General features: G+C 45.9%; 1 protein-coding gene across 2 annotated transcripts; it reads left to right on the forward strand.

Moving 5' to 3' along the window:
- The first annotated feature begins 27,129 nt into the window (after positions 1–27,129).
- On the forward strand, positions 27,130–98,269 carry HSPB7 (heat shock protein family B (small) member 7). 2 transcript variants are annotated; one of them, XM_085609016.1, is made up of 3 exons: positions 27,130–27,711; positions 71,474–71,607; positions 93,215–98,269. In XM_085609016.1, the coding sequence occupies exons 1-3, from the start codon at positions 27,534–27,536 to the stop codon at positions 93,398–93,400; spliced, it is 498 nt and encodes a 165-aa protein (XP_085465142.1). In that variant the 5' UTR covers positions 27,130–27,533; the 3' UTR covers positions 93,401–98,269. The 2 variants fall into 2 exon arrangements, with proteins under 2 accessions (XP_085465142.1, XP_085465143.1); XM_085609017.1 differs by having other exon boundaries at positions 27,523–27,820.
- Positions 98,270–144,179: the final 45,910 nt, after the last annotated feature.

The following is a 144,179-nucleotide window of genomic DNA, read 5'->3' on the forward strand; positions in this document are numbered from 1 at the left end:
GGACCGCCTGTTATTCACGACACTGGCTGGGGGTGCCGCTTTATATGTTGATTTCATGCCAAAAGCACAATACGTTTGACAATGGGTTTACCTGTGTGGCTTCAGCACGCAGTGCCGCTAAAAAGTGTTCTCATTTCATGTATATACATATCTTTGATATCGTTGTGACCTGGGGTGTACCCTATAACTGGGAGGGATTGTATTATCAGGATTGCTTGGGGGGAGCCTGGGGTTAACAGAGTGTCGCACTGCATAAGGGTGCTCTCTATCTCTATTGGGGGGGGTTAGATCAGGAATTGTCCACCGTGTGCATACTATTGATATCATAACAATACGAGTGGGTCTAGTACTGCTAGTTATATTCCGAAATGTGTTCTATGCCTGAAAGTATATGATGTTCATGTCATAATGATTTAATATGTGTGTTGAATATAAACGTTATTTGCATGCATCCTGTGTGAAGTCTCTTTTGTGAAGCTCAGTGTATTTACCATGAGTGACTGATGTGCCTTTGCTTTACACATTGCTTTTGAGGAAAGCCTGAGTGCTCAGAGCCAAGCTACCCAAGGGTGAGCACAGGTTATATGGCGAGTGCTATCACCAGCCCTTGATGGGAGCAGTAGGTTCGGCCTGGCTGAGGGCATTCCTTCAGCCAGCCAGAAAGTACCGGCTCCAACACCTTCAAATTAATCTCCTGTCTTGGAGCCAATATTGGACTAGTAGATCCTTGGCATGCATATAACTCCACCACAGGATTAGACTTTGTCCTAGTTTCCTAAAATATATCATGGAAGGATTCTCTAATAATGACAAATAGCTTCTCTAATCATACATTAGTAATGTTAAAAATAGATCTAGTAAACCATTCCTCAATTTCAAGGAGGCTTATAATAAAAAAACATTTATTGGATTTCAGATGGAGAGCTCCAATGTGTTTATATACTTTTCTTAGAATAGCCTTGATAAGGCTCCACCCTTTCTAGTGTGGGACGCTTTTAAAGCTATATTTAGAGGACAAGTAATACTATGTAATGATAAAATAAGAAAAGAAAGTATTACTAAAATGTCTGATATGCAAGCAGCTATAGAAAACATTGCTTCTATAATGTCAACTACTGGTACAGAGAAAGAATACAATCCTGGTCACAAGAAAGGCAGAAATTGAAAGACTTTTTCATCTGAAGAATTGCTGCATGAAAGACCTATATGGCAGAAATACTGTGAAGAAAGTAAACATATAGGTAAAAGGCTGGCTTGGGCTGCTAAATCAAAAGCCAATCAAAATAAAATCACAGAAATTATCGGCCATGTATCTAAGCAGCCAACCAAGCCAAACAAACTGGTAAAAGCAAGTATTTCTTGACCACTATGAAGTCATCTACCAGACAGCTAATATTGTTAATGAAGCTTTAATCATGCAACACCTTCAGAAAACACATTTACCAAAAGTATCTCCAGACATAGGGACAGAACTAAGCCACTATTACATTCTCAGAAATGGAATCAGCATTGGGTAACTTAGCTAACGCAAAAGCTACAGGCAAAGATGGAATTCCCACCTAAGTCTACAACAAGATTTTTGATCATTTGCAGAACTTTTTGTTAAGATTATTTAATGAAATCATTCCAAGTGATCAGATTCCGGAATCATTCTTTGGATCAACGGTAGTAGGCTTCTTGCAAAAAGATAAGCAGTCAAGCGATCCAAACCAATTACTTTAATTAATTCTGATTACATGAAAATTGTATCTAGTCACATTGTATCAGTAGCTCAGGAACTGATACAACAGGATTAAAATGGGTTAAATGTAGGAAGCTATCTCTTTATATAGTGGACCAAAACGAGGTACACTGTGTAAAGAGTCCAGGTAGCTATTATTGGTTTACAGAGGCAAAAATTATAACACGTAATGCTCTCTTTTGTGGTAGTGTGGGTGAGACGTTTAGGCAATAAATGAGACACACACTCAAGAATAAATCCGAGACCAATTCTGAAAAATAAGTTGGGTTTTTATGTACATTATGACACCAAGAACTTCGTTATTATGTAAGTACTTTTTTAAATATTCAATTTCACAGGTAAGTAAACAGTTTACTTACATGCGTCTTTATGCAGCAATGCTTCCCTATGGGAGAAAAAGGCATATGTTTCATACAGGTATTTATGGTCGGTTTCCAGGGGTCCCCTTCAGGACTTAGGTTCATAGTGGGCCAAGGTCCAAAGTACCACCAGCAGTTACTTCTTACATGCCCTGGATATCCGGGTGCAAAGGTGCTGGTTGGGTTGGTAGTAGTGCACGAAAGAAGGGGCAGTCACCTGGAAACAGGCTGCAGAAGGGGACTTGGGGACAAGTCTGGGAGCTCCCAATGGGGGGGGGGGCTCAGATCACAAGGGTCCTGGGAGCAAGGGCTGAGGTGCTCTGGTGCAGAGTAGATATGTCAGCTGGACTCTGTGTGCCAAAGGTTCTCGCAGTGGTCGGTCTCGCTGGTTGAGGGTGCAAAATCAGGACATATGGTCCACTCCGGAGGTGGGTCTCTGCGGTGCTGAAGTCCCTCGATGGCTGCCCGGTCTTGGTGCTGTTAAAAACTCGACCGGACTCAAGCAGGCCATGGTTGCTGAAAGGGGTTTGGTGCCCAGGGTATTGGTTTTGTGCAACTCCAGGTGGTCCTGGTATTCTCTCACTTGGTGGGGAAGGCGCACAGGTACCTCTTCCTGGGAGACTGCTGTGTTGGGCTGGCCGGGGAGCGGCAACATGGTAAACCGGACTCTACTTCTTCGGTGCCTGAGGGCTACAGGGGAGTAGCTCCTCTACTCCAAGGGAGATTGCTTGCAATTTGTGAGGGTCGGGCAGTCTACTGTGGGTCTAGGTAATTGCTCAGCTGCAAGACGATTCACTCAGTAGTGATTGTCGAGACTAGCCCAGGCAGGCAGGGTTTGGAGTCAAACGTCCACAGCAGTCTTCAGTTCTCTGTATCTCGTGGCTCTTCTTTGCCCTCTTCTTCTGGATCCATCGAAATTTAAGTTCCTTGCATGAAGGGTGCCCCTAAATATTAAGGAAAGTGACAGGTGGTAGCCAATGGGCTACTTACCTTTAGAGTGACAACACCCTCAATATGACCACTTCCTGTGGAAAGTGGACATAACCCTGACCCAGTAAGCCTAATTCCACCAAAAACCAACATGGTGGTATTCTAGTTGTTGGGTTCACATCAGGTAGCTCACTTTAGGGGTGGAACTGGCCTGATAGTGAACACGCCTCTTGAGTAGCTTATTTTCTCACCTGTCAAGGTGCTAAATGGGCCCAGGGCAGGGGGTTGACATTTCCTTTCTCCAGGTTAGCTGGGTCACATATAAAAGAGGCCTTTGAACCCTCATGCCTTGATATGCTGATTACTTAGCCATCCTGCTCTGAAGGAGGTGATATTACCTCCACCCAGAGCAGGTATTGTTCTGACCTCAGACAGCATGGGCTCTCACCTCCAGGGGGTCAGAAACTCATCCGTGGTGGCAGGCTGGTCAGGACCAGTCAGCTGGTACACTAGTAGCCAGTAGGTTTTCAGGAGGCACCTCTAAGGTTTCCTCTTGGTGCACGTATTAATAAATCCATCACTGGGCCGAGGTATGCCCAGGGTGCAGGGGGGCTGGGAGGGGGGCGTGGGATCGTGGGTTGGGTGGGGTTTGGGGTGTTCAAGGTTATTTTTCGGCATCACATGTTTTTATGGCTGTGGGATATGGATCTACTTTTAGTACCTCAGCATGGGAACTCGCTGGGATAGGAGTCTCACACTAGTCAGTTGGAACGTTAACGGTCTGGGAGACAACATAAAGCGCACCATGGTAATGCAGTATATTAAACGGCATTCCCCGGATGTGGTTCTCCTTCAGGAATCGCACCTGGTTGGCAGCACGTGTAAAGTCCTAAACAGGTCGGGGTACAGGCTCCTTGCACATTCAGGCTTCACCAGTGGGTCTCGGGGAGTGGGCATTATGGCTAAAAGCATTTCCCCCTTTTCTGTGCATTCAATTCAAGCGGATGATCGTGGAAGACATGTTGCAATAGCAGGGCAGTGGGAGGGGAGAGCACTCAACCTGGTGTTGTTGTATGTTCACCAGGACTCCAGTCGCAATCATTTAGAGATCTAGGTGCCTTGCTCCTCTCTCTCCCTGTGGGCCTACTGCTGGTGGGCGGCGACTTTAATGCTGTGTCCTCTGGTGCACTGGACCGCCATCCCCCAAGGGTGACGGGGCCTTCTTGTAATTGGCTTCCAGACTTTACTGAGGCATGCGGCCTGTCTGACACCTGGAGGGCGTTTCACCCTGGAGTCCTGCAATACACCTTTTTCTCTCATATTGATTATTTGCTTTTACAGGCCTCCCAGTTGTCCCACATCCGTGAGATCCGTCCCCTAGCTCGCGGCATTTCTGACCACTCAGCTTTTTGGGCGAGACTAGTGCTGGGAGATGAGCGGTCTGGTATGGTTGCACCCATTAACCCTTGGTACCTGCAAGATCCTCTAGTCCGCACCGACCTACAAAAGACGATTGACTGTTACTTCCGGGAGAACCTGGGCTCGGTGGGTTCCTCTCGCACACTCTGGGAAGCTTTTAAGTCAGTTGTTCGCGGGGCGGCCCTTTCTCGCATAGCTGGAGTTAGGAAGGAGAACTCTAGAGAGCTTGAGGCAGTGGAGCGAGAAGTTCTGCAGCTGGAATCACACGTGGGGAGATGGGACGACCCAGGGGAAGCGCATATATTGCGGTTGAAGATGGACAAGTATAAAGCTATCGCTACTGAGCGTGCAAAGTCCTGGGGGAGGGAGAGAGACGGTAAGGGGTATGAATGGGGGGATAAAGCCGGGAAACGTATTGCTTGGTTGAATAAGAAGAAGAGGGCCAACCGGATTGTGCCTCAGCTCATCACTGACTCGGGCGTAACGATAATAGATCCAGATCATATAGCTAATGAGTTTGCCTCCCATTACACTGCAGTATACCAGAAGCAGTCGTCCCTTACTGAAGCGGACTCTGCTGACCTCCTTAGAGACAGCAAACTCCTGACTCTCTCCGAGGACGATCAGGACTACCCAGATAGTGACATAACCAACGATGAGATTGCGCAGGCAATCAGGACTCTCAGACCTGGTAAGGCTTTGGGGCCCAATGGAATACCCATTGAGCTCTACAAATTGCGACCCAACAGGTTGGCCCCGCACCTGAGAGCGATGTTTGAGGAGAGTAGGAGTGTGGGGGAGCTACCATCTGACCAGCGGCTAGCATCAATAGTGGTCATACCAAAGATGGCAAACCAAGGGACAGATGCGCGTCATATAGGCCCATCTCCCTAATCAATGCGGAGCCCAAAATCCTGGACACACTTCTGCCCACTCGTCTGTCACGAGTGATAGGGGCCCTTGTTCACCCGGATCAGTCAGGCTTTATGCCCCACCGCAACACTGCGCTTAATTTAAGACGACTCCATGGTGTGGTAGAGCGGGCTCACACAGTTCAGGAAGATGCGGTACTCTTGTCTTTAGATGCCTCTATGGTATTTGATACAATCGAGTGGCCTTACCTCTTCACAGTGCTCTCAAAATTTGAATTTGGGCCTCAGTTCATATTATGGGTCAGGCTCCTCTATTCCGCTCTTCTCGCGCAGGTGGTGGTTAATAACAAGCGCTCTGATCCTTTTGTCCTTAGTCGAGGGACTAGACAGGGGTGCCCACTATCTCCCCTGCTTTTCGCTCTATCCTTTGAGCCTCTGGCTGCATGGATTCGGTCCGAATTATCTATACGGGGTCTGCGGTGGTCGGGGGAGTGGGAAGATCGCATCTCGCTCTACACGGACGACATCCTCCTCTACCTAGCCGACCCCAAGAAATCCATCAGATGTGTCCTGGACATATTCACATCCTTTGGTCGATTCTCGGGCTACTCAATCAATTGGAAGAAGTCGCTCCTGTATACTCTGGCCGGGGAGACTCCTTCTCTCCCGCACGACTGTCCGCCGCAGGTGGTCTCCGATGGTTTCCGATATTTGGAGATCTTTGTCACCGCTGACCCTGGGCTCCGGTATGAGAGAAATCTGCTCCCGCCTTTGCAACGCCTGTGACGGGATGTGGCTAGCTGGAGGGCGCTCCCCATTTCAATGCTTGGTAGATCTGCCCTGTTTAAAATGATGTACCTCTCCCGCTTCCTCTATGCACTGCAGAACTATCCCGTCCCGGTCCCCACCAGATATTTCAAGGAGGTTGAGGACCTGCAGAGGCAGCTGTTATGGGAAGGGAGGCCTTGGATAGCGCTCCACAAGCTCACCCTCAACTGGTTTGATGGAAGCATCAGCCTCCCGGGCTTCAAAAAATATTATTGGGCATCCCATTTAGCCACCATCAATCAGGGCACCTATAGGGCCCCGGGGGACCCGGGTTATGCCATGGACAGGTGGCTGCTGCCGGGCGGAACTTACAACAGAGCCCTCTACTCTAACCCCAATAAACTCCGCTTGACCGGACCCACCTCCCACTCGGTCCAATTATGGCATGCAGTCAACAAATGTTTGGGTGGGACCGTCGGCTGACGCTTGCGACCCCCCTGTGGGATTCAGATCAACAGGGTAGTCTCCACTCCTGCAAGGGTTTCGATAAATGGGATCTTATTGGTATTTCTCGGGTGGGCGATCTCTGGGTGAGGGGTGGCATTCTCAGCTTTGACCAGTTGCAACAACAACATGAACTCGCGGATTCAGAGTTCTTCCGTTACCTACAGATAAGACATGCCCTGACCACTGCCATTGAAAAGGATTCTCACCTCCCCGAATCCTCTCCCTTAGACGGTAGGTCATTGGATGGGCTGCTACCACAAAGGGCAATCTCGCTGATCTACAAGAAGCTTGTTAATAACACGCTGGATCCCCTCACCAGGTTGCGTGGGCAGTGGGAAGGGGATGGCCTATTGATTGATGACGAGGAGTAGAGGGAGGCGGTTGCCTCCCCGAAAGAGGTGGCGATCTCTGCACGTCTCCGGCTGGTGCAATTAAAACTTCTACACAGGGTCTATGTCACAGGGCCGCAGCTGGTCCGTATGGGGCATGGAGACGGTGCAAACTGTAGGAGGGGGTGTGGTCTGATTGCCTCTCTGATGCACATCATATGGGAATGTGAACACATCCAGGTATATTGAACAGAAATACAAACAGTTATGAGTGAGGTCCTGCATAAATCGTTCCGCCCCAAGGCTAAGAGGTGCCACCTCAATGTCTGGGAGCCCACAGACCTGACAGGGGCGGAGACGCTGTGGGTCACTCTGGGTACACCTGTTGCCAAGAGGGACATCGCTCAAATGTGGGGTGGGCAGCATCCTACTGTGGCGGCGTGGAAGCAAAATTTTGATTGGTGTATGTTCAGGGAAAAAAATGTCTATGTGGCAAGAGGGTGCCCCCAAAAATGGTCCCGGGTGTGGGCTAAGTGGACCGCTTATAGGGGGGATATCTGTGTGGCCCCTACAACCCCCCACGAAGACGAGGCGCTGTCTCCCTGATTTCTCATTTCTGTCCACAGGTTGTACCGCAAGATTGTATTTTATTCCAAATGAACAGCCATATATGATTGTCACTACTTTTCTGTCCACTGTGATTTGCCGAATGTTGATTTTTGTTTATTAATAAACTCAATAAAAAGATTTTTTTTTTTTAAATCCATCACTGGGATCAGTGTGGGTTTATTAATACGAGATGTTTGATACCAAACATCTTTGGTTTCAGTGAAGCCATCATATAGCTGGGGAACTCGTGACATACCAGTGTCCAGCACATGTACTCAAAATGGCTTGCCTATTCGCTTATAATATCTAAGAATCGACTTAGATATCACAAGGGCATTTTTGCTCATTCAGATATATCCACACATGTAGTATAATGCACCCTGCCTTAGGGCTATGAGGCCTGCAGTAGGGGTCACTAACCTATACTGTATGCAGTGTCTGCAGGCATGGCACACAGGGTTGTGTGCCATGCCATTTTTTCACTTTTGTCTGTACCAAGGCACGCCGGCTTCAATGGCAGTCTGCATGAATTTGGTGAGGGGTCCCTTAGGGTGGCACAATACATGCTGCAGCCATTAAGGACACTCTTTAGCTTCCCTGCCCTAGGTACCAGGGGTACCATTTACTTGGGACGCATAGAGGTGCTAAAGGTATTGCCAATTGGGGGAACAATTGTACAGTTCTAGGGAAAGAGATCTGGCACTGGGGACCTGAATAGCAGGAACCCTGTGCACTTCTGTCAAAATTGCATGAGATAGCGGGCAAAAAGGGGGGGTCATGTCATAAAAGGGCACTTTCCTACAGCAAACACAAATTATCTCATAGAAGCTACTAGATATTTTTCTCACAATAACTATAAAACAGATATAATTATATTCGGTGATTAAAAATAATGTTCTACCTAGTAGATTGAAATGCATTATTTTATATGTTTAAATCATTTGTCATTCTGCCCTAATTTCAACCAGTATTAAAACAATTATATTCCAACTCTTTAGATACAATTATAAAAAAATTCAAGACGAGCAGGCAAAATTCAGGTCATTCAGGGGGCAAGTCCGATGTCCCCTCTACTGTTCACCCTGTTGATTAGACCACCTGCTTTTCTATCTGGAGAGATTATTGTATATCACTAAGCTTGAGCATGACACAATTCTTTATTCAGAGACTGATAGAACAAATACTATAGATTAAATACAAGAATTCACTGAGGGAGTTAAATCAGAAATGTTGTATACATTACCCTATACAATATCTATTTGATTTATGTTAGAACTATTTATTCCGATGTTTTTTATTTAAATTGCAGCGCTGCTATGACTAAAGGCAAAGTGCTATTAGATAGTTCGAAGTTACTGACACTTTCAATTGGTGGTAGGTGGCCTCAGTAAAAATCAATATTCTTCAACAATTCTTTTTTTTTTAAATTCTAACATTCCTATCAAAATTTCAAAGACGTAATTACATCAAGTTAATAAAATGATTGGCAACATTATTTGGAAGGGTCCATCGTTCATGTTTAAAGATAGGATTTATTTAGCTTGATAAAGAGTGTGAAATCTCAAGTTCAGTACCCCTTGAAATTCATGGGAATAACTTCAAATTACAGATCAACTTAATCCTCCATAGTTTTGGTTTAGTTTCCAAAGGATTAAGGCATTCCTGCAGTCAATTACTAAATCCCATGACAACAAGGTACAAACCACTCCAAAATACCTATTTAAAAATTCACTCATCAGCATTGGATGTTATGTTGGTATAGGGTCCTTATTCATAATGATGAGGAATCTCTACTAGTTTATAATTTCAGGAAGACTGAGAAAGAAACAGGGCTGGAAATCAGAATGAAGTATTGGCTCAATCCCTCCCTATTAAGTGATATGTGCTTTTGCACTGCAAATGTTAAACGTATAGAGTTATACTCTGGATGGTTGTTATATTATACTCCTGGATGAATTAATATTTTTTCTCTAAAATACTCAATCTTCTGCTTTAGATTCTGAAATGACGTGCTGGGAGATTAACATAATTTGATTGCAGTTTGCCTTAGTCGCAAACCCTTCTGAATTGAGATATTCTAATTTCTTAGCCTTAAACTTGATATTCATATATCAGCAGGTCCATATATTACTCTGTTTAGATATGTTAAGAACTCTATTGGATTGGTCAGCGTTAAAAGATGATTTATAGTTATGTTAATGTCTGGTACACACTCTCTTATCTTACAATGATGGATATTCAATGGAAGCTCCTTTATTTATACACTAGCTGAGTAAAATGGAGCGAGTAAGGTTGTTAGACTCATTATACGCCTTAAAGAATGATCATGTGTCTAAATGTCATAAAGTATGGAAATTTCCTGATATGAATTAATGCAATTTATAAATGTAATCACTTTTTATACGGAGTTTTTCTCTATATATTTGTGTACTACTACAATAAATCTATAGGGCCTTATTTAGAGTTTGACGGAAGGGAAATTCCTTTGAAACGTGATGGCTATCCTGTCCACTGTATTTCAAGGTCCATATGCTATAATCCATTTGTAATTCAGCAGACAGGACATCCATCATGTTTATGAAAGAGTATCCCATCTGTCAAACTCCAAATAGGACCCATCATGTTTTTTATTGGTTGCATTTGTAAAGGAGTTCGTGTTGTTCAGGTCAAGCATATTGTATTCTAATAGACTTTGAGACAGCCTCGTTTCTGCTGTTGGCATCTTTGCCACTTCAGCCATTGGCTTCAGAAATTATCACACTAAAGTATAGAAAAAGTGACGGATGGAATGCTTGAATTATTCCAACCACTGGTAATTACTCAGGCAGCATCCCAATCCATAATTATTTTACACACAAAGCCACCTCAGCTTGGACCCAGCTATATAAAAATAAGTCTTGACCCTGCTCCAATGAAAACAGTCCAGCCCGAACTGCCAAGCCAAGTCCTCCCTGAACCAGAACACAAGCAACCGAGGACCGGTTTTGCCCTGATAAGGGCTTATCAGCTAGGTACAGTTTGATTCATAGGGCACAGTGAACATGGGACCAACATCTGGGCATACTCGTAGCACTTAAAGCGCTAACTGCAACAGCAAGGTGATGTATGGAATACCTGAATTAATCTCACCCATGGACAATTGCCTGGTGCGACATCCCAATCTATTGTTTATCGCCCACCATGCCACATCAGTTTGTACCCAGTTACATGCAAATCAGCCTTGACTCTGCTTCGCATTGGAACAGTCAAGCCCAAACTGCTAAGCCTGGCCCTCCCTGAACGATAATACAAACAGCCTAGGACTGGTTTTGCCCTGATAAGGGCTCATCAGCCAGGTATAGCTTGATTCCAGTGGCACAGTGAGCACGGGATCCACAAACTCTTTCCCTGAAGATCTTAGATGCCTAAAAAACAGCTCTATTTTGAAAAGAACTGCGGACTCTCTTTTTCCCACCTAACCTTTTCAAATCCTCCTTTTCCTTCCCCTTTAGAACCTAAAGAGATATTTCATTTTCAACTCCCACTGCCTTTACCTTGACCCCACAATCCCACCTTCCCTAATCTCCTCTACCACACATATTGAATTTAAGGTTTTGCCTTTCACATTGTTCCACATCTGCGTTTAGGGTATTTCTCTGAGATCTCAATCTCTTTTAGTTGATTTTGAAAAGCTCTATTTAAAAACTATAATTAAATCAATTCATAAATATTGCATTGCACCTTCTATACATGTAATCTTCACTTCCACATGGTGGGATCTCTCTGAGGTGCTGGCTCTTCGACATGGTGGCATCGTTCCTTGGTACTGGCACTTTCACATGGTGGCATCTCTCCTTGATGATGGTGCTTTCCATTACGTCCCAGCTGCCTACTGCTAAACATTTTTCTGGTGCACCACACCAGTCGAATTCAACATCCTGTGTGCTCCTTTCATCTCTCGAAAATATTAACTCTGGCTCTCTTGTTGTCCTTTTTTGTTCATGGGTGAATAGAGTTGACACCTATATCAGTTTGGTGTGCATGGGTGGCTAGAGGTAACACCTATCGCGGTTGGGCCTGAACAGTTCAGATTTGAAACGAGCTGCTCTTTGGCAGGCAGGAATCACAGCCTTATATATACTATATTGTAGTCGGATCAGGAACAATCTTTGTTTAGTTTACGCTGAACGCCTGCCTGATTGGGGAACTGTTGTGTGATTGGGGTAGGAGGAAAGTTGATACAGTATTTTTGGGTGTGCCTTGAGCAAAAGTGGCCTGCCTAGTGTGTTGGTGATGGTGTTTTCCCTTTTTTTGAGATGGTCTAGAGATCAGGGCACTTAAAACCAGATCAGGTGAGGTCCTGCAAATGAGAAGACTTTTTAACACCAGGTGTGAGAAAGTGCCCTCTTTCTTGCATGGTATGCCCCCACTTTTTGTTGAACTGCTGATGTGCTTTGACTGAGTGTGCCCTGGGCTCCTGCCAATCAGGTGCCCAGGGCCTGTGTTCCTTCCCTAAAACTGCATTAAAGCCTAAACACAATTAGTTTCTCTGGACACAGGTCAGCCCCTGGTAAATGGTACCACAGGTACACAGGGCACTGTGACCAGAGAAGGCCCCTAAGGGCTGCAGCACTTATTGTGCCACCCTTAGAGGCCCTGTCCCCTGACACTCACACACTGCCTTTGCAGACTGAGTGCCTTGGTGCAGAACAAAGTAAAGAGACGACATGGCACACATCCCTGTGTGCCATGCCCACAAACCACTGCCCTGGCATACATCAGTCACCCCTCTAGCTGGGTGCCCTATGCCAGTGGTGAGGGTACAGGAGCATGAGCCCTGTACCCCTACAGTGCCCAAGTCCTGGACACTGTAAGTGCAGTGCTGCCATTAAGAATATATGGTGCTGGGTGTTTGTCATTACGAACTCCACCGCACCATAATGGCTATACTGAAGACTGGGAAGTTTGGTATCAAACTTCTCAGCACATTAAACCCACACTGATGCCAGTGTGGGATTTAATGTAAAATGCACGACAGAGGGCATCTTAGAGATGCCCCCTGAAACTCGACCAACTTCCAGTGACCTGACTGAGTGGCTGCACAGGCTGCCACCACCAGACATGTTTCTGGACCCCTGAGTCGAGAGCTTGCTGCTCTTGGGGGCCTGAAACAATGCACATCCTGGGACGAGGTGCCAAGCCTCCTCCCCCAGGATGGGCAGGGTTCACGAAGCAGAAGCTTCAAAGGCATGCCGCCTTTGTGAGCTTCTTCAGACCATTTGCTGCTTTCAGCAACTGGTCCCCACTGGTTCTACCCCCCACTTTGGGTGGGAGAACCGCCGGGAAAAACAAGTGAGGAAGAGAGGTGTGCCCACCTCTGCCAACTCCACCCCTAAGGTGGGTGAGGCGAGGTGAATCACAACCTCGAGTCCCCGCCATCTTAAGGATGGGGGGACCCAGCCAACCAGGGACAGGCTCCTGCCCCCCTCCCGCTGGAGAGTGGCAGAATAGGGGGTGTACCCACCCCAGGGTAGGGACCCATCGGTCCCTGCCCTTTACCTACCTGTAACGCCCCTAAATTTAGTATTTAGGGGCACCCTGAACCTTCCTTCCTCTTTTCCAGCAACCACAAGAAAAAGAAGAGAAGAAGAAGGACGAGAATCCGTGCAGAGCTAACAAGAGGACGACACTCACTGACTTGGCCCAAGCCCTACAGGCACCCCTGCACCCGACGCCCCACAGCCTTGTGTGCCCAACCCAGCAGTGCCTAACCAACCCTCAACATCCCAACTTACCCCTCGAAGTGGTGGTCACTCCTGGCAAATCCTCGTCCCCGAGCCTGCAGTGTTTCTTTGTCCCGGAGAATCTCCATTGAAATCAACAGGGCACCCGACCTCAAAACAGCACCCTGCACCCGGCCGTCCTAGTGCAGCTGAGGGTGCCACAACAGTGCATCACTGACCCTGGGAGACCCCTGAGTCTAACCCCAGGACCCTAACTCCAAAGACCGATTACCTACCTGGAAACTGATAACGTCTTTTTCCTCACTGAATAACATTGACACTTTTTCTCCCAAAAAGTTTCGGTGTCGACTTTTGAAAACTGACAATATTCCTTAAAAATCACCGGATTTACCAAAACGCATTTTCTCATCTGTTTTCAGGAGATTGCCCAGTGCTGAATCTAGGTATCCAGCACTGAGTAAGAAAAGTAATGTTAAAGTAACTTGCCTGCTAAGTGAATTTCCTCCCATAGGATAACATTGGTTATTCTATCTGAAAAAGTTTCTGTCAACTTTTGAAATACAATAATATTTTTTTTAAATCGTACCTCTAACTAAAACAAATGTACTCAACTGTTTTCAGGAAATGTCCCAGTGCTGAATCTAGTATCCAGCCCTGTGTTAGCAAAAGTAATCTGAAAAGTAATTAATTGCATTTTTCTTAAAAAGCCCATTCATTCGAATGTACTATACCTGCTAAGTGTTGCAAACTGCTTACTTAAACTGTACCCAAAATCAGTACAAGTTATACTGCAATTTTGAACTGTGTTCATACAAGTAATTCACTACTGCAAAGTATTTATATGCTTACCTGTACCAGGCTTGCTTGGTTCTAGAAATAAAACAACAGTATATTTTTATACAAAAACAATTGGCCTAGATTTCAGTTCTTGAGTGTGTGAATTCATTTGCTGACTGAGTGTGTGCATCAAATGCTTAACACGGTCCTCTGATACTACCTTACTGCTTGACCAAGCTACCACTTTAGAGAGTAAGGTTCTATCTAAATTTAACCTCTGCCAACCCTCTGGAGACCCTTGGACTCTATACACACTGTACCTCACTTTGGTGCAGTATATATAGAGCCAGTTTCTTACACCAGGTGAGTACAAGACTATGTGAAAAGTTAACAGGGAAGGTGTGTGGTGGCAGGAGGGAGTATTGTGTGCATGAATACCGTGTTTAATTGTATTTATTTAATTGAAGAGCAGACATTCATAAACTACTGTTTCGACCAAATGTACTCCAACCTGTGGTGGACAACAGGAGAAGGCTTTGATATCAGAGGTTGGATGTTGACTGTGTGCAAGATCCCATGCGCTCCGTCTTCAGTAACCCTAACATTATTCCATTAGCTCCACCTGGAATTGTACTAGTCCACAAACATCACGGTTCGTTTTGCAGTCCATTTAACCAAAGCAACTTCCATAGACTATAAAGGGATAATGTTATCCTGTGAGAGTTTAGCACCTTGGAGAGCTCATGATCTATCTTGGTGGAGAATGTTTCTAACATGGGAGTTTCTGGAGGTGGCCCAGGGTACTAGGATTCACAGCATAATTGAGGCAGATTTTGATAGCACAAGTAGTGTCTTTGTTATTTATTGTTTTGTTTTATTGTAAAGATTTCCTCTTATTTCAGTCAAAATACCATTACTTCACAACTTTTTTCACTTGATCCCTCAAAATATTTTGGGGGTCATTATTATAGCGGGCGGATCGCCACCGCCCGTACGGCGGTGGCGATCCGCCCACCAATTCCCACCGCCCACCTACCATTTCCCCCCCGCCATGTTACGATGGCAGGGGGGGGGGGACCTCTGCGGACGGAAAGACCGTCCGTCGGTTTTCCGCCGGTCGGATAGGCGACCAGGCGGAAAAGGGTTCCAATATAGTGGCGGTGTCTGCAAGACACCGCCATCCATATTAGGATGAATGCGGAGACGTGCCTTTCCATGGCGGGCGTTGCTGCCATGGAGAGGCATGCTGTTTCTGCCTGGCCCCCAGGGTGTTTGGGGATGGGGGGTGCACTGGGGGGTACCTATGGTACCCCCTACATGTGAATGCACAAGGTGGCAGGCACCGCGTGGTGCCTGTCACGTTGTGCATTCAAATGCACAACGTGCATTTTTCACATTGCGGCGGGTGCTGGTTGCAGCACCGCCCGCCGCAATGTTAAAAATGCGGTATGCACCCGCCAGTGTGGCGGGCGCATCCTAATGCCACTGGCGGGACCGCCGCACCTTCGGCGGTCAGTCCCTGGCTCCCTGTCTGCCCGCCATCGTAATGGGCACCTTTGTTTCTGATTTTTTCCCTCTGTCAGCCTGTGTGTTTTTTTCCCATGCCTAATGATTTCATGATGCACATCTAACAGCTAATCAACATGTGATAATGTCCCCAGCCTGGCTCAGTTCCCGCTTTCCAATTCTGTCACCAACGCAATGACGCATCCTCCTCTGTTTGTAATTGCGTAGATCGAGTGTGATATTCTGTTTTTCTTTTCTGTGCTTCACTTTAAATTGCTTGTAAATAAACCCATAATTGGAATGTTCAAAGCATGGAAATTAAAGACTCTGACTAGTAATACATGTCGTTCGGCCCATGGGCCTTTTCAGTACTGAAGAGTGAAGCAAGGAGCGTGTGCTTACAAAACAGTGCTGCCGTTGCAGAACAACTCATTGTTGACCCAAAAGCAAAGCATCCGTGCTTAATTAAAAATAAGTGCAGGGGCCCAAAAGTATTTCTAACAAGCCATCCACCAGTGCTGATGATTACCGAGGTTGCCCAATACCAAGGCTGCCTAGTATTGTTTCCGCCTCAAGCTTCTTTCTTCCACCACCCTACATACACGTCCCGTCTCTCTATCTCTGTCTTGTGGGTTCTATTTCACCCGTTTTCTCCCTTTGTCAGTGTTTTCCTATCTCTCTCTTACTCCTTTGTCACTTTCTCTCTCGCCCTGGGGCAAAGACAGTGAAAAATGAGTATAGGTCACTAAAATGAATGCTGGCATCTACCACCTGCATAAATTAAGCACTAAGGCCCACATGTATGAAATAAGCATTTTGCGATTACCAAATAGCGATTTTTACCGAATCGCTATTTGGTAATCGCAAAATGCTATTTATTTAGGAATCTCCAAAGATTTTGCGATTCCTTAATATTACCTAATAGCGATTCAGTAAATAACAAATCGCTATGAGGTAATATTACTCCATTCGTTCCTATTGGTCGAAAGGCCCATAGGTGCAAATGGTTTTGCATTAGCTAATTTGCGATTACCTAATTGGTAATCGCAAATTAGCTAATGTAAAGCCAAAGGTGCGCGGGGGCCTATTGCCCCCTAAAGCACCCCAAAAAAAGAACATGGGCACATGTAAAGTACATGCATGTCCTAAGGGCATGTGTGCGCTACATGGCACTTTGAAAATTGCCGTTTTGTGCATTTTTCAAAGTTTGCACATGGTTGCCATCAACTTACAGTTGATGGTAATATAAGTTGATGGTAATAGTGTTTCCTAAATGCACAGTTCGCATTTAGGAAACGCTTCTTACATGTGCATTAGGGATTCGTAAATTACGATTCCCTGTTTGCATTGGCAATTTAGGTTATCGCTAAAAATTGCGATTACCTAAATTGCAAAACCCAAAGACTTTCATACATTCAGAAAGGCCATTTTGCATTCACAAGTGGGCGAATTTAGCGATTCGCACCATTTGCAAATGCAAAAAACTTTTATATATGTGGCCCAAAGCAACTTAAGAGCCCTGGGGCTTTCAGATAGAGGCTAGCCAGGGGCCTGTGCATGAAGAAACAAACCTTTTTCTGCAAAGCTGAAACCATACACGCCAACCTTCCCGATTCAGGGAGGAGACTACCGATTTCAAGACTAATCTCTGGCCTCCCAAATCCTGCATGTAGAATCCCGATTACCGAATGATGATCTGCTGGTAACAAGGCAGCTTGAGATCCAATAGGATCTCTTCCCCCAGTATTTGTCAACAATATGAAGGATACATATAAACGTTCACACAGTCGTGAGCGCTAGTCAGCGGATTTTCCAGCTGCAAGGCAACCTAAATTTAATGGCATCTGAAAACAAACACATGTTCCTACACATTTCAAACACATACGTGCCTATAAACCAGATACAGGCGGGTGATTCCTGATTTTTTGAAACCCAAATAGCTTTATTTTGCCTGCCTCCAACCTGAAATTGTCTCTTCTACAATAGAAGTCAGTGGTGGAAAATCATTCTCCCGATTATTATTTTTTTATCTCCCACTTACCTCTTCTAAAATATTGGCATGTCAGCCATGCCAAGTACTACGCATCAGGGGACAGATGAACGCATTTTAGTGCTGTGTCCGCATCACTGCATTAAAATGCATTTGGCAGGCATAATAGCTCTAAACTTGATGCAGAGAAGTCTCAGACCGCTGCACAAGGCTGTGTGGTTTATCTCATGCTTCATAGACTAACTTGCAATGTGGAAATAACTCTCACACCATAATAACATTATATATAGAGTGTGTTGTACCACAGGCCTCCCATTTCTAGGCGCTATAGGTATCTTCTTAAACTGTGAGCTCACACCTCACTTTCCCTTTCTAACTTACCTTACCATTGTTTATGAGGTGCAACAGAGTTCTTCAGTTCCATCCTATTACAAACCGTGTGCAAGTTGCAGACAAGTTTGCATACACTTCAGTGCACAATAATGTGTCATTTGTGAAATGTAACTAGTTACAGGGACACAGCTGCTTTGTTCCACTTATGCGTTACTCAAAGTGTCACACCGAAGACATTGAGCAGGCACCCCTGCGCCTAGAGGAGGGGTGCCCTTGGTCACTCCATGGGCCGGCGTCCCGTCCAGCACAGGAAGTGCAACTGTCCCCGGTAGCTAGGGGAGCACAACTTATAGGGCTCTTCGTGGTGGGTCGGCGTGCTACAGGGTGAGGCGGCATGCGGGACACCCTTCGGTTTTCCGGCGCTCGTTGCCTTGATCCGGAGGCCCTGCACCCTGCATAGGGCCCTGCGATAGCCCCTGGTGAGGTGTAAAGCTTGCCTGTGGCCGTCATCCTGTAGCGAGCCAGGAGCTGTGGCTCGGAGGCAGGGTTTAGGACCAATAGTCTCACATGCCCGTCCAATATTCTGCATACACACGGGCAAACACTGGCCACCCACATCGTGGCCCAGGAGGCCATGGGGGGTCAGGAAATGGATCTGAGGTGTGGGGCTAGCCGGCATGCATAGAGCGGCTGCATCTGTTCTACCACATAAAGAAAGGGGCGGTCAGGGTGGGCCACCAGGGGGGTATGGCGTAATCCACCAGATGCCGATCAGAGTGCAGGGAAGGCAGGTTTGAGCATAGGGATTGGCCCAACTTAATGCAACTCCTCTCAAACTACGGGGTACGTCCAGGGGTATCTTAATGCAACTCCTCTCCAACTACGGGGTACGTCCAGGGGTATCTTAATGCAACTCCTCTCCAACTACGGGGTACGTCAGGGGGTATATTGGTAGGAGGCATTAACAGCACGCCGCTCAGAGTGGGTGAGTCTCTGGCTTGTCCCTTCTACTAAAGGGTCCTTGCGTTAGTGAGTGAAGTCATAGATTCTTACTCAGTGGGGTATTTTCAATGCCTGGTTGTGACATGGTTCTGTGCGGGGTGTTCTCCTTAGGTTGGGGGCCGGTGCAACTGGGCATGATGGGTAAAAGGATGCTGCCACCACAACGCTCAACACAGCAATTTCATATGCAATGATTCAGAAACGATCCAGTGGTAGTCATGGCAGAGATAGGTTGCTAGTGTCACTACGGTGTGATTGACATGTGGATTCCTTTGTTTCAGCTAGCATCCACAGGGCCAGGTACCTATCCTTCGCTATCCTCAGTGGTGGGTAGTGGGCGGCGATATGGTGCCAAAGAGGGCACGCTCAACCACCCGGAACCCGGCGACACAGGAGGAATTCCGCACCCTCGGCGAGCTTCGGAAAGCTTCGAAGCGTCACGGCATGTACTGGGCACTTCAGAAGTTGGCAGGTGGTCTGGAGACAGAGCAGCAGCCAGATACGCCTGCCCCCAAGCGACAGATGAAGGTCCCAACATGCTATAGGAATGGGCAACCCGAGCAGCAGGACAAGTCCAGGGCGAAGGCATAAGCAGCATCGGCAGGAGTGGGGAAGTCAACCGCACATGGCCCAGTGTCCTGCAGCACGGACCAGGCAAAAGGGGGGCTGGAATACAGCACAAGTGTGGCTGCGGTGGGGCAGATCATAGTGGTGATCGCCCCTAAGGCAGCAAGTGTGGGTTCACCGCAGGTAGAGATGGCTCCGGCAGTGAAACAGCCAGTGGGGGGGACCTCTTCCCTGCATGCTCCCTCAACATTGGGGGAGGCGCCAGTGGCCTCCCCTCTGGTCCCAGCCCCGCAGTCGGGTGGGTCCAATGCAATCAACAGGCCATGCGGTAGCGGCAGGGATCCAAGGGGGGGTCGCAGCACAAGTATGGGCACAGATGACTACTTCCCCAGTGACCACGGGGGAAAGTACAGTACAGTCTCCACCCATGGTGAGCCCCATGATTGTTGGGTCCACTTCTCTATTTTTGACCCCCCCCCCCCTTCCCTTTAGCAATTGCATGACATGTCCCTGCAGATACAAAAGAGAAGATTTATAAAGGTTGAATGTTTCGATATTTTTTACTTAATTAATGCGGGGGTGGTCCCATGCAAGGCCAGGCCGGGGAAGGAGAGTGAGCAGAAGCTTAAGAAGGTCTGTGTTGAATAGTCCCACAAAAACTGGGTGACAGGGATCTCAATTTATGCTGCAATTCTGACTGAGAAGTACCCAGTGCTGGTGCCCCAGTTATTTGGTTATATATCCCTGATACATGGGGCGGCCTCGTAGTTCCAAGGTTTTGCCTTGCTCCAATATGATGTTAAGTTTAGACAGATGAATGCGGTCAGGCCAGTGATTGCGTGGGACTAGAGGGAAATTAAATATTTGGCATGCTGAGTTCAGCATGTCCCAGTCATCAGCAACACCTGTGCAGTCCTTTCTGTTTGACAAAAGCTCTGAGGACAAAAACCTGGCCTGCTGGCAGTACAAGAGGGAATGCACCAAGGGTTCAGCATGTAGGTTTTAGCACCTCTGCTCCTTTTGCGGGATCCAATGGCACCTAGAGATTAAGCGCTTTAAGAAGCATGAGAAACAGAGACAGCAATCCACACCAAAGGGCGTCTGTCCAACTAACCCTAAAAAACTGCTTACACCCATTCGCTTCCACGTACTCACCCAACTCCTCAGCAAGTTTAATAATGGGTAAAATGTGCATATGCTGTACTACGGCTTTAGGGATCGGGTCTGTTTCCCCTTCTACACCCCTCCTACCCCAGTTCTCCCCAAGAACCAACTGTCAGTGCTGCAACAGCCTGTAGTGGTGCGAGAGAACATCATGAAGGAGGTGGGGGCAGGGAGGGTTGCGGAACCTTTCAGTTTTCCCCCATGCTCGGCTCTGGCGTGTTCACCTCTGGTTCTTGTCCCTAAGAAAGAACCTGGCAAATTCTACTTGATTCACAATCTGTCCTACCCTACCTGGTCATCCGTTAACGATGGCTTAGACCAAGGACAGAGCACGGTGCGATATACCACGTTTGATTAGGCCATTGCAAAGCTGCAGTGTTTAGGCAGCGAGGCCCTTATGGCCAAATCATACACTGAGGTGGCTTTCAGCCTTCTGCCCCTGCATACAGATGATACTCGGTTACTTGGTTTCACTTTTGAGGGCCAGTGTTTTGTTGTTTAGTGCATGCCCATGGGATACTCCATAGCATCCTCTATGGTCGAGACATTCAGCAGATTCCTTGAGTGGGCAGTGAGGGACTTGGTGTCATCAGATGATGCGGTGCATTACTTGGATGACTTTATGTTTATGGGTCCCTCTGGCAATCCAGCATGTGGGAGGGCCCTGCAGGGTTCCAGCAGCTGGCACTGGCTTTGGAGGTCTCATTAGCAGATGACAAGATGGAAGGTCCCACATTGTGCCTTGCTTTCCTAGGCATTGAGATAGACTCAGTGGCAGTAAAGTGTAGGTTGCCTCCGGACAAGGTGGCGGCTTTCAAGGATTCAGCTAATGTGTGTCTAGCAGTCAGGAAGGTCACTTTGCACCAGCTGCAGGCCTTAGTGGGAGTGTTGAACTTAGTCTTAGAGTGATTCCCATGAGAAGGTCCTTTTTAACAAATATTGCCAGGGCAATGTCTGGCCTTCATGCAAAGCACCACCACACTAGGTTGTCTGCAGAAGTCAGAGACTTGGTCATATGGAAGGGCTTCTTAGATAATTTCAATGTAACCCTTTTGTTGCAGCAACCAGCACAGTCCAGCAAGGAGGTGGCCCTCTACACTGAAGCGGTGGGCAGTATTGTTTTTGGGTCAGTGTTGGACTCCAGGTGGTGCATGCAACATTGGCCAGGTGATTGGGTGGCATCAAGGATCACACGCATTGTTACCTTTCTAGAATTGTTCCCCACCATTGTTGAGTTAAACATTTGTGACACCTCATTCGCCAATAGCAGAATACATTTTGTTCAGAGAGCATGTAAGCAGTCATGGCGATCAATAACCAGAGCATGAAATGCCCTTTCGTGCTACAGTTGCTTAAGGCGCTGATTCGCTTGTGTCTTCACATAATGTGCCTTTTTCTGCCAAACATGTACCAGGGGTTGATAATGCAATTGCTGATGCTTTGTTTCGGTCTAAGTTGGCAGAGTTCAGGGCACTGTGGCCACAAGCAAACGAAGAGATGTTGAAGTTTCCGGAGGAGTTGTGGAGACTTGGTGCCCCACTACCACAGACTTAATTTCTGCATCTCTGACTCCCAAGACCAAACGTATGTACGAGAAGGCTTGGCAGGCTTATGATTCATCCTTTAGTTCTGGCAAGTAAATTGAGAGGTTTACCCCAGAGGGGTGCTGTTCTTTCTGGCTAGGCAGAGGGATGGGTGGAAATCATTGTCACTAGTTCAGGCAGTTGTCTACAATCACATTTCTTTGCAGAATTAAAAGAAGTTAGGGATCCTATCAAGGACGTTAGAGTTAGAGGATGGGAGCGCTTCGCCCCGGCTGTGGAAGACGGCAGGAGGCCTGTTGCTGTGGCTAGGCTAGCACGAATAGTGGAGGTGCTGCATCAGATTTGTTTGTCCCAGTACGAAGTAAAATTGTTCAGCCTGGCATATACCCTTGCGTTCTTTAGCACCTTTCGCAACTCAGAGTTGGTAGCTTCCTTCAAGGCAGAACAGGGGGGGGGGGTTATTGAGCTGTCTGATGTGCTTCTAGAGGGAGGCACTCTCAACCTGAGGGTCAGAAGGTACAAAATAGGCCCGCTTGGGAAGGGTACGTGAGTGAACCTCCACACTGCCATGGGCACCTCTTATGTCCGGAGGTTTTGGCGCGGGATTTCCTTCTATGATGACTGTGAGAAGCTGGCCTTGTATATGATGTACACTTATCTAAGTGGACACCTTGCACCAGTCCAGACAACCCTTATGGTTATTTAAGAGGTCTTAGACAACCTTAGAATGCTCTCTAAGTGGAAGTTGTGGAGAGCAGCCTTCAAGCTTAGTCCAAAATGAGTGTAAAGCAGCTTGTTTTACCAGAATGCAATCTTATAGTAGAGATTAGGTGAAAAAGAACCACACCAAGTATTTATAAAAATATGTATTTATTATATATTACTCTCTAGAATATTCAAGTATCTACAAAACGGAGATAAACACTATGCACACAATACTTCTGTTAGAAATGCAGTAAATAGCATGTTACACACAGTGGACCCCGGGGGAGGGGGGACAAACTATATTTTAAGAAAGGGGTATAAGAACCACGGCTCAAGTCAGGACAATGTAAGGAGGATGTAGAATCGCCGGGGACCAACAGAACCACCCAAGGTATGTAGATAGGGACCCCACGGAGAGCATGTGCAGTGTGAGTACACGTCCGCATGCTCCGTACAATTTTATGTGCAAGTCGCAGATGGATTTTTAAAGATTAGGGACCCTTCCCAACGGACCCTGAAGAAACCCCTTGGGAGTTAGAAGGTTGGAGAGCCACCCTACCCATGGATACTCTAGTACCCACGTTACCTACACCAGGGACGCCAGGTGCATAGGGATGAAGTGGTGTCGGAAGCCGCCGTCTGACCCAATGAAGGACTTCAAGAAAGTGCCGCTACTGGAAGAGGAGAAAGTGTCTGTGGGAATCCAAATGTGGATTCTTGAAGAGGAGTACCTGAAAACAGAGGGGACAGAGTCGATGTCACTCGGGAGTGACCAGGAGCCCTGGAAGATGAATGCCCTTCCAATGTTGGGTGCTTCAGGAAAGATGACGATGACCTTGACTCTGCAGCTGCGAGGACCAGGTGATGCTGAGGATGACCAGGACCCAGATACATGCTGTCCCGCGAAGGAAGTCAAGTGCTGAGGGGTCGGTGTCTGGCGGGAGCACCAACAAGCCTTGGCAAAGGCAATCCACGCAGGAAGTCAAGAAGGTATAAAGTTGGGACCAGCAAGGGTCAGGGGTCTCACCACAAGAAGGGGAGTCAGGACAAGCCCCAAGCAATCAGGGATGCCCACAGGAAGCAAAGATGATCCTCAAATGGACCCACAGGCCAGAGGAACTGGAGTCATGAGAGGACCTCGAGGAGCTCACCAAAGGAGCAGGCCACGGTGCCCATGAGGTAGTGTGGCTAAAGATCTTGGTGGAAGAAGTTGCCGGAGGTTGGGGCTACTTGGAGCCCAATGCATTTGCGCCAAAGTTGCCAACAAGCATTTGCACTTGCAAAAGAACGCGGTGCACAGGAGTTTAATTAATGCAGCCCCCACGCATTATACTGGCCTCAAACTCGGTGAGAGGGTAGCTCGGGCTTCAAGGGATGTAGAAAACCCCCACCTGTGTTGTTGAACCCTTCGGAGTCCGCAGGAGGTTGGGATCAGCAGACGAGTCAGCAGTGTTGAGGTGCCTGCGAATGCAGGGAAGTGACTCCTTCACTTCAAGGGATATTCCTTCAAGTGTCTCGGATGTTCCACAGGTCCTGCACAGATCCTGTATGGTGCACAGGCACATATGATGCAGCAGACTGGAGCGGAGACGAAGTCAGGCCCAACGAAGTCCAGCGGAGTCCAGAGTGCCAAGACGGTAAAAGTGCAGTGGTTTCAGTTCTGAATCTTATCCCACGACAAATCTAGGGACCTACACCCAGGTAAGCCCTTAAGTACCCTAAGGAAAGGGTTGGGAAGATTCAGGACAGGGGGGAGGTTACTCCTATGTCCTTTGTCCAGTTTCACGCTAGAGCGGCTCCCAGAACTGGTTTGAACTGGACTATACACAGGGACACCAAATGTGCCACTCATGCAGACTTTCTGGCCCTGGCAAGCGCACCCACCCGGTCCCAATAAACTAAATCCTATCTGGGAGGTGGTCCCACCTCCCTGTGACAGGATGCCTATTGTTCTGCCTTCCCCTGCTCGAGCTTGGCTCAGCAGCAGGAGAGCAGAAATGTGTCTCTGGTCTGCAGCAACCATTTTGTGCTGTCCGGGTCTGGAAGACTGGCACTGGGGACAAGGAGAGCCTAACAGAGGGCTCTTCCCCCACACCGTTTACGGTGTTGGGGTATGATTCCAGCATGTTTGATAACAAACATGATGGGGTTCGTTGCAGCCAGTTTCAAGATGCCCCTCTATATAGTATATGGCTGCTTCACTGACAACCCGGCAGAATGGACTTAATAGGCTGCAGGGGTGACCTGCTCATTCAGGGGCGCCTTCTCATTTAGAACCAAGTACCCTGCCTTCAGGATTGCAAAAGGCCTGCTATAGGGGTGAGTTAAAGGTTTTAAGTGCAGTGACCCAAGATATAGTAAACCTATATCTTTAGTAAGTGGTGTAAGCACCAACTTACACAGGCTGAAATAGCAGGCCTGTAGTTACATTTTGAATGGTCTCTCATGGGTGGCATAATACATGCTTCAGCCCATGGGAGACCTCTGGGGTACCTATGCCCTGGGTACCTGAGTACCATATACTAGGGACTTATAAGGGTACCCCAGTATTTGATCTGGGATGTACCTAAGTACTGAACACAACAATTTAGGGAGAAAGCTGATAGACTGGGGTCCTGTTTAGCAGGCGCCCAGCCAGACTAGTAAAAAACAGCATCACATCAAGCAAAAAGTGGGGGTAACTATAAGAAGCAGATCCTACTTTCCTACAGCGACCAAGGGGTGGATCCTCCAGGCTGTTAGTGCACATTGACGGGACTCCAATGACTTGTTTCCAATTCACTCAGGTCTGCAGGGGCTCTTTGGCCCTACTGGGCGAGGAGTCGTCCCTTTTTAGCTCTCATTCGTTCCGCATTGGAGTAGCCACCACAGCGGCAGGGATGAGACTACTGGCGGAGGTCGTTAAAAGGGTGGGCCGATGCCGTTCAGCATGTTTTGAGCGTTATGTGCGACCATATCTGGTCTAGTTGGGGGAATGGTGAGGAAATGTCCTCCAGTTATGTATATAACACCAGCAAATCTCTCTTTTTTCACAGTTGATGAGCACTGGCCAGTTCGCGGTTCCAGCCTTGAAAAGGCACGGTTTGATGCAGGATTTATGCACCACTGGGTGGGTACTGGGGGGCTTAGATTGCAGGACCTCTTTGGGCATCTTAAGAAGGCCTTGGGGGAATGTTGACTCCCTGCAACAGTCATTTTGGCCATTCATGCGGGGGAATGATAAGATCCCATTAGGTAGGCAGGAGTGGGAGAAGAATTGTTCTTCACTATGTCTAGGATAAGAAACCATTTACCTAAACCTCAATACTGTGGTCGGAGGTCATTCCACGGTCAGTCTGGGGCAGGGGTGCGCCGGTAAGAGCTATGAATGAGTAGGTGAAAAACTGAATCATTCGGTCCAAAAGATCTTGGCAGGTTCCACCATGGGCACGATTCTGCGATGACTGGAGTAACGGGAACTTTGGGGAGGCTGCCTGTGTTCGGGTACCGCGGTGGGCCGGTGCACTATGCTGTGCCCTGGATCTGAAGTGGTGAAGTGATCTTCTTGGCAAGGCCTCATTGAAGGGTGCAGCAGGGTCTTGCATGGGGGTCCTGGATGGATCCAGGAATGGGCTGGGCACGTTGGGGCCTTCTGGCTGAATGCGAGCAGCGGATGTCACAACAAGATGGGCAGGAAGCGCCTAGAATGGGGAGGTGATATTTCTAAGGATTGGCGCTCATCTTCCTTACTGCTTTGGATGACTATGAATGTTTGTTTTGTAAACTAATACAAGAATACTGAGAATAATTCTCTTTCTCGCCTTGGCTTATGAATAACCTTGTGTGATGTAAATAAAAAGGCTGTGCCTTGGACACCATAACATGAATCGAATTTCTTCTTGAGCATTGCAGCAAAGCGGTGGAGGCGAGGGGGTGTTCGGGGGAAGTGCGAGTGGCACGTTGTGCGCATACTAAGAAATGTCACACATGATCATAATGAACACGTGGCAGCTATGGACATGTATGTGAAACAGTTGTGTATAAATCTCGTTTCAGGAGGACCCCTTATTGGCGGAAAACGAGGGGCTTGGGTCTTAGACATCACCGTCAGGGAGCCCAGTGAGAACCCGTTTTTCCTTTGCCGTAATAAAAGCGCCTCCCTCACTGGTGGCCTGCGAGCTCCGGACTTGGTCTGGAGCGTGGGGGGCCTGCATGCACTTTGCAGGGGGCTGGGGGGGGCTCACGTTTCGTTACGCCACTGCTCGGGGTCACCTCACGGGAACAAACGCTTTTAAAATAGTTTCCACTCTCCGGTGCTCCGGGAGAGGTGGGCCGAGCCTGGCGGCAGGCCTGCTGCCCGCGGCCTCTACACAGACGCAGCCTGGACTGGCGTCTCGGCGTGAGATCACAGCCCCCACCCTGCGTCGGTTCGGGGCGCCCGGTAACCTCTCATCACAAAAACTTTCCACAGCTGCCTGAGAGATGCAGCGGCCTCCTAAATATAGAAGAGGCTGGATGTCTGCCCGGCGAGGCCTTATAAACCCAACAGCTGCCCGGTCCCGTGTTTTATTCACTCGGCTATAAGAGTACAGAGAGGCCCAGCCACCTGGAACCGCTCCGGATCAGAGCCACCTCACGGAGTCATCGCGGCCGCGACGGTGTGTTTAGACCTCATTTTTCACCAATCTCTTCCAAGACCTCCTTCGTCAATGAGCCTGAAATCCACCTCTGCCTTCCGAAAGGAGCACAGCTTCAAGCAGAGCTCTTCCTCCTCGTCCTCCTCCTCGCTGCCACCCCGGGATCAGTACATGGAGAAGACCCTTGGCATTTTTGGCGATGACTTTGGGAACTTCCGGAGGCCCCGCACTGAGGCCCTTGGTTTTACAGGCAAGTTTGCGTGTCATTTGGAAGAGCCTGTTCGCCCCCACTAGGCTCAATTGGGTTCACAGGCAAGTGCTGTCTTATTTGGAAACTTCGAGCGAGTCTGGAATGAAAGGTAAGTCTTCATAAGAAACTTACAGACCACCCAGAACGAGCCCCTAGGGTTGGTGGCCAAGTTTCTTTCTCCTCTCAAACGACTGGAGGCCCTAAAACGAACCACTGAGGTTCATGCGAAACGTTTGATCTCTTTGGGAACTTTCACTGGTGGAGCTGGTGCAGTGGCACCAGGGTCCAGAGGCATGAGTGTCCACCGAACCCCGATTATTGCAGTATTGTATAATTCAATCCAAAACTGGGGGACCCCTTGCTTCCCTGTAGTAGGAACCATAACACTGTGGCTATGCCGGTGCCCAGCGCTCGTCTATTGCTACTCAGGTACGCCTTTCTCTCCTCTCTCTCTCTTTGGGGTGCCAAAGGATGGGGCCCTCGTGTGTCGAGGTAAGTTTCTCTCAATTTTCCACTCATCTGAACGTCAAAGAGGCTGATAGCAATCCAATGGAGCTCACAAAATTACCCATCTCTCTCTGGGACCTTTTGGGAGGCAAGAAGAAGCCTACGGGGTTCACTGGAGAGTTTTGCCCACCTTCAGAATCCATAGAGGTCATTGGATGAGTCCATGTGGGTCACGTGGTTGGCACGCAACTCGGTTGCGTTGTTGGCGATAGTGAGGGGTGTGGGGTCTGTACTGGAGCCGTGATTGTCCGTGAAGCCGTAATTTTGTAGGAGCACCCGCTGTGGCGTGCCCATGTGAATTGGGTCCGGGGCTCTAGGCCCGACAGCTATAAGGATGGTGCGACGCGTAGGGAAATAACGCAGGAGTGCTGTCTTTGGAACGCTGTACGGTATAACATGAGAGTGCCTCTTCGGGGAGCTGTAGGGAATAACGTTGGAGTGCTGTCTTTGAGGAGCTGACGTAGGAGTGCTGCTTTAGAGAGCTGTAGTGTATGACGCCAGAGAGCTGTCTTTCTTTGAGGAGCTGTAGAGATTGATGTAGCAGAGCTGTGGTTATTCATGCCGCCGTGCTGTCTTTAGAGAGCTGTAGTGGATGACGCCAGAGTGCTGTCTTTCAGCAGCACTAGAAAATTATATGGATTGCTGTGGGTGCTAGTGGGAGTTATTCCACGGTGCTGTCTTCGGAGAGCTGCAGGGGATGATGTGGGAGTGTTAGATAGGTGCTAGCTGCTGTAGGAGTTATTAGAGGAGTGTTGTGTTTGAGAGCTGTGTGGACTGATGCACGAGAGCGGCCTCCGAGCTGTGAGGACTGAAGCACGAGACGAGCGGCCTCCGAGCTGTGAGGACTGAAGCACGAGACGAGCGGCCTCGGAGCTGTGAGGACTGAAGCACTAGACGAGCGGCCTCCGAGCTGTGAGGGCTGATGCACGAGAGCGGCCTCCGAGCTGTGAGGGCTGATGCACGAGAGCGGCCTCAGAGCTGTGAGGACTGACACTTCCGAGCTGTGAGGACTGGAGCACGAGAGCGGCCTCCGAGTGAGCCGCAGGGGCAGGGCATGGTGCACTGGAGCTCTGTGAGATGTAGAAACAACAGTGCCGGCTGAACTGGGGATGCATGTTTGTAGGAACGCTCTTAGTAGGTGCAATGTAGTGAATGCTGCAGAGTTGCCTGTAGCAATGAGTTTGCTGGGAACGGTGTGTAGATACTGCCTGTAAGGAAACTGCAGGGCTGGTTGCAGTTAGAAACCGTGGCTGAGAATGATTGTTGGCCCTAATAACAACTCTGGGTGCAGGGGTAATGTGGGGGATGGTGCACGAGGTCTGGGTATGGGATCCAGCGGTGAATGGTGCAGGGCTGCTGGCTGACGAGTCATGTTGGGAATGGCGCAGAGACGCTGGTTGTGGAATCTTGCAATGCATGGTGTAGGGACGCTGGCTGAGGGACCTTGCCGTGAATGGTGCAGTGCGCTGGCTCCTGAGTCATGCAGGGAATGGTGCAGTGGCACTGGTTCCGGGATCTTGTAGGGAATGGTACAGACACTCTGGCTGTGGGTTCTTGCAGTGAATGGCGCAGAGAGGCTGGCTGTAGGGTCTTGTAAGAAATGATGCAGGGGCGCTGGCGGTGGCGTGTGCAGTGAATGGTACCGAGGCTACTGGCTGTGGGGTCTTAGAATGATGCAGAGGTGCTGGCTGCCGAGTCATGCAGGGACGTTGGCTGTGGGGTCCTGCAGTGAATGGTGAAGTGGCACTGGCTGCGGGGTCTTGTAGGGAATGATGCAGGGATGTTGGTTGTGGGGTCTGCAGTGAATGGTACTGAGGCTACTGGCTTTGGGGTCCTAGGATGATGCAGAGGCTCTGGCTGCTGGGTAATGCATGGAATGGTGCATGGACGTTGGCTGTGGGGTCTTGCAGTGAATGGTACAGTGGCGCTGGCTATGTGGTCTGCAGTGAATGGTGCAGTGGTTCTGGCTGCTGGGTAATGCAGGGAATGGTGCATGGACGTTGGTTGTGGGGTCTTGCAGTGAATGGTACAGGGGCGCTGGCTATGTGGTCTGCAGTGAATGGTGCAGTGGCACTGGCTGCAGCAACTTGTAGGGAATGGTGCAGGGACGTTAGCTGAGGGGCCTTGCAGGGAAAGGTGCGGCTCTCTGCCTGTGGGGTCTTACACCGGATGGTGCAGTGCGCTGGCTGCTGAGTCACGTGGGAGATTACGCAGAAGTCCTGTTTTAGGATCCTGGAGGGAATGCTGCTGGAGTTTGCAATATGGCCGGGAATCCTTGTACTGGGTGTCTTGTAGATATGGTAGAGAATCCCTAGCTGTGGTTCCTGAAAAAATTGGTGCAGGGGATCCTGGTTTGCGTCTTACGGGGAGTTGAGCAGGGGCGCTGACTTTGGGTCTTAGAGGGATTGGTGCAGGGCCGCTGGCAGTAGATTCTGCAGGGACTGGTGCAGGGCCGCTGGCTGTAGATTCTGCAGGGACTGATGCAGGGCCGCTGGCTGTAGATTCTGCAGAGACTGATGCAGGGGCGCTGGCTGTAGATTCTGCAGGGACGGGTGCAGGGCCGCTAGCAGTAGATTCTGCAGGGACTGGTGCAGGGCCGCTGGCTGTAGATTCTGCAGGGACTGGTGCAGGGGCTCCGGCTGTAGATTCTGCAGGGACTGATGCAGGGGCGCTGGCTGTAGATTCTGCAGGGACTGGTGCAGGGCCGCTGGCAGTAGATTCTGCAGGGACTGGTGCAGGGCCGCTGGCTGTAGATTCTGCAGGGACTGGTGCAGGGCCGCTGGCTGTAGATTCTGCAGGGACTGGTGCAGGGCGGCTGGCAGTAGATTCTGCAGGGACTGGTGCAGGGCCGCTGGCTGTAGATTCTGCAGGGATTGGTGCAGGGGCGCTGCCTGTAAATCCGGCAGAGAATTGGTTCAGGTGTTTCTGCTGCGGGATCCTAGGAAATGCTGCGTGGGCGAAACCGGTCCCATGATGCTTGTTTCCGGTCCAGTGAGGACCTGGCTTGACAGTTCGGTCTGGACTGTTCCCATGAGGCACAGGATCAATACTGATTCGCATATGGCCAGGTTAAACTGGGGTGGCATGGTGAGCAAAATATGGCTTCAACCCAGATCTCTTGACTGGGAATGAATGTTTTGATTTGTTCTGCATACGGTCCATCAGTAGTGTGTCTTTTGCTTTCTAGGCCCCGACAGCAGTGAGGGAATGGTGCACGAGCAGTTTGCTTTTCTAGGAGGGCACTGAAGGGCAAACGGTGCACGTTAGCGGCCCTCTTGATGGTTCGGTTAACACCTCGTCTGAGATAATCAAGGCCACGGTCGCGCACGGGTGTCTTTTGACGCACGCAATGTGAATTTTTAAAGAGCACGCACGCTGGGGTGTGTAGCGGCGTCCGGCAACCAGGAGGCTGCACGACACAATACAGTTGCAAGTAAAATAAGTAAATGGCGAATTGTGCTATATGGTGAAACCTGGACAGAAGGGCTTACGTTTGTGCAATTGATACAAGACCATGTACATCAAGTGGGGATTCGCTTCTTCCAGTTCCGTAATAGTATTTCATATATTTCAGTTTTTAGGCAGATGGAGATTAAGCAATTTGCCAGGAATCACACCATGTTCAGTGAAGTGCCGATTTGAAGCATGTCACCAGGTTCCCAAGTCAGCATGTTATTTAAAAGGCCGTGTCTTTTCCATGCAAACAATGAACTGAACCATAACACAATGAAGTCAGTTTATATATCGAGGAGTTATAATGTAAGGCAGATACATTTTTCAAAGTTGCTGCAAGGGGAAGTGCAGCGCTCATGTGTACAAACAGAGGGAAATTTACAAGGTGAATCGATCTATGATATACGTCAAAAATGGTTTGACTGAGACGGAACTTATCTATTTGCAGGCCCATTGGAATTATGCAATTGTGCGGACGTGGTGATTTTTGCATAATTTGCGATTTGCCGCATAATCGTCTGATTTTAACAAAAACATTTTTTGTTTCTAGCTCAAATGGTTCAAAAGTATCAAAAAGCGCAGCAACACATGCAGTTCAGGTGAAGGCCCTTTGCAAAGGTTGACTGGTCAAATTTCTGTTGCTTATTGCTATATTAGAGTGCTAAATTGGTACTAATGAGGTACAACAAATGCACAGATAGTGTTAACAGATATAAAAATTGAAAATATAATAAAGTTATACTATCAGAAAATAGGCCGCATTATGCCACATAATATATTTTTTCTTACCGTATAATTTGGCCCTCCCCTGCCCCATAATTCCAGTGGCCTTGTCTATGAGCCATGTTATAAATAGCACAGTGTGTTCCCGACCCTGTGGGGGTCAAAGAGTTCAGAGTAAACATAGAATTAGTTGACATTTCGGCCCATATTATGTATCAAATAGCCACGGTCTTCACCAGGGTCCAAAACAAACATCAGTTGGATAGCCCCCCTGCATACACAATTGTGGGCTTCGGGTTTCAGCTGTGTCACCCAGTCTCTATTTCCAGCTTTTGGTCACTAAGGCCCGGCTTTAACAAAAGTTGGTGAGTGCAGCGCAGCGCAGCGCAGCGCTGCAGGACAATTTGCAACACTGTGTTGCATGAATGCGAAAATATTACACAGGATCATGCTTACTAAGAGTAAAGAAGGAGAATTCTGAATTTTTCAGATATGTTTGGCCTTGCGCTTCTCGACCCAAGATAAGCAGGAATCCACCTTCTACGTACATTCAATTTTTTTGGGGGGAAGTTTCTAAATCAACATATATGAATTCCAGTGTCCACGAAAACGTCATACAAAAATCAATTTGTTTTATATCCAAGAAAGATTCAATAGAAACGTAATGCATGTGCACACTTTTAAAAACAGCTTCACCCAGGACATATCCATTAGGTTTCAATACTTACTTTGTTGTTTAAGTTACAACCTCATTTTTTCTTCCTTTTTACAAATTCGCAAACATGATTATGTTGTCAAATTGATTTCAAAATGTCTTTTTCCCACAGCCAACACGTGGATTGCGTATTTGCACACTTTTCAGAGCTAACTCAACCAATATCTCTTCATATTGGGATTGTGATAACCTCAAACTATCACAGCTGAAGGTCAACACGAGCTGAAACTGAATTCAACTCTTTTACATTTACTGCTATACTCTTTGCTACCATTTTCACAGCTAGAATACCTTGTATTTAAAGACTATTGGGGCTTGTTTTGATATTCTTTACATATTATTGTAGTGCATTCTTTATCGACCTCCCCTTTTCTCTCTCAGCACCTTCCATTTCTCCACTCCCACCCCACAGACAGAAGGGCTTCATGCACAAAGTGCTTTAAGAATAACAAAACCTCACATACAGTAATTCTTAAGGTTTGCTCCCACTAAAACACTTTAAAAAATCTACTCAATACATTTAAAAGTTCGGAAAATGTTTTCCAAATCCTTAAATGGTTTAGTAAACATTAATGGATGCTATTTGGTAGGGCCCATTTAAGGGCGTTCCTTCCAAATAGCTATTCATTAACGTATATATTAATGTTTTGCGACTGAAATCTAGTTACCGTTGCTTAATATGAGCCGGTGGTTGCCGGTGGGGGCCACCAGCATTCATTTTTGGGGACCAGTACTTATTCTTCCTCATCGGACATTTCCTGAGAATAAGAGAGGGAGAAATACACAAAGCCAAAAAACAAAGGAAGAGAAACACAGAAAATTGTCATAAAGGGAGAATGTGGAACCTGCAAGAGTGAGTTAAAAGAGCAGGGAATGTCTGTTAGTGGATTAAAGAGCAAGGAGGTGGATTTAAGTCTATGCTCGTTACTATCCGGTACATCAATATTTATTTACATCTGCTGCTTCGTCTCAGCAGAGCTTTGGACATGCACTGCTAGTTGCAAAACATTCATATTTTACCACACACCCAAAGATGGCTGGCCCGTTTGTCAATGGTGCAAAAAAGTTTTTAACAGTAGGCTTAAAAAAGTTTGTCAATATTTCAATTTTCTTCTTTTTTTAACTTTGTCCCATTTTCCCTCTAGGAAAACAGGCTGCATTAAAAAAAAATGCTTTATTTAAAAGCAGTCTCAGACATGGTGGTCTGCTGATCCCAGCAGGCTACCATGTTTGTGATTGTGGCCAATCGTAGTGGGTCTCAATTTGTGACCCATCTCATTAATATTTATGAGGTATGTCGAATTACGGCCCACTGTGTGTCTGTAGTTTTTAAACAGACCTATTAATATATAAATAAGTTCGCAAAATAAGAATACATTCGCAATTGCAACCGATTTTATTTAATGCATTCTTTGTACATGGTGCCCTATAGTTCCTTGATGTTTCTTGGGACCACTTGCCATTCTTGGGTACAGAAGCACCTCTTTGAGGGCAGTGGGAACCAACTTGTGTTCTGGTATGCCTCTTTCTGGATAGCCGAAGCTCAACAGGAATATTTCTTCAGTGGCATTGCAGCAGACTCAGTTGCAAGAGTATCTCTTTGTTGGAGATGTGGTCACACCTAGACACATTTTTGCCTCCTTAGTGACAGCGGGGGGCATACCCAGGTACAAGTGTGGTAATTTAGTGCAGTGCAGGCACAGTAAGGAATAGAAGTGCCTTCCCCGGCAATGATGAAGGTCACATTACTTACACAAGTGTCCTGTGACAGTCTAATCGCACTCAGGGAATGCAGTGTTTGTTCGCAGACAGTAGGAGCACACTCGGGTACAGGTGTGCCGTTTCAGTGGGGGCAAACACAGAAAGCAGTGCTTGTTTCTGGGAAGTAGGGTAATTGAGTGCCTCTTTAGGGCCAGATGGGGCACACTTAGTTGCATAAGTGCCTCTCTAGGTGGCGTGTGGCATACACCTGTACTGGAGTGCCTCTTCACCAACATTGGGGCCACACTCTGGTTTAAGTGTGTCTAATAAGGAGCAACGCGGAAGCAGATACAATCAGATAAAGAAGTGCCTCTTCAAGGACTCTAATGGAACACTCAGATAAAGGAGTGCCTCTTCAAGGACTCAAGGGAGACACTCAAATAAAGGAGTTCCTCTTCAAGGACTTAAGGGAGACACTCAGATAAAGGAGTGCCTCTTCAAGGACTCTATGGAGACACTCAGAAAAAGGAGTGCCTCTTCAAGGACTCTAGGGGAACACTCAGATAAAGGAGTGCCTCTTCAAGGACTATAGGGGAACACTCAGATAAAGGAGTGCCTAGTCAATGAGACTAAGAGACTCTCAGATAAAGGAGTGCCTCTTCAAGGACTCAAGGGAAACACTCAAATAAAGGAGTGCCTCTTCAAGGACGACACTCAAATAAAGGAGTGCCTCTTCAAGGACTCAGTAGAGACACTCAGATAAAGGAGTGCCTCTTGAAGGACTCAAGGGAGACACTCAAATAAAGGATTGCCTCTTCAAGGACTCTAAGACGACACTCAGATAAAGGAGTGGCTCTTCAAGAACTCTGAAGGAATACTCAGATAAAGGAGTGCCTCTTCAAGGACTCTGAAGGAATACTCAGCTAAAGGAGTGCTTAGTAAATGAGTCTGAGAGACACTCAGATAAAGGAGTGCCTCTTCAAAGACTCTGAAGGAATACTCAGCTAAAGGAGTGCCTCTTCAAGGACTCTGAAGGAATACTCAGATAAAGGAGTGCATCTTCAAGGACTCTGAAGGAATACTCAGCTAAAGGAGTGCCTCTTCAAGTATTCTGAAGGGACACTCAGATAAAGGAGTGCCTATTCAAGGACTCTAAACAGACACTCAGATAAAGGAGGACCTATTCAAGGACTCTAATAGGACACCCAGATAAAGGAGTGTCTATTCAAGGACTCTAAACGGACACTCAGATAAAGGAGTGCCTCTTCAAGGACTCTGAAGGGACACTCAGATAAAGGAATGCCTCTTCAAGGACTCTAAGGGACACTCAGATAAAGGGGTGCCTCTTCAAGGACTCTAATAGGACACCCAGATAAAGGAGTGCCTATTGAAGGACTCTAAACGAACACTCAGATAAAGGAATGCGTCTTCAAGGACTCTAATAGGTCACCCAGATAAAGGAGTGCCTATTCAAGGACTCTAAACGGACACTCAGATAAAGGAATGCCTCCTCATGGACTCTAATAGGAGACTCAGATAAAGGAGTGCCTATTCAAGGAGTTTAAACGGACACTCAGATAAAGGAATGTCTCTTCAAGGACTCTAAGGGACACTCAGATAAAGAAGTGCGTCTTCAAGGACTCTGAAGAGACACTCCGATAAAGGAGTGCCTCTTCAAGGACTCTGAAGAGACACTCATATAAAGGAGTGCCTCTTCAAGGGCTGTAAGAAGACACTCAGGAAAAGAAATGACAATTCAGGGCTCCAAAAAGTTATTCAGATAAAGGAGTGCCTCTTCAAGGACTCTAAGGGACACTCAGATAAAGGAGTGCTCCTCCAAGGGCTCTAAGAAAATACTCAGATACAGGAGTGCCTCTTCAAGGACTCTAAGGGACACTCAGATAAAGGAGTGCCCCTCCAAGGGCTCTAAGAAAATAGTTAGATAAAGGAGTGCCTCTTCAAGGAATGTTAGTCACACTCAGATAAAGGAGTGCCTCTTTAAGGGCTCTAAGAAGACACGCAGACAAAGGAGTGCCTCTTCAAGGACTCTAAGGGACACTCAGAGAAAGGAGTGCCTCTTCATGGACTCTAAGAAGACACTGAGATAAAGGAGTGCCCCTCCACGGGCTCTAAGAAGATATTCAGATAAAGGAGTGCCTCTTCAAGGACTCTATGGGACACTCAGATAAAGGAGTGCCTCTTCAAGGGCTGTAAGAAGACACTCAGATAAAGGAGTGCCTCTTCAATGGCTCTACGGGAACACTCTGCTAAAGGAGTGCCTCTTCAAGGACTCTGAAGGAATACTCAGATAAAGGAGTGCCTCTTCAAGGACTGGTAATAGGGCACTCAGATAATGGAGTGCCTCTTCAAGGACTCTAATAGGACACTCAGATAAAGGAATGCCTCTTCAAGGACTCTAAGGTACACTCAGATAAAGTAGTGCCTTTTCAAGGACTCTAAGGGACACTCAGATAAAGGAGTGCCTATTCAAGGACTCTAAAGGGACGCACAGCTAAAGGAGTGCCTCTTTAAGGACTTTATTAGGATACTCAGATAAAGGAGTGCCTCTTCAAGGACTCTGAAGGGACACTCAGATAAAAGAGTGCCTCTTCAGCAGCATAGTGGCCACACTCAGGTGCAACTGTGTCTCGTAAGGAGCAACTAGGAAACAGACACACTCAGATAAAGGAGTGCCTCTTCAAGGACTCTAAGGAAACACTCACATTCAGACGTGCCTTTTCATGGTCATTGGGGGCACACTCACATAAAGGGATGCTTCTTCAGGTACTGTGAGGCACAATCATGCACAGGATTACCTCTTTAGGGCAGCTGGGACACACTCATGTAGAGGATGCTCTTTATCAATAATGTGAGAACGCCCGTACACAAACTCTCTTCAAGGGCGGGTGCGGGGTACATCCAGGTGCACGTGTGCATTTTCATGGAAAGGAGAGGCACATTGAGACGCAAGAGGGTACAATGGCATAACAAAACTTCAGGGCACCCTCCAAAAGTTAGGGTGAGGGGGCCTCCATTACCCATTCCCTAACTGCCTTGCTGCTTATGAATATTTTATTTGTTTGCAGCTGGCAAGCCCTAGGGCCCCCGTTAAGGTGAATGGTGTGGGCCCCACCCCGCACCATGGGGGCTGAGGGGGCCTCCATTACACCTCTTGGAGGATCTCTTCAGGGGCAATGAGGGCACACTTTTGTACACGAGCACCTTGGCAGGGACAGTAGAGGCAAACTCTGCTACAAGGATCCCTCTTCAGCACCAGCGATACATTTTAGCACCAAAGGCAGGTTCCGGGTGGATACAATAGGACATCCCTCACCACCCGGGGGAATTGGGGGCCAAATAGAGGGTGCTTGTCAGCAGTATTGCCAGATTTTGATACCCATCCCAAGCCCAATGCAGCTGAAGTATAAGCCCAAATTAAGTCCATACTTGCTACTCTTAAATAATGCAAACATAGCGTTTAGGGGACATTTAAAAGAATAGATTTAATTTCTTCCCTCATATTTTGAGTTTATGTATTGGAATCAATGTCAACTGTCAATAAGAATGTATTGAACAAAAAACTACTAATCCAATTTCTATCCACAACTGTGAAGGAGTCCCAGTGCCTAAAATACTACGGGCCTCATTTATGAAAAGTGACGCATCACTGCGTGAAAACAGTGATGCGTCACTTTTCACTGCGCCCTCCCTGCGACTCCAATGATGCGTCATATTTACAGTATGACGCATCATGTCACAAGGAGTCACAGATACGTCAGTATTTCTGACGTATCTGTAGGCGCAAAAGTGACGCATTGCTGGAGTGTGTCACGAAAGTGACGCAACTCCAGCAATGTGTCCTTTCACATGGGGCAAGCCCCATGTGAAAGGGCCTGCGTCAGTCTTACGCCTGCTGTGAGGGAGGCGCAAGATATTGACGCATTTGCAGCCTAGAAGTGGCGCAGTGAAATCTCGTAGATTTCACTGCGTTACTTCTACGATGCTTACTTACGTGGGAACGCCCACCCTGCATACATTGGGGCAGATTTACAAGCCCCTTGCGCCTCATTTACGCCGCCGTTGCGTCACTTTTGTGACGCAGCGGCGGCGCAAATCCTGCGCCATGGTGCGGGGTACTTACAACGTGACGCATCTGGGAGATGCGTCACGTTGTAAAGCCCTGCGCCACACGTAGGCGTTCCTGCGCAGGGGGGGCGTTCCAGCGCAGGAACGCCTCCTAAAAGTGGCTGAGTGAAATCTACAAGATTTCACTCAGTCACTTTTAGACCTATGCTGCGTCAAAACCCTGCGCCTGCCTGAAGCAGGCATAAGGATTGACGCAGCATTAGCAAGATTGGGCCCCCCAGAGCATTGCTGGAGCTGCGTTGCGCTTGCGACGCAACTCCAGCAATGCGCCACTTTTACGCCACAGATGCGTCACACATCTGTGCCGTTTTTGCCCCATGGTGCGCCGCATTGTAAATGCGGCGCATCCATGGTGGCGGAGCTGTGGCGCACAATAACTGGCGCATCCCTGCTGATATGCAGGGATGCGCCAGTTATTGTAAATATGCCCCAATATACCTGAAGCAGGTATAATGTAGCGCAGGGGTTTACAAAGTGACGCATCTACCTAGATGCGTCACTTTGTAAATATGGTGCAACAAGGTCCACAAAAAGTGACGCACCAGCGGCACAAAAGGGACGCAAGGACTCATAAATGAGCCCCTAAATGTATTAAAATATTAAAAAACAGAAATGTACAAGTGGGGAAATTCTCTCGATGTGTTGCAAGGTGAACTTTCTTCTAGGACTGGCTGTGGCAAGCATAACTACACAAAAAGGTTCTCCTGGGCCTTGAAGGGGGTTGTAATAGAGAGGCTTTATAATGTGATCGCATTTAAATCAAAGGAGAATAAATGTTTTTGGAGAGCATGTAAGGTTGCAAGGCGGGTGATTAGATTACAGTCTATGAGAGCCATTTTGCTTGTTTGGAGGGTAAAGAGAACTCATTCATTAATTTATTAACTGTTATATTTCAAGGGGAAAAAGTAGGCTTTTTTCAGATTCTACCTATTTTTTTACTAGCCTTTCTGCTTTAAATGGCTAGATACTGCGTAACCGCACTTCTGTAATTTGAAAGGGAGAGTAGCAGAACCTCTCAGTCGGCACTGGGTTCTCTTAATGGGAGAGTACCAGCACCTCTCTCAAACTGATCCTGGAGGATAGGTAAGTACCATCCCTTTAAAGCAGTCGCCGGTTTTACATCGAATTACAATTTATGCAGGTAAAATACTAGCCTTGTTGTAAGTCTAGTTGCAGCAGTTGCTGTTCATCATTAGCTAAAATATCTTACTACAGCCAGAGCACTTGAGTTTCTCAATTCCATGAGAGACAGGAGGGGGACCGTCCCGAGGCCTGTTCAAAACTATCCCATAAAGGGGTTCCACGCCACCCCCACTCCCCCGCAAGGTTGTAAGTCACTTGAATGCAAAAAGGGATAGACACACGCTGACAACATTCCTCGGTTAGAGAATATAACAATTCTCAAGTTGTATTTATTACAGCTTTATAAACACAACAATAACAAATTCTCCAGACTTCTCGCATCATATATACAATATTTACATCAACATGATTTAATAGGTAAACTAATACATGACATCTCCTAACCACATATCTTAAGGAGTCATGGTTGTCCACCCCCCAGGCACCATAGCATCAACTATTCCAAAGGATTCAGGGGCCGTGATCCCCCTACCATAAGTAATTCAGTAATTCCATATCACAAGGCGAACTCACCTGCCCCCTCAAGATAAGGGAGCATGGGCCAGCGTGAAGTCTGGACCCTCAAAAACAACCATGCCAGAGCCAACCCAAAAGGGATCCCCCCTAGCACCCAATGGGAGATCCATGGGAGACCAAGGTATGACCTGGTTACCTTTGTCCCCTGGTGCAGTCGCCATCCCCCGCTATCCTCTTGAGCCATGTTATGGAGTACCGTGACAGGCTATGGCCAATCGCTGTAGCGGGCGTCACTAGCCCTTCTCTACATTTCCATGGCACCACCAGCCCTGGTTTAAGCCAAAAGGCTTCCTAATTCCAATTTGAATTTGCCTGAACTTCCATTACTGATGCCAAGGTTGTCCACCTGTTTTGGGTCCAAACATGACTCCTTCCATAACTCCACCAAAAGGAAACTATCTAAGGGGAATGGGAGGGCGGGAAGATGCTGATCCTTTTGTTGCGATTGTGGGTGCTTCGTCTCTCGTTGGGGGCAGCCAGGCAGGGAAGAAACCAGGTAAATTGCGAAGAGGACAAGCTCCCCTTTTAACCCACATGGCTTCCCCACGACCGTCCAGGCACCCCCCACCGATAGCCTGCCAGCCAATTGGGACCCTGCTGGAAGCCAGGGAAAATGTAAAAACGTGGCGCCCAACAATGGCGCCGCTTGGAACTGGCCCAATCCGGCTTGCACCTGTCCTGCGGGCCCGCCATTGCTTGGCACTGCCCCCTGGGTCCAGTAGATCATCCAATCCAGGAATGTAATTTTTTAATTCTGGGACTGCCCTTATTTTATAATGTGTTAAACAACAAAAAAAACAGAACTGGATGAGCTAAGTAATTTCAGAGCTCTGTAATAGTCTCAAAGGGAGTATAGAAAGCACTATATTTATAAATATGCAATACAGTACAAGGATACTTGCTGATTCCTCGCAAAACTTTATTTTGCAAGGAATTGCATTTATGTACCTTGAGAAGTGTTAAAAAAAAGATACTTTCTTCCCTTAACTCACATCGTGTACTTGAGCAGTGTCTCAGAATCTCCCTCCCTCTGGCTCCTTCTGTAGGATAGGACTTGGAGGGGGTTAGGGAGGTGAAAGGCACTGTGACAGATAAAGATACTGATTCAACAAGCAGTGGCAAAGCCAATAGATCTAGTCTATTGGCGTTGGCAATTATTTTTTGGGTCTTGCTCTACAGCAGTACAGCTGCTGTGCAGCATGACTAAAAATAATGTTTAAATAAGTGCTCACATCATTTTGTAGGTGTGTGCCAATATGGATGCCTACTCCTTAATAATGAGGCAACCATTTTTTTCTTTTCATTCACCAATATAGATGGATTACTAAATTTAAAGTTTAGCGAAATGCGCCTTTTTTCATAAAGTGCTAATGTACGAACAGGGAGTGGGTTTAGGGAGAGTAGTGAGTGGTAGAGAAGTATGCGGGTGGGGAGAGAAGGATGTGTAAGAGACAACAATGGAGAAGCACATGGACAACAGAGGACAGGGACCGTGAAGCACAACAACAACCCAGGGTGGGCGGGCTGTCGGGGAAGCGCACAGACTACAGATCGTTGGATAGACACAGAAGTACACGTGCAATGGAGGGTGTTCCAGCGGTGATGGGGAACCACACCAACTATGGGTGGGTGGGATGGAGGAGCACATGATTAACAGTGTGCGGGCAGGGATGGGGCATCCAATAGACAATGGAGGGTGGGAGGGCAGTGATCAGGGAAGCACGGGACAAAGGAGGTGGGATGTTGAAGTATCAACGGCAACAGGAGGTAGCTGGACGAGGAGGAAGCATGCACTCTCGCAGAGTGCTTAACCAAAAACAAAAAAGTAGAGCCTGAAAAGGGGGCAGTGGAATAATACAAATAATGCTCCAGGGGAGGAACAAACACCAGAAGAGGAAGGAAAGCTCACATAAGCTGAGGAATAAGAAACAAGCAAATGAGAGCCAACCTATCTCAAGCAATGGGTGGCTTTAGGCCCACTGTAAGCTAGCAGTGTGTCTTGTAACGGATAGCACAAGTGCTATCTTAGGCAAGACCAGAAATCATAGCCTTCTGCTGGGCAAGCTGCCACCATACAGGCAGGGTCAGTGCAGCAAAGGCCTGTACAGAACTCCTTGTAGCATGAGGCAGACCTCCTTTTCTTGGCCTATCTACAGTCTACTTCTTGCAGCCCTAGGGTGGGCAGAACTCACCACTTGCACTGCTCAAGATGCCGTGCAGAGAGTACAGAGATACTGTAACCTCAGCAGGACTAGGGTAAACTCTTGTCTACCTCCTGCCTAGCCTAGATAGATAAAGCAAACACAAGGAAATGATGGACGGAGCTCTGAACACTCACCCCTAGTCACAGATCTGGTTTGAATCCATCATCGTTCTTTAGCTCACTTCGCCACCTCAGTTCAGACCTAGCCATATGCAAACCAGTCTTTACCCTGTCCCCATGGGAAAAGTCCAGCCCGAACTGCCAAGCAAGGTCTTCTCTGGACAGAAACAAGCATCCTGGGAGCAGTTTTGGGGTAACACAAGCAGACGATGGACAGAGCGCTGAAACCTTTCAAACACCCCCATTCACAGATCTGGGTTGAATACATCATCGTTCTTTAGCTCACTTCGCCACCCCAGTTCAGACCCAGCCATATGCAAATCAGTCTTGACCCTGTTCCTCATGGGAGCAGTCCAGCTCGAACTGCCAAGCCAGGTCTTCCCTGGACCAGAAACAAGCATCCTGGGATAGATGCCACATGGTTGTCGTGAGGTGGCGAGGGCAGTCTCCCAGTGCAAGCAATGAGCCAGCTGACGAAGCCCTGAAAATAATGTGTCCACATCACAACAAGACTGAATTAAAGGCATAGATGGGGTCGAAATGATGACATCAGTCCAACACTGATTACATTGGTCCAGTTGCTATTGGGCAGGCCAGAAGCGTGAAGCAGGGCCATAATTGGTAATACTTTCGCACTGTCTGCATTGTTGGCGGCTCTACGACACAGAGGGCAGGGTGCTAACCAGAGCATGGAGCCTGTCTGAAGGCCATAATATTGCCATTATGGGGAAGTAGGTGCTCTACACAAAAATAGGATGCCAACGGGCCGCATATACTCACAAATATAGCCTTCCTTTATAGTTCTTGTTCACACAAATGAGAAAATATCACCCATTTGTGCTGGAAGAAGCCCAATCGGGCAGCCCTTCCAGTCACTCCGGCCAGTGACGCTGCGATCTCATGGCTGTTGCATCAGAGGCCTGAAGTGATCTGCCCACTAAGCACAGAGTTCCCTCAGGGATCCCACAAATGGAAAGGCCCTGTATTTAGCTCCCTCAGAAGCTCCACCACTGTACGTTTGCCGAGATAGGGGGAGGATAACCCCATTTGGCTGTCATGTCGGATAAACTTGGACCATGATGGCAGCCAAGCCGCTGCCCTCAGCACTGCAATGCCTGAGGCCAATGGCTCATGCAGGAGGAAGCAGTTCTGGCCTCGAAGACCGGTAAGCAGCAGGCCTCACTGTCAACTCACCATTGTTTGAAGGATGTCTCCCTCTTTTTAGTGATAGTAACCATCTTGTCTGACCACGTGCGTCCATGGACTTTGGTGAAGTCACCCTCTTTGCAGACCTTCAACCATCACCTACAATGGGTTGTCCTTAATTCACTTTAGTTCATTGCTTGAATGGAAATATAAAAGTGCGAGTTCTCACTACTCCAGAGAATCTTTTTGCTCCTGAGAGCTCCCAGTACTCTCCCACTAAAAGTATTGCACCACAGCTAAGAAGTTTTAGTGATCTCGTTTTCAAATTAATGAAGGGTAGACCTGGCAGTACCTGCCCACTTGCAGCACGGCTTTGAGTGGATCACTGTCTAAGATATCCTACATCACCTTGGTCATGAGGCCGACAGGTAGAGCGGTATGTGTGGATGTGCGGGGAACAGTGGCACCTCGGTGGACAGCATGGGGGCATTTTACATCAGTTGTGTATGTAAAGGATTGAAGCAGTACTAGACTGGCAAGGCACATGCGTTCTTAAGATTGCTGCATTTTCTCCAAGGAGGATATCACTTGTTTGGGTTTGGAGGTTCTTCCGGAGCCAAGAGCTCTTACCTGAATAAGGTTAAATGTACTATAAAATGTAATATTGCACTTGCTACTCCAATATTGGTGAAGAAGCGCATGCCTACTAGAGTAGCACACTACACTGTGTATGGTTGGAAGGATGTTGTCTTTGTTTTGACCCTATTTTGGAAGTATTTCTGTCATGTATTATGCCCACAGAGGTGTGATAATCATGTAATGTGGCACAGCGCTTAGCCGTGTGATATAGGAAGAAGTGTGAGAGACTGTGTGCAGTTTCCTGGTTTTCAGTAAGCTGGCAGCTTTAAACAGCTCTGCACATCCCTTTATAGTATTTCTTATAATTATAGTTCATTGCATTGTGTTGTCCATTTTGACATTTTTAATGTGTATGGTCCTGAGCATGCCTGGGTTTGAATGAGAGATGGTGGAAATGTCGGCTAAGATGGATTTTTTAAAAATATATCAATTATATGATTGTCAATTTGAGATGCCAAGAAGTGGTCATAGTATGTAGATAGATGGGACCTGAGCTTGTGGACTAAACTAGAGTCCTCTATTGGCCAGAAGTATGTGGCAGAGCCCTTGGGTTATTCCATGTCCGTTTACTTGGTGATGGGGGGATTCATTGAAGTAGCTGGTACAATACTATGTGATGGACATGTTCTGTAGAGGTTCTTTTTAAAAAAAATATTTTTTTTATTGATTTTGATAAACAAATGTACATAAAAACAATTGGCTAATCACATGTAGTCAAGATATGGCATTAGGGAGAATGACATTTCATTAAGAAAACAAAACAATTACGGAAAATAGCACCAGCTCTGGACATAATATTTAAGGAGACAGGGATTCATCGTCAGGGAGGGGTGTTGGCGCGACACAGATATCTCCCCTGTATGTATTCCATTTGGCCCATACTCAGGGACCATTTTTCGGTGTATCCTCTCGCCACATAGACCGTTTTCTCTCGAAACATGCACCAGTCAATATTTTGCTTCCAAGTGATAACAGTAGGAGGTTTCTGCCCTCCCAAAAAATTGAGCTATGTCTCTTTTAGCAACCGCGGCACCCAGTGCGACCCACAACTTCTCCACCCCTCCCAAGTCTGTGGGCTCCCACACATTAAGTAGACATCTTTTAGCCTCAGGGCGGACAGATTTGTGAAGGACCTCACTCATGACCTTATGAATCCCCCTCCAATATTTCTGAAGTTGCTCACACTCCCAAAGAATATGCATAAAGGTGGCAACCTGACCACATCCACGCCTGCAGTCCAAGTTTTCACCACGCCCCATAAGGACCAGCTGTGGTCCAGTGATGTAGATCCTGTGGAGAATTTTCAGTTGTACCAGGCAGAGACGTGGAGAGATCGCCACCTCCATAGGGGAGGCCACCGCCTCCCTCCACCCCTCGTCATCTAGTAAAAGACCATCCACCTCCCACGACTCCCGCAATTTAACTAAGGGATCTGGTGAGTTGTTGACAAGTTTTTTGTAGGTTAATGAAATAGCTTTCTGTGGAAGCAGTCCGTACAGTAATCTATCCTCTATGGGGGAGGAATCAGGGAGGGGGGAGTCCTTATTAATAGCGGTGGTTAACGCATGCCGGATTTGTAGGTAGCGGAAAAAGCTTTTGATGACTGCGTGCCATACTTGGACTGAGTGGGAGGTGGGCCCGGTTAAGAGGAACTTCTTAGGTTTAGCGTAGAGGGCTCTGTTGTATGTCCAGCCCGGTAGCTGCCATCTGTCCATGGCATATCCCGGATCACCCGGGGCTCGGTACGTACCCTGATTGATAGCAGCAAGATGGGCCGCCCAATAATATTTCTTTATATCAGGGAGGCTAATGCCTCCATCGTACCAGTTGACGGTTAGTTTGTGTAGCGCTATTCTTGGTCTCCCGTCCCAAAGCAACTGCCTCTGTAGATCTTCAATTTCTTTAAAATATCGCGCTGGAACTGGGACCGGGTAGTTTTGCAGGGCATAAAGGAAGCGGGGCAGGGACATCAACTTAAAAAGGGCCACTCGGCGGAGCAGCGAGAGAGGAAGCGCGCTCCATTTGGCGACATCAAGTCGCAGGCGCTGTAAGGGCGGGAGCAAATTTCTCTCATAGCGGAGCTTGGGGTCGGCGGTGATAAAAATTCCCAAATATCGGAAACCATCAGACACCACCTGTATCGGACAGTCCCTGTGGAGAGATGGAGTCCCACCAGACAGGGTGTACAGGAGAGATTGATTCCAATTAATAGATTAGCCCGAGAATCTACCGAAGGATGTGAAGATGTCTAAAACACATCTAAGGAACTGCTTGGGGGAGGCCAGGTAGAGGAGAATGTCGTCTGCGTAGAGCGAGATGCGGTCTTCCCACTCTACCGACCACCGCAGACCACGTATGGCAAGATCGCACCGGATCCAGGCAGCCAGAGGTTCCAAGGACAGGGTGAAAAGCATGGGTGACAGCGGGCACCCTTGTCTAGTACCTCGACCAAGAGCAAAGGGCTCGGACCGCTTGTTGTTGACCACCACCTGCTCGAGGGGAGCAGAATAGAGGAGTTGGACCCAGGATATAAATTGCGAGCCAAATCCAAGTTTGAGAAGTACTGCGAAGAGGTAGGACCATTCAATAGTGTCAAATGCCATGGAGGCATCCAAGGATAGGATTACAGCATCCTCTTGAACCGTTGCAGCTCGCTCTATCACCCCGTGTACTCAACGTAGATTCAGAGCAGTGTTGCGATGGGGCATAAAGCCTGACTGATCCGGGTGTACTAGGGCACTGATCACTCATGATAGGCGGGTGGCCAGAAGTTTAGCTAGTATTTTTGGTTCGGCGTTAATCAAGGAGATGGGTCTATAAGAGGCACATCTGTCTTTCGGTTTTCCTTTTTTAGGGATGACTACTATCAATGCCAACCTCTGATCTGGCAGTAGCTCCCCTGCCTTCCTGCTCTCCTCAAACATGGCCCGCAGGTGTGGGGCCAATTTGTCTGGATGCAATTTGTAGAGCTCAATGGGCAATCCATTGGGCCCCATCGCTTTGCCAGGCTTCAGGGCCCTGATCGCCTGTGCGATCTCATCAGTAGTTATGTCGCTATCCAAGTAGCTCTGATCGTCCTCAGAGAGGACCGGGAATTTGATGTCTCTGAGGAGGTCCGAAGAGTCCGCCTCAAGTAGGGATGACTGTGTTCGATACACAGTGGTGTAGTGCGTGGCAAATTCCTTGGCAATGTGGACCGAGTCTGTAATCTTTGCACCCGAGTCGGTCGTGAGCTCCGGCACAAGTCAGTTAGCTTTCTCCTTCTTATCCAGCCAAGCTATAAGTTTCCCAGCTTTATCTCCCCATTCGTAAATCCTACCGTCTCTCTCCCTCCCCCAGGATTTGGCACGGTCAGTGACAATGGCTTTGTATTCGTCTGTCTTCAGTCGCAAGAGATGTGCTGCCTCAAAGTCGTCCCCCCTCCCGTTATCTGCCTCTAGTCGAAGGACGTCCCTTTCGACTGCCTCAAGCTCTTTGGAATTCTCCTTCCTAAGAATCCACTGAGCCGAGGGTCTCCTGGAAATAGCAGTCAATTGCCTTCTGGAGGTTCGCGTGAACCGACTGGCTTCGCAGGTATCAGGGATTAATGGGCGTCACCATGTCAATCCGTTGGTCTCCCAGCACTAACCTAGTCCACAGAGGGGAGTGGTCAGAGATGCCGCGTGCTAGTTGACGGACCTCTTGTAGGTGGAGTAGGTGAGAGGCCGGCAATAATAAATAGTCAATGCGGGAGGAGCTGTGGTGGGCACCAGAGAAAAAGGTGTATTGCAAATCCCCAGGGTGGAATACCCTCCAGGCGTCTATCAGGCCGAATGCCTCAATTAAATCAGGGAGCCAACTATTAGCGGGCCCTGTAGCACGGGGGGCTGGCGGTCCAGTTTGCCAGATAAAACAGCATTAAAGTCACCACCTACTAACAATAGGCCCTCTGGGAGGGAGAGGAGCAGGGTGCCCAGATCCTTAAACATTTGGGCCTGCAGTCCTGCCGGGACATACACCGACACCAGGGTCAATGCCCTACCCTCCCACTGCCCAGTAAGTGCTATATACCTCAAACGGTCATCAGCGTGCGAAGACTGAACAGAAAAAGGGAAGGAGTTTTTAGTCATGATGCCCACTCCCCTAGACCCACTAGTGAAACCCGAGTGAGCAAGGAGCCTGTACCCCCACCTATTAAGGGCTTTACACATGTTTCCGACCAGGTGCGATTCCTGCAAGAGAGCCACCGCCGGGGAATGTCGTTTTATGTATTGCAGGACTATTGTGCGCTTTACCTTGTCCCCCAGCCCATTCATGTTCCAACTAATTAATGTGAAGCTTTTTTCCCAGTGCAATCCCATAGTGGAACGTTAAAGTTTGATTCGTATCTCAAAGCCATATTAATATGTGACATTACACCCAAAGCCATGTGAATCAATGAAGCCGATATAAAAACAAAGAACAATCCCATCCCCCCCTCCAACACCCCCCTCCCTGCCTCCCTGCACCTTGGGCGAAAACCAACCCATTAAACCAACTGCGCAGATTGCATGTCGCCCCAAAAATACAAACACAAGTTAAAGGAGGGGATGAAGGCCCCACCCCGACCCCACCCCTCCCTCCGAAAAGAAAGGGAAAAAAGAACATAATTTACTAGTCCCGAAGTAGGAGGCCGCCAAAGTCCAACGATCCAGGATATATAGTCGCCAGTTTCCGCATGTACAGTTCCATGTTGAGGCACCACCCACAGGGTCCGGCACCAGGATAGTCAGGATCCACAGAGGCCTCGGAATTGAGTTAAGTAACCATTAGTCTGTCGCAACAAGGAGTGGCAATCCTCACATAATGTCAGCATGCGTTGTGCTCCCCGGCATCTCTCCAGCCCTCAAGCCAGTCCGCCACCGCCTCTGGGTGGTCAAAGAACCAAGTCTTTCAATTCGCCTCAATTCTTAGTTTGGCAGGAAAGAGCATAGCGTATTTCACCCCTTTCTCTCTCAGAGTCTTTTTGACAGACAAGAACGACCTCCGTTGCCTTTGCACAGCCTGCGTGAAATCCGGGAAGAAGGTTATAGTTGAATTTTCATACCTGAGAGGTGGCGAGTTCCTGGCATTTTGCAGTATTACGTCCTGGTCTCTGAAGTTCAGAAGTCTCGCCAAAATGGGTCGAGGTGGAGCCCCTGGCTTCGGGCGTCCCCCTGGCACCCGGTGTGCCCGTTCCACTACAAAGAACTTCGAGAGGCCTTTCGGCTGGAGATGGGTGAGCACAAGGTCCTCAACAAAGAGGTCAGGCGCTTGCCCTTCCGATTTTTCTGGAACACCTATAATACGTACGTTGTTCCTGCATGAGCGCCCCTCATAGTCATCCAGTTTATCTTCGGCGAACTTCTTAAAGGTGTGGAGAGCATGAACCTCGGTCTGGAGTTGCAAGACATCATCCACGAGACTCCTAGTGGTGATTCTCAGTTGCTTGACATTCTCGTGCGTTTTGGCGAGGTCTGCCCTAATCAGAGTCACCTCTACCCTGATGGCATCCGTACGCTGTTCCATGGAGGCACGCACCCCCGCTATGGCTCCATCACATCTTTGAGTGAAAGCACAGGGGTTTCGCTCTCCAATCCGCCAGTGGGGTCGGTCCGGGCTGGATGCTCAGGCACGGGGCCCTTGGGGCAGGTATATTTGTCCAGCTTACCTTGCTGCATTGCTTTTGGACCCCTACCAGTCGCCATTGCCTCCATTACAGGGGAGCCCAGCAGGGCCGGACTGGAAACTTAAAAGAGCCCTGGCAAAATGTAACATTTCAGCCCACATAGGAAGACGTGCTAATGTGCGCTACAACAAGAACAACTCTTTCAAGTTGCAGCCGCGATCCTAAAGGCTGAAACCGACCTCCATGTGTCAATACCGGCCTCCTGGGGCTCCAGCCTGCCGGGGAATTGCCCGCTTGCCCGGCTGGCCTGTCCAGCCTTGGAGCCCAGCAGCACAGTCTGTCTCCGGTCCACGGGGGCCCCACCAAGTCTGCCACTGGAATGCTATCCGGAGGGTTATGTGCAAACAGGCGAATGCCAGGCCCCCTCACCAGCTGCACTCTGCTCCCTTCCAAACGAGCTCACAGGAGCAACAGGTCAAAAGAGGATCCCACCAGGCACCGGGCACACCTCCACTGGTTGCTGTGGCCAATTGTTATAATATAGTCGACACTCACCGCTGCTCCCAATTTCTGACGTCGGGGCACCCCCAACCACTTGGCTGCAGGCTTCAGGCTGCGATAGCGCTGTCCCAGGGGCTGCCGGGTCCACCGCACCTCCAACCAGCGTCACTGCTCCTCAATTCATGGCAATACCGCCTCCATAGGCACCCCAGGAGATCCGGCTTCTCTCGTGGACCAGGCCGCAAGCCGCGACGTCGATTAGGCGCGCGCGCGCGCCCTCCAGTACGAGCGCAGCGGCACCAGGAACTACCGTAGGACGCTGCTTCTCTCTGCGGCGAGGCCCCGCACCGCAGCAGACAGCGCTCCGTCCGCCCGCGCACAACGGGGATGGAGGGGTTTACGATCAGGGAGAGCGGAGCTGCCTCAAAACGTGGCTATTACGCTGCCGCGAGTAGCCACGCCCCCATCTGTAGGGGTTGTTGAATGTAAGGGCGTCAAGCAGCATGGGGGATTTATTATGCAGCCTGTTTGAACTGCAATCAGCTGTCTGACCACTGAGTGGTTATGGTATTATTAGTGAGGGGCAGGTGAATTATACATAGCTTTACATTACTATATAATACTCAGGCTAGATACAAGTCAACCCTACATAACTTATCTGGATATAGATAGTGGATAGATGTGCAAAGACAGCCAAGTGACCCCTTTCAGTACTGATGAATTTATGGCACCTATTTTTATTGAGTACAGAGTTCACTTATGAGAGTCACTTGTTATGATAGATAGTGAGGTGTGTAGTGAATTATTTTGTGACATGCACAGTACAACCTGTTACACTATGTTTCTCAAGCTAGAGATTTTGGCAGGTTCCTCTCATGGTTGCGGACATCTTGGATGACGCAGCCATGTAATCCTTCCCGACCTGTGGCCCAGTAGCATTTATACCCTGCTCTCCATAGGTGTAGCCATTCTGTACCCAATATCTTCTATACAGCCTTGGCCTACTCCCTGTGCCCTTTCTTGTAGCCATGTCTCTTGCTTCCAGTTGGTTATTTACCAAAGGTGGCACACCTGCCAACCTTCCTCTCTCCATACACTAAATCAGGTCTCCCTGGAGTTAAGAAACATGAAAATGGGTAGAAGCTGTAAGGAATGGGTGGCCAGGATTACAGTTTGTCTGGGGAGGACAGAACGAATATGTCAGGCGAGGGCTTTTCTAGCGGTGGGAGAAGGCTCAGGAGAAATAAAGTGGGCACAGTATATGTTTGGAAAGTTGATAAAAAGAGAGCGATGAGGCAAAGGAACGAAGGAGATCAGCTGCCCTAGTCCGAGTGTGAGCAGGCTGACCAGGAGAAGGTTGATCTACATTCATGTAGAAATAGTGGAAAAGAAGGCAAATGGGAGGCAGCAGGCCTGGAGAGAGGTAGGTTGGAATTCTTGAAGGAATTATGGAGCAGATGTCATATGGAGGGCTGTAGTCCAGAGACTTCAAATTGGGGGCATCAGTGGGGGCAAGGGGGCTGTAGGTCCTATGTGGGCCCAATATGCCCAGAATAGTAAAAGTTAGCTAATAAGTTTTGGAGTGAGGAATGAGTCATTGGAGCCAAACGGGGGTGGGGCGGGGGCTGATTTATATAGCGGTTATGAGGGATCTTCAATGTATTTGTGAGATGTGAGGGACATCACTAATGTGTATGGCAGAAGGGCTAATGTGAGATTTGTCCTGCAAACTCAGAGCGAGCCTGTTTGTGTGATCCAACCCCCAAGTGTCTCCCTGGCTGTCATACACAGGTACTTTGGGGTTTTGTCTGAGACACTGGGGACACAGTCATAAACAGGACAGTCACCGTAGGGCAGGTAAGCTCATACTTGTGTAGATGCATGAGTATTCAAGAAGTAAAAGAGGCACTCGTGCAGCAGCGTTACCCGGGAAAGGGCACAGTTGGGCACTAGAGTATCATTACAAGTAGAAGTAAATGGTGGCACACCCAGGAACAGGACCTCCTCATTGGAGAAAGTGGGTGCAGACATGTTGTTTTGGTGACAGCTGAATGGAATCATCCGAGCACAGTGGTGACTCTTCATGGACAGTGGGAGCTCCATCAGGGAAATAAAAGAGTCTCTTTTTTGGAGATTGGAGAAGCCGCATTCATCCACATGCGTGTCTCATCAATGAGAGTAAACGATGCCCTCAGGCACAAGGGTGTCTCTTGATTGGGTAATAACACAGGTATTCTGGAAGAAATCATGATAGAGATTACTTCATTCATTTGTCTACTATAGTAGTGTGGTGGATGGCACAACCAGGGGCAATACTCTCCTGAAAGAGTGCTAGAGGATGCATCCAAGTATATAAGTGTCTTGGTATATGGTGGTGGAAGACCTTTATGCTAGGGTAAAGGGTGGTGCAGGGTATATTCAAGTGCTTTATTCTCTTGGCAGAGGGTGTTGGTGGAGGGCATTTATGTACCTTAGTGCTTTGCTAAAGGATGGTGGAGGCCTCATATAAGTGCATTAGTGTCTTGGTAGATGGCAGTGGAGGACAAATTCAGGTGCCTTAGTGTCTTGGTAGATGACGGTGGAGGGCGCACTTATTCCCCTTAGTACCTTGGTAGATGGTGATGGAGGGCCCATTCGGATACTTTAGTTGTTAGTAGTGATTTCTGATGAGCACACTCAGATGAATTAGTTAGTGTCTTGATACATGGTAGTGGCACAGAGCACACTCGGGTACATAAATGGCTTGGTAGAGAGTAGTTGAGGGTACTTCAGGTGCATTAGTGACTTGGTAGATTGGCGTAGATGGCAAACTCTTGTGCATTAGTGTCTTGGTATAGGATGGCAGAGGGCACATTCTAGACTACTAGTATCTTGGTACATTGCGGCATAGGGCACTTATGCTTATGTGTCTCTTGGTACATGGTAGAGGAGGGCACTTATGTACCTAAGTGCCTTGGTAGACGGTGGTGGAGGGTACATTCAGCTGCATAGCATCTTAGTTGATGGTTGGGAGGGCAAATTATATCCCTTAGTGCTTTAGTAGAGGGTGGTTGAGGGCAATTTCAGATGTAATAGTGCTCAGTAAAGGGTGGTGAAGGGTACATTTTTATGCATTAGTGTCTTCATAGAGGGTGGAGGCAGGCACACACATGCACATGGGTGTCTTGGTAGTGGGTAGTGCAATTCAGTTTCGGATACATTACTGTATTAGTAGAGAGCTCACTTAGGTACATTAGTGTCATGGTAGAGTATAGCTGATGGCCCTCTCTGATGCATTATTGTCTTGGTAGAGAGTGGTCGGGAGCACATTCACATACATTACTGTCTATCTAGAGCGCACCAGAGAACATATTCAGAAACAGTATAGTGTCAGAGGATACTGCACATCACTTAGTGGTAGAGAGTGTTGTAGGGTACACTCTATTATGTTAGTGACTTTGTTCAAAGTAGTGGGGGGCGTAATGAGGCACATTGTGTTTTTGTAGAGCGTGGTGGAGAGCAAACTCAGGTATCTTCGTTTCTTGGTAGAGTGTAGCAGAGGCAATATTAAGGCCAAAGTAACAGATCTATGCTATGTTATATCAATCATTCAATCAATCAGTATTTGTTAAGCATGTCTACTCACCCGCTAGAGTCTCAAGGCACTGGGAAAGAGGTGAGGGGGTTGCAGGTCCAACTGTGCCCTGAGGGTTAGTTGAGGAGCCAGGTTTTTAGATCCTTCCTGAACTGAGTTAGCAACGGGGATAACCTGAGGTGGAGAGGCAGGGTTTTCTAGGTCTTGGCAGCGAATTAAGAGAAGGATCTTCCTCTGGTCCTGGTCTTGTGCATCCGACGGATGGTGGCGAGGGCCAGTTCGCTGGAGCAGAAGTGTCTGGTGGGTATGTGGAATTAGAGGGAGTGGTTCTGGTATGCTGGCCCAGTGTTGTGGAGGGCTTTCTAGGCATGTGTGAGGATCTTGAACATGACTCTTTTGTTGACCTCGAGCCAGTGGAGTTCTCTCAGGTGTTCAGAGAGGTGGCTGCAGTGGAGGAGTTTGAGCACCAGTCTGACTGAGGCGTTCTGAACGTTCTGTAGTTTCCTGAGGAGTTTCTGGTTGATGCCTGCGTAGAGTGCGTTGTCATAGTCGGGTCTGCTGCTGATGAGTGCGTGGGTGACCGTCTTTCTGGCCTCAGTGGGGATCCAGCTGAAGGTCTTTCGGAGCAGACGCAGAGTGTGGAAGCATGATGAGGAGCCAGCGTTGATCTGGCGGTTCATCGTGTGCTAGAAGTCCCGTATGATGCAGAGGTTTCGTGTGTGGCCTGTGGGTGTGGGGGGGGTTCCTAACGCGGCTATACTAAATAAATACTATCCTATGTTCTCTTAAGATATCTTTTGCTATGTTATGCTCTCCTGAGCTATCCAATTAAGCCATGCTTTGGTATGTTTTGTTATGTTATACTATATTGCAGTATGCTGTTATTTTATGCTGTGCTTTTCAGTGTTACATTATGCTGTGTTGCGTTATATGTGCTATGTTATTTTATAAATCTTAGGTTGAACTGAGCTGTTCTATGTTTTGTTTTATTATCTATGCTTTGTCATGCTGTTATGTAATGCTGTTATGTTAAATTATGTTATGCAACTTTATTCAATGATATGTTGTGTTTTGTTACAATGTGCTGTGCTATGTTATAAAAATGAAATGTTATGCTGTGTGAATGTATGTTATGTTACACTGTGTGATGCTGTGGTTGGTTTTGTTAAGCTCATTGTATACTGCCAGGAGGCTTGTTGGCACTGGGAAACTGATCTTGCTGATTTCGAGCCACAGCTCACTCTCTTTCTGAAAACATAAATGCTTTGGCAACGTGTTCTCAATTCTGGTTACCTGCAATGACTCGCCCATCCTCAAGTCCTGGATACTAGGTTTACAGCTCAGCAGTTGCTTACCATTCGTTGACTTTATCATCACTCTTATTTGCCTGCTTTGCTTCTTAGTGGTTTTCCTTGCACCAGCTTGTCCATCTGGTGTTTATCCCTTCCTTGGTGCATAGCTTCTTTCTAAGCTCTTTGACTGACTAGCGTTTAACCTCCAATGCTCATTTTGAAGGAACAACTTTTTTCTTTAGCACTCCATGAGAGTGCATATTTTTTTCCAGCCACTGGTACCCACTCTTTAAAACAAAGCTTGTTTTCATTAATTCTTTTTTATATCTTTTTTCACTCCTATCAGTAAATAAAATAAATGGCACCTGTGCCATCTTTCGCGTATGCATGGCTAATAACACATGCACGTCAACACGCATGCACACACTTACAAAATGATGAAATTGCCGTGGGTTATCATCCTTTTTTTCATTCGGCCATGCTACACAGCACCTTTATGATCCCTTACACCATCGCCAAAAACCATTGTCAAAGCCTGTAGGTCCCAAAAGTGTGACTGATTGGCTTTGTCAATGCTTGTTGATTTTCGAAATCACAAGGATATAGTGAAGTGCATGGCTCTGGCGGATGGAAGAGTTTGACCTTCTTTTGCAGAAGGGCGGGCCATGGAACACTTTTTGGTGGACGGCGCAGAGATTCATACCTAAGAAGTTGTCCAACGGCCAGCCGTGTTGCGATGTGGGTTTAATTGTTAGTGCTAAAAAACATGCAAATGGAATTCTTCACAATAAGAGCCCCATCAAAGAGGGCTTTGTAGTGTCGTGGGCCCTAGGCCCACATGCTGCAGTAATGACCACGCGGACACATAGTGTTGGTACTGGTAACTGGCCACGAGCACGTGCACTCAGGCCCTTTTATTGGCGGGGCCACGTCACTCGTGACACCCGTGATGGATGGGTGTGAGGGTGCAGTGTGTCCAGCCCTCAATGGAGTGGCTTAGATTACAGCTTCCTGTGGAACACTATAACGTGTCCCGCAGGACACTACATTTCTTCCCAACTTTATTGAAGAACAAACAAAACGTTTGTCCAAACTGTGGGGATAAAAACAATTAACTAAATCACCACAGGGTCCATCAGTCTTCTGAGACAGGTGACCGGAAGATGTCAGACGTGGGCTGAAGACACTGCCTGCAGCAGGACTTTCTCGGTCGGCACTCGTAGTTTAACCTGAAGGGTTCAGGACACGACCGCTGGCTAGGAGACATCCTCTGCACATCATCAGTTCACTTGTGATGGCATGCCTTGCATGGCTTCCCTTTTGTTTACGTCGGTGATGATCTGTGGTGAATTCAAACATTTCCTTCAATGGGATGCGTCATGAGCATGGATGAAGTTCATGGTGATGGTTCGTGGAGGTGTTGCCTAATCAATTGTCTCTGTGGAACCTTTTGACTGCAACCGATGACCCATCGGTGGGGCAAAGTCTCTTTTCACTCTCCCGCCTGGAGAGGCCCCTTGCCGGGGTAGCTGCGGGACTACAGGAAGGCTACGCTGGGGCGGATTGGGTGCCGACTGGGGGCCGCTGCAGGACCACCCAGGAGCCGTTACTTGGTTGCATGCACAACCCTCTAGGGTGGAGATGTCTTGGCCGCTGCTTGCTCTCACAACCGCAGTTCTGGGGTGTGCCCGGTTCACAGGTGGCCTCTGGTCTCTTTTCTCGGCTGGTGTGGCAACAGCGTGTGACTCCAGTCCATCGATACTCTGGTAGTGGTGCTTGATGCATGTGCTGATGGCTGGTGTGATGGCGGTTGCCAGTCATGTGGTGACTCAGGACGACAGGTGGTGGTGACTTGCTGGGAGAGTTGGATGTCAGGAGGGACTTGGCAGCTCTGTGCCTCCGCCTTGCTGAGGTTGAGTTTCAGTGATGGCGTGAAATGTAGAGTTTGTGGATTCTCTCTTGCCTGTCTTGGGGCCACTGCTAACTCCGTCTTGAGGCGGTGTGAGGAAAAGATACTCGGTGATGATCTTCACCCATGGCATCTGCAGTCAGGACAGGGATGCCGTTTGGCTTAGACTGCTGACACACTGGGGTGGACGGTCGCCTGGGGAAGCGTTGGGATGATACACGGTTTGCGTTTGCTGCGGCTTATGTTCGGTTCTCCCGTGAGGCTGTATCCAGGGACGCCGGTTGGCGCTCACCTGGGGAAGCGTTGGGATGATACTCAGTTTGCGCTTGCTACGACTTACTCTTGGTTCTCCCTTGAGGCTGTATCCAGGGACGACGATTGATGCTCACCTGGGGAAGCGTTGGGATGAGGCTCGGTTTGGGCTTGCTGCGGCTTACTCTTGGTTCTCCCTTGAGGCTGTATCCAGGGACGCCGATTTACGCTCACCTGAGGAAGCGTTGGGATGATACTCGGTTTGTGCTTGCTGCAGCTTACTCTTGGTTCTCCCTTGAGGCTGTATCCAGGGACGACGATTAACGCTCACCTGGGGAAACGTTGGGATGAGGCTCGGTTTATACTTGTTGCGGCTTACTCTTGGTTCTCCCTTGAGGCTGTATCCAGGGACGCCGATTGACGCTCGCCTGGGGAAGCGTTGGGATGAGACTCGGTTTGCGCTTGTGTGTGGTTCTCCCTTGGTGCTGTCGCCAGGGCCGTCGGTCTGCCTTGGTGTCTGTCTGGTGTCTTTGGAGGGGTTCTTGGGTTGTGGTGCTACGAGTCCTTGTGCTTCTCCTCTCTTTGTCTTTGATGCACCTGCGGGTGTCCAGCTCTTCTGGGTGACACGATTTCCACTCTTTTCTTTTTCTGGGGCAGTGACATGCACCATGTTCTAACAAGGCCAATGGGCTTATTAACTTCAATGGTCTCCGGACCATTCAGGCGAAACTTCAGTCGCTCTTCTCTGCTGCATGGTGGGCAGCCACTCATCTTGGGTGCTCCTTCTTCAGGCAGCTTCTTGACGCTCCTACTCCGGGTGTTCCCTCTACAGGGAATAGCTTCCATGGGCAGTGGTGAGCTGTGGTGGCGGCTGGACACTTTTGGTGTACGACTCTCCTCTCGTCAGCCTTGGGTCACTGACGACTCCTGCTTGCGGCAGTGTGAGGAAGGAGACTGTGCTGCGTTTGGCCCCTTCCGGGCTCCGTTGCTGCTGTGGAGATGTATGGAATCTCTCTGCTGGTTCCAGCAGTGCTTCTATCTTCAGAGAGGTTTCTTCTCCTCCTGGCTGAGAGGTTTCTTCTCCTCCTGGGTGTTCACCTCTACTGCCATTCTTCTGGTCGTGTGTGTTACGCACTTTGGGCTGTGCATGCTTCTTCCTTGCCAGGGCGCTCTCTTTTGGCACCGTGCATGCCTGCTCTTCTTCCTTGCGGTTGTGGTAGTTCACCGCCAGGGGCTTGTGGTGCGCTCTTCTCTCAGGCTGACACTCGGTGAGCCTTTGCTGGGGAAACAGATCTCCAGCTGCCGGCTTTGACAGCAGTGCTTGCTGGCGCTCCCTGTCTGCGTTGGAGCGTTACTTCCTTCTTGTGCTTTCCGTGGGGCTTGCTTGGTGTTTTGCTGCCTGTAGTCCGATTCCCTCTGCTGGACTTTATTTAGCCACGTGTCGCTGTCCTTGGTGAGGTACCTTCGTGCCTTTTGTGGGGTCAGCAGTCTATCTGGACTGCGTGCACAGTCTCTAAATACCACTGTTTTCCTTGAGGCCTTGGAGGCACTGCAGAGGACCCCTCTAACCTCCTGTCTCCCTCTTGTTTAGTGTAGGGCTTGTGCGGCTGACATCTTCATCAGGCAGATCAGCGGTCGTGCTGGCATAGCTGCCTTTCCTTGTTTGCGATTTTGGCTTATGGATGTGTGTCTCCCGCAGGAAAGACCTCCCCTTTCTTCGTTCACCACATACCCTCTTGCATGCATGAGGCTTGTGGCTTTTATCCCGGATAGTGTCTGTAGTGTCTTTTGGGACCTTATAAGTATTTAGTTATGCAACTGTTGCATGGCTAAACACTTATAAGGTCAATGCTTGGTTTTTTTGGGACCTGCAGTCCTCTACTCTGACTGGAGTCAGGAACCGGGCTGCGTGCTGCTTGGTGCGGTGTTGTGACACAGATGTCGGAGCATTTCGTGCAGGGCGTGCTGTAAGAGGGAAGGTAAGTGCTCCCCTTTGCCTTGGTGCTTTGGCCTTTTTCTCCCTGGTTAGGCTTGCCGCCTCCCCTCAGGCAATTTGTTGTCAGGGGTTGCTCTCGTGGGTGAAGTGCATACTTGAGCTGCCTTGCTCTGACCCGTTGTGGCTGCGCTATGCCTAGAGGCGCTGGGCCTTTTCTATGAGTATTCTTCCCCTTCAGGCATTGGATTGGAGCTGAGCTCACTCGCCATTTTTTCTTTCCATTTAACGGAAGCCGAATGGGCTGTGTTTTTTTGTTGTTGAGAGTTATGATGCCGGAACGGGGCTCTGTGTCACGCTGGTGTGCACTTCGCTCGCGGGAGGGGGTGGGTCGCCTCTGCAGCTCCGATGCTCTCCTCCTCTCCCTAACCGGGTCGGGCCTCCGCATATGGGTAATATCGTGCTGATGCTTACTGTGGGTGTAGCAGCAGGCCGGGCATGTCTTCCCTGCCTGAGGGACCACGTCCTCCTCTGCCGCCTATGATTGCGCCCAGCGCTGATGCCTTCGTATGGGCTGGAGGTGCGGGCAGTGGCTGTGAGGGGTCAATCAGTGGTCTGGCAGCACTTCCCCCTTCTTCTCTCCCAGGCCCAAACGCGAGTAGGCTGGCGGCCGTAGGGTCCTGTCTTACAGGCATACCAGTGCAGGGTGCCTTGGGGCACCGATCTCCTCGGGGCACAACAGAGAACCAGCCGGTGCGCTCGTGGGGTCGGACCCGCTCGTCACCATTGTAGTGTCGTGGGCCCTAGGCCCACATCTTGCAGTAATGACCACGCGGACACATAGTATTGGTACTGGTAACTGGCCACGAGCACGTGCACCCGGGCCCTTATATTGGCGGGGCCACGTCACTCGTGACACCCGTGATGGATGGGTGTGAGGGTGCAGTGCGCCCAGCCCTCAAAGGAGTGGCTGGGATTACAGCTTCCTGCAGAACACTAGAACGTGTCCCGCAGGACACTACAGGCTTGGAGCACACCTCTATTTTAATAATCATACTTTTTTTTCGTTAGTCACGTTTTTTTAGTCGTTAGAACCTGCGTGCTTTAAAGTTTACTGGCCAAAGTCTGCGAGCCCTTAGCTTGGCCTACGTGTGCCAAGAGGTCGGACGCCACGTGCCCGGAGCGTGGGCCTGACGTAAGGCGCGCGCTCCATCTGCAGTACGGCTCCCAACCAAGAGCAGATTAAACACGCAAAGCTGCCAGCAGTGCTTGGGAGGCGAGACCCCAAGCTGTGCCAGTAATTCTTCACATGGCGTCCCTGCCAGCCCGGCAGGCCTCTGGCACACGGCACCATAGGAAAATATTGGTCACACGCTTTTGTTCCTTTGCCCTTCTCTCCTCTTTGCTTCTCGACACTCTTTGTTGTGACTTTTAGTGTGAATAAATCGTTCTTAGATGTGATTTTCTTTCAACTTCTCTGGTTGTCTGAGCTTTTGCCATCAGCAGTATTTGCTTTTTTTTCTTCTTCTAATTTTCACTTTCCAACACATATACTGTTGAATTTATACCGCATCATGCTATTGAAAAGGCCACAAAGTACTCCGATTGAGGTACATTTTCTGGGACGACCTTTCAGTGCATGGTCGAAAGGTTGTGGGGTTATTTGGTTATGCCTAGTGTGGGGCGTGCGTGCTCCAATCATAATGCAGCAAGCTTGTCGCTTCAATGAGCATGAATCGTTGCAGAAAAGTATGAAAATAGGTTGAGCCATGCAAGTATCTATCATCTTCTTTCGAAATGTTCTGCATTAATAACATTTTTGAAGGGAAAGAGCTGGGTAAGGCTCCTGCAAAGTCTGAAGTGCTTGAAACGTATTCTTACTTTTGCAAGAATGTAGTTCCAGGGCTGGGCCATCTGGACCGAGAAGGAACTCCCACAAGTAGAAGTAATGGTCAAGAGTGGGGCCAACCTGGAAACTAGTGGTCGATTTTGGGAGCAGATGAAGAGCTTATGTAGACAGAAGAATGGTCTAGCACTATGGGTGGATCTATGCACGTTGACACATTATTTTAACGTTGCCATGTGTCGCCACAAGCAGCCACTGTACAGATAGGAAGGCAGGTGAGCAGTGATACCAGATGCAGGACCTGTCTGGCTGCTCTGGTCTTAATTCTCTGCAGCATGTGAAGCAGGTGGAGAGGGACTCCAAGATATACTCAGCTTGTGTAGCCGAGAGAAAATTGCGAAGGGAAGGGATGCCTGAATTAAAAAAAATAAACTAGCATAGAGAAATATTCAACACAGACCACATGACACATTTGTTTACTTGGTGTGCACCACGGGAGAGGGTTTGCAGTGCATAATCACTTCTCAATTCTTTACCTATGTGGAGAAGATTTGAAGTGAACTAGGTATTGTGACCAGGAGGTGGAAGGGTGCTACATGGGTAATTTCCTGTAATTTAAGGAGACCCCATGGCATCATGACGGTACCAGGGGCATGTGTCTGCAGCCTCTGCGTTTGTGTCGGCGCCACTCTAAAAAAGCCTGCATCCCCCAGTCTAAGCCTTAGGTATATTTTGTTGATTTCTTCAAATCAACAGGTTAAGCAGCCCCAGAAGCTTATCCATGCTTCACAAATACTTACAATAAATAAAGGATAGGTTTAAGTCTCGCATATGTATTACTCTTGTTATGACGGAGCGGGCCTAGCACGGTGAGGACCTTGGATCCTCCTTTCATCAGGGGCGTTAGTAAGGCAGAGCAATCACTGCCCCTATGTAGTTTGGAGCCCCTGAAGATTCCTTCCTCGCCTCAGAGAGTTAACAAATTGGACTACATTTATTTTAATGGAAAGTATGCTTTCAGCTGCTGTCAGTTTTAATAGCTGAGGTAGTCCCCTGTTTTCAATCATTGTGGGCTAATAGGCTGCAACAAGAAATCATTTGATGGCCCTGCCATCAGAGTCATAGGTCATGCAGTATTTCATCCACTGATGTCCACTGGGTTCAGAAGTAATGGAATGTATCTTCAGTGAACCTATAGTATAGACGAAGGTCTACGACAACCCTGTGCTGCTGCCGTCCCCACCATTTTTTATCCCTGCCATTTTTTTTTCATTTGTCCCTTGAAGCTCCTCATACTTTCTCTTTTTGGCAGCAGCCGGTTGGAAGGGCTCCTAATCCCTAGGCACCACCCAACTTCAGATTAGGTATATCAGGGCTACCTCTTGCATGACCCCCGGGAGGTGAGTCTCCTCCATTGGTCTTCCCAAGCCATTTTGCTGATGGGACAGCCCACTTATTCCCTTCAAAAGAGCCTTTGCTGCCGGGAGCTGATTCGTAGTGTTTTTAAGATAAACATAGGGCAGCTGCCCATGTACGTTGAAGTGCAGACGTTCGGGCGGCAGGGACTCCATTGTGCGTATATATATTTTTAATGAATCTAATGCTGGTGAGCATTAATTTGCAGCAAATTCTTGCATGACTCGTCACAAACGTGTGGCTTTCTTCCTTCTCACAGCATGGAGTCGGCATTGGTGGGCATCACTGATGACATCAGAATGCTTCTTGACCGTGGCTCTTCGGCTGCCCTCATCATAGTGGACCTGTCAGCCGTCTTCAACATGGTCTCCCACTCCATCCTCCTCTAGAGGTTCTTCCAAATCAGAATCACTTCAGATGCGCTCTGGTGCCTCCATCCTTTCTCTCCTAAATCACAATCCGTCTGTATGCCTCCTTTCAAATCGGCCCCTCAGGAAGATACATTTGGTATTCCTCAGTGATCTTCCTATAGGTCCCACCCTTTTATAATATATACTCCACTCTTGCATGCCTTCGGCTTTAATCTTTTGTCATATGAGGACGACACTCAAATGGTTGTGATCATCTCTGACATTCCTGAGCTTGCTCGCAGCAATTTCTGCCTCTTACTTCAGTTTCAATTTATAAGAGCAACAAGTGTCTGAAACTCAGCACAGACAGTTCCGAGGTACTGCTTTTCAGCAAGAAGGCTAACATTTTTGACCCCTCTTGGTGGCCCTGTGACTTTGGTCTCCCCCCGAAACCAGAAAGCAGGCAAAGAACCTCGAGATAATTTTTAACTGTAACCTTACCTTCTCTAAACACGCAGGCAGGTTGCCAGTACCTGCTTCAACCTCCTTCAGGTGAGCAGAAAGGTCTTCCCACATCTTCCTCTTCCTGTACGCAAAACTGTAGTCTATGCAATAATCACCTGCTACCTGGACTATGAATGTCCTTTATCTGGGTCTTCCAGGTAACTTTACCCACATACTTTAATTGGTTTAGAACTCACCAGCTTGACCGATTCTCCAGCTTTGACTATATTTCTGAGCTTTTGTAAGCCCTTCATTGGCTTCTCATTAAAAAAGTGCACCAGTTTAAAGCCTTATGCTTCCCTCATTGTGCCCTATACAATGTCGGTCCCCATTTACCTTCGGAAAAAATTCAAACACTCGTTTCCATTAAGGGCTTTATGATCCTTCTCGCATCTCACATTGTCACTCCCCTTCATCAAAAAAGCGATACTCAGGGGTTGAGCCTTCTCCTACCCATCGTCTAAACCAGTGATACTCAAAGTACGGGCCGGGGCCGCATGTGGCCCTCCTGACCTCTACATGTGGTCCTCTGGTCAACAGTAGTAAAAATGTAAAAAATGTCCAGCATTTGTAAAGCGCAAACAATCACCCGTGGGTGTCAAGGCGCTGGGGGCCGTCGGGAAGATTAAGCAAGCTATTGCCCAGAGTCACATGGTGCTGGGCTGATCTGCTGCCGGCACCAGGGATCGAACTGTGAGGGCCCGGGTTCCGGAGTCAGCTGCCCTGGCCGCTGCGCCACACCTCTTCTGGGCTACTGTTTATTCAATACAGCACGGACATTAAACTGATGTTAAATAAATAGACAATCATTTATTTATTGGTAAATTTAAGCTACAGAAAGCAAGTAACTAGTGTGTCCTGGACAGCTTAAATTTAGAAACACCTTTATTTTTAAAGACATCTTATAGCAAAAGTGTAAACGTGATAAAGTCTGTTAAAAATTTGGAAAGTGTATATCATTAACATCGAGAAGTATTAGAAGTCATAATTTTAAAACATGAATTTAGAAATGTTCACCCCCCCCCCCATCCTGATAATAATGCCAATAGTGAGCTAAGAGGCAATTCAGTTGTTATATGCACTCTTTTGGTAGGCTTGGTTTATATTATACATGAATAACACTGTGGTTTATTTAATCAAACTCAGGAGAAGGTTCTGTACAGCACACATCCTGAATTCATGTATTTTGAGATCCTCATTTGTGATATATAAGGAAGGAATGTAAAATAAAACAATGCTGAGGAGCACACAATTTAGTTAAGTGGAGAAGCCGGGCTTAATCCCAAATTTTTGGTTTCACATTGTGCAATTCAGACACTAGATGTATATGATTTGCTTCCCCTACACCCATATTACAGCGAATGTCCCCCGAACCTCCGACCGCCACCCTGCTGGCCCTCCGTCACATCACAGTCCAAACTTTGTGGCCCCTGGAAAAATGTTTACAAATACCCATGATCTAAAATTTTGAATTGTCTTACATGTTCATTGAAAAATACACAGGACAAGGTTGCAGGTTGTATTCAACAATTAGTTCCATCAAACTTGATACCTTCTCGCAGAAGGCCAGCTGAAATGGATTTGCTGTTATGAAGAAGCTCTAATCTAGAGAAACCTGTTTCTGTAGCCCAGTGAATTTGCGCCTTGGGCAGATTGGCTTTGGTGGTTGGTCCTGGTTCTCCAGAGGTCTGGAAGTCACTAGGGCCCACATGCATCAAAGCAAAAACCGGTCGCAAACGGGCAGATTCTCAGAATCTGCCCCTTTGCGACCGGTATTTTTGCATTTGGGATGCATCATTCCAAATGCAAAAATCGCAATTTAAGTAATCTCTAAATTGCGATTACTTAAATTGCGATTGCATTTAAGGAATCTCAAATTGAGATTCCTTAAATGCAGTGCACTAAAATAACAAAAATTAGCGATTTCGCTAATAGGAGGAGAAAATTACCATGAAGTTGAACTTCATGGTAATTTGCAAAAACGTTGAAAAATGCACTAAAGTGCATTTTTCAAACTTCCATTTTACACACACACATGCCCTTGGGGTATGTGTGTGCAAGATGTACTCATATGCAGATTTCAGGGGTGCAACAGGGTGTCCTTTTGACACCCTGACACCCTTGAAATTGCATGAGCAATTTGCGATTCTCTAATTGAGAATCGCAAATTGAGAAGGTCTTCCCATTCATTCCTATGGGCCTCTAGGCCCATAGGAATGAATGGGGAGGTATTCCTTAATTGCGAGTCGCAATTTGCGACTCGCAATTAAGGAATGTTTAGAAATCGCTATTTTTTAAGCGATTTCTACATGCATAGCCTTTTGCTATTCCTTATTAGCGAATCCTTATTTTTTCGCTAATAAGGAATCGCAAATGGCATTGTTGATGCATGCGCCAGATTGTCTTTAAAATGTTTTAAATCTCAACTTTTCAGAGGTCTTCAGAGAAGTGCCGTTAGACAAGGGTCCCAGGACAGCAAGAACAGCATTTGAGGGGCATGACTCACTCCAGCAGAGGCCACCAGTAGGGTCCAGTCCAGGCCCAGTAGCTACTAGTCGGCTGGGTACTTCAAAGAAAAGGCCTCTTGCAGCTAGTTTTCCACCTGTGGCAACACAGGATGTCATTCATTCAAAAATCAATGAGGTGGGAGAAAGAAGGGCTTAGATCCACTCAGCTTCCTTGTCTCAATATCCAAAAAATCAATGGTAGAGTGGATCACTGGTCCTGGGAAACCAGGGTATTGCATGGACAGTACATTGTACCGTATAAGAAACCCTCATTCACGTTTTTGTTGGGATCGAGATTAGCGGTATATCTTGATTCTCCGCTGACTGTGGTCTTCAACGTGATCGCATAATCATTGGGTCAATCCAATGCTTCCTCCACCCGGAGGCTTTTAACCACTGGTTAATCACAGTAGTGATCGTGAATCAAAAAAGAAGGGTGAGGTGATCGTGATAAAAGGAAAAGTGTCTTAAAATTCTCGTAAAACCAGTAGATTTTTTTATTGGTACTGGGTTCGAGACCAAGATAAAAAAGTATTGTCGTTGTGCACGTGTCTGACTGATTATGGTCAGGTGCACTGGTTAAAAACTGTGTCCAAAAAAGGTCGACATGTTTCAGCCCTCGTCAGCCCAAAAGGGTCTAGCGGGCTTTCTTCAGGACCTGGTGCAGAATGGGGGCCCGTGCTATGGGCTCCCTTGTGGATATGCAGGAAACTTATCCTATTTGAATGCACATTCAATCTTAATCCAGTGGATTGAAAAAATGGTTGTGGGAGGAAGGAAAGAAAGAAGGAAAAAGCATAAAATCATTGCGAATTCATTCTATATGCAATCATAAAATGGCAAAGCTTTGTTTAAAGGAGACCCCCAGTGGGGAACCCCTGGTATGGCAAAGTTCGACCCTCCTTTACTAGTAAGATGCAGATCTCGTACACAATCCATTTTGTCATATCCCAAAGCAATAGTATTTAATACTCCGACCAACTCCTCATGTCACAAACGATGTGTATGCTCTGTACACCCCTATGCGTCAAGTGAGGCTGAGGGGTTCGAGAGAGTAGCACCTACGAACGTTTGGTGAGGGCGGTAGGATCTCTGTTATTGCTTGGGATCAAGTCATTAATCAAAAAACGCGTTAGCCTCCACACTGTGGTATTTCGTCTATGCATTTAGTTCAGACAGTTTAGGCTAGGTGGTATATTCATGTCAGATATGAGCTCCCCAGTGAAAGCGAGAAAATCAAATAGACTAGATTAGCTAGTGCTGTTCAATTATTGTCAAGCGGCTATTAATCGTGATAAGACATAGTGATACATAGGACAGGGTGAAGGGATGCCGTAATTACCTTGTCTCCTATGTTGCAGGCCACAGCGGGTACTCTAGGGGAGTCGCATCACGCTCTAGTTGTGTTTAAAGAAAGAGTAATGCTTGAATAGGAAGTTGTTAGGGCAATACGTTACGTTTTTGTTGTGTGATCTCGATTCAGGCTCTCGGCGTTCTTGATCTCCTGCCAGTTACCTCTTCGGCGTCGGTCTGGGACCTGTGCTGACTCTGCCTCCTAGGACCCGGTGAAGACACTGGATCCGGGTCTGTTCGTTCTTAAATAGGCAGAGTGGTCATGAATAATGAGAAAAGACTAAGAGTCGAATTCTGACTTAGAGAAGAAATTCTGTCGTTTGCTAATATATATAAAAAAAAAAACGAATTCTATTCTTCAAACGCCAATTTGCGATCATGTAATTTGTAGGTTTATTGACATACAGCTTCTGCTATACTGAAGATAGCCGTAATGCTTGTATACAATTGTCCCATCGTATCATGTGACTGTTGTGGTTGGGATTACTTAATTATAAATGGTCCTGTGTTTTGGACATTTCGTGACTGGGTGGGTCGAGTACGTAATTTGCTTAGTACATTGGTCAGTCCCAGTTAAGTAGGAAAACGGCTCTGAGTGACAAAGTATTGCGATCCCTCTACTGTTGCATTGGTCATGGTGCTGAGTAGTTAAGGGTCTGGTGAGAGGGGAAATACCATTTCGCCAAGTCTCTTCTGTGACAAGCTGAAACAACACGGGGTTTTAGTCAGTGCCTGAAAGATCGTATTTCTTTCTTGGTTCGTTGAAAGAACAGTTAGTGTCGAGAGGTCCCCAAAATACTCTCTATCGATATCTATCATGTATTTTTCAAGCTGAGCCACGGAATATTGTCGTTCAGTCCTCGTTTGTGTGTCTGGAGACGGTACACCCATCTTTGTTCCTTTTCGAACAGAATCTTGTCTGCATTGGAGTTTTTGTAGGCTAGAGTCTCTAAGATTACCCATTGTAGATCATCTACTGTGTGTCCTTGCTCTATGAAGTGACAACTCATCTTTGTAGTCTGTTTCTTACATCTTACATTGCTTCTGTGTTCTCCCATTCTCATTTTGGCTTTTCTTGTGGTCATGCCGATGTATCTTAAACCGCAAGGGCAGGTAATCATATAGATTACATGCGTAGTATTGCAGTTTGTGTGTGTTCTGATTGACCATTTCAAGTCAGGTAGTAGTTGTATTGTTTTAGTTGCTTTCGTTAGGTGGCAAACTGAACAGGTGCCACAAGGAAAATGTCCTGTTACGGGTGAGTTATTCCATGGTCCTCGTGGAATTTCATTGGTGGTTCTCTCAGGAGGTCTCGTGTGTACGAGTAGATCTTTTAAGTTCCTGGTTCTTCTATTCGAGAACCTTGGTTTCGGCCATTTGAGAGATCCGGAGGTCAAGATCTTCCAGTTTTTGTTTATGATTTTCTTGATGTTATTAGAAGCAGTGCTATAGGTACTCACACAGGTGATCAGATCTGATGTTGGTTGTTTTGGGATGGTTTCTAGTAGTGCTTCTCTCTGTTGATTTTTGGCCCTCTTACGGCATTTTTCAATGGTCTTTATTGGGTAGTCTCTTGCTTGCAGTTTTTTGCTGAGGTCCTTGGCTTGACGTCTGTAGTCTCTCATCTCACTACAGTTACGTCTCAGCCTGAGGAATTGCCCATAGGGCAGATTGTCTCTTAATGGGCGTGGGTGGAAACTTTTGTAGGACAAGAGGCTGTTCTTGGAGGTTGGCTTGAAGAACGTTTTAGTGTGTATTGTGTTATTCTCGATGAAGATAGTTACATCAAGGAAGTCCAGACTGTTAGGACTTGCTGTATAGGTGAATTTTAACCACATATCTCTTGCGTTCAGCCAGAGGTGAAACTCAGTTAGAGAGTCTCTATCACCTTCCCATATGAGGAGCACATCGTCGATGTAGCGTTTCCAAAAAACTATTTTGGTTCGAAAGGGGTTTGAAATGTCAAAGATGTGGGTTGTCTCGAAGTCACTGACATACAGCCCTGCCACACTAGGCGCAAAGGTGCTCCCCATACACACAGGATGTCAGCCAAATGGCCCTTGGAGAATAGTCTAGTCCAGGGTACAAGTGGGAGCAGGACCAGCCCTTTCACGTCCCCTCACAGGTCTCAGACTGCAGGTTTCAGTCCTTCTTTTGTTCTTCCACAGGTCCAGAAAGTGTTCTGAGTACAGTGCCTTGGGACACCACATCCCTGCTTGGCACCAGCTAATAATCGGGGATGTCGCCTGAATCCTCCCTGATCAATGGGGTAAAAGTTCCCTGGGGCAACCCTACCAAATTTTGTGGAGCAGTTCTTGTTTGCCTTACGGAAAACAATTCCATAGTGCACCTTACTACCGAAATCCAAGATGAAAAAAACCTTTTCCCGTTTAGAGAGCCTTGGTGCCCACCCAGAGGTGTGGCTGGGGTAATGAGCAGTCCCATTCTCTGTGGTCACTCAAAACCGGTTCTGGGGTATAGCTCTCAATCCACTGAGTTTGGCACCATGCCAGCCTGACTAGGGGCAAAGGCTGACCCTTTTGAAGTTAATTAAGTTCCTGGGTCCACCCCAACTTGTCTTCCTGCAATGGAAAGAAAAACACACACTGGTCACTGTCCCTGCTCTGGGATCAGTTTTCATGCCTCATTATGGGCAAGCACGAGCCGTACAACTGCTGAAAAGCTAATCTGAATTAGCCCCTGAGAACTTCAGAGAGAGAAAAGGCATCTTATTAAAAGCAACTTATTTAAAAATGTATTGAAAATCTGACGTCACCATTGAATTAGGTTTTTAATAGATATTAAAAAGAGTTGTTTATTTTTCTAGATGGCCAGAAACCTGAGATAGCACAATTAGTATTTTAATGTGTACTCTAGTTTTCTCATAGGACAGCCAGGGCCTTCTAGAGTGAAAATAGCTTTTGGGGCTTTGCCACTGCAGGGACATGTTGACATTAAATTTCTATATATCCCTTTTTCAAAAACAAAGATTATGCACCCTACCTTGAGGACTACATGGTCAACAAAAGGGTGATTGTTAATATGTAAAATGAACGTTTTTTTCCCAGTTAGAAGGGTTATTTTGACAGGCCAGGCTGAATGTTTAAACTGCAGTAGCCTGGCTCCAATGGTAGGCTTAAAGTAATGTTTTACTTGACATACTTGCGGATGGCACAGTAAGTGCTGCAATCCACAGGTGACATATAACTTTTTATGCCACAGATGTATTTTCCAAACCACGTATTATGTACTTATATGAATGTTAAATAAGCCCAGTACTAGGATTTAGCCAATGTAACCATACTTTAGGGGTCAGAGGACATGCACTAGAGCCTGGACAGGCAGTGTCCCCATGCAAAGAGTAAAAAAAACAGCAGCATCAGTCCAGGAAATGGGGGTGAACATGCAAAAAAGGGCATTTTCTCACATATTGTACTTGCAGCTTTTCTGCTTGTGCTCAGAGCGCCACCTTGAGCCTATAATTCCCACACTGAACATTGGCTCACTGTGTAAGATTGTGCATTATGGTGTGTATTATGTGTACTCTAAGATTGTATTTCATTTTGTTTATATCTATATACATATTACTACAGGAGGTATATCACTTCTTATTGGGTGAAAATAGTCAAGGGAATCGAAAGTTGAAATTATTGTTCTGAGTGTTATGTCTTTATGTTCCCCTTGCAGGGCGTTCAGCGGATGTGGGGAATGTCAAGACCCTCGGAAATAACTACCAGTTTGCTGTGGATGTGAGTGACTTCTCCCCTGAAGATATCATTGTCACCACCTCCAATAATCAGATCGAAGTCCGTGCCGAGAAGGTAGGAAGTAATCCACCCCAGGTTGCATCTCTAGCCAACCAGAGGTCCCTGCAATCAGGCACAGTTATTGTTTATTTTTTCCTTGCTTTATGTAGCACCAAAGATGTCACTGAACAGATACATTATGGAAGGTCCTTTACAAATAAAATAGGTTAAAAGATTTTTGTGAGGCAGATGGTATAGGCGAGACAGAGTCAGTTCATGAGTCCAGCTGGAGGTTAGGTGTTGTAGGCAGGGAAAGGCAATAGACACTCATCCGATCGGAGCAGCTTTTGTCCGGCCAGCAGATAGGTTACATTCCAGATAACTAGATCCCTTGTTATTTGAGTTAGTTGAAAGCTTGTTTGAACAGAGTCATTTTGAGGAATTTTATGAGAAACAGGAGGTTTGTTGTGCTCTCGAAGATAGTTTAAACGCAATAGGCGTGTGTGTGTGTTTTCATATGTTGTGAAGGACAATATAGAATATATTTTTGAATTTGTCAAAACCTTTGGGGCATATTTACTACACATGCTGCACATAGAAGTTGCAAACGTCTTTTTTTGTTAAATTGATGGTTTATGTGCAAGAAGGGTCACTTTCCTACACATGAACAATCAATGGCCTTTGCTGTTGTGCAGCACACATAGAAACAGCAAAAACGAGGAGAAATTAAACATATCTCCTCCCTGCGCCTGTTTAAGACCAGGTTTTCTATGTTGAATCCTTAGTAATACCATCTCTCTTTTTGGAATGTGTATAATTTATTTAACTACCAACAAGTACCTACATCATTAGCTGCCCCTCACCACTCCTATTGTTGAACCCATTGGGATGCTTGTCGCTGAACAGCTAGCATCCTTCCAACTTACCTTTGCTCCTGTATCTACTACATACACCTTTTCCTTTAACGTTAGTGGCTTTATGGCTTGATTACCTACACTCCCCTCCCATAAACAGGTGACTTACCCATCCCCTTGTCATTTTACTCCATTCTACCGTTGTTTCTTTTTACTTGCAGGAACTCTGCAAATAATTGTATCTTAATGGCTAGTGTTTGCTCCCACCTCCTCAGTACTTCATATAAACACCGACTTCCCCTTCCCTGTAACACTGTTGGCTTAACAGCCTTCTCTCCTCCCCTGTCCATCTTTGAATGTATCAACATCTAGCTATCTTGTCCCCTTCTTGCTCTCTTCTATTCGACTCGCCTTCCTCTTGCCAAACCATTTGGAATAGGTATGGCTCAATTTCAACTGTAATCTCCAGTCACTGGAGTTACAATATAAGGCTTTTGAGGGGCAGAACCCAACTTTACATTGACAGAGAACAGGGACATTTTGAGTGAGACAGAGATTCATTGAAAATAGCAAAGCACTTGTTTATTGTTCCCTTTTCATATTTGAAAGAATTAACGACTCACAATAAAACCAGTCTAGCTTGCATGCTGCATTCAAGTTAAAAATGTTTAAGAAAAGCTGCTGCAGTAAAAGAAAAGATTACTTTCTGTATACAAAGAGATAAAGAACTGAAAGTGTCGTGATCAGTGTTGGACTGGCCTTTCAGACAGTCTGGCACTGCCAGGTGTACTGTTTTTTGTGGCCCATGGGCAGTGAAGGCATCAATAACAGCACACACACTGGCCCTTTCAAGACATCCCATCTGTCACTGCCACACGGCCCAAAAGGCCAGTCCAACTCCAAAGTCATGATTCTGTATACTTCAGAGATGCAAAGCAGTCCTTCATGCATTGCCGTGCAAGAGCTTCACTGGGGATGGAATGATAACCATACAGCCAGTAGCATCAGGTGAAAGATATATATCATCAAGGTGGAGCTACAGTGCACTCTATGTATGATTTACATAATTGGTGTCAATAGATCGACAGACCACAATAGCTGTCAAGCCAGACCTAAAGAAGGTAACAGTTCTTGGCCACAACTTTCCGATTTCAGCACCAGGATGAGAGTTATTTTGTTTGAGCCTAGCTGACAAGTCCTTTTTGGTGGGTTGTGTGTGTGTGTGTATGTGTGTGAGTGTGTGTGTGTAGGTGGGGTGATGTGGTGGTCTCTCCCTGCAGAAACAATTCCTTCGAGATGTACAAACGGTTCGACCTGTTGCCCTAGGCTGATTATTATTAGTACAAATTAAAATCAGAAACACACAGATATGTAAATAAATTATGTAAGCCCTGATTCCGAGTCGACAGAACGAAATTATTGCATTATTGACGTGATTCAGGGAGGGTAGGTTTTTCCGCACCTGGTTTTGCTCAGTGTGGGAGAACCAGATCTGATTTTTCTGGGTGATAATTCCAGATGGAAAAATCAGGTGCGGCTCTGGCTGCAGTAGCAGCCAAGCATCATTTCTATTCCATGGGGTTTTACTTATACTTTCATACAGCTCCAGCCCTTGCAGGTAAGAGCAGTGAGGCCAGGTTGGGGGGGTGTGGGGGGGGGAATTCAACAGCCGACCATGTGGGAAAATTAAATAAATAAATACATTTCCCTATTCGTCATCTGTCAAAAATCTCCCCTCCCCCCCACACTTGGCACCACCTCTCCTACCCGCACGGGCCACGACTACTTGCGCAGAGTAGTCCAAATTTACCGCAGGTTTAGGGTAAATAGCATGTGATTTTACCATTAGCCCAAAACTATGCAACTTAACTCAGGCTCATAGTAAGCAATAATGATCGGGTAGGGATGGTTGAGGCTCACTTTCCATTGAAAAGTCTCTTTCGTTTTTCTAATGATCTTGGCATTGTTTTTCAAATTTGCACAAAATTTGGCACTTAGTGCATCTGGGTGATTTTACCATGTCAAATTTTATGCAGGTCTGTCTAGATGGGGAAAAATTACATGAGAAAAGGGAGTCATGATGAGCATTGTTGATTATAAGGGGAGGGCAGTCTCCGGAGGCATGGAAAAGGCCTTTTGCTGTGAGGTTAAAGGAAGTTTTCTAACGTGCTGAATTTCCAACTTCGCAACCAAAGGCCCCCATGTTAAATATGCATATGTTGTGGTTAATTTGTCTTTTTTGATTTGGTTATAAATGAGACATTGAAAACTTCACCAAATTTGGTAGACAGCATGTTTACTGTTGATGTGTCAAGTTTTATGCAGCTTAGTTCCTGGGTGGCAAAGTTGAAGAGGCAGGAAACAAAAATCTTTAATTCTCTAATAACTTTGACACGTTTGGTGACTTTGCATGGGTATCGAGATACTAGACTAGGAAGCAACTCTTATAGAAATGATGACCGACAAGCCGCCCTAAATTAGGTGGCCCATCCAACGCCATGTTCCAAGTTGATGTCTGCAATGGCAGAGCCTGCAGCAGCTTTGCTATTGGGAAGACCACTTCAGATGTTACATTGCTGCCCCTAACTAAATCATCCCTAATCCAGCCCTTGGATCTCAGTCGTTGACTTTTCCGGTGTCTCCAAAACAATTCATAATACTTTATGGTAGACATCATTTAGAATTTGAGAAATATATTCACAGAAGAAGATGATTATCAATGAATTTGCCACTGGTTTAAGGGCAGTCCATACATCTAGAAGCAAACTGGCCAATAACGAGTGAGTCATAAGTGTCTTTGTCCGTCTGTCTATCTCGTTGTCTTCCCTCAACTGTCCCTGTCAAGCTTGTATCTGGTGGGACTGAGACAAAATCAATTACATCACGAAATCTCATGCGTAAAGCAGAGTTGTAGACAGAGTTAGTCACTTTTGCACATATGTTCTACGTATTCGTGTTCCTGCATCTCTGGAGAACATGTATGCATGGACATAGCCAGGCCAGCCAGCAGTGCATGAGGTGTAGGATCCAGATCTTGAAAGCTGGACCAGGACCAGTCTGAACAACAGTGTAAGAAGAAGAACATGCCCAGAGTGAGACAACATGCACCACAGAGCTCCAGAGCCCACTACACTTCTCTTGTTAGGTATGTGAAGTGATGTGAGTTGCACTGGAAGGACGAAAGCCAGAGGGAGACTGTATACACACCAATGGAGAATGCAGGTGTAGAAGAGATGGAGCATTCGACCCCCACGAAAAAGATAAAGAGGTGGAAGAAGCGATGTGGGTGATGGGAAAAAAGCAGAAGAAAGGAAATGGTAAGATAAAACTATAAGAGTAGGACCTGATTTTAGAAAGGGCTTTTTGGGGGTGTCAGGCGACTAATTGTGATGTCTGAACAGGTGTTCAAGACCACCTCTCTGACTGCATTAGTGCCATTTAGAGGATTGTCTAATGACCAATTGGGGGTGTCTGAAGGCTGGCTGGTATTCTTTAGTGGCCAGCCGGTTAAGTCTAGATGTGAACTCTGAGGGTTGGCTAGTCAGGAATATTAACGAAAGGAAGAGAGTGTGAGAACAACTCAGGATCACCCTCAGATAGAGACTAAACAAGGGAAAAAGGATCCTGGAAACCAAACTTGCCTCTCTAATGAAGCTCAGATAACTGTCTGGTACCGTAACTAAACAGAGGGTGCTACAGCAAAAAACATTCTATTTGTGTATCTCACAAGAATATCAAACCAGCAACTGGAGGCTCAAGCCTGTGTTTTTATTCAACTAATTTACATATTCTGGGAGTTGCAGTCGTTGTTGCATTGAAATGATACGCTTGAACTATGGTGCAAACTTACACTGATCTGTGAAAAGAAGAGCACGGGAATGTAAACACTGCTAATGTACAGCCATTTAATCACACTCCAAGAATGCTGACTGAAGAGTGGAAGTACTCAGTCTGAATGTGGTGCACAAGAAACACTCTTCAAAATTCCTGTGCCATGTATACGCTTACTGTAACTTGAGAGCACTGTGGGAACCAAGAAGACTTTTTTTTTACGTAGAACGATTTCAGAAATGCTCACGGGCCACCTGAGACAATGCTCGACCACCTCTTAATGCTGGTTCTGCTCCTCCCCACATCTGCCTCCGACCAATATGCCCTACCAACCTTCTCCTCCCTATTCACCAGTGACTGCATGTCACATTGTGGTCAGGTTGCCAAAGCAACCAGCAATGTGCTCCTCAATAAAACAATACAATACTGCTTCTAAAATAAAACTAGCAAAAAAACTGAAAACAATACGTCTGCAAAAATGAAGCAAAAATGTTAACTGTATGAAAAACATAGCTACTCCATGCCATAAGAAAGGGGCAAGAAAGAAATTGAAAGAAAACATGGCTTTTTGCAGATGTTGCCCCACTTTTTGCCTCATTTGGACTACTAGATGCTTGTTTTCGACTCTGATAGTGCTCTGAACCCTGCTAACCAGGATCCAGTGCCAGTGCTCTTTCCCTAAAACTGTTATGTGTGAATTGGCAATCCCTTTTGACAAAGACTTTACTCCCTTATATTCCATAGTAAATGGTACCAGGGGTACCCAGGTCACGTTTTTGTGCCACCCTGGTTGACCCACGCATACTACTGACAGCAGGCCTGCCTTTGCAGACCGCAGGAGCAGAACAAATTGCTCGAACTCCACTGTGCCCTCACCACGTGTGGCACAGTCAAATGCACTGCTTTTAGAATATATAAGTCACCCCTAAAGAAGGCCTCCTATGCCCAGAACGCAGGGTGCACTATATTAAGAGTGTAGACGTGTAAGTGCAAGCTTAAATGTCTCTATAGTGTCTCCCAGGAGTCAGGAACAAAGGCTGGGCAGGAAGGAGGTCACACTTTCCCCCTCCCCAGCAGGCTAGTGAAATGACATAGAGCTGTGGGCTTCAAAGGCTGCACCGCCTCCTATATGCATCTGAACTGTCCCCCTGAGGAGGACTCAGCCATCCCTTGTACCAGTGCAAGGCGGGAAATAAGGTATGCAGGAGGGGTATGCTTAAAGGAAGGCTGGCCACACCTCCAGGGCGAGCACCCTGATCTGTTCACCTAAAATAGAATTCTGTCATCTTTAGGAGGGCATAAATAGCGGGGTCTGGGTAGAAAAGGTGACCTACACCACTGGATGTGGTCACCTCAGGGGCGGATTAGCTGCAGGGACTAGCTGCCCATTGGCTACTAGTTCCCACACCCCTAACACCCCTAAATCTAGGAGTTAAGAGGCCCCCCTGACACTAGGGCCTCTGATTTGACCAACTTAATTCAAGGAAGGACAAAGAGGAGACCCATGTCGCCGAAAATAGGACTTTGCCCACAGCACCAAAGCAAAAGAGAGATACTTTATCCCTGAGGCAACAGACTTGGAATTGAGTAATGAACCCTCATCCTTGGATAAAACTCGAAACTCCTGAAAGGAGGGACCCTTGTGAAAGCCAGAAGCACCCTCATTCTCCCTCAAACTGCAGGTAAAAACCCTCACTGGAGCCAAAGTATCGCTGGCCATTGGGCCCTCCTTGGGATCGGCCAAATCCAGGTGATCCAGTGCATTGTGGGAGGTGCAATCATGCCTGCCCCAAAGTTTCAGGCTGCTACATCACTCCCCCGGACCCAGTAAAGTTCCAGAAGCTTTACTCTGTGCTTACTGCTGCCAATGGATTGTTGGTCACCAATCCAGTAATTGACCCCCACACTCGACACGTACAGGGAACACCATGCAACCATCTTCTGACATCAGCAGCTGTGTATCTGTTGTGTGTTTGCATTCTATTTCTTGCAGGACTGTGTAAGTGGTAAAATTAACATCATCTAAAAACTTACAGCTATTCGACAGGGTGGCATTGGGACGCCCAGTTTGAGGCGATGGACATTTGAATGAATAAGTGCATGACGGAACAAACCTACAGAAAGAGTAATTGTTATGGTAAATGACTATGATTACCAACATGAATTTTAACTCACTGGAGGGCTACTGAGGGTGAGACTTGTATTTAAACAAGGTAATTTATGCCTTTTAACAGCTTTGTCGTTTCTTCATGCAGTGGCCTGTAACCAAGGACTGGGGAGCCCAAAACGCATTAGGCCGAAGGAACTTTGTCCTGATGTAAACTACCAATTTTGCTGCCATTCAAAATTAACCATATATAATATATATAATACCTCAAAGACCTTCATTTTCTGACAATCCAGCCGCACTCACCCCACGTAAAAGATGTCAAACGCTGTCCGGATGCTTTATTAATTTTTATTTTTACAGTGCAGCAACACCAAACACAGGACGCCAACGCGTTTTGGCTAATGTAGTCACCTAGGAAACCACAGACATACACACACACACACATTTATTTATGTATGTGTGTATATCTCTATATAAAGATATACGCATCTGAGGAAGGCCTCACAGGCCGAAATGCATTATGCAAGTGCTGTTTTAATTAAAGATCTCCCGACGTTTCCCCCGAGTGGCCTCTACTTCTTCCTTGTGGAGTGGATCGTTGTGGATAATTTTGCGCCGGCCAGAGGCGCATTAGAGGCACCGTTCCCTGAAAGAGACCGGAGTATCACTGGCACCTGCTGCTGTTGCAGCTTTCTCGTCGTCAAGGTATTGACATGACTCCGGCCCGCCTAGGATTGCACGCCATGCCAGCGGCTGCTGCGGATTGCAGTCCATTATTAATGGGGAGCCAGGTTCATTGAATTGCTGGCTCACGGCCCGGCTAGCACTATGCACTTCAAGGCTGGAGCGTTGAAGGGGACTCGAGGGCGATCTACGGAACACCGTCACACAAGAACTCCTTTAATTTGTTACCTGGCACCTTTTAGTTTCATTGACATTACCCACAGAGGTTTTATTTCAAAGGTCCCTCCCAGGCAACACTCACCCAGTTATACAGCACTCTGGGAGCTGTAGTTGTACTATAGCGAAGTTGTGAGCACATGACTATCAGGCAGCGGACTACCGCCAATGGGAGAGACTTTGGTTGACTAAAGGTGAGGGTGGAGCCATATCTTGAATACAGCTGCATCTGAGGAAGGCCTCACAGGCCGAAATGCATTATGCAAGTGCTGTTTTAATTAAAGATCTCCCGACGTTTCCCCCGAGTGGCCTCTACTTCTTCCTTGTGGAGTGGATCGTTGTGGATAATTTTGCGCCGGCCAGAGGCGCATTAGAGGCACCGTTCCCTGAAAGAGACCGGAGTATCACTGGCACCTGCTGCTGTTGCAGCTTTCTCGTCGTCAAGGTATTGACATGACTCCGGCCCGCCTAGGATTGCACGCCATGCCAGCGGCTGCTGCGGATTGCAGTCCATTATTAATGGGGAGCCAGGTTCATTGAATTGCTGGCTCACGGCCCGGCTAGCACTATGCACTTCAAGGCTGGAGCGTTGAAGGGGACTCGAGGGCGATCTACGGAACACCGTCACACAAGAACTCCTTTAATTTGTTACCTGGCACCTTTTAGTTTCATTGACATTACCCACAGAGGTTTTATTTCAAAGGTCCCTCCCAGGCAACACTCACCCAGTTATACAGCACTCTGGGAGCTGTAGTTGTACTATAGCGAAGTTGTGAGCACATGACTATCAGGCAGCGGACTACCGCCAATGGGAGAGACTTTGGTTGACTAAAGGTGAGGGTGGAGCCATATCTTGAATACAGCTGCATCTGAGGAAGGCCTCACAGGCCGAAATGCATTATGCAAGTGCTGTTTTAATTAAAGATCTCCCGACGTTTCCCCCGAGTGGCCTCTACTCCTTCCTTGTGGAGTGGATCGTTGTAGATATACATATATATGTAAATATTACCTTATTGACCCCTAAACTCAACCACCCCATAAACCCTAAATATACCCTTACCACTCTATGCCCTTACCCACCCCTAAACCTAAAAACACTGTTACCACCCAATACCTCTACTCATGCTAAACCCTAAACATACTCTTACCACCCAATACACTTACCCACCCCTAAACCCTAACAACACCCTTACCACTCAATACCGCTACCCACCCTAAACCCTAAATATAACCTTACCACCCAATGCCCTTACCCACCCCTAATCCCTAAAAACACTGTTACCACCCAATACCCCTACCTACCCCAAACCCTAAAAATACCATTAACATCCAATACCCTTCCCAACCCTAAACCCTAAAAACACCATTTCTACCCACCCTAAACCCTAAAATTACCCTTCCCATCCAGTACACTTACCCACCCCATAACCCTAAAAACACTCTTAGTGCTCAATACTCCTACCCAACCTAAACCCACAAAAATGCCCTTACCACCCAGTACCCTTATCCACCCCATAAACATAAAACACCCTCACCACCCAATACCCCTACCCATCATAAACCCTAAAAATACCCTTACCACAATACCCCATCCACCCTAAACCCTAAAAATATCCTTACTACACAATACCTTTACCCACCCCTAAACCATAAAAACACCCTTACCTCTCAATACCCCTATCCACCCTAAGCTCTAAAAATACTCTTAACACCCAATACCCTTACCTACCACGTAGCTCTAAAAAAACTCTTACCACCCAATGACCTTACCCACTACTAAACCCTAAAAACACCCTTACTACCCAACACCCTAACCAACCTCTAAGTCCTAAAAATACCCTTACCACCTAATACCCTTAACCACCCCATAACCCTAAAATCACCCTTGCCATTCTCTACCCTTGCCCATCCCTAAAGCCTTAAAACACTCTTAGCCTAAATCCACTAGGTAGTTATAGTTAGATTTGCTTTTCCATAGATGGGGCGTTTTTTGGTTTGCTCATAAGTTTGGCCCCATTCGACGAATCTTCAAGAAATTTCCCCCCAAGAAAAGATCATCCACCTCAGCTCCCTCCTGGAATGTTTCAGGGTGATCTGTCTGGCAGGGGCCGAGAAAAAAGTGGGGTGCCAAAACGTAAATTCTCCATGCATTTTCCAAAGACTTCTTTAAGACATGCTATTACAAAAAGTGCTTAATGGAATTACACCAAATTTGCCAGGAAGCTAGATCTTAGCCCGCCGATTTAGCTTTTTCTGATTTGATGTAAATCCGTTCAGTAGCTTTTGAGATATTAAGAGTAAAACATAATTGTACATTTTGGCAGTTGGTCTCGCGAGAGTCCCGTAGGCGTCCCGCAAGAGTGCAAAATAAAAAATGGTGCACTGTGATTGATGGAGAGGCTGGGCTTTCCTGTGGGTCTTTGCACTCTTGTGGGAGCAAGAGGCTCCCACGTGTCCCGGAAGCACTCTGTTAGGCTGGCTGTTGGAATGTTAGAAAAAAATAGCCACAATTACTGTGAAAAATTGTAGGCGTTGTGGAAATGACGTAAAAACGTTATACAATGGAACAGCAAAACGGCATGCTGCCCCCCTAGATTTAAAGAGGGGGTGTCTAAGAGATAACTACTGTGAAGAAAATAAATGTATATTGTGTTTAACTAATTTTTATGATCTCGCGATACTCTTGCAGGATCGTAAATAGTAAAAAGGAGCAGACGAGTTCTCAATACACTCTATTAGTAGGAATGCATATTGTGATCCTTGTTTTTGAGAGGAAGCCTGCAAGAGATAAGTAGTGTGATGATTAGAATGTTAATTCTATTTTAATAAAAAATGTTCCGATCTTGTGCGATCCCCGCGAGGTTTTGAAAAGTAGGAAGGAGAGATGATGTTTGAATACACTCTGCTATGCACACTTGTTACTGTAGAAAGGAGTTTAACTGGAGATGGTGATTATCAGAGTCTACTATTTACGCCCCTAGGCTTGGTAAGAGGTTTGGTAAGAGGTGTGAGTAGAGTTAAGGCTCTTCCCACATGCTACTATGCACACCCATCATCAAAGAGAGGGGTGTTAGTGGGGAGGACAGTCCCTGGATGCAGCATACTATGCACACCCGTTATCCAAGAGAGGTCTCAGCAGAGGCCAGTCTTTCTCCACACTCCCAAGTACACACACCTTTCATCTGAGAGAGAGACAGGAAAGGTCTGTCGCTCCCCATACACCCTACTACGCACATCTGAGGGAGAGAACTGAAAGGAGAGGCCAGTCCAACCACACCCCTACTATGCACACCCGTCATCTGAGAGAGAGGTCTGAAATGAGAGGCTAGTTCATATACAAACCCTTCTGCGCACAACCGCTCTTTGAGAGAGGTCTCAAAGGAGAAGGCAGTCCTTTCACACACCCTACTACACACACCTGTCATGTGAGAAAGAGATCTCAAAGGAGAAGGCAGTCCATGCACACACCCTACTATGCACACCTGTCATGTGAAAAAGATGTCTAAAAGGAGAGGACCATCCATGCACATACCCTACTATGCACACCTGTCATTTGAGAGAGGTTTCAAAGGAGAGGTCAATTGCCCCCAATAAACCACACTACACACACTTGTCATTTGAGAGAGAGGTCTAAAAGGAGAGGCCAATTGCCCCCAGGACACACTACTATGCACACCTGTCATCTGAGAGATGTCTCGAAGGAGAAGCCAGTCCATCCACACACCCTAATAATTACACCCTTCATCTGAGAGAGAGGTCTCAGCAGAGAGGCCAGTCCCGTCACACACCTTACTTTGCACATTTGTCAACTGGCAGAGAGGCCAATCCCTCCCCGCATCCTACTATGCATGTTTATGATCTGACAGACAAGTCACAGCAGAGAGGCCAATCCCTCCCCACACCCTACTACACACACCCATCATCCAAGAGAGGGATCCCAACAGAGAAACAAGTCCTTTCACACACCCTACCATGGTCATCCATCATCTGAGAGAGAAGTCTAAGCAGAGAGCCCGTCTCTCTTTACATCCTACAATACACCCCTGTTATATTCTGGAAAGCTCTGAATGGACAGGTTACTTTCTCCTCATAACCTAGTAGTGGGAACTATACCGTATAAGCAGGGAGGGGAAGGAAAAATCTGTCTGAAGTGAGAGTTCTCAGCAGAGAGGCTTGTAGGTTTGCACACTGTACGACCCACATCCAAGAATGCAGAACTGTTATTCATTAGATATATATGCTAAATGTTTGAGCTCACAAGACTCTTGCGAGAGTCAGAGAAATATTTGGGTGGAGGCAGGCATTTTGGTGCTTCTGCTCTCACGAAAGTTTCACGGGTGCCAGTATCCTAAAGAAGAAAAGGAGTTATAGCATAAAATAATCACATAATGTAGCAATAGGGTGGCTCTAACAAGAGCCTTTGTGTTTATTGTGTGTAGTGTTCAGTTACACATAGAACTGGATGCATTCCTGTGTGTTATTAAGCAAGATCCTGTTTCCTTCTGCTCCTACAGACACCTGATTTATCAAAACAGATATTGTTGTGATATGTAAACCCATGACATGGTCACGGTGAAATACAGAAACTGCTTTATTGATGTTTTTCTGAGACTTCTCAATCTTAGGACAAACTCTTTTGACCAGTGCCGTTTTTGCCTTTGATATATATTAGATTATACAAAGGCAGAATGAGTAAAGAGAGACATCAGTTGTGAAAAAGTCTCTTTTATTTGGATTTCAAGTGCAACCCCTGTGATTGTGCCTAGGTCATTGCCACCGCAGTGCACTACCATCAGGTCTGGGTGCTCACAATCCAAAATGCTCTCAATCATTGATAACAACTGATGCCACTTTATACCTCTATGCCCAAACCAGGTGATGACCAAGTTTGGAAATCTAAGATTTTTGTCAGTACAACAATTAATGACATATTCTCTAGACCAGTGCATGAAGCTGTGTCCCGAATCATGGTGCAGTATGGAGATGTCAGTCACCAGAGAAGTGCTCAGCAGAGGAATGCAGAGTTACAAGATAAGAGATTAAATGGGAGGGTGGCAAAAATATACGTGTAATTGGTAGATTTTTGGCAATTAGAAAAGTAAGTTAGGTTGTGACCAACTGCTGTGTATATTGTGCAGAGTCACTTGATTAACAGGAGGAGCTTTTCTATTGGGTGATTTTCAAATTGTGATACGGTACTGCTGGAGTCTCGCAAGAGTCTTTAACACGCTTCTGGAGGTAAATATTGTTGTTGGGACCTCATACGATCCCACAAGACTCTTGCATGAGTCACATGTAAATTTACGGAGTGACCCTGCCATGAGGTCTTTCCTTGTTCTCGCGAGAGTCTTGCTAGCTCGATTGTACAGGGAAAGAAAAGAGTGTGTATTGCTACAGTACAAGTGCTATTAACTGGTTGATAAGTACTGTATACTAAAGATTACAATGACATTTAGAACTCTACAATCTCGAGAGAGTGTCCCGTGAGCCTCTCACAAAGCTCTTGCTAGAGTAATGACACTTAAAAAATATATTGCTGGTAACATTTCTCAATACGAGAGTTACAAGAATTGAGAAAATACACAATCTCTACTGAAATATTGCTATATTAATCTGTTTAATACTCACACATATTTTAGAAACATTTTGCAAACTGTGAACCGCATCCTGTTATGTTACAATAAAAAAAAACATTCCCTCTCAAAATAAGGTCTGCACACAGGATATATTATACAGTCATTCTACCATACATACACTTAAAAAAAACCATTTACTTTTTTTCAAAACCTAGAAATTCACTGAAAAAACCACAGGCTAAAGTAACGTTATAGTTTGGTGCAATAAAACTATCAGTTTTCGTTAAAAAAAATGTTGAATTTCACTGAAAAAACAAAGGTTAAAGTATTGTTAGTTTGGTAAATTGTTCAGTGACAACGTTAACATTTTAAATTAAAAAAATCTAAGAAACTCAGCAGTTATAGTTATGAGCACTAACTATAACTTGCACCCCCGCCATGCACTGCTTATGAACTCACATACAACAACACTCATAACATGTTCTATGACATCACTTATGACATCTCAAATGACATCATTGATGACATCACTCATGACATCATCCAAACGTCACATTCACACATATTGCTCAATAAATTAATCTAACGTTAGAGGCCTGACAGTAAGTACAAAATAGCTCAGGAGAAAATCAACCATTACTACTGCCACCACACAAACAATTCCCTTAGATGTTGAAAACAAGCATTATATGCAACATTGAGCCTATAGCACTTTACAGGTAGCATAGATCAAATTAACATTCGACCACTTATATACGAGAAACACTCATTGACTGCAGTGTTCAATATCTATACATTTGTTGACAGAAAGCCAAAGTAGTGAATGTAAGTTGAAAAACAGATGCCCTACTATGGACAGCTTTTATCTGTGTCTAACACTTGACACTCACCGAACCTACATTGAGAAATGAAGGTGATATGAGCTGAAAAGTTGGTACTGTAACAGTTTTTTGTCTATGGAGAGAGTTTAATCTGTATCACACTGTTTTCAGGCAGTAAAACTCTTATGAGAAATGCACTAAAGTGTATTAAAAAAATCTACTATCAGTGTACAGTGTATTTGCTAAAATAACCCCAATCTGAAGGTGCTAAGGAACATACTACCTGCACCCTTCACACTGTGGTGAACATTTTAAAGATAGCTCATCTATTCTAACAAAACTTGCAAATATTCATATCTTAGTTCCTGATACATACAGTCTTCTATGTTAAATATAAATTATCATGCTGACACAATTCTCCCTAATAAGTCAAGGCAGCTTACAAAAGTTAGTATCTACTACATAGAATCTTTCTGGCTGTAGGAAACATTTTCTGTAGAAGTAAAAAGCTTGTCTAAAGCATAATGAACACCAGTCAACTGTCACCTGCACACAGAGTTATTCTTAAAAATAAAATGTATAACGTGTTCAATAACTCTACACAGCAGTGGTGCATTATGAGCACATGCATTTTGTAAACATGCATTAACTGAATCCAAGCTATGCAAAATTAAGTAGAAAAGTAAAAGGACAGCTTTGCGCCACTATGTAAACTAAAAAACAAACTAGCATACTCTTTGGATGAAGTCATCAGTGATGTCATTTGAGATGTCATTTGAGATGTCATCCGTGATGTCATAGAACACATCATGAGTGCTGTAGTGTGTGAGGTCATAAGTGCATGGCAGGTGCAAGTTATAGTTATAGTAAGTTCTGCTAACTATAACTGCTGAATTTCTTTGAGTTTAAAGCGTTAAAGTTGTTACTGAGAAATTTACCTAACTATAGCGTTACTTTAACCTGTTTTTTCCAGTGAATACATATATATTCAGTGACTATATATATATATATATATATATATATATATTATCTACTGGCGGTCACCAGTAGATAGTTATAGTTACAACCTAGTTTCCATAGGAAATCTCAAAATTCTATTTTGAATAACTTTGGCGCCGGTTGACGAATCCTCGCGAAATTTTCAAAACAAATGGGGCACTCCGTTCAGCTCCTACCCTGAAAGTCTCGGGGTGATTCGTCAAGTGGGGGCCGAGAAAAAGGGGGAGTCCCAAAACGCGTTTTCCCCATGCATTTTTCCATAGGACCTTTAGTCGAAGGTACAGCCCGAACGGCTGAACAGAATTACGTGAAATTTGGCAAAGAGGTAGCCATAAGGTCAAGGAAGTGCCTTTTGAAGGTCTCGTGTAAATCTGTTCAGTATTTCCTGAGAAAATATTATTTAAAACCATATCCATATCTATATGCGCGCACCGTGCGCGCACTGCGCGCGCACCCTGCCGTGCGCGAGCGCAATTCTGATTGGTTGTTAGATGTCGGTAAACATTCGAATCGTTCGAAACCAGGAAGTGTCGGCCGCCATTTTGTCTCTCGCAGTCTGAGGGGGTGAAAAACAAAGGTGGAGAACGTGAAAAGGGGGCCGCAATCCTCTGCTGATGACGTCAGATATTACATCACTGATGACATATGTGTCTTTCTGAAAAATAAATATTTGTAATATATGTATAGCTAAAGATTAATGGAAGAAGACATGGGTAAATAAGTGTCTAAATACAGTGATGTAATATCTGACGTCATCAGCAGAGGATTGCGGTCGCGTGTGTTATAGTTGCCTGCACTAACTATAACGGGGGAATTTCATTGGTTTTTTTATGAGTGAAATGTCCAGCTAACTATAGCATGTGTGAAACCTATGGTTTTTTAAGTGAATTTGCAAGGTTTTTTAAATGCTAATTCGTAACTATAACGTGTGTGAAACCTATGGTTTTTTCAGTGAATATATAAATATATATATTCACAAAAACCAGTTCGCTTGTGCCCAAGCCACTCTCCACAGTAAGCCGCAATGGGGTAGCAAGCCCCTATAAATCCATCAAAGCGTGCTCCATGTATTAAAAAAAAATACATGACGCAGCTTAATTGCTTCCACCAGCGTGATTTATTTCATGGCTGAATCAAGGCTCAATGCGTTTTGAAGCTCCTGGCTCCTTGTTCATGAACAAGGAGCCAGGAGCTCCGAAACGCGTTGAGACTTGATTCAGCCATGTAATAAATCATGCTGGTGGAAGCAATTGAGCCACTTTTGTCCTTTTTTATGTCTCGCCTGACCCAGCGCATGCGCTGGACTGGCGAGACTTTTTGAGAGGGCTCCAAAAAGTGCTACCAGGCCAACCTAGAGCTACAGTGCATGTGCGCGGGCGCGCGCCCCACGCTTGACCGCAATTACTTTCACTTTTGCACGGCCGCTTTGATGTTTGATCGGGATCGCGATCACTTTCACTTTCGCGGCCGCACAGCCGCTTGGCATAGCCAATAGGTCTCGCTTTTGGGACCTTATAAGTATTTAGTTATGCAACTGTTGCATGGCTAAACACTTATAAGTTCCCAAAGACGAGACCTATTGGCTATGCCAATGCTTGTTGAATACATGCAGCACGCTTAGATGGATATAAATATATATGTGTATATATGTGTATTATCTACTGGCCGTCGCCAGTAGATAGTTATAGTTAGGACCGTGTTTCCATAGGAAATCTGAAAATTCTATTTTGAATAACTTTGGCGCCGTTTGACGAATCCTCGCGAAATTTTCAAAACTAATGGGGCGCTCCGCTCAGCTCCTACCCTGAAAGTCTCGGGGTGATTCGTCAAGTGGGGGCTGAGAAAAAAGGGGGGGTCCCAAAACGCGTTTTCCCCATGCATTTTCCCATAGGACCTTTAGTCGAAAGTACAGCCCGAACGGCTGAACAGAATTACTTGAAATTTGGCAAAGAGGTAGTCCTCAGGTCAGGCATGTGCCTTTTGCATATATGGTGTCAATCTGTTAAGTAGTTCCTGAGAAAATTGCAGTTAAAAGCACATAAATATCTATAAGCGCCCACCGTGCGCGCACATTAACGTGCGCGAGCGTAATTCTGATTGGTGGTTACATGTCAGTCAACGTTCGAATCGGTCGAAATCAGGAAGCGTCGGCCGCCATTTTGTGTGTTGTGTGTGTGACAGGGAAAAAGAAAGGTGAAGAACGTGAAAAGGGGGCAGGGTAGAGCGTTCCTGACCCCCTAGCCTTTGTCAGAGGGTCCCTGAAGGACCCCGAAGGGTGAAAAAAACATTTTTTTTTTCAAAAAATCGCGGGGTGCGCGCACGGTGAAAAACCTTAAAAAAAAAAACAAGCACATTTTAAACGAGTGTAAAATAAATATATAAAAAATATAATAAAACATACATAACTTAGCATTTAAAAAACCTTACAAATTCACTTAAAAAACCATAGGTTTCACACACGTTATAGTTAGGAATTAGCATTTAAAAAACCTTGCAAATTCACTTAAAAAAACCATAGATTTCACACATGTTATAGTTAGCTGGACATTTCACTCGTAAAAAACGAATGAAATTCCCCCGTTATAGTTAGTTCAGATAACTATAACTCGCGCTACAGCTCGAACTGCTGAATGGAATTACACCATATTTGGCAAAGAGGTAGTCCTCAGTTCAGACTCGTGCCTTTTGCATAAATGGTGTAAATCCGTTCAGTAGTTCCTGAGAAAATTAGAGTTAAAAGTACATATATATCTATGGCCTCGGAGGATCCGCGCACCCTATGCGCACCCTGAGTGCACCCTCTGCAAACCGAGCACACACCTTCCCGATCACGCGCTGAATGCTAATTGGCTGTCAAGTGTCTGTCAACATTCGGAACTGTTGGCAGCCATTTTGTGCCTCGGTAGATGCAAGGCTGATTAAGGGAAATAAGTGTGTGAAAGATGTAAAGGGGGCAGGGTAGAAATACTCTAACCCTCTAGTGTTGCTTAGGGGGTCCCAGAAGGCCCCCCCAAGCCCCGGGGACCACCACCCCCCAGGGCTTTATTGTTTGAGGGAGGGAGCTGCGTGGCCTCCCTCCTGGAGCCCTCGAGGGCCCTGGGGACCGCCACCCCCCAGGGCCGGCTCCTACAGTGTCCTGGGGTGCCCACCCCCAGGACACTGTTGTTTGCTATGAGAGGGCGGAAGTCTCCTGCCCTCCCATAGCAAACTTCGTTTGGATTTTGAAAGTGAGAGCAGGGAAACCTGCTCTCTCTTTCAAAATCCAAACAATATTGCTTTTCCACATGGGGAGCTGCATGTCAGCAGCTCCCCATGTGGAAAAGCAATGCCGGCTCCCAAAGGACGCGGGGAGCCGGCTGGGACCATGGGGGCGTTGGGGCTCCCCCCACGGTCCCCAACGTGTTTTAATAAACCCCGGGGGATGGGGTCCCCAGGGATAATAAAAATTAGTGATAGGGGCTAACACGACGTGTAATGAACCAATCAAATCTCTTTTTTTCAGGTCACATGGGATCCATGAACCGTGCGCATAGGCAGCATGCACCGAATTCGCGAAATTGCATTTAAAAGGAATATAGTATTAGAAGTACAAATATATTAGTTTTGTTAGTAGTTTAGATTATGTCTTCAATTAATATTTACATCAAATACATATATATATATGGTTTTTGACATTTAAAATATTTCACGAGATTCGCGCACCCACAGCGTCAAACACGCACATGATGTCACGCGGAAGCGCGCGAGCGTTGTGTAACGTGCTTTGTACGTGCCGCGTATAAGCTCGAAGTCGCGTACCGGTCGCATAGTAATCGCGCACAAAAATACGTACCCAACGCATACCGTACACAGATCCTACACAACACTTGGAAAATGGTGACTATGTTCCGCGCAGGGATCGAGAAAGGTGCGCATAGGGTGCGCGAATCCAAAAAAAATAGTAAAAAAAAAAAATAACAAAGTATTAAAAATATAGTTTAAAAAATATATAAAAATATATAAAAAATAGTTTAAATAAATTTACAATAAAAAAATCATTAAAAACAAATAATTTTTTTTATTTTTAAAAGAATTAATTGAAAAAAAAAGTTTTAAAAAATGGTGAAAAAATATTATAAAACAAAAAATAATTAAAGGAATTGACACACTGAAATATAAAGATTTAGAAATCCTATGAAAATCATTAAACATCATAGCTTTGGAGATAAGTTATAGATAGGAATTAGCTTTTAAAAAACCTTTGAAATTCACTTAAAAAAACCATAGGTTTCAGGTATGTTATAGTTAGGAATCAGCATTTAAAAAACCTTTGAAATTCACTGAAAAAACCATAGGTTTCATGCACGTTATAGTTAGGAATTGGCATTTAAAAAGCCTTAGAAATTCCCTGAAAAAACAATAGGTTTAAGGGGCGTTATATTTCCCTCGTACAAAACCCTAGAAATTCCCCCGTTATAGTTAGTTCAGCTAACTATAATTCGCGCCCCCGCAATGCACTGCTGATGACGTCACATATTACATCACTCATGACATGGTCAGTGACATCACTGATGGTTTTTACAGTGAATATATATATATATATATATATATTTTTTTTTATATATATAGTGAGGATTTGCACCATTTCCTGTGACATTAACCCATGCTCTGAGTCCAGACGCATCACACATGATATATCCATGTTGTAGCTTGGCATCTACCTCCACTGTGCATATTTTGAGTACCTCACAACCATATAGTTAGATTGCATACATGAGGACCATTGGAACTGACAAATGTCGAGCATAGCATGTATGGGTGTAATCAACTATTTGGATTGTATTTTCTGTGTTTTTACGTTTCTATGGATTGCATTGATTTAATTGTGTTGATTAGCTGCATCTGCATCGTTTTGCTGTTTCACTTTGGCTTATGTATTTATTCCTCGCATACGCATTTACTCAGAAAGGATTGATCCCATTCACACTGCGTCGCGAACATAGGAAGTACAGTAATACATTGGGGAAACCTAGCATTGATCTTTTGTATAGCATCTAAATTCCCGCTATTTTATAATGTTTTTTATGTCACTTTTCCACACCCTTGAGGAGGCTACACCACGGCACAATCACCTGCTATACATATGCGCACTATGCACGCATGCCTCTCTTAAGTTGTATATATCACCACATATATGCCTCACCCTCACTCATTTCCACTTTTTAACTTTATACAGTGGTGGTTAGCCCAGCATTTAAGCATTTTATTATTCATTTAGGCTTTGTAGTGGTACTCCGCGCGCAGATCGGCCTTACTGGTTTTCACTGAGATCCTCTGCAAACCCGATAGCTTACGGGGACTTCTGCATTTCACCGCATTAGGCTGATATGAATCAATATCACACATGTGACTGCATTTCCCTGTCTCGCGTAAGCGCACCCCTTCACAACCAGGAACGCACGGCCGTATGTCAAATGGGTTAAAGGGCTGAGGCTAACTTATCTGCTGGTATATGCGGGTATTCACTCAGTTTGTCTCTAATAAAAAGCGCGTTTTGTTTTATGTATGTCACGAATGCTGCCAAATTGCAACAGCAGAGAACACACACAGTTAAGAAAGTTCAATCAACATACAACAAAGTCTGTCTACTATGTCAATACATGATGACCATGCTGTGATGTCATTTCGCCTGACAGCAGTAAAGCAGCGCTACAGTAAATGTTACCACATGATGTAAAATGCCTAGTCACTTGAAACAAGATAGAAAAAACACTACCACTGTCACATGTATATAATGCACCATTTCTTATCAGCGCGCTATGTGAACAAGGCTGCATGTCTGGTGGCCGAAACGCAACATTTGGACCTATGATGTGAGAATAAACAACACTTATCTTCATCATTGCCCACGGAGTCTGTATCCTGGTGTTGCGCCATTTGTTTGGATGGACGCGCTTTGGGATTCCGCTGTGAATATATATATATATATATATATATATATATATATATATATATATATATATGCCACGAACCTCACTTACAGCTTTCTTTTCGAGAACAAATGAGCGTAGACCCATGTTTGGTGCTAGATGTTTATTAGTTCAGCACACCATCAAGTTGCCATGTCGCGTTTCGGCAGATCCCTGCCTTGATCACATGACGTATATATATATATATATATATATATTTACGGGTTTCACTTAACTGATAAAATACCTACATTGTCGTTGTAAAGGCATGTTATGGAAAAGGCATATGCGTGGTTAAGACTTGGGTGGTAAAGGCAATGCGTGTTAAGGCATTGCATGGTAATAACTGCATGGTAATGTATGATAATGACTGTGTATTAAAGGTAGTTTCCCGTGTACAGTAGCATGACTTGGAGGAACAAGCTGGTCGACCCCTAATTTTCTCTATCATACCCTAGGGTAGCAATTCAGAGCCTAGTGACCTGTGTATGCCTTGGAGGTCACAGACCAGGATGAGTTGTGGGTAAAGTGCTCCTGTTGTTTTGCAGCACTAGTAGACACTTGCAGCAAGACTTTCGTGTTATTGTCCTGTCATGCAGGTATCTACTCTTTCCACCCTGACACTCTTTGATTTTTCTTCCAGCTTGCTGCTGATGGAACTGTTATGAACACCTTCACACACAAGTGTCAATTGCCAGAGGATGTGGATCCCACCTCAGTCACCTCCGCACTGGGTGAAGATGGCATGTTGACCGTCAAAGCCAAGCGGCACCCAGCCAAGCACACCGAGCATGTCCAACAGACCTTCCGGACTGAAATCAAGATCTGAGACAGTGGGGGGGTGTAGAAGCAACCCTTTAACCTTATGGGGAGGGGAACTGGAATGCAGCCTTAGCCGCCTGCACCTAGACATATAATAACATTCCCCAATTCTGCTATTTATTGCCTTCGGATGAACACATATCCATAGAGTGTGATGTGCAGTCTTTCTGTGCCACTGTATCATGGGAGGTTTACTCTTGAATTTTCTCTGAGCTCTGCTGGACTCCCATTATTATAGGCTTAAGAGTGACACCATGTCACCAGGACACGTAGGGGGTTACTTAGAGTTAGGTAGGTGGCCCACCATTCCTCCAGGGTCGCTGAGGTTATATGCATCGGGATCCTGGCTAACAACCGCCTGACGACCACTCACCATATTTAACTCTACCTGCCTGGCAAAAATCTCTGTGTCTTCAAAGGAGCCACCACCATGGCGACTCCTTGGAAGGCACTATAAGTTTGCCAAATAGCTACAATGTTCATGCGCCTTCCCAGCTCCCAGCAAACGTTGTTGTTTTTCCTGAACAAACTTCCAAAGTGGTATCTTGTTTTTGAAAAAAAATAAAGAATGACTATGTCAGCCAAAGAGAGGGGCGCCAGGGTCCTTTTTATTTTTTTTCTGTTCAGGATCGCCAGACTTTTCCCGGCGGTCCCGCACAGGAATAAATTATACGAGAATACCCACCCTAAATAGGACGAATAGTCCTAGGTACTTAGACCGATGGCCCGATAGCTGTGGCACTGTTATTCTAGGTTTCTGCTGGAAGGGCCACCAGGCCTTCCCCCAGCAGAAACATGAATGTTCGCTTGTCTCTAGATAGTTGGGACGGACCATTGGTTTGCCAGACAGGGTACTTCACCACATTTGTGGCAAATAACCGTATCCGCTTAACGCTAAATAACCCCCTTACAGTTCTGTGCTTTTATTTAACAAAACATTTATTCTGGGAGCTATAGTCCCAGCTCCCTTGAAATAAAGTGATTGAACTACGGTGCAGAATTCACCAATAGCTAAAAATTAAACTGAGTTCCCTGCTTGTACGGTACCATTTGATCAAATTCCCTGGATGCTGGTTATAGAGTGAAATGCTCAGCCTGTATGTGGTGTACATGATGCGCTCTTCAAAATTCATGTGCTATGGATATGCTTTCTGTAACCCGAGGGCCCCTGGGAAGCAAGGGGACAGGACAGGAACCAATGGGAGGTGAGGGAGCAGCTGGTAACAGAGGCAGACAAACCAATGTAAGAGTAAATCTGTTAATGAAAGAAGTAGTGATTACAAGGGTTATAGTGGGCTTGGCAAAACTAAAGATTTCATTTAAAAGCACATACTTTCATTTTGTCCAAGCCTGATATTGATCTGGCTACCAACGACATGGTCTATTGACATGTCTGTGTTTCAGCCCATGTCTTCAAGGAGGAGTACATTTCTCACAACTATCCAGGCCTGTCTGTGTGTATTAATTGATATGTGGGCCACACACGCTGAAGAAACACATTTTTCAAAATAGGCTCCAGTTTCCAGTGGACTACAGAACCTATTCATGCACCGCGCCTAATATTTAAAAAGGATCTAAATTGCATTTTAATTTTCCTGTCAAACTTATAATTAATTATGCCCTTGTCCTTTTTCCCTTTCTTATAAGTATTAAATCAGCTACTGTCTCAACTATCAAATCTACTCTACACTACTTTCCCATGTGTTTTTCCCTTCTTCCCCCTTGGATCTCAAGTCATACTAATTAACAATTATCAGATTCAATATTGTGTTTTCTGTCCTCCAAAAAAGAATTACTGTGGTCTATGTAGAAAGATAATCATTTTCTATGACAGCTCACCATCTCTTTGGCGCAGTAATATGAATGTGTGATACATTTTCCAATGCCAAGTGTAATTTCTTTCTTATTGAAAAAGGATGTACCATGTTTCGAGTATACAAAAAATATATAAAACGCCTGTGGTGATTTCCACCGACATTAAATAAAAAAATATAGATATCTGCATGGATAGTTTAAAATCAAGACTTCAGATATCAAGTTCTACACTGCTTTGGGGTTTGAAAGAAAACGGGGTGAGTCCAATTAACTCACCATTTAAGTTTCTAATCTTCTAGAACAGTGGCTCTTAACCTTGTGACTTGTGTGGACCCCCACTTAATCATTACTGGAACCCAGGGACCCCACAGAATCATTATTGGAATTCGGGGACCTCGACTCAGTGATTACTGAGATTCAAGGACAGCCCGGCCTAAGTATTTTCAATCATTTGGACCTCAAAAAAACACATAAAAAATACAGAATCAAGCATTCTTCAAACAAATATATAAATTATTAAATTCACAAAACAAATATAAAAAAAATCTAAATGTAATTGTTAGCGGGAGTGTTGGAACGTCTCTAAATTCAATTGAAACCACTCATTGTTCATAACATAATATGCTTGATGCACTTTCACTACTCCCAATAATCAATAAGAGGAAACTAACTTACTTTTTAGCCTCCAATTTCAAATTCCTTCCTTTCCTTTCAAATTTTTTATTGTACATTTTGCGTCTTTACTTATATTCACTTTTGTTAATCTGTTAATATTATTTAATTTACCAAGACTTGTGGACCCCCAGAGTAAGCTTTGCGGCCCCCAGGGGTTCCCAAAACCACAGGTTAAGAACCACTGATCTAGCACATGGGTACATGATCTTAATTTATCAATGCAATGTGAATCTGCCTCAGCTGTTTTGCCCTTATTAATCTTGAGCACCATGCTGTTCTAGTTCTGATTGGCACCCATCGTGGATCAGCCGTATTAGGCTTCATGTCGGACATCTTAATCTTCCCTATACTCTTGGAGTCGTGTGTGTGTATCAGACATTTTAATTCTGGCTCCCACATGTCAGCTAGTCTGGATTCACCTCTGCTTCTAGGATTGTCCCATTTTATATGATTATCTTTTCCTTCCACTCCAGAAACAAACCAATTGTGCGTAAGTGATAGGTCTCAAAGCACAAAGAAATTGAATTCTACATAGAGTTAAGATTCATGCAAGAGTATTAGCTTTATTTTTTCATATTCTGCCAGAGGTGGCCAAAATATACTTCGAAAAGCTGATTTGTGCCTGTCCTGTAATGCATCCCACTTAATAGAAGTGGACTTATGGTGTAGTAAAGTTCAAGCCTTCTTTTCAATTAGTCTCCACTGTAACATATTTGGATGATATTAGCAGTGATGTACTGCACCCCACCAAACACCCGATTTCACAGCAGACAGTGCTATAAGGGGGCACAGCATGGCCGAGCTTTACAACAGAGGGTTCTGGTGCCACAACTCTTTAAACAGATTAAGATAAAGTGCATGGATTGTATGGCAAAAGGTTTAAATTAAGCTAGATGTACAGACAACATAAGCAGATTCACAGATTCGTCCTCGTGGACCACAATCACACCAGGGGGCATATTATCAAGCAGCAGTGATAATTATCGCTAGCCGCTCTTAGCGTGAGGATTTTTATCGCCGGCTATCGCTGGAAATTATCGCCATGCTAGCGATGTATTAACAACGCATTGCGCAATGGCGATAATTATTCCAGCAATAGCGGTGTTTTCCATGGAACATCGCTGGTTTTCCAGCGATGTTCCATGGAAAACGGCTATATCCTTGATGATAGGGCCTGTGGTCTTAGCCACACAATCCACCCGCCATGTTAGGTATGCCTTAGTCAGGAATTTAACAGACGTTAAATTCCTGCGTTAAAGCATACTTAACGCGATTTCAAATATCGCTACCCGTCGTTGATAATATCGCGAAGCTGCCTTTGCGATATTATCCCATGTTGTTTTCAGAGCCACGCCTCCTTTGCATCTCATTATCGATGCAAGGCGTGTGAAAAACGGGCGCTAAGTCAAGGAATCACGGGCTAGCGTGTCCTTGATGATAATGCGATAAAATTATCGCCGCTTTTCGCCTGAAAACGGACGCTAAAGCGGCGATAATTTTATCGCAGCCCCTTGATAATATGCCCCCAAGTGTTTCTAGTTTCCTTCAGGGTTTTCTGATAACCAACTTATTCGGATATTCAGAAAATCTGACATGGCTCTGGCCCACAGGAGCAGCATTGGATAGCCTTGTGTAGCCTTAGCCAGCTCTTCTCTCAGGGCAATATGGCCTCCCTCATTTACCTGCCCCATTTACAAGCACAAACAGGTCAACCAAATAGTCATGTGTTTGTCACAGGTGTACCTGGATATGATTGTAAAGGAGGTCTTGGGAAGGTATTTTTTTTTTCAATAATATTTTACATAAAATTGTTACAGATGGCACATCCAAGACAAATACCATGAACTCATAGATGTCATATCCAAGAGGCTTTTATGTCAGAGTTGCTGGTAACAGAAGGTAGATTAATTCTTGTGGCCAGGGGATTTGCTGTGGCTACCTTAATTTCGGTGTTGTAGATCAAAAAGGTCAATACTGAAAGTTAGCAGTGTTTAGATAATTTTATATATAGACACAGGCTGTTGTTACAAACGACAACTACATTTAGATCCAAGTACTTAGAGAGAAGGTGACATATCCTGAAGACAAAGGCGTGGTTTGGAGCATCGCCCCCCCCCCCCCCGTTTCCCCCTCCCTGTAGTGATATTCAGCGGCAAAGTTTAAGGTTAACAGTTGAGCATTTGTTTTCATTATGTATATACATTGTATGGTATTATTTGTGATTACTGTAAATGATTTTCACTTCTGTGGAAATGTGTCTGATTCTTTGTAATGATTGCATCTTTTCTTTACCTCCACATATTGCAAAGTTGTTTTTGGAAGGCCTGCCATATTTGGGATGGTTGCATATCAAAATACCTTAGTAATAAATATTGTATGACATCAATATCATGCCTAAAATATTTTTTATAAAAAGAGTTGTATGACAGAATATCGAGGACAAAAGTATTGTGGAGCCAAATTATTGAGACCTAAGTATTTTCTAGAAGTTAAGGTCATATAGGAAAGTATAGATTTACAGTTGTTAACGCCAAATGTACACACTTTGAAGATATATATATTTTATCATGGTACATATATGTGGAGTTACGTATAGTAAATGAGGCTTACCTATTTGCACTTACAGTCAAAATATTTTGGTCCTCAGTATTTTTGCCATGATATTTTAGACCCATAATTCTCTGTAGTTGATATTCTGGTGGAATTCCATAAAAACACCACTCCACTAGGTGTAGATTTTCTAACATTACCTCCAGTGGGGTGATATGTTTGTAAATGATGTTTAGGAAACTATATGTCTGCCAGATTGTATTCTGACCACAACCTTCTGATTTTATGCCGTTTCGGTTAGATTTTGCTGTACAACAGAAAACCTGAGTTGTAAAGTTGCGAACGCTTTACCCATCCTTATCATAGAGGGACTTATACCAACCCCTCACTTAAATACAGAGTCTCAGCTTTAACAAGGTACCATTTTTACAACTGCAAATGTGGCCAAACCCCACTTGAAAATGAATAATTACAGAACACACCAGAAAGACTCTATGATGAGGGACTGTCAGGCTTTCTCACAGATCATGAGCTTGTAGGAACCTTGTAGGCGCTTGTAGGGACCATGAAGGAACATCGAAGATAAGACCTTATGCGCTCTCTTCTAACCTGAATACAGGGTATTGGGCCAGAGACTGACCATGGGGTCTCCAAGGCATCCTGCGTTCCCTGGGTAACTTTACCGAACAGTCATGGTCAACCTCATGGGAGGTGATGTGAAGGTGGAGTCAGCTAGTTGATATGACAACTATGACACATACACCAAATATGACTGTTCAGGCAGGGTTAATATTACAAAAGAAATAGCAGTTTAAATGATAATACAGTAGAAATATAGAAGAATAGAGGTGTTCTCAAATCGCTTATAGAACTTCCTTCCATCTTAGAAAAGACTGAAACCTGCTTAGCGTCAGGAAGACATTGAAAACGTGGTGGTTCAATGTGCAACTGGCCCCAGAACTAGATCCATGTGACCCCATAACTCTTTGTGTTGTTCACTGCAGTGCTTCTGTTTCTTCACTGCTCTCCACCTTGTCCCATCTGATTGACCCCAATACCATCAACTGATTTGCAGCCAAAAGAAACTGCTTTATGTCGGGAATCTTGGAGCAACAACACCACTGGAAAAACATCCAAAAAGTTATTTTTCCAAAAGCTGGTTAAAATGGTATTTCTGCGTTCTACTCCCCTGCCCCTTTACCCAGAGTCAAATTTTAACCTGCAACATGCATCCAAAATTCCTCACATCCATGTTGCTTATGGTCCGTATTTGTGCAGTGAACAGTTACCGGGAGCTGCAGCGAAGTCGCTACCTTCAGAGGCTCTAACTTCATCTTCTCGATGACAAGGTCATAGGACCCGTAATTCTTCTCAGTGCTCTTTCCTATCTTCCACAGAGGTGCTCCATAGCGTCCCAGAGCCTCTTGTCCTAGAACAGCCTCCCTTTCTTACATTGTTTCTATAAGCCTATTTTCTTTACGCTGCTACTATCATCCTCCCTTCCTTACTTTGCTGCAATCAGCCTCCCTTCCTTGAGTTGCTTCTATCAACCTCTCTTCTTTACTTTGCTTCTATAAGCCTCTCTTCTTTGCTTTGCTTCTTTCAACCTCCTTTCTTTGCTTTGTTACTATCAGCCCCCTTTCCTTACTTTGCTTCTATCTGCCTCCCTTCATTACTTTTCTTCTATAAGCTTACCATGTTACTCTCTTGGCCCTCTGTATATCTCTCTCCATTTTTTCAACTTGAAGGCAATAAAGGGGTTAAGGGGTTCACAGGGACCAGAAAGGGTGATTGTGCTGGGGCATCGGCAAAATGCCATGATTTCTTCCTGCAAGAGAGTACCCCGTTGCTTTTATGAAGGGATTCAAGTAGATTGAAGGGGCTGCTGCCACCGAGTAGCAAGGGTGGAGCGGGGGGGGGGGGGTAAGAAAAATAAATAAAAATAGTTACCTACCTCCTGCCGGACCGCCACCTCACCTTGCGTTGTCCTCTTCTGTTCCTGCCTGAAGCAGGAAGCACACCCAGGCTCCCGTAAGAGAATCGCAACGATACAATGCAGCATTGCGATTAGTCTGATCACCATGGTTCAGCTCTCAGACAGGCAGAGGAATCCTGTGCATGTTCCTCACCAGGCTGTGTATTACCACCGGGTGGGGAACATGCAAAGTGCGCATGACAGTCTGGCCGGCCCAAGACAGCGGGCCAAACCGCCATGTGCACTTAAGTGCCTACCACTCCTCTCCTTGCTGGCTGTGAGGATGTCTAGCCCCGCCCTTCCTTCCCAGTAAGCCCCTCCCTTCCTGCCCAGTAAACCTTCCTGACAAAGGGAATATAAAATGATAATAACATATTGTTATTATTATTTTATTTTTCCTTTGTCCACTGCTCAAAATGCAGTGGGGCGCCGCTCCTCGGCCTTAGCGAAGGAGTCGCCGCTGGTAGATTGTCTTTGCGTTCTATCAGTTACCTGATTATGCATTTACAGAGCATCTGTCGTCACTACCTTTATAACAGACTCTTTAATTTCCACAGTTATAAAGGTTTAAATGTAAATTAATTTGAGTTCAGTAGACTGATTTGTTCACACCTGACACCAATGTCAGGCTTTGCCCAGATCATGAAGTTATAGAGAGCCCAGGAGAAGCAAATAAATCTGACATGGAGCTGATATCTCTCTTGGGGTATAGCTATGCTGTTACTTCGAAATCAAAAATCGACATCTTGAGAACATATGAGAGGCTAAAGGATTTGGGGCCCCTTTATCCCACAAGCAGCCTGGAGCTCTCAAGAGGGCACTGAATTTCCACCACGATTATTCCTGCAATTAGGGGTCACCTGTGCACCAAAAATATTCATGGTTTTACAGTGTAAATGTGTCAGCAGGCTGGTACAAACAGTTGTGGACTGCTTTTGATTCAGTGTTTTTGTTTACAGGGTTTTCGAATGCCAATTAGACTAAAGGCCATGACCTTCAGAACGATCTGCTTTGCATCACAATGGGCCATATGTATCAAGCCTTTTTCCCGTTTGCAAACGGGCAGATTCTCAGAATCGGCCCGTTTGCGATTTGGAAAAAGCCTTTTGGGATGTATCATCACAAAAGGCCATTGCAAAATATAGAATTGCAAAATTTGTGATTCTCTATTTTGCGAATACAATTAAGGAATTGCAAATTGCAATTCCTTAAACGCAATTCTGGAAGCACCCGAAATTTGCTATTTGGCCTTAAGGAATTGCAAATTACCACCAACTTCAAGTTGGTGGTAATTTGCGATTTTCTTTAAAAAAGGACAATTTTGATTTTTTTAAAGTGCCATATGTCGCCCATACATGCCATTTTGGCATGTATGTATTCACAAAATGTGCACACATGCATATTTCAGGGGTGCAACAGGGTGTCCTTTTGGCACCCTTGCATCCTTGAAATTGCATTTTCAATTTGCGATTCTCTAATTCAGAAGCCCAAAGGAATGAATGGGAAGGTATTCCTTATTTGCGAATCTCAATTTGAGATTCGGAAATAAGGAATATGTAGGATTCACAAACTTTTTAGCAAATCCTACATACATTCCATTTTGCGATTCTCTAATTGCGATTCGCTATAAATCGCAATTTGAGAATTGCAAAACTCTTTTTTGATACATATGGCCTATTACCTTAATCGTGCTCTTTGGCCTCACCCTTCCTCGCAACATTCTCAATTCAGCCTCACTTTATATTAGCGTAAATCGGTCCTGGAAGTGCCTAAAATATTCCCGTACCCATGTGGCAATTAGAAACCAGTCACAATTCTCTGTTGTATTTCAATTCTGTATTACATTTTAGCAATAATAATCAATCAACAATTAGTAAACAAATGTCTGCAAAAAAACAGAAAGTGTCTAAAGAAAGAAGAACTCCTATCCTGTGAGATAGTCCGAAGATGGTTATCAGATGAGCAACCTGGGACAAATCCAATTTGAGAGGGGTATATTAAAGAGGTAATAACCGGCCCAAAACCATGGGCTAAAACTTTGGCCAGAATTTAAACATCTCAATTTATTAATTAAATTGCTCTATAGCTTTACCATTCCAAAGAGTCTTTACCCTTTTTAGGAAGATCTGTGATACCAGCTCGAAATAAATCAGAAGGTAGATGCCCCACATTCAATGCTTCATTAAAGACTGAAACCAGGATCGAAACAGTATGTTTTTTGTTACTTCATAGAATTCTATAGGGAACCCATCTTCCCCCGGAGTTTTCCCATAAGCCAAAGAGACAATTGCCATCAATATTTCATCACTTGTGATCTCCCCTTCCAGGTCATCCCTCTGTTCCTGTGTCAGTTTTGGAAGATTAATTTGAGAGGAAAGAGTATTTTCCCCCAAATAGTCAGAGCAGTCTAAAGATGTATTTAAAATGTCTGAAATTGGGACAGTATTTCTGAGTGATGTGCGAGTAACACACTAGTAGAGTTTCTAATAGCAGAGATCACTTTGGAGTATTCTCGTAGATGTAATTGACAGGCTAGCAATTTCCCAGTCTTTTCACTATGTTCATAATAGCAATGGCAAATCCAAAATAAACACTTCTCTACATGGGAAGTATAAAGATTGTTGAGATTAAATGTCACTGAGAGCAGATTTTTCAATACTACTGGACACTGCTATTGCGAGTAAGTGGTCGTAAAAGTTAAGATTTCTTTTTCGAGATTAATTTGTGAGGTGTTAATGGGTTTTTAGTAGGAGCGGTATCTCTCATTGTTAGACCCCTCAGAACTGCTTTCCCGGCACCCCAAAGTGTATGCACATTAGAGACCGAATATTCATTATGATTTAAACATTGTTTGTTTCTCTTGGGGAGACTTATACAAAGAAAGATTGCGTCTCCATGGAGATTTTGTAGATCATAAAAGCCCCAAGTCCATGCTAATATCAATGAGATCATGGTCCGATATGCCACAGGGAACTATATATACTTGAGTCACTAATTGTAGAACAGAGGATGCTGCTAAAAAATTATCGATTCTAGTACGTATGGAGTTGGGACAGGAGGTGAAAGTGTAATCTCTATCATTAGGGTGTAAAAGTCTCCAGGGTTCCCGTAATGAAAACTTATCAATGAGGTCTATAAGCATATACCTATCTTTAGTATGATGAATGTCAGGTTTGCTAGAACTATCTATGAATGGGTTAATAGTGGCATTCCAATCTCCCCTAACTAGCACACACATGTGCCCAAATGCTGTTAATAATCTACTGAGGTGAGATATGAAAGCGAGTTTGGAGCCTGTGGGGGCATACACTGATCCCACTGTTGAAAAAGTGCTGCGGATTTGAAGTTTGACGAAAACATATCATCCTCAACATCTTCCCATGCCTGCAGTAGTTTATGGGTAGGTGTTTATTGAAGAGAATGGCAATACCACACTTCCTGGATGGTGCTGAAGTGGCATGCAGCATCTTAGAGGTGGTGCTTGCATGTATGGCTTGGCCTACGCAATCTTGTTTTAATGTATCAATTTCTTGTGGAGTAAGGTGAATTATTTTTGTAGTAATTCAGGATCAGTCTTATTATTGTCGATATAGGTGAGTATCTTTTTCCATTTGATAAAATGTGTCAAACCATGTGCATTAAGAGAAACAATCTTTAACGGTTTGGAATGAGTGCACTGCATGGGTGAACTTGATATTCTAAGCTAAGATCAAGAAAGTAGGACTACAAATGGAAATTCACTGAATATGATTGTAATACTAGATATGGTATTGACGTGAGACAACAAAATCAAAAGTCACTATAATGCGCTAGAAGGTACCTGGGGAGTATACAATATGACACCAAAAAAACCAAATATACAAATAAGGGTCAAAGAATATGTCCAACAGTAAACGTTCAGACAATAACATGCAAACTTTCAAATATTAATTTGTAACTTTTAACTGGGGAGGAGTGTAAGGAGCGGCATGGAATGGAGGATGCGAACCCAACAACCTTGTGAAAGTCAAGTACCAATACCCAGTTTATGAATGGTTGTATCGATCGGGCAAGGCAAAGAAGCATGTGTGGCAATTGAATTGCACTAAAACCATGTCACAAAGAAAGAGGGCAAAAAGAGGAAGGAAGATCAGAAGAGGGGAGTGTGTAAAGAAAATCTGTTGTTACAAAGGACATCATATTATTGTTCAAAAATAGGAAGATGAGAAACAAGAAGAAAAAAAAGAGGAAAAGAAGAAAAAGACAGAAGAGGAGACCCAAATTACATTGCAAACCCAAGAGTCAATACTGTAAGAGAAAAATAAAACAATCATTATACATTTTTCAGCGGAGAGCTTTATTTGTCCATTGGTTGTGCGTTCCCCCAAGATTTGAATCTGCAACCATGGGACCATTTTTGAGTTGTAAGTTCCCAATTGCCATGATTGTGTGAGTATGAAGAAGTATGACTGTTCGGGTCATGTGTAGCTGAAGAAGAGGCAGACTTGTGTTGTATCTCTGAGTCATTTTCTTCCAGCTCATTTAAAAAAGATTCCAAGTCATGAGGGTCAAAATACTCCTTTGTTTGTCCTTGTTACATTACGAACATGGTTGCCGGCTCCAAATGGCCATATTTGATATCTGTCTTCTTTAGCCTAGGACAAAGAGCCAAGAATTGCTTCCTTTTTAAGGATAGTAGGAGCGGAGAAGTCGGCGGTGATAATAATCTGTGCAGCTTTGTAGGTGTATGGACCATGTTTGATTGCTTCCGTTTTGATTTGATGAACATGTTGATGACAAAGGAAGCAAGCCAAAATGTCTTGAGGTTGAGAGGTATGAGGAGAGTTTTTAGAATGTAAGCAATGGGCACGCTGAAATTCAAGTTGGGGTAGAAGGTGAGCTTCATCAGATCTGGGATCAGAGTAGTGAGAAATTGTATATCATCCTTCTCCAATTGTTCTGTAGACCAATAATTCTAATGTTGTCCCTTCTGCAGTGGTCCTCCAAGTCAATTGTCTTCTTTTGGAGATATTAAATATCATGACCATGTTCAGGAAGTTTATCAAGTAGTGATTCAACTTTAGTAAGTCAACCGTCTAACAATTGCATATGTGAATGAAATTGAGCGACCTCTCCCCTGACAAACTGGACTCCCTGAGTATACTGCATTATTTACTGAAGCTACTGAGGCTTAATGTCCAAAAGGTTTTTAAGTAAAGTATCCATTGCGTATGCGGAACATCTTCTGAGGCCGCCATATTGGGAGATGGTGCTCTATTAGGTGGAGCAGTCAATAAAGCTTCACTGTATGACAGTTGCTTGGTATGCATACATTTCGACATAGGAATGTAACTGGCTATAGATGAACAAAGAATGTACTCCTTTATATGGAATCCGGGTCAGAAGAGGATAGTTTCATGAAGAATAAAGCAGAAATTGTGTAATAAAAAGACCTGGTGAGGCAACACTATTGTAGAATGAACCCTCTAAGTGTAATTATTGTTTCCATAGCAGTAGAAGAAGCGAGGAATTCTTCATTCACTTCACATACCTCCATCGTGCTCCTCCACCATTCCTCTGTACCATACCAGCAAGCATTTGCAATGCAATAGGTCTCGCATTTGTGAGAGTTTGAGTTATTGACATTGTAAATGATAATGCCTTATTTTGATGCAACGGCAATAGCTCAAACTTTCACTAATGTGAGACCTATTGCATTGCAAATGCTTGTTATTTGTTGCAGACTACTTACAAGGGTTGCCCAAGAGCATTGCATGGCCTTTCTCCTAAATGTTACAGAAGAGGCAGTCTTGTGATCTTAAGTTTCAGCCCAGCCAGAAGAGCAAAGCATACTCTCTGTATGTCCAGCTCGATGACATAAGTGATTGAGAACTTGGCAATCATGTTCATTGACGTTTTCTTGCACTGTAACTGCTAGTTTCGCTGTAACCTTGCTATCTGAGACAGTTGTCTTTTGTTGGACACGGCTAAGAACATCTCTCTTTCTCTAACCCTTTGCTTGAAGTAGCACTGCTTGATGATTATCACTTTTAATAGAAGCTGTCAAAAAAAAAAAAGTTTGACTTGTGTTTCAGATTTTGAAATACCAAATACAACACAATACTTTTCCATTATAGAGTCCACCACTAAACAAAAGACCGGTCCTGTGCACACATACAATTATATAATCACTGATCGATACAGGTAAGTACAATGCATCAAAGAAAACATTCATGTATGATTTGAAAATTTCGTTTAATAAGCATAACCAGCCGACACGTGTTTCATCGTGGGAAGTGTGAACCACGAATCTTCAGGGCTGGAAAAAATACAAAATGATTCATGCTAAGACAAGTGCCATAAGCAAGGCGATACTATAAAATAATGCTCATTTCAAACGTAGTATGAAAAAACAGTGAGAAGATATACAGGAAGAAAACACCACAACTCCAAGAAGGTGCTGAAGTAATAATAAGATAAATGTGTCAATAGTGCCTACACCACCAATCGGTGTAAAATCAAAAAAGAGAAAGGAAGAAAGGAAAAAGCAACAAGATATCCCCAATGCACCCGAATATGTGGAGCGAATCCAACGCTAAGTCCCCCAACGGTAAAGAGTACCAAACAAATGTCCACACAAGAACCATACCTGAAGCTAATGCCAAAATAGCAGTAGATGCTGTAAAGTAAAACAAACAACGAATAAACAAGAGGTCTTAGAATACCACGACAATGGAAAGCGAGGCGTGTACGACACAGTAAAAAGGGATGTCTTACCCCACTACCGGTGATAATTCCAACCCTACCGTTGGGGGACTTAGCGTTTGATTCGCTCCACATATTCGGGTGCATTGGGGATATCTTGTTGCTTTTTCCTTTCTTCCTTTCTCTTTTTTGATTTTACACCGATTGGTGGTGTAGGCACTATTGACACATTTATCTTATTATTACTTCAGCACCTTCTTGGAGTTGTGGTGTTTTCTTCCTGTATATCTTCGCACTGTTTTTTCATACTACGTTTGAAATGAGCATTATTTTATAGTATCGCCTTGCTTATGGCACTTGTCTTAGCATGAATCATTTTGTATTTTTTCCAGCCCTGAAGATTCGTGGTTCACACTCCCCACGATGAAACACGTGTCGGCTGGTTATGCTTATTAAACGAAATTTTCAAATCATACATGAATGTTTTCTTTGATGCATTGTACTTACCTGTATCGATCAGTGATTATATAATTGTATGTGTGCACAGGACCGGTCTTTTGCTCAGTTTGAGGTCAAAATTTTTTTTTGGCCTTTACAATTTGAGGGGTTCAGGGGTCTCCCCTCCCTGTTTTGCACCATACAGATATTGTAACTCAATATACCTACGTTTATCTGCAGAGCGCCACTACTTCCTAATATTTGAATACCCTGTTCTAAGAATTTTGATAGAGTCCACCACTTACTGGAGAGAAAGTTCTCAGTAGGGAAGCACCATTGTGGGAAACATCGTAGTAAGGACACTTTTCTAATGGCTGTACACATTCTCTCCTTCCAGCGCAGGGACAGCGGGAACAGCTCCTAAAAAAGTATTTATTGTATCCTGGTGGAAAAGGTTCACCAATGTAATATTTGAAAGTATGGCGCGTGCCACGGACGATAAATGTGGAACACCTGGAGGCTGAGGGGATAAACCGCTGGCAATGGCACTCTCATCGCTGTGAGGGGCGGGCAGCCGGGACGTCACGGCTCTGCCTAGCGCCTAGTTCTTAGGAGTCAGAAAATCTGCAACTAAACACTTCACAGGCCGCTCCCTCTGTAAAACGGGCGCTATAGCTACTAACAGGGCTCAGTCCTTAACTGAGCTGCTCTTACAGAACAAGAAAGAAAAACAATATCACCTCCCGATAGCGCCAAGACACCCTCTCCTTTCCCGCAGCGCAAAGTATTTCTCTCTGACTTAGGGGAGGAGAAGCGAAACAACCGGAGGCACAGTAGATTGCATATTGCATATGTGGATCACGTGCTGTGCGCTCGCGCACACACACACACACAAAATACACACAGGGCCACAGAGACAAAAACGCTCACACACACATACAAACCACACACGAACACATGCACGCTCACACATAAAACACGCGCACGCACACATACAAAGCATACTCGCACCCTCACACACACAAAACACACACACACACCTCCCCCTCCCGGAGACCGTATGAACCTATTGAGATGTGAAGCGTTTTAAGCACACCGAGAGCGCATTAGGTGCTTTGGGCACTACCAGGGGACATTTGCCTGTACACATTATCTCCTTCCAGTGCAGGGACAGCGGGAAAAGCTTCTAAAAAAGTATTTATTGTATCCTGGTGGAAAAGGTTAACCAATGTAATTTTTGAAAGTATGGCGCGTGCCACGGACAATAAATGTGGAACACCCGGAGGCTGAGGGGATAAACCGCTGTTGGGACCACGGGCAATGGCAGTCTCATCGTTGTCAGGGGCGGGCAGCCGAGACGTCACGGCTTTGCCTAGCGCCTATTTCTTAGGAGTCGCAAAAACTGCAACTAAACGCTTCACAGGTCGCTCCCTCTGTAAAACGGGCGCTACAGCTACTAACAGGGCTCAACTACCAATGACAGTGAGGCTACGGCGTCCGGACTGTTTTTGGCCAACAATGGCACCGCCTGTAACTAGACTATTGCAGCATAACACTGCAGTGGCGGCCATAGTGTCACGCTATACTGTCTGTGCCATTAGTGTCTGATTAGTTCTTCACTGCCAGAGTGATCCGGGGGCGCCCCCACCACCGTTACCCCACCCTACGGAACCCATGGCTCTGCCTCAGTCATTCTTTCCAACAAGCCGGAAGTCAGGCGCCCTTGCCCGGGACGTGGGCGGGGCCTGCTCCGGCAAAAACAGAAACCGGCGTGCCGTGCTAACGCGGGCTCCCATGTTGAAGGGAGAGCCCCGAGGTGGCGGCCGTAGTGAAGAGAAGCCCCGGGTCCCAGGAGGGGGCCCGGGTGAAGAATGCGGCGGCCGAGGATGACCACAGCAGCGTGGGGCTCCCAGGAGTGCAAGGAAGCCCCGCAACAGAAGTGCTGCAGCCGTGAAGGGAAGCCCCCCCCAGAAGAGCAGCCCGGTGAGTAAAGAAGGGCTGGGGGGGCTCCGTGTGGGCTATTGTTGCTCAGAATTACACTTTACTCCAACAATAGCCCACACGGAGCCTCCAATGGGGCTGACATGTTATCGGAAGCGGGACAGGAGATGTGCACATTGCGTGTGTGTTCACGTGCGCGTACACCGGCTCAAATCCGCCAAAAGCCTTGCGTGTGCTCATCTCCTGTCCCACTTCCGAGGCAAGTCAGCAACAATAGATCTCGCTGCAGACAGCAGCGCTTCGCGCTGCGTTCGCAGGCGAGACCTAAAAAACAGTGATGCTGTAAACAGCGGCTACATTTGATTTCAAAGTGTAAGAGTCAAAAGGAGAGAGTCAGTAGCCAAATGATCCAAGGGGAAAGCTATTCAAGGAACTGGAAGCATCACAGTCATAAATAAATGAGAAAGTGGAGAAAAATCCCTCGACAAAACAGGCAGCAAAATCACTCAGTTTGCAGCATGGAAGGCAGGCAACAGCAGACAAAACATTAATGGAGCCCTACAAAACAATTGACGGTGCTGCAGCAGTGCTCACATAATTTTAGAAGCCTCAGGGTGTATAAGAGAAGAGGAAGGACACTCCTTGGTATTCCCTCTGTACTCCTTGATGGAGAACGGGCAGGGAGGAGTGCATAGCTAGAATCAGGTGAGGGCAATGGAGTCCGTCTCCGATGAGTCCGCTCCAATATGTAGACTTCAAACGCAGTAGTTGCAGCCTGTAAATACCACCCCGGGGCCCCGTAATGTCCGACAATGATTTCCGAAGTCTAGAGCCTGCAAACACATCGTACTGAGCCATTAAAAGGTTGCACTTTGGCTCATTTGGGTGTGGCATGAAGAGAACAAGCATTTGCAATGCAATCGGTCCCGCCTTTGGGACCTTATATGTATGCAGCACATTAGCCTGGGTGATGAAACATCTGCTGTTCTTTAACATGGAGGGAGAGTAAGCACCAAACTGCATGACACACCACGTAGGGGAACACATGGAGAGAAATATTGCCTTTCAGCGGGAAATGGTATAGTCCAAAGCTCTGTTTTTAATATAAAATCTGGGCTACGGTGGTCATATCACTGAAAATACAAGATTAAAAAAATTATTATTGTCTACGGGTGCTCGTGGAAGACAATTTCTAAGGACTGGAATCTGGAGAATGCTAAAGTGATTCGGGTATTTTACTGACCTTTGCTGGTCGTTGTCTAGCAAGACAGTTAAATAGAGGCGGTTGAACAGATAAAAAGTCCCTAAGCAGAAGCAGACAAGTCCTAGGGCTGATCTCCAGAGCCCACAAAGTACATACACATATAAGTTTATACTAAAGTATGTACGAGAGGTCTCGAATGCTTGACCTAAAAAGCATGTAAATCAGAAAAAATGGCGCATTGCCCCCAAAAAGCACAATTTACCAGAGGCGCAGCCCGGCGTCCAAACAAAAAGTCCTGCATCATTCTGCTGTCAGATGCATTACAGATAGCAAGAAATGGCCCGGGCCAGGTCTAATATCTCTCCTTGGAGCCTCAGAGTAGAGCCGTCGTTGCCGTCGGTGCCAAGCTCTGCCCACCAGTCACAGTTCTCAGTGATACTCCTGCCTCAGTATAAAAGATAATTGCCAAGGAAGCTTCCAAGGCACTGTCTAGCTTCCTAAAATAGACACTAAGACTTTGGGATTGGCAAACGAGGGCAGGTCTACTGTTACAGCCAACAGATTCTCCACTGGGTCAAGTGTTGTCGTTCTTAAGCCAGAATGTCAACTTGAACCAGCACCTTGATATTGCTGACACACTCTCTCTCTCTCTCTCTCTCTCTCTCTCCAACATAAAGTGGTATGAAGGCGACAAGTAACCTTATAACAGAAAGATTACAAAATGCAAATTGAGGGCTTTACCTAAGAAATACATGGCGGCTCATGGAGTTTGTAAGACACCAGGATGCCTATCACAGATTCCAAACAACAAGTAGTAAATGTCTCTCTGTTGGTTCAAGTGCAACTTCAAAACAAGCATTGGTCAAACCAATAGGTCTGGCTTAGACATCCATTGCACATTTTATTTATCTTTGTAAGCATATACATTGAAAATTAAAAATGAAAAAGTAAAAAAATATATAGGAAAAATAGGAACAGAGAGATTGGTGCAAAAGCCCTGAATCTGAAGTGAATTACTTTTTAGGCACACATGTTATCAGGTAAAATGCCATCACAGGGCAAGAGAGCTAGAACAAGAGAGCTATGGTCAGATTTACTAACATTTGACACAATACAACGCAGCAAGACAACTTGTTGCACTGCATTATATCAAATGGAGAGAGCAGAAATGCGGCATATATATGGCACCTTCCTTCTCTCTCACTGTGTGCAGCCTAGCACCAACGCTAGAAAGGTCAAAGTAGAAAGATGACTTATTACCTGTCAGTGCAAATACAGAGCAGAGCATCACTGTATTTCTCTGAATCTTACCCTTTACAAAAACAAAGCAACTTGCCTGGTCTGTCCAAGTCTTAAGGATGCACAAGGGGAGACATATGTAGAAGAGGATCTCCAGCTAGCCCTCGTATATGACATTTAGCCCATATCCCTTGTATGTGTACCCAAGATATTCCTCGAGGAGACCACCTTACCAACCCAGTCCCTCTTCAACGTTTGAAACTCCTTTGGAAGAGGTCTGACTCCTGTATCAAGGCAAATTCTGTAAATATGGATGCCATATTCAACAGCACTTTTTATTTGAATGCTAAATATGATAACACTTTCTTACGCTTATTATAGTGAGTGAGAGCCTTTACATTAAGTGACATCAGTAGGTGAGCTTTCGAAAAGGACAGGACATCATGGTTAGTAGCCAGGGGCACTCTTTGGCACTACAGCGTAAACTGTTCTCATTTATCACATAACAAAATCCTACTCAGGAACCAGGTCAAGTATGTGGATAACTTCCTGCAGGACGAGATGACTGAAACACAGAGTTTGAAAGGCCACAGAAGTCCCAAAGAGACCAAATATGTGAAAATGTTAAGGTAGCAATCTAGATGGGAAGTGTAAGCTGTCACTCAAGGACTATACAAATCCCTCCATCACTGACCTAAGGATGTTATCCAAAATGGGAACACTCTACTATTCCTAGTATAGGCTGGGAGCTATTACCCTCTTCCTCCACCACCCCAGCAGATTTCCAATACATAAAACCTATTTCACCAAGAGCTGCAATTACAATTCTCACATCCAATTGCACAAACATTGGTAAAGAAGAAAAACATACACTGGAAGTTCACATTCTCATCTACAAAGAGCAAAGAGGTTTTGCTGGTCCACCTATGGTGTAGCAAGGGGTCAAAGTTGCAAAGGGGATGTTCCTCGAAACTTGGACACCCTCATAGCAGATCACAGTGTATAAAATATTGTTAGCAGCAAAAATCATCTGGAAAAAAGGCTACTGTATCTTACAACCTCCAAGAGGCACCAGATAGCTATCAACAAGGACATTCCGTGTGCCACACATGCTGGGGATGTACGCTGAATACCTGGATGCTGGAGTTCTACCCCCTAACCTGCACGAAGCAGTGACCACGCTGTTGGTGAAACGCAGCAAAGACCCGCTGTGATGCACATCATATTGGCCCTTATTGCTAATTAATTTAGATAATAAAGTACTAGCAAAGGTCATTGCAACCCGGCTTTTGCTCTTGCTGGATAAAATCTTCTCGCCCTTACAGTCGGATTTGTCCCTCATCGCTCAACCTTCCTCAAACTGCGCACAGTGTTCTCGGTTCTGAATAGAATCTCCGCAGAAGTGCTGGCTACGGTGGCCTTACTGGACGCAAAGAAGGCCTTTGATTCATTTGAGTGGCCTTTCTTGCATAAAAAAACAAGCATTTGCAATGCAATAGGTCTCGCATTTACGTGTGTTTGAGGTATTGGCATTGTCAATGACAATGGCTTTTAGTTTTGTTTTCATATTTATGTTTTAATAACGAAAACAAAAATAAAAGGCATTGTTATTTGCAATGTCAATAGCTCAAACTCGTATAAATGCGAGACCTATTGCATTGCGCTTGTTTATTTTGAGAGGGAGAGTATCTGCACTTCTCAAGAAAAACATAATACTGTTAATTAGAAAGTACTGCACTTCTCAGAAACGAGATGTAACAGTGAGACTAGAGGCTTTACTCCTGCTTATATAACTGACCTGTCCCAGTACTTGCTTCTCAACATCTGGTCACCCTAATCAAGTGACACATAAAGCTCTGAACTGTCACACACAAAAGTGTTGTAAAAAAAGGAAAAATCACACATAAGCAGACTGAAATCTTGGCGGCTATGTGCTGATGACTGGCTGCGTTTATCAACCAAGCGGCACTGGGGTGACGCTCAGGAAGCTTTGCTGCGGAGAGTGCTCCCTGACAGTGACACACTCAACTTCTGTTTGAACTAGACTACTTCTCTGACGAACTGCTGTAGTCACACACTGCCTCTGTAAAAGACGCACTAGAGTGGCCCGTGCTCTTCCAAAAGCAGTGGACTACTTACCCAAGGGCTCCACGGTGAAGGCTGACATGGGATATGTCAGCCTGTGTAGGTGTCTGTGAGCGTGTGGGTGAAGGATGCCTGTGTGTCTGTGAATGTGTCTGTTTGTGTATCCGTAGAAATGTGTTGGTGTGGGGAGTGTGCGTGTGTGTGTTTGTGTGTGTGTAGGAGCGCGCCCATGCGTGTGCATGCGAGCTGCCGGGTCTGTGAGTGTGTGTATGTGTGAGAGAAATTTAGGGAGGCCGTGATTATATGTGTCTTTGTGTTGGTAACAGTTTCTGGATCTCAATGCTTGTGTGTGCGTGCTTGTCTTTGCGATTGTGTCCATGAACATATCCCTTTGAGGATGGATGGGAATGTATACTTGCGGACACAGCTTTCAGGCCACTAGCCAAACTATCGAATGATCTCACTGGCAAAAAATGTGTAAAGATAGCACAGAACTTCCCCCTTGTCTTGGGACCCTTTCCATTATATGTGACAGCAACGGCAACTGTGCTAGGCCTGCAGTGTTGTTCTTTGATGGCGGATTGCTTTCTTCGTTCCTGGCTATGTCTGCACATCTTTCACTACAACATTATTAATATTTCGAGGCACGGTTATCAATTTATAGCATGCTAGCCCCCACTGAAGAAAATATGTCATAAGGTGCGTTCCATTTGTTTCCCAGGGAGAGAGGGAAAAGCCCTGTTCTTTTGCACCGTCTCATATATTACAAATCACCGCAGCCCGGATATCTTAATCAGCGCTTGAAAACACATCCTTATCAGCCTGAGCTGTAAAATATTTATCCGAGGCCCAGGATTCATGCGGAAAGAAGGGGGGAATGGTGAGCTTTTGATGGAAGAGCTTTGTGCCGCAGCCCTGTTCATTTTGGGGACTTTTCTCGCAGCGCTGTTTGTTCTATTGAAGCGGATAATAAACAGACCAGTCGGCCGTCAGGTTCGCGGGGCTTCTCATCCAACATATAGACAGAATGTGAAACTGCTTAATACATGACTAGCAACTGTTTGTAAAACTGTATTCTTTGTAATGAAACCTGTTTTAATGTAAAGCGCTCCAACACCTTCGGGTAACGCCCGCGCTGTGTAGATGTAAATAAATAAAGCACATTGCAGAACTTTACCTCGTATGAATGACACAATCGAAAAAGAGATGGGCGTGTTTGGGAGGCATGTCCGCGCTGTGTAGATATAAATAAATAAAGCACATTGCAGAACTTTACCTCGTATGAATGGCACAATCGAAAAAGAGATGGGCGTGTTTGGGAGGCATGTCGTAGTAGGAAGGGAGGGTCAAAACGAATCTGAGTCTCAAGCAGGTATGGCGGAAACGTTTCCTGAGCAGGCCGGAGTGATGCGGTTGCCAGTTATCTCCCTGGCGGACTTGGAGGAGCCTCGCGTATGGATCGCCAGAGGAGGCTTCGGTGACATTTATTGGAGCCAAAAATGGGGGTTGCAAGTGGCGTTGAAGGTTATGCGAGGAAGCAGGTATGAGGAAGTACCATCCCAAATGGTAAATAACACAGAGTAGGCTTGGTCACGGTTATGTGACTGGACCTGTGACTTGAAAACTTACGGTGCTAACTCAACACGCTAACACCCAAAGCGGTCATGTCGGAAAAATAACTTCCTGATTCTGACGTAAACACAAGTGATTCAATGAAAACAGTGGGTGTGCCGGCGGAGGAGGCTGGGTCTGCGCAGCAAAGCGCCGTGAAAGTAAGCACGGCGCGCGCGCCCGCGCACATGCACTGTAGCTCTAGGCTGGCCTGGTAGCACTTTTGGAGCCCACATACAAAATGTCTCTTCGAGCCAGCGCATGCGCTGGGCTCAGCGAGACCTAACTAGGGATGCCATGTGGGTTCAGCTCCCTCATCATGCTCTTATATTCTAAGCCAGTGGCCCGTATACAAGCCTACGGCTCTCTCACCATCCCCTTTGATATCACTAGAGAGACAAGGCAGGGTGCCCCCTGCCACCGCTACTCTTCTTTATAGACATCTGCTTCCGCTCTCCATGGCCGGTCAAATCGCCATCATTAAAGGTGGTTGTGCTCCCCCTTTTTTTGCATCTTTTTAAAATATAGCGATACCTCTCACTAATGTTTTTACCACTACACTGAGAAGCAACTTCCTGCGACTGATCTGAGCGGGCCGCAACCCTTGAGTTGGCTGGGAAACTTTGGTGCTCCCTTATGAGCAGGGTGTGTTTGGTGTGCTGCATTTTCATCTCTACTTTTTGGCTGCGCAATGTCAATTTGCCGAACATTGGTACCACGAAGATGCGCGTCTTCTGTATGACCAACCCTTGCGACACCATGTGGGGTCTGTGCCGTTACACTCCATTCTTCCATGTGGTTTTCCCCCTAACCCCACAGATATTCATACTTTCTCCACAACTAGTTGGGCATGGCGCAAACTCATTTGGTTGTTTGGGAGTGATCTCCTATCTCCTCCTTCTTTGCCACTTGCAGATAACCAATTCCAATCCCCTATGCAAGGGGCACTAGTCAAATGCATGCTGTCACGACAAACATTCAACACGTTCGGGGATCTTTTCCCATATGGCACATTCTCTCGCATACCAATTATGTACAGTTTGCAGAAGCCACATATGTGGACCATTTTGTTCTGCGCTGCGTCCATAGTTCGCTACGCGCGCAGGTTCCCTCCTACCAACCGGCCCCTGAAGAGTTCACCCCATTGACATTAGTGATAACCAACCCTGTTGCTGGCCCGGGAGGCTTAAGGTGACCTGGGAGCATGAGCTGCAATGTACCCTGCCTGATGAAATATGGTATTACTTTTGCCAACAAACTAAGCTCATCTCCTCAAACCATGGACACAAACTTATACACTTTAAATTCTTAAGACCAGTGCTCTGGACAAAAATTGACCCCACGAGATCCTCTAAGTGTGGCCGCGAAAGTGAAAGTGATCGCGATCAAAGCGGCCGTGCGGCCGCGAAAGTGAAAGTAAGCGCGGCGCGCGCGCCCGCGCACATGCACTGTAGCTCTAGGCTGGCCTGGTAGCACTTTTTGGAGCCCACATACAAAATGTCTCTTCGAGACAGCGCATGCGCTGGGCTCAGCGAGACCTAACTAGGGATGCCATGTGGGTTCTGCTCCCTCATCATGCTCTTATATTCTCAGCCAGTGGCCCGTATACAAGCCTACGGCTCTCTCACCATCCCCTTTGATATCACTAGAGAGACAAGGCAGGGTGCCCCCTGCTACCGCTACTCTTCTTTATAGACATCTGCTTCCGCTCTCCATGGCCGGTCAAATCGCCATCATTAAAGGTGGTTGTGCTCCCCCTTTTTTTGCTTCTTTTTAAAATATAGCGATACCTCTCACCAATGTTTTTACCACTACACTGAGGAGCAACTTCCTGCGACTGATCTGAGCGGGCCGCAAGCCTTGAGTTGGCTGGGATACTTTGGTGCTCCCTTATGAGCAGGGTGTGTTTGGTGTGCTGCATTTTCATCTCTACTTTTTGGCTGCGCAATGTCAATTTGCCAAACATTGGTACCACGGAGATGCGCGTCTTCTGTATGACCAACCCTTGCGACACCATGTGGGGGCTGTGCCGTTACACTCCATTCTTCCATGTGGTTTTCCCCCTAACCCCACAGATATTCATACTTTCTCCACAACTAGTTGGGCATGGTGCAAACTCATTTGGTTGTTTGGGAGTGATCTCCTATCTCCTCCTTCTTTGTCACTTGCAGATTACCAATTCCAATCCCCTATGCAAAGGGCACTAGTCAAATGCATGCTGTCACGACAAACATTCAACACGTTTGGGGATCTTTTCCCATATGGCACATTCTCTCGCATACCAATTATGTACAGTTTGCAGAAGCCACATATGTGGACCATTTTGTTCTGCGCTGCGTCCATAGTTCGCTACGCGCGCAGGTTCCCTCCTACCAACCGGCCCCTGAAGAGTTCACCCCATTGACATTAGTGATAACCAACCCTGTTGCTGGCCCGGGAGGCTTAAGGTGACCTGGGAGCATGAGCTGCAATGTACCCTGCCTGATGAAATATGGTATTACTTTTGCCAACAAACTAAGCTCATCTCCTCAAACCATGGACACAAACTTATACACTTTAAATTCTTAAGACCAGTGCTCTGGACAAAAATTGACCCCACGAGATCCTCTAAGTGCCATACTGAAGGGGCCTAGTTCGCACACCTGCCATGGACTTGCAGTCATGTGGGGGGCTTCTGGAGCTCAGTTTTCTCCCAACTCTTCTTAATGATAGTGACTGATCTGGCATCTGACCCACTCTTCGCTTTGCTAGGATATGTAACGGATATACCACAGGGATTCTGCAAGTTCACTGTTATCTCGTTGCTGTTAGAAAAGCACAAGATTGCTTTGCACTGGGAAAATTGATAAAGCCCAACCGCTCCTGACTGGCTTAAGGGCATGATATACCAACAGCATTGCAACCTCCAACAGCCAGGCCCAAGGACATCTGGCAACCATTTGTTGAAGCACGAACATCAAAAGTCAAATTGAGTTGTATTGTCTAGGTCTGTTAGTTTAGTGCAGTCTTTTGTTAATCATTTTACTACTGAGTACACAGTATCTGAAGCAATGCCTCATGTCTAGCTCACCCGTCGCCATTTCCACCAATGTATGTGCTATGTATCATGCTGTAATATGCATGCTGTTTCTTGGCTGAATGGTCCTTCCAAGAGCTTTGTTGTTCACTACCAAGAATATTCATTTGCCCATGATGTGGGTTGTTTTTGTATGGTTTATATGTATTCACAAATTATAAATCAACATAAACATTCCGGAGGTCATAAGTTAAGTCTTCTGTGAAGACCTCAATTTAGCTCTACATCTTTAAGTTGGCAAGGCAGTGAGACCCTCCTTCTCAGCCCAGCTTTGCACAACAACTCAGGCCTTCTCTTTCTGCCCATTGGCCCATTTCCTCTGCTGGTGTGTTAATCGAGTCTTTGAGCAGGGATGGGCATGACATGAACTGATGGTTCAGGCTTGTAATAAACATCGAGGAGCTTTCCAGAGAAACCAGGAGTTTCTCTAAATCCTACAGTTCATAAAATTCCCGATTTCTGCTCTCTGTCATAAACACTTTTTACCGTGTAGTATGGTAGATTTGCCTGTTGAGTGGATGGCGGCAGGTCCAGTACAGCAGGTCAGCTGGGCAGTGGCAGGTTGGCCTCTGGAGCTTGTTATGTCCCTGTAGCTCTGAATAGCAGATCAGTCAGCTGACCCTTGAAGTCACTTGAGGTAGCCTGGAATGAATGGAGCAGGTCCAGTCTTTCTTCTCAGACGGCAGGGTAGGCCTCCAGCACCGGGCAGTCTTTTGGTGGCAAGGCAGTTCATCTTCTGTAGTGTTTGCAGGTCCACGAGTGCACTCAAGATCTGGTCTGAACATCCGATATTTATACCTGATGCCAGCTTTGAAGCAGGAGAAATTTCTTGACTCTCCACAAGTAGCAATTAATGTGCAGGCCCTGAGAATATGTTGTACCATTTTACTAGGGACATATGAGTAAATTAAATGTGCCAATTGGGTGAAAGTGCAAAGAAAGTTATGCAGTTCCTAGCAGAGAAGAGAAGGAAAAGGTCGGGAGCTACCTATTGAGACAGATCAGGGGATCTGCTTCCTCAAGAGCAAGGGTCCTTACACTATCCAAGGGGTGTCATGCTTCATCATCAGGCAGCTCCTCGTTAGGCCGGTGCTGCAATGCCCAACGGGCCCGCAAGGGGTCTCTTTGCCGGAGTTCTTTAGTGTTTTGCCGATGTGAAGAGTGAGGTCTGGTGCAAGTGTGATTGTGTGAGTAGACTGGTCTAGAAGTGAGATAAAATAATTAGGAAAACCCAAGGCACTATTTAATAACTGGGTTCCCATGTTATGGAAATGGATACAATGGTCCAATCAAGCACAAGGTGATGTTCAATTCAAAAGAAGACCAGCTTGTTCAACTTCTATGTATACCCAAATAAAATTATCGTCACCTCATGCATAGATCACACCCAACACTGAATGAAGAATTGCCACATCTGCATGAAAGAAACCAAGATCATTGTAAATCTTACCTCAAGTAAAGTTAGGAAGCTTGATCTGTTTCTTAAAGTGCGGCGTTCCCTAATTCCACTCAAAGTCTTAAGTGAAGTTTGAATTTAAAATAACTTTACAGAGAGATTGCATCATATACATCAAGGACATTTCAGGAAATTAATGGTGAAAGGTGTGTTTTAAGCATTTTAGGGCTGCAACAATGTTGAGAACTAAATAGGGTTTAAGTCTCATTTTACATTTTACACAACAAATTTCACTATACGATTGAGACAAAAAAAATGATTATTCAATTACATTTGATCCAAAGCATCAGTCAAAACGCCATGGACCTAATGCAGGCTTCAACATTGGCATTTACCCCTCAGAGGTACAGGCTGGTTGTGGAAAGATCTTGTACAAAAGGAGACATTCATCAGACATTGGTCAGCAAGACATATAGGCATGGTAAAGGATAAGTGGTTGTGTGAGCCTTGGGTGGGTTAATTTGAGGCCTATGGCCTGGCTGAGGTCAATAGTTCCATCTCCAGTTAGAGGAGCCAAGCATTGCCTCTGAGGCTCTGAGAGGTGGTTTCTCAGTTTTTTGTATCTAGGATCCTGCTCTGTGATTACCTCTCTCTTTGATGCTGCTTGCAAAGTACTTCCCATCTGGGCGCTACACAGCCCTCCACTTCCTGAATTATGGACAATCTCCTATCTTTCACATGCAGTAAACTCCTTTTATAGAATCCTCAAGGTGGCACTTTTTATTTGCCTGACATTGCTAGGAGGAGCATGCAATTTTCTGAATGGAAAATGTAGAGAGCATGAAAGCCTGCCATGTACACTAGAAATGGAGACTATGTACATGCAGAGGGATTGATGAGCATTGTAGATAAAAGTTACGCTTCATGCTAGGACACAGTTAAGAAACTGTTCTATTTAAATGTACACTAGAAAATCGAATCACCTCTATAACAGAACTTGGACTTATCAGCAAGTAGGTCGTACATTCTAGCAACTATACCTGCAAATGTAGATATGGCAGATATGTATTAAAAGGGAAGGAGTGAGCACTTCTCACCTAGAGCATGAAGTAACAAATAAGAGGTTGCAATTATTAAGCAATTTGTAAAAAGCAATGTGGATCAAGTAACAATGGTTAGCTCTTAATAGGACTTTAAAGACCACTATACAAGGTGATTTTTAGATCCTACACTAACATCCTTTTAGGAAATAAGTGCAAAATTGTGCTTTGAAATCAAATTCGGCCAGCTGTATTGGCAATACCATCATAGGCTATAAGTTCCATTTAAAATCTCCAATCACCTTTTCTCTGTGTGTTTCTAGCTTTTATTTTTTTCCTTAAGGCTAGATTACACTTTCCGTCTTCTCTCCCCTTCTCACAATCTCAGCATCACTGTCTCTCTTATCCTTTTCCCCACTTCTCTTTTCTGTTTGCCACTACATCTGTTTATCTTCCTCATCCAATCTCTACAGCTCTCTCTCTTGCTTTTCCTATTCACTTTCCTTTCTTTTGCTTCTTCCCCTCTGCTCTTCTAGAAGCAGGTCTCTCTATCTTCTCTGTACGTTTGAATATTTTTTATTTTCTTCCTTACCCTCTGCGCCATAGACCATGTATGGCAACTGTAACTTTCTCTTGGCTGTACATGGCCATGAGCAGCAGCTGCCACCTTTATTTGGCCTCTGGGCTTTTTGCTGTTCTCTAAATACAGACACCTACCATCCTGCGGGTCTTCTGGAACTGGAGAAGTCCCCTACACCAACTGGAGAAGTCCCCTACACCCCTACAGAGGATTGTTTACCTCTGAGGCGGAAGCCGGAGGCTTGTTCACTCGCTTTTTTAAAATTGTTATAATTGTGTTTAGCTAATTTTAAAAAGCACTTTCAGCTCAAACAGCTGTCAGCAGATCGAGCGCTGCACCGGGGGCAAGTTCCCAGGGCCGCCATCGCTTCGAACGCGAGGCCACGCCCACACGTCAGGCCACGCCCACTTCTGGACCTATAAGAAGCGCTGATTAAAAGCGCCTTCATTAGGATTGTTTACCTCTGAGGCGGAAGCCGGAGGCTTGTTCACTCGCTTTTTTAAAATTGTTATAATTGTGTTTAGCTAATTTTAAAAAGCACTTTCAGCTCAAACAGAGCTCTCCTCTGATTTGAGTACCTCCCCAGACTTCCCACTGTCAGCAGATCGAGCGCTGCACCGGGGGCAAGTTCCCAGGGCCGCCATCGCTTCGAACGCGAGGCCACGCCCACACGTCAGGCCACGCCCACTTCTGGACCTATAAGAAGCGCTGATTGAAAGCGCCTTCATTAGGATTGTTTACCTCTGAGGCGGAAGCCGGAGGCTTGTTCACTCGCTTTTTTAAAATTGTTATAATTGTGTTTAGCTAATTTTAAAAAGCACTTTCAGCTCAAACAGAGCTCTCCTCTGTTTTGAGTACCTCCCCAGACTTCCCACTGTCAGCAGATCGAGCGCTGCACCGGGGGCAAGTTCCCAGGGCCGCCATCGCTTCGAACGCGAGGCCACGCCCACACGTCAGGCCACGCCCACTTCCTCTCTCCCCAAATGGGCTTTCCACGCAAGCGCAGCGGACGAGCGCAGCGGGCGTGCCGTTTGCGCGCCGAAGGCGCGCCAGGGGCAAGCCCGTCTGTGCCCGTCCGGGCCAGGCCGGGCACAGGGCCATCCACTATGCCCGTTTTTCACAGCCCCCGGATCACACACTCACGTGACTACCTCCTTCAATTCAGCACGGCAACTCCCTCCCCTGGAGCCTTACCATCTCCCAAGCCCCATGAGGAGTCTGCTGAGATACCCACCCACCAGCCCTCCAATGGTATCAGCCTAGCTCTGCTGAAATGCAGATCAGCCCCTAAACACGCCATAGAGATCAAAATGCTGATCGAAGACTCAAAACTAGATATTCTATTCCTCACGGAAACCTGGTTAACATCTCACTCCGAAGCGGACATTGTTAACATGCTCCCCCAGGACTACCTTATACAATATCAAAACAGAAAGAAGGGAATAGGAGGAGGACTAGCAATTGTCCACAAAAACTCCTTTGTATGTAGGTTACAAGAAGGAGAAATAGAGGATTGCGAAAGCACCCATTTCTCTCGTCAGATAACCCCCAACAAATCACTTACGGGCACTCTGCTATATCGCCCACCCGGCAGCCCAGGAAATTTTGTTAATTCACTGCTTGAGTCCATTACTTCCTCCTGCATCTCGTTCCCTAACTTCATCGTGCTAGGTGATTTAAATTTACATTTCGAGGACAACACAGACAAAACGGCTGTGGACCTCACCTCACAATTAAAAGCACTCGATATTCATTTAATCAACTCAGAGGCTACGCACATCAAAGGTCATCTTCTGGACCCTCTCTTCACCAATCTCCCCAAAACTGAGGTTCGACCTGCGATCCCTCTCCCCTGGACTGACCATTTTCTCCTCCCATTTGTCTGGCAAATCCAAGTAAGAAAGGCCCACACACGAATTCCCAGAGAATACGACAGAATATGGTCTAAAATATCACCTGAGCATTGGACTCAGGAGCTAATTCGCTCCGCTCCCCTGCCACTTCCTGACCCGGTTAATACAGATAAAAACTTTACTAGCTGGCTCACGTCCACTCTGGACATTATCGCCCCGAAACAAGATCTAAAAAAGAAAAATAACTCCTTTAAGTCGCCTTGGTTCTCACAAGAACTCAGGAACCTACGAAAAATTTGTAAAATCCACGAGAGAAAGTGGAGAAAAAACTGGGACCCCCTTATCAAGGAAGAGTACAGAACTGCAATGAGGATTTACAAAGCAGCACGGAAAGCAGCCCAAGCCTCATTCTTTGATAAAAAAATCAAAGCTGCATCTAGCTCATCCCGAGAGACTTACAAAATATTCAAAGAACTGCGCAAAATACCCACCCCCCCTTCCTTTCAACAACCCTCAGTTGCCAGATGCAACCAAATAGCGGGCTTCTTCCAAAGCAAAATTACTAACATTCTGCAGTCACTCCCGCCCAAATCAGACAGCAATTCCCCTGCTGCCCCCCTCCCCTCTTCCCCAAGACCCACCCTCGACAGCTTTAACCAACTGTCTAACGATGACTTTCTGAAAGCCCTATTAGACCTGAAAAGCGGCTCCCCCAACGACCCTGCTCCTATTCGAATCTTAAAACAAGTCGGACCTACCATAGCCCACCTGGCCACTAACCTTATTAATACCTCGCTGGGTCAAGGAGTGGTTCCCCCCAGCTGGGAGCATGCCATGGTCAAGGCATTACAGAAAAAACCAGGACACGACCCATCAGACCTATCCAACCTTCGACCGATCTCTCTCCTGCCTGGCCTGAGTAAAATCGCAGAGAAGGCAGTTAACCAGCAATTGTCAGCCTTCCTCGAATCAATAATCTTCTTCGACCCTCACAAACAGGCTTCCGACCAGGCCAGGGGGCCGAAACAGCCCTCCTGAAAGTGGTAGAGGAGGCTAGATGCATCTTGGATTCAGGGGGATCGGTCTTACTGATCCTCCTGGATCTAAGCGCTGCATTTGATACGGTGGACCACAAGATCCTAATACAGCGACTATCTGAACTAGGAGTGAGAAGCACGGCACTATGTTGGCTCTCCTCCTTCTTAGAAAACCGTACCTTCCAGGTTTGTGAAGGGAACGTCCGATCAGATATCCTTTCCCTCCAGTGTGGGGTCCCCCAGGGCTCTTCACTGAGCCCTACACTGTTTAATACATATATGGCCCCCCTGGAGGAGGTGGTCTCCCCATTTGGGATAAAAGCCGTCACCTACGCTGATGACACCCAAATGATCGTATCATTTTCACTCGAGGAAGAAAAAATCAAAAACCTTCATGACTGCCTAGAAGGTATACATGCCTGGATGTCTAACTCAAGGCTCAAGCTCAATGGGTCAAAAACCGAGCTTATGCTCTTGGGACACCAACCACCATCCCTCCCCACTACCATGTGGCCTTCATGCCTAGGACCCATCCCCCAGCCTAAAACTGAAATCAAAAGTCTAGGCTTCTGGCTGGAACAGAATCTTTCCATGACAACACAAGCCAAAAAAACAGCCGGCACCTGTGTTGGTCTACTTCGATCCACCAGGAAGATTCTTCCACTACTTCCCCCAACCTCCCAGAAAATGCTTATGCAAGGTCTAATATTATCAAGATTGGACTATTGCAATGCCCTTTTTTTGGGTGCCCCTGAAGCCTCGCTCAATGTCCTGCAGCGAACACAAAATGCCGCTGCAAGGATACTTACTGGCACCCCCCCGTAGAGTTTCAGCCAAACCTGCCCTTAAGACACTGCACTGGTTGCCGATACGCGAAAGGGTCAAATTCAAGTCCCTTTGTACCACCCATAGAGTTATGCAAAATCAAGGACCCCCAATGTTGAAATCTATGCTCTACCCATACACCCCGAACAGACCCTTACGGTCAGCGCAAGGCAACCTGGCCAAGGTCCACCGAACTAAAAGAGCTCGTACTGGTGGACGCCGTTTCTCGGTGGTCGCCGCAACCCTCTGGAACTCTCTCCCAATCCAACTCCGGTCTGAACCTAATCATATGAAATTCCGAAAGCTTCTCAAAACTCACCTTTTCCCACAATAACCTTTTCTCTTCCTCCTTAGCCTCCACCCTCAGTTGTTGGTCTACAATCACAGCGCTGGGACGCTTCCGGGCAGCCATGCGCTATACAAATCCCAAATTCATTCATTCATTCATTCATTCACCCATGGAGCCCAGAAGTTAGTGCAATGAAGCCATCATATTCCTGCATCTTGTTGTCCATTCTTGTTGAACAGGGCATCCGGCTGCATAGAATCTCTTGATTTTTTACATGAGTTAGGGCAGATGACAACCCGCTAATATCCACCACACTACTTTAACAATGTGGAGAACTTCCACGGGCCATCCACGGTAGGGGTGGGCGGAATTTGCGTAGTCGCGCTAAGGAAATGGTAAAAATCTCTGCGAAATTCCACGAACACGCTGAATTGCTTGTTCGCGATGCTTTTTTCCTGTTCGCGAACGCTATTTGCGTGCTCGGGGGTAAATATCTTGTGAACACGCATTTTGAGAACGCAAACAAGCCAAGTTCGCGTTCTCTGCGAAACGTGAAATTACCCAAATTCCGCGAGCGGAACTGAATTTGCCGCCCAGGCCTAGTCCACGGTATTGGAAAAGAAAAGGTAAAAACACCAGGAACATTTTTGTTTTCAAAATCAAAGTTGGCACGTCAGGGAAGTGCTTAACTCCAGTCTGATTTTTTAGTTTTGTTTTGCTGTATTGAGTAACACGCTGTGTCTGCTGATGTCACAGCAAAACAAAAGGGAAAGCAGATAATGCTAATGGAATCTACAGGGATCCACAAATGTCCTACCACACATCATCCCTATACTCCTCCCAATAATGATAGTAACCCACGTGTGTGGCTGGGCAATCAGCCATGAAACGAAAGGTCCCAAATGCAACACGAGAGCATCATGATTTTGCTGATTGACTCCTTCTGGCGATGTGGGTAGCTGTGGTACTTAGGTCAGGGTTCAGTCTGCACCAAGGAAAACCTACCAGGCCCAGGCATTTCTGAAAACCAGGCACCTAATGTAGTCAGGAGTGGCCTGGGTTGTGAGGATCCCAATGCTTTTTCTTAAAATACCCTCCAAAAACCGAACTGTGACTAAATCAGAGATGTTGTACCTCCTCTTTCGTCAGCCTGGGGGCTTGGCTTTCTTCTCGTGAATGGCGCCGGTCCAAGCGAGAATGTATATATTTTTTAACGATTTGCCTGATATACCACAGGGGCCTGTCGCCAAAGGGGACTCTGAGGGATAAAAAGAGCCCCAGTCGTCAAAAGTGCGTGCCGGTGGGGCTCCTGTGCAAATTATCCACTGAACCGACTGTGAAGTACGAATTGTGTGAGCATGAGGAATCACAGATAGGAAAGCATTCATTCCCATTTTATGACTGAAGGACAACTTCAGTTTTAGCAAGTTACAAAAACGTTTGAAATTCGGAAACTACATTCTTCAAATTTGTAAATAAGGTGGGGAAATCTAGAGGAAAAGAGATGGACATCCAATTTTTGACAAATGTTTCATTATCACCCTTTTCTAAATGTGAGCCGAAGACTTTCCATGGACACAGAGGAAATGACAAGGAGTTCCATCTGACCCAGGCTACCTGCTCCTGGTGCTGTTACAATTAATAATGTATTCAAGTGGGTAGAAGAGATCTAACACCTATAATATAACATGTGCATTTGTAAAGCGCACGTTCACCCAAGGGTATCATGGCGCTGAATAACAGATGTTCATTGTTACTCAAATCAATGGCACTCATTTTATCAACCTCAGAAGGATGAAAGGCTGAGTGGATCCTCAGGGATTTGACCCTGTGACCATGAGGTCGAACACCGGCCCCTACAGTGGACACATTAGTCCTCTAAGCCACCAGACCCGGCCAGCCATGGACATCATGGGACCTTTGGATTTAGTCGGCAAGGACTTCCAGTCACCCGAGTCTTCGCACGAGGAATCAAGAATAACCTTATTCAATTCAATTGAATTATATATGTTGTATGATAGACAGAATGTACAAAAAACGTGAATAAACGATAGCATCTGAGAATAAAAACAGCCATCGCTTCTGACTAAGTTAACAATGCCCGGTTTAGCTAATACTATAAATAGGTACGGTTTGCATGCTATGATTAAACCTAGGCAAACAAACAGGACATGCATTACATCCTTTAACAGACAAGTGTAAAGCCTGCAGTTCCTATATGCAGGCGCCCATAAATTCAACCATAGACTATCTCCTACCTGTACACCCCATGTCTTACAATGTATGCAGAATCGACGAGCCTGCACATCTGAGATATAATTGCATGTCTCTGGTAGGAAGGTGTTTAGGTAACAGTCACAACATGTTTTAGTTTCATCCAGTGACTAGAACCATAGTCACGACTTTATATTCTGACCAATTTCTTTAGCCATCTCTTAAAGCAATATTTAGAAACAGTATAATCTCTAGAATCAAGATTTAGTGGTAAACAATGTATAATACTTCAGTATTGTTAGTTTCGTATACATATGTGACTTCAATAAATCAGATCAAGAATTCCCCTACAATTCCACATCCACACCCACAGAGTTTGCTGTTGCCAGTACTCCTACCATGTTCATCTCCAGCTGGAGGGCCTCCATGGGACTGGGTTCCCTTGCCATCAAGTATTGCTGTTCACAACTGATAGTCAGTAGTCTTACAACATCCCAGCCCAAAGAGCAAAATACCTGGGATTTTAGCTACATAAACATGGAGCTATGTTTTGATATTTTGCCTAAACACAGAGAAAACATATCAGATCATTACCCACACATGAAGCCGCTGCAGCTTGCCTACTTACAAAGTTTGTTGTGGAATAACAGTTCTTAAAAGTGAACCCTAAATAGATATGTTCAACTCCTTTTACAATTTGGTTTGTGTTTTTTCCAAATAAATCGTTTGGTACGAGCCTGGTGCACGTTTATCATCAGGCACACTTTTTTTTAATAGTTCTAAAACATTAATAATTTGTTCACGAAGCACCCGGAGTTTCATCTAATACTTTTGAAACCACCAATAAACATTAATAGAAGAATCCTTCTACCACTCAGCTATAGAGGAGAGGAAGTAGGGTTACTGATTGAGGTGAAAAAAACAGGGGTGCCGATCATAGCGCTGTTATGATCTATTTCTAGCAAAGATCCTCCCAGTCTGTCATGTGTAGAACAGAGAAGGACCATTATCCAAGTATCATGCAACTCCTCTAGTGTCCTCATAAGATCCAATGCAAAATCCCATTGCCTCAATTTTATCCACAGTTTCATGCGATCCAGCAGGGGACAACTCAATAAACGTAACGTACAAATATAGCTTCTTCTGAAAGGCATTTTTTTTTAAGCACAAAGGGCCATATGTAGGAAGCCAAATACCAGTTGGTAACAGCCGATTTTCGGTAAATATCCCGTTACCGACCGGTATTTAGGCATTTGCTATGATGGGAGCATATTTCAGGATTCGGTAATTTACCGAATCGGTAAAATTACCGATTCGGTAAATACCGAATCCTGAAATGATATGTAGGGGGAGTGTATCGTCGGTGTGTGGATTCGTTATTTACCACCAACTAAAAGTTGATGGTAAATGACGAATACCTTTAAAAAAGCATTATTGTGCTATTTGAAAAGTGCAATGTGGCAGACATACATGCCCTAAGGGCATGTATGTGCGCCACATGTGCACACATGCACGAATCAGGGGTGCAACAGGGTGTCAATGTGACACCCTGCCACCCATGATGATGCCTCCCCTATCACCGATTCGGTATTTACCGAATCGGTAATGGCAACTGGCTTCCCATTCATTCCTATGGGCCTCCAGGCCCATAGGAATGAATGGGAAGCCAGTTGCCATTACCGATTCGGTAAATACCGATACTTAACCCCTTCCATGCGGCGCAAATTCCGCCGCGGTGCTGACCGATTCTTGCGCGGGCGGGCTCATGACGGAACGGTTCCGTCATGAGCACAGCTCAACCGACGCTCATGACGGAACCTTTCCGTCATGAGCACCGAAGGGGTTAAATACCGATATTTACCGAATCGGTAATAATTTACCTACATTACATTTACCGATTCATAAATACCGAATCGGTAAAATTCGGTATTTAAGAATCGGTAAATATAATTTACCTACATATGGCCCTTAGTGCCAATATATTTTCTATGGTCGATCTCCCTTATGTAAACCTTCAGTGTTTGCTCTGCTAGTCAGTAAGGATGACCAATAGGGTCTTCCCAAATAGTTTTCCAGCTGCATCTAACCGAGCTATGGGTGGATGGTTTGCAGAAACTCTCAACGGCCCTTCTTACATAGGGTTAGTATTAATGAGCCTTTACATCATAGGGGAATGCGAATATGTTTCAGCCCACTGTTAGAAAAGTAGAAAAGGACCTTAGCCCATTTAAGAACAACCTTGTAATTGTCATTCATGTGGTATTCACATTCCTTTCCATGCAAAGACGAGAAAGCATCCACTGTGGGTAAGATTCTTTGGAAGAAATTAAGGGGCATACCTACAAGGCGGCGATATAAAATTATTGCTGCTTTTGCGGCTGTTTTCGGATGAAAAGCAGAGATAATTTTATCGCTATATTAGCAAGGTCACGCTATAGCGTGAAACCTTGCCTTAGCGCCTGAATACCTAACGCCCATCTTTGCATCTCTAATGAGATGCAAAGTGGGCGTTCCTCCCCAGGATAACGGGAGAAATGTCGCTAAGCGACATTTCTCCTATTATCAAGCCTCACGCAAAGCAGCATAGAGACAAGAAAAGTAGCGATAACCTCTGTTATCGCTACTTTCCTTACGCCTGCTTTGAAACTGACTTAGCCATGATATCCTATGGAAGGTGGATATCATGGCTAAGTATGTGAGGCCCTATCAGCAAGCTATCACCAAATTTCGTGGGATTATCGCTGGGTTTCCAGCGATAATCTCACGTTTGGCAGTTAGCGCTAGGATTTTTATCGCTTTTGAGATAAGCGTTGCTAATAGCACGCTATCTCAGCGATAAAAATCCACGCTAGCCGGCGACAATTATCCTAGCGCTAAGTGCGCTTAGCAATAATTATCGCCGGTTGTTGCTGATAAGCCCCTAAGTTTTAACCACCGTTTACCAGTCACGTTGCATTGCAACCTGGGCTGGACTTCGAGAGCAGGTAGTTTCAGTCCCAGCTTCCTGATCCTCGGGCTGTGAGAAATTGGGTTCCTGGTTGAGAGTGGGGGGAGACCCTATCCAAGCAGAAACCACAATCCCTGTCAGGGTAAGGTACAAGCAAACCCCAAATCAACCTGTGCTGAGCTCTCTGGTAGTCCGGGACAGAGCAGTCAGGCGTACCCTAGAGGCAATGTGTAATGTATTTATGCACTTCAAATAGTAATAAAGTGAGAACACAACACAAACAAATCCTATATCAATTTAGAAAATTAGAGCAAAATACTTTAATAAATAAATCAAGACCAAAATGACAAACAACCAATAAGTAGAACCAGAGATATGCAATCTTGAAGATTTAAGTGAAAATAGTGCCAAAAAGCCCAAAGCGCCACTCACTGCTATCTGGTCATGCAAGACCGGAAGAAAGTCACAAGCTCAGGCCGACCACAATGGAGAGCGGGTCGGATACATGGACCAGGTTAGTCCTGCTGAAAAGTTACCTTCTCAGTCCAGCACAATTAGTCCTGTTCATGGTGGAGGGGGCCCGGGTTACAGAGAAGCTTCGCGGACGGTCACAGATGTAGCGCGAAGAGTAGGTCTGTCATTTTGGATGGTCATCGTTGTACAACGAAGATCCTGCTGTTGTTGTGAATGGTTGGGCCGGTGTTTTGAGATAGCACTCCCCACAAGCGGTTGATGCTGTCCCGCGAAGAGTCAAGCTTATGGAACTTTGCGTTGGCAGACTATACGAGTGCCCAGGTTTCAGTGTCAACTGGCCCATTCACAGTCGAGAAGAGGCCAAAAACCTCAATTCAGGCTCTCAAAACAAACACCAAGGGTCCTGGACCTGAAGGGCACCACTTGGGGGTCAGGGACTTTTTCCAGCAGACTAGCCCTTGGAGTTACTCTGGTAGTCCTGGGTTCAGGTGCAGTTCCAACTCCCTCTGACTCAGGCAGGAGGGCAACAGGTGGCAATCCAGCAAAGCAGCAGTCAGGCAAGGTAGTAAGCAAAGCAGCAGTCAGGCAAGGTAGTAGTCCAGCAGGGTAGCAGTCCAGCTGAGTGGCAGTCCTTCTTTCTGGCCGAGTCTCCTAAGGTCCAGAAGTGCATTGAAGAGTTGGTGTCTGAGGTCCAATATTTATACCAGGTGCTCCTTTTGAAGTGCACAGGTTTCCTGCCTCCCTTGCCCTGGCTCCAGATTAACTACAGGGGGTATGCAGCACTTTGTGTGGAAGCAGGAAACAGCCTGTTCCAGTGTAAGCAGGACTCTGTCCAGCTCCGCCCTACCAATTTGCCAGTGATGGCCCATTCAGGCACAGCTAAACTCTCTATTGGGTGTGGCTGTCAAGGAGGAATGCATAAAGCACACTTGTAAGCTACTCCCAAGTGTGTGACCTAGAAACAGGCTGCAAGCACTAAATGGCTAAGTCAGGAAAATGCGAATCTAAAATGAGCATTTTCAAAAAAATTTAAACGTAATAAGGTAACTCCAATGTTATCCTGTGGGAGAGGTAGGCCTTGCAGTTGTGAAAAACAAATGTAAGTGTTTTTCATTACTCAGACATGTAAAACTAAAAAGTACATGTCCAACTTTTAAATACGCCGCACCCTGCCCTCTGGGCTGTATAAGGCCTGCCCTAGAGGTGACTTATCTGTATTAAAAAGGAAGGTCTGGGCCTGGTTGATTTTTCCAGGTCGACATGGCAGTTAAAAACAGTATACAAAGTCTGCAAAGGCAGGCCTGAAACATGTTTAAAGGGCTACTTAAATGGGTGGCACAATAAGGGCTGCAGACCCACTAGTAGCATTTACTTTACAGATCTTGGGTACATGTAGTACTACTTTTCTAGGGACTTACAAGTAAATTTAATATGTCAATTGGGTATAAGCTAATTCTACACGTTAGCACTGGTTAGTGGTAAAGGGCCCATAATCCTAAAAGACAGGTCTGAAAGTAAAAAGGTAGGGGGAAAATGTCAGCAAAAACGAAGTCAGCAAAACAGGAGGTCTGAAGGCAAAATGTTATGGGTAAAACTACACCAAGGATGCCAGGTCTAACACGAATGAACCCTGGTTTACTTGTGAACACCAGTTTTGGTATAGTTATATATGGAAGTAGTCCACAGGAGTATCTACAGTATGTGAAGGACCTAAACAACTGAAGAAGACCTACAAGTTGTCCTTTAATGACAGTCGTAAAGAAAAGTGGAATATGGGCCCCCATGTTAGGGCAAAGAAACTCCTGCAACAAAACTAAGACCTGAGTAGGTATTGGTATTGGTATTGGTGAAAGGCTCAGGATCAGCCCCTGAAGCTTACTTCTTGAGAACACAGTGAATTTTTAAACTATTTGACAAGAACTATTATTATATATATGATATTCCGTATCATTTTCCCAAATAAACTCAGCCAATGGCAACGTCATACCTATGTAATTCTAATTGGAGATATATATAGCGCTTACTACCCTTGATGAGGCATTGAGGCTCTTTAGGGCGAATAGCATGCTACCCTGGAACCCAAGGTTAGGGGTTAATCTAGTGGTTATTGTTGGCTATTGCGATTAGTCATGTGCTCTTAAGAAAAAAAAATCATGCAATTTACTCAGTTACTTTGTGAAATGTTAATGCCAGGGAGTTAAGATTATTAGTGGGGGCTATGTGGTTTCAGGTGAATGGTTGGTGAGGTAGATAGGCTGGCGGAGATTAGGTAATGTTAGATTCCAGGGCTAGGGTTTAAATAGGAGAGGTTGTAGTATATGCATGAGGTACCAGCCAATTGATGAATTACAATAAGGATTGAGACAGGCAGGCTAGGTTTTAGTGCCAACTGGCCCATTCGCAGTGGAGAAAAGTCAAAAAACCTCAATTAAGAGGAGACTTTTCTCAGAAATAGAAGGGCTGCAGAGGATGGAAGGTAAGAAGCAGGTCCCTCTGAAGAAATAAAGGAGAGGAAACATGCAGGAGTAAGTCAAAGTAAATTTTACATGCAGGGTTTTAAGCGTTAAAAGGGAGAAGGCTTTCTCAGTCAGCAAGCAATCAGAGAACATAAGCTGTAGAAAGAAAAATCATTAAACATAGTGCTCCATATCCATGGCAGACAGCTTAAACATGATTCCAAGTGTACACATCATTTGATCATTGAAAGCCCTAGCCTGTTGTACCCCACGCATAGGACAGTCCATTTAAACATAGTCTGGGGTATCCCAACCTTGATGCAAGGACTGTATACTGCATAAGAGGAGGTTGAGTAGAAAACATTGTGTCATTTAAAGTTCTTCCCTCATTATTCTGTAAATTAAAGGTTTTTTACTCACTCACTGAAAAATGAGTTATTATTTGTCACCTAATCACATCCAAGCGTGCGTGTTTGTGCATGTGGCTATTGTAGTATATGCATTGTATGTATAAGCGGAGCAGAGTTATGAAGGCCTGTGGGTTCCATTTTCAACGTCCCGAGCCTGTTTCTGTGCGCAAGTTGGGGGTGAAGTTGTTTTCCCAGACAATGGAAGTGTCTCAGGATGCAGGCGGAGTGAGAACTGTCTTTTAAGTAAAATCATTGATTTGTCTTTTTCCTGATCACTGTCTTTGTGACTATTCACAGTCAGGAGCATATAGTTCACACCTCTTTGTGTCTTTGCTGTGGGTACCCTAAGCTTGAAACTACCCTGCTGTGAGGGGACATCACCCCACACTAAGGCTGTGTCTACAGAATTGCATAGAGATGTACTTAAAAAGGAAGCCACCCGAATAAGTTCTCCTGGCTGCTCCACTTTGTCTTGATCCTACTTAAATCTCAGGGGCAGATTTACAAGCCCCTTGCGCCACTTTTGCGTCACTTTTCCCATGTTAAAAGTGACGCAAAAGTGGCGCAAGGGGCTTGTAAATCTGGCCCTCAGTCTCCGTCACACCTCACACTAGCAATACAGATCCTCATCTCTGCCCTCCTAACCCCCAAATGCGTACACCTCATCCACAGGTACCCACATCCTGTGGTGTGCCACAAAGAAAGAGCATCCCACAGCCCCCCCGCCCACTCTAGCAAGAACGTCACACGAGTCACCTCACTTTTCTCATTCTGACTGCAAAGTGAGAGGAGTTTGTAAACAACAAACTCCATGTAAATAACAAAAAAATAAACAGAAACTTGACAGGAAATACAGCCTGACATCTGCCCACCAAGCATAGCATACACAACAAGACAAACAGAATTCAAGGCATCCCCATTCATTGCTCAGACTATCACGACCCACCAAATGTCAGCGTGTGCATAAACGGGACACGACTTGGAGAGGTATCATCACTGTGAGGCAATATTAATGACAAGCTGTGCATTACATAAATGTAGAAGTCAAGTTCCATAACTTTACCACTGAATAGGTGGTACTAATTTAGAATGGGTTAACTGTGATTACTGTGGATCTGGTCTACTTGATTTGACACCAGGGGTGGAGTGAAGAAACTAAGCATGACAACCATTTGTGTCTACTGGCCACAATAATCACCCACCAGGATTCGAAAATGATGAGTTAAATGTACCATTTTGTATCATACTATTTAACTGGGCTTAGGTATAGCTTGTGTAGGATTGCCAATCATCAAAACAGGCAACTGAAGGAATTGTCAGGGTGTTCAGTTCTTTAATTCTAGCCAATCCCACACAAGTAGTTTGTTGGAACATTTTGTTTAGGAAGATAATTTGTGTGTGAATCAGACAGGCTCAAAAAAAAGTTTCTGTGTCCAGAACCTGCCAGGAATTTGTACTCCAAATTGATTTCAGGTCAGTATTGTCTTTCCAATAATCATAGGGCCCGATTCACAGAACTAACTTAAGACAAAATCCTAAACTTACTACCATTTTGGTATTCACAGAAGGCACTTACTCATTTCGGTATTCACAGAAGTTAGGAGTCCTAACTTTAGGACTCCTAAATGCCTTCTGTGAATACCGAAAGTCTTAAAATTAGGATTTTTCTCAGTTTAGTAGTAGTATAGTTAGGACTCCTAAATGCCTTCTGTGAATACCGAAAGTCTTAAAATTAGGATTTTTCTCAATTTAGTAGTCCTAAGTTTAGGACTACTAACTTTAGGACTCCTAAATGCCTTCTGTGAATACCGAAAGTCTTAAAATTAGGATTTTTCTCAGTTTAGTAGTAGTATAGTTAGGACTCCTAACTTTAGGACACCTAAATGCCTTCTGTGAATACCGAAAGTCTTAAAATTAGGATTTTTCTCAATTTAGTAGTCCTAAATTTAGATTTAGGACTACTAAATTGAGAAAAATCCTAATTTTAAGACTTTCGGTATTCACAGAAGGCATTTAGGAGTCCTAAAGTTAGGAGTCCTAACTATACTACTACTAAACTGAGAAAAATCCAAATTTTAAGACTTTCGGTATTCACAGAAGGCATTTAGGAGTCCTAAAGTTAGGAGTCCTAACTTCTGTGAATACCGAAATGAGTAAGTGCCTTCTGTGAATACCAAAATGAGTAAGTGCCTTCTGTGAATACCAAAATGGTAGTAAGTTTAGGATTTTGTCTTAAGTTAGTTCTGTGAATCGGGCCCACAGCCTTTAAGGACCAACTGGTCGACAAATGAATCTGCATATATCGGCTGGGTCTGAGTAAGCATGTACTTTTTCGATAGGGTTGGAACCAATTTAAAATAGTATGACATTGGGTCTTAAATGTCATTACTTGTAAAATATTTATATTTGTTTGTCTGTGTTTTTGATCTTCCCTATGGCAGAGTTGGACAATGTTCCCACTGCGTATACTTAATAATGGGGATGCTGTCCACTTGCCTTATGCAAAAAATGATGTCCATAATGGGGGTAACAGAACATCTCAGTGTAATTAGTGGAATTAGGATATAAATCTTCCGATTCAAACACAGCATAATAGTCTAATTCAGAAAGCATTGAATTCACAGTGGCAACATCACAATTATCTGATTGTAACGCCGGTATCATTACATCACCCATAGAAACTTTGAACACATATGGAATCTGCAGGGTCTCCTTGGACCAAATATATCGAAAGGAATTTTATCTCAAACAATTTCATTAGTCACTGGAATGGCTGAAATGTTGACAAGGGAAAAGTCTCTTTTCATTTTATGGGAGGAGGAATGTGGAGGCAGCACCCCGTCAACCAGTTCTGTTGCAGAACATACTGGAAGGTAATGGCTGTTAATCAGGAGAAAAAAGACAGTTACAAATCCAATCCACAAGAATAAAAGAACCAAAGAGAAGATGGTCCAAATGTATATCCAAGGAGGATCTACATAAGTATGTTTAAATCAAGAAATAAAAAAACAAATCAATTCTAGAGGTGACTGCAGAACCGTAGACACTGGAAAACTGTCAGATGAGAAATGGGATTTATCCATATATACCCAGAGGAACTCCAATGGAAAAGAGGAGGCTGGTAGTTAGCAGTAGGATATGAAAAGTGTAACTCAGAAGCAGTATCCAACGGCAGATCATTATAAACGGCATCCATTGGAGAAGATGGAGAAGTAGAAACAGGGACCAAATCAACAAAGGTTTCAACCTCCCCCCCTGTCTGCCGGGGAGAAGCACCAACAATGGCACTCACGGGCTGCAAAAGAAAGTCTTGTGAAGGTCCACTCCTGGGCATACTTTGGAGAATTGGCCATATGGTGTAACTTGACATGTTCAATGGAGACAAAGTGATTTTATGTCCTGGAAGTGGTGGCAAAATCACTGTTCGTGTACCCTGGATACCAAGGACTCAATCAATCAATCAATCAATCAATCATGCGATTTGTATAGCGCACTACTCACCCGGAAGGGTCTCAAGGCGCTGGGGGGAGGGGGGTCTGCTACTGCTCGAACAGCCAGGTCTTGAGCTGTTTCCTGAAGGCGAGGTGGTCCTGGGTCAGCCGAAGGTGGATGGGCAGGGAGTTCCATGTCTTGGCCGCCAGGTAGGAGAAGGATCTGCCTCCGGCGGTGGCTCTCTGGATGCGAGGTACGGCGGCGAGGGCGAGGCTCGTGGAGCGTAGCTGGCGGGTGGGCGTGTAGAAGGTCAGGCGGTCGTTGAGGTACTTGGGGCCCAGGTCGTGGAGAGACTTGTGTGCGTGGGTGAGGAGCCTGAACGTGATCCTCTTGTTGACGGGGAGCCAGTGCAGGTCTCTCAGGTGGCTGGAGATGTGGCTGCGTCGGGGGATGTCCAGGATGAGTCGGGCGGAGGCGTTCTGGATGCGTTGGAGTTTTTTCTGAAGCTTGGCTGTGGTTCCGGCGTAGAGGGTGTTTCCGTAGTCCAGTCGGCTGGTGACGAGGGCCTGGGTGACCGTCTTCCTGGTTTCGGTCGGGATCCATCGGAAGATCTTGCGGAGCGTGCGAAGGGTGTGAAAGCATGACGAGGAGACGGCGTTGACTTGTCTGGTCATCGAGAGGGAGGAGTCTATGATGAAGCCCAGGTTGCGTGCGTGGTCCGTTGGCTTGGGAGCGGTGCCCAGGGCTGGGGGCCACCAGGAGTCGTCCCATGCGGAGGGTGATGGTCCCAGGATGAGGACTTCCGTCTTGTCTGTGTTCAGTTTCAGGCGGCTGATGTTCATCCACTCGGCGACGTCTTTCATCCCTTCGTGTAGGCTGGCCCTGGCGGTGTCGGGGTCTCTGGTGAGGGAGAGGATCAGCTGGGTGTCGTCGGCGTAGGAGATGATGTTGAGATTGTGTTAGAGTGCGATGGCAGCGAGGGGTCTCATGTAGACGTTGAAGAGGGTGGGGCTGAGTGACGATCCTTGCGGGACGCCGCAGATGACTTTGGTGGCCTCGGAGCAAAACGGGGGAGGCGGACTCTCTGTGATCTGCCGGCGAGGTATGAGATGATCCATTCCAGTGCCTTCCCTTGGATGCCGGTGTTGCTGAGGCGTTGGACTAGGGTGCGGTGGCAGACAGTGTCAAATGCTGCAGAGAGGTCCAGGAGGATGAGTGCCGCTGTTTCTCCGTTGTCAAGCAGGGCTCGGATGTCGTCAGTGATTGCCATGAGGGCGGTCTCGGTGCTGTGGTTGGCTCTGAAGCCAGACTGCGATGGGTCGAGGGATACGTTCGTCTCGAGGAAGGTGGCCAGCTGCTTGTTGACGATCTTCTCGATGACTTTGGCAGGAAAAGGAAGGAGCAAGATGGGGCGGAAGTTTTTGAGGTCGGTGGGGTCCGTTGTTGGTTTCTTCAGTAGGGCGCTGAGCTCGGCATGTTTCCAGCTCTCCGGGAAGGTAGCGGTGTTGAAGGAGGTGTTGATGATGTCTCGGAGTTGGGGTGCGATGGTGGAGTCGGCCTTGTTGAAGACGTGGTGGGGGCAGGGGTCGGTTGGAGATCCGGAGTGGATGGTGTTCATCGTGCGGGCTGTGTCTCCGGTGGTCACCGTGGTCCAGGTCCGGAGGGCGGCGGTGGGGTGTGTTGGTTCGACGGTAGGGTGCGTGGATGGTTCGCCGAAACTGTTGTGGATGTCCGCAATCTTGCGGTGGAAGTACGAGGCGAGGGAGTCGCAGAGGTCCTGTGAAGGAGTGATGTCGTTGTTGCCGGTGCTGGGGTTGGAGAACTCCTTTACGATGTTGAAGAGTTCCTTGCTGTCATGGGCGTTGTTGTCCAGTCGTTCCTTCAGAGATTTCTTCTTGGTGGTGCGGATGAGCTGGTGATGCTTGCGGGTGGCGTGTTTGAGGGCGGTCATGTTGTCGGCGGTCTTGTCGAGGAGTCAGGCTTTCTCGAGGGTGCGGCAGGCCTTCTTGGAGTCCTTGAGTTCGTTGGTGAACCAGGGGGCCTTCTTGCTTCTGGGTCTGGTGGGGGGGTTCTTCAGTGGGGCGAGGTCGTCGGCACAGGCGGTCAGCCACTGCGCGAAGTTGCGGGCTGCTACGTTGGGGTCCGTTGTGCTGGCAGGTGGGTTCTGGCTGAGGGAGGTGGTAAGCTGGTCGGCGGTGATCTTGCTCCACTTTCTGTGAGGAACCTGTTTCGGGTGGTGGTGGGTTGTGTTCTTTCTGAAGCTGAAGTGGACGCAGCTGTGGTCGGTCCAGTGGAGTCCGGTGGAGTGGCTGAAGGTGATGTGCATGCTGGATGAGAAGACGGGATCAAGCGTGTGGCCGGGGTAGTGGGTGGGGATGTTGACCAGTTGCTTGAGTCCGAGGTTGGCGAGGTTGTCCAGCAGGGCGGCGGTGTTGCGGTCCTTGTTGTTCTCCAGATGGAAGTTGAGGTCCCCGAGGAGGATGTAGTCGGTGGAGGGGAGGGCGTGTGGGCTGATGAAGTCCGTGATGTCTTCGCAGAATTGTGTGCGTGGTCCCGGGGGTCTGTAGATGAGGGTGCCTCTGAGGGTGGTCTTGGGGTCGGTGTGAATCTGGAAGTGGAGGTGCTCGGCGGCGTTGAATGCGTCGATGGGGTCGGTCGAGATGCGGATGGTGTTTTTGTGTACGATGGCGATGCCTCCTCCGGTCTGGTTGACGCGGTCCTTCCTGATGATCTTGTACCCGTCCGGGATGGCTATGGCGATGTCGGGGGCTGAGGAGGCGTTCATCCAGGTTTCCGTGAGGAAGGCGATGTCTGGAGATGTAGTGTCGAGGAGGTTCCAGAGTTCCACGGCGTGTCTGTGGACGGAGCGGGTGTTGAGCAGGATGCACTTGAGGTGGTTGCTGCTGTCCGTCTTGGTGGGTGCGGTGCAGGTTCGGAGGCAGGAGAAGTTGCAGGATCGGCAGTGGAAGGGTCCATGGGTGCGTCGCGGGGATGCTCGGTAGCATCCGGGGCTTCGGCCGGTGTTGAGTGCGTTGAGTGTGGCGTCATCGTAGGTCCGGCGGGTGGGCTGGCTGCTGCGGGGGCCAGGGGGTCCGGCGCAGTCCAGGCGCGGACGGGCGCAGACGGGCTTACCTTTGGCGCACCTTCGGCGCGCTTTGGGAGCGCCCGCTGCGCGTCAACGCTGCGCGTGCGCACGGTCGCCATTTATGGCGAAGTGCGAGGGAGGGAGGAGCAGCTGGGAGGCGGGAGCGGGGAGGGCACAGAAAGAAAAGGGGGCGTGTCCGATCACTCGGCGGCGGAAAACGGGGAGCGGGGCGGGAGGGCACAGGGGGCAGCAGCGGGGGAAACAGCACAGGGGGGCACACAGGAAGCAGAAAAGGGGCAAAATGCCCAAAAAGGCGACAAGGCAGTAGAAGGAAAATCAGCAGACGCAGACTGCAGGAGACAACGCCGATCGACGGCAGGGGGCGTGGTCAGCAGGCAGCAGGCAGGCTCAGTGAGGCAGGCGGGGAGCACACGCTACAGCTGGTGGCCGTGCGGCACGGGGGTGTCCTAAGAATAGGAACAGGACTGGAACAGGAGCACAGTAAATTGGGACAAATTCCTTCTTGAGGGCCACTTTTTCGCGAACACAGTCTTCAACTTTGGGAAGCCAACCAGATACAAGAATTTGAGTATCTGGAGTCGAAGAGAGAGATGCAGGCAAATGCGTGCAAACCAGGGTATCACTGCACTTTTGTAGATCATGTAAGGCAGTACAGTGGTTATCTATGTAAAAGGTTGTGGCTACTGCCACAACGTCTGGACCATCAATGTCCGGAACACACATCTTGATGCAAAGGGCATTTTGTGCATGGGCCGCCCACCCAGAGAACTTTTAGGGAGATTATTTAATGCTTGTTGAACCCCATAGAGATGATGCAACCAACCATGCCCTGTGCATAATACTCTAGCCGTTAAGGATTGCTTTAAGTCACGGTTCATTCTCTCCACAACAGAATTTCCCTCAGGCCTATACGGATAAGAAAAATGCACTTGCACACCCATGGACTTCATCGAATCACAGTATGCCCTAGAGGCGAAAGACGGACCTTGGTCCAAGTGGAATGCACAATAGGCATCAGCCCAGACAAAGACTTGCAAATCTTTAATAACAGTTCGGGCATCAGCCAAGTGCTGTGGCCAAATCCAGAGGAACCTGGAGCAAGAATCAACTGAAACCAAGATGAACTTGAAAGCAGTATCAGAAATTAAGGGACCGCAATGAGCTACATAAACAAAGCTAAAAGGATGATTAGAAGTATACAAATGTGTCTGCGGACGGTGAGACACAGTGGAACTGTTAATTTGTTGCCAAATGTCATAACTTAAAACATATTTTCTACTTGATGGTATAAACCTTGCCACCAATACCGTTGTTGTAAAAGTGAAATTGTGGCAGCCACACCAGCATGTGCTGAAGCAACTCCTTCATATGTGGCAACTATTAACTAAGTTCTTCTGTCAAGGTTGGGTATCATGCATTCGCCAACGCCTGGTATAATTACAAAAGGAACCTGCTGCTCATTCAGGTAATATGAATATTTGAAAGGAGAACCTTTAGGGAAAGCAGGGCCCGCTCAAGAAGCATGGACGGCAGCCAAAATGTCATTATCAACATGTGTTTTAGAACGCGTAACTGCTGCTATTTTACATGTGGCTGCTGCAGATTTGGCGTGCTGAACCATAGGTGTAGAAAGTACATTTGTATTTATCAAGTGGAAGAATTGAAGAAGGTACAGGACAAACATGCTCATATTGTAAAATTCCTGCATCTGTAAAGAAGGATCGAAAACAAAGTTGACAACAACTGCTGTTAAGGATGAATCCCACTGAATCCACTGGGGAAAAGGGTCTTTTGAAATAGGAACGCTAGCTTTTATGACAGCCTCTAAGATGGGTACAGGACAAACAAGAATAATTTGTTTACCTTGAGCTAGAGGTCACTCCTTGAGGGCGGCCATCTAAACTACTGTTAGTATTTTTTCAAAGCATGCATAACGCATTTCTGCCAGGGAATATAAATGCGACTTATATGCAACAGGAACTGTATCACCTTCATTAAATGTGATGTAGGGAAAACCAATAGAACCCGGCACAATCCAACTGACCACATTTGTCGTATTAAGACATGTATGTAAATGTTGCATTTCAATTAAATCAGATCATCAAGATCTGAGAACCACAGTGTGTTCAGGCATCCAGCAGGACATTGAAAAATCCAGACATATCAAGCATAAAGCGATTTAGTACGTTGAGTGTAATCAGGAATGTAAGTCCTCCCGAAATTTAAAAAGCCAGGCAAAGATAGTAGCTTTTTGAGTGTATTTGGGTGTTGCAACCATGCATATTTTTCTAAAAAGTGAGGGGACAAGCTCTTACCCTCATTGGTTAATTCATAACCAAGGAAAAGGACATTGAAGAAAGCAATGTAGAATTTTTAAAAATGTAACTTGGAGCCAAGTTCAGCAAACCGCGAAATTATGTGATCCACTCTAACTAAATGAGGATAAAATTCATCATCTTTTAAGTAGATGTCATTGACATAGGATAAAGCATCAGGGTCAATCTCATGGAGAATCAACACAATTCGAGCAGCAAAACCACCTGGGCTATTTTTATACCCCATAGGCAAATGTGTGGATCGCCTCTGGGAGTCAAGGGCAGTAAATGCAGACCAATCATGGCTCTATAGATGCAAATTGTGACTGAAAAAAAGCATTGGATATATCAAGCGTGGTTTTACCATTTTTACGAACAACATTAATTAAAGCTGTACTGTTTGTATTTTGGACAGCGAAAGTGAACGTATCAATCAATCAGGAGTTTATATAGCGCGGCAACTGACCCATGAGGGTCTCAAGGCACTGACTATTCAAGAGTATGACTTTTCAAATGTCAATCATCTAATACAATACGTTAAGACTGATTAGGTTTTGAAACCAGAAAAAGAGGATTATTCATCTGTGATACACAGGGTTGAATCACTCTCTGGAGCTCCAATTGAGTAAGAATGTCTTTAACGGATGCTTCGGCATCACGTTTAATTGCATACTGCAGTTGAGGTGGAGTGGAACGTATACGAATTACATGGAGAGGAGAACCTTTATCTTATCCATCATGATTGCGATATAAAGCAGGGGCCAAAGCAAGGCACACTCAGAAGCATAAGGTTGTTTTACTGCATCTGGAATGAGATCCAAAAATTAAGTAACTGGGGGAAAAGCAAGATTAAAAGGAGGAGGCCAATCAACCTGCGTTGAACGTCACCTTCAATCTGAATATCCATGTGGTAGAGGTTGTTTGGTGGTGCAACGCGGTTGTCAGTGTTCTCTACATTGAAAAAAGTTTCAGTTGCTCTCACCCCCAGAAGCAGAGTGTCTTATGCACTATGGTGACTTCTGCTGCGCTGTTAAGGAGAGACACCACCCAACTCCTGTCCAGGAGAAGGCTTTTCACTGTCTGGGGCATACTTAGCTGTCAAGGCTGCAACTTTCTTTT

This window comes from Triturus cristatus, chromosome 1_2 (assembly GCF_964204655.1).
Source record: "Triturus cristatus chromosome 1_2, aTriCri1.1, whole genome shotgun sequence".
Lineage (NCBI taxonomy): Eukaryota > Metazoa > Chordata > Amphibia > Caudata > Salamandridae > Triturus > Triturus cristatus.

What these genes read in the sequence shown, in the direction of transcription:
- HSPB7 (XM_085609016.1), top strand. Translation starts at nt 27,534, where the DNA reads ATGAGCCTGAAATCCACCTCTGCCTTCCGAAAGGAGCACAGCTTCAAG. An exon ending in TGAGGCCCTTGGTTTTACAG is followed by an intron (nt 27,712 to 71,473) that starts GCAAGTTTGCGT and finishes TTCCCCTTGCAG; the next exon opens with GGCGTTCAGCGGATGTGGGG. An exon ending in TCGAAGTCCGTGCCGAGAAG is followed by an intron (nt 71,608 to 93,214) that starts GTAGGAAGTAAT and finishes TTTTTCTTCCAG; the next exon opens with CTTGCTGCTGATGGAACTGT.